This window comes from Geotrypetes seraphini, chromosome 5 (genome assembly GCF_902459505.1).
Source record: "Geotrypetes seraphini chromosome 5, aGeoSer1.1, whole genome shotgun sequence".
Lineage (NCBI taxonomy): Eukaryota > Metazoa > Chordata > Amphibia > Gymnophiona > Dermophiidae > Geotrypetes > Geotrypetes seraphini.
Window position 1 is genome coordinate 173,874,421 of NC_047088.1, and position 114,543 is coordinate 173,988,963.

The 114,543-nt window shown below is 42.1% G+C and overlaps 1 protein-coding gene across 9 annotated transcripts; it reads left to right on the forward strand.

The window, feature by feature from the left end:
- The first annotated feature begins 23,722 nt into the window (after positions 1-23,722).
- RFTN2 (raftlin family member 2) lies at positions 23,723-106,634 on the forward strand. Of its 9 annotated transcripts, XR_004539578.1 has the most exons (11): positions 23,727-24,175; positions 41,969-42,152; positions 48,209-48,320; positions 57,334-57,637; positions 59,353-59,556; positions 63,936-64,057; positions 70,716-70,819; positions 80,492-80,570; positions 86,110-86,168; positions 86,337-86,498; positions 86,929-87,105. XR_004539578.1 is itself a non-coding variant. In XM_033945836.1 (10 exons), exons 1-10 carry the CDS (start codon positions 24,037-24,039, stop codon positions 105,844-105,846), a joined length of 1,329 nt encoding a protein of 442 aa, XP_033801727.1. In that variant the 5' UTR covers positions 23,727-24,036; the 3' UTR covers positions 105,847-105,998. The 9 variants fall into 9 exon arrangements, 7 of the variants coding, with proteins under 7 accessions (XP_033801721.1, XP_033801727.1, XP_033801725.1 ...); XM_033945836.1 differs by lacking the exons at positions 86,337-86,498; positions 86,929-87,105 and adding an exon at positions 105,825-105,998; XM_033945834.1 differs by having other exon boundaries at positions 86,337-87,105.
- Positions 106,635-114,543: the final 7,909 nt, after the last annotated feature.

A 114,543-nucleotide genomic window follows, 5' to 3' on the forward strand; every position in this document is an offset into this window, starting at 1 on the left:
AAATCTTCTAAGTTGTCTTCTGGGGTTTCTCTGTATTTGCCCATCCAGGGCAATTGTTCATTTATGCCTGGATTACAAAATGTTTCCTTTAAAAGATGGGATACGAAAGGATTACAATATCTATTTCAATTTTTTTCAGATGAAGGACAAATGGCTATTTTTCCTGCATTATGTCGTAAGTTTGACCTACCAGCAATGGATATTTTTGCTTATTATCAGATACGACATTACGTTCACTCTTTACCAGCAGAACACTTAACAGAGGACAGTCGGGAAGCACTTTCTGAAATTTTTAGTCTCTCAGCACAACAGAGGATACCGCTTCGCTTCCACCTCCTAAGCCTCAGGGAATGCCAACCAGGGCCGAATCTGGACATTTTGGCAGCATCCAGGGCAGAAGACTTGCAATGCTCTTTGACAGCACAGCAGGTGCGAGTGTTAAAAAACATCAAGAAGGTATCCTCTAATGTTACTCACTGGGAATTACAATTGAAGATTGTTCTGAGATTTTATATTTCACCTGAGCGAGCGTCCCGGATGGGAATCACTCCACACCATAATTGTCCAAAATGTGCACAAGCACATGCTTCATTGGGACACATGCTCTGGACTTGCCCCCATATTCTGAAGTTCTGGCATATACTTGGACAATATACTACATCTATCTGGGGCAGGCGAGGTCTCCAATGCCAAGAGCACTGTTTGGATATTATACCATAGCAATGCCAAAACCCAAAGGGATGGCAGCCTTTGTGATAAGAGTGTTGCTTCTGGGAAAAAAGCTATATTGACTAACTGGTTGTCCCGGGACTCGCCCTCTTATAATCAATGGAGATCCTTGATGATCGTACATGCCTCTTCAGAGAGGAGACAGGTTGGGGATCTGGACCGCGGTCCGGGTCACCGTTTCTGTCAGACTTGGGAACATTTTTGGATGGACCTTACTCCCCATGCTCGAAGTAGATTATTGAATTTGTGAAGCTGATCACATGATTCCTGAGATGTTACTGGACTCTATTTATAAATGCGGAGGGGAAGGGGGTTGGGGGGAATGGTTTGTGCACATGTGAGAGATGTCGATGAACACTTCTGTATAATTTTTCTTGCACTTTGTTGGAAATTTAATAAAAAACATTTAAACATGAGATCTTTACGAGGCAGCAACTCACCCAATATTTTATAGAAACCTGAAACAGAACAAACATCTCCCTCTGGGGCAAAAAATTGCCACAAAGTATCCCCCAGATGAGCACCCAAAAGTGAGTTGTCCAAAGACACCCAATAGTGTTTCAATCGCCAAAAAGCAAATCTATTACCCCATCAGCCACCCACTTGACCCTGAAGAACATCAAAAGGCAAGAGCTCTCCCCCTTCCCAAAGGATATGTTCCAACCGTACGATCCCCCCTTTGCGCACAATTCACAAAAACCTTATTCTCCATACCCGGTGGAAAGGAAGCATTCCCGCACAACGGTAGCAGATCCAAAACCTTAGAATCACCACCCAACAGCCGTACCAACCAAGCCCAAACACCCTGCAATGGCCGCAAAAGAAAACTGTCCTGCAAGCACTTAGGCATGTTCCCCAGGCCCAAGTGCAACAAAGAGTAGAAATGATGAGGAGCAAAATATGCCCTCTCCAAGGACACAGGCGTATACCGAGACCTAGAGAGCATCCAATCACCTATATGGTGCAGGAGGTAAGCATCGTTATACAACTGAATATCGGGCAAGCCCAATCCCCCCCCTCGAGGTAGTAAGCTTCACTTTTGCCTTCTTACCAGCCCAGCAAAATCCCATAAAGGTCAACTCCAAGACCTTGATATCTCTAGCCTTCAGTCTAAGGGGGAGAGTCTGCAATACATACAGCCATTTAGGTAACACCATCATATGAAGCAAACTAATGTGCCCCATTATGGAAATCAGTAACAGTCTCCATCCCAGAAGCACTGTTGTGGTCCACTAATGCAATAGAGAGATGTTAAGCTCATATAACTGCCAAGTATCTATCGCTAATTGAATACCGAAATACTTAAAAGTCCCTGCTGCCCATTTAAGAGGAAACTCCCTGCCCCAAAGGCCTCTCACCATCTCTGAAGAAGGAAGTGCCTCAGACTTATCCAAATTAAGTTGGAACCCAGCATAAGCTCCGTATTCCTTAAAAAGCTCAGTAAGAGACATCTTAAGCCCCTCTAAATTAACCAGTAAATCATCAGCAAAGGCAGCTAACTTAAACCCTCCATACCCACTGTAACCCCCTTAATGGAAGGTGTGGCATAAATGTCCCTGATCAAGCGGTCCAACGTGAATATAAAGGGGACAGCGGGCACCCTTGCTGAGTCCCTCTATATAAAGAAATCCGAGGCACTATTGTTAACAAAAATCTGCGCTTGGGTGATGCATATACTGCTCTAATTGCCATAACACAAAACCCACCAAATCCATAGGAGTTCAAGGTAGCAAACAAAAAGTCCCACTGCACCCTGTCAAAAGCTTTGTCGGCATCAAAACTCACCAGAATCAAAGGGACAATCAGGTGCTTACACTGCTCCAGCGACACCAAAATTTGCCTCAAGTTTTTGGCCACAGTCCTACCACATACAAACCCAATTTGTGCATCATGTAGTAAGCTAAGGAGCACTCGTGTCAGCTGATTAACCAATACCTTAGCTAACAACTTAACTTCTACATATAACAATGAAATGGGCTGGTATGAAGTTGGCAATTGGGGGGTCTCTGCTCGGCTCAGGTAGTTCTGCATAGAGCTGCTGAAAGAACTGAGAAAGTGTTCCGGATATCCTGATCCGTATGGATCCTATTCCCAGCTGCATCCCACATTTGTAAAATGCACTTTGGTTTCTCTCATTTATCAATTAAATGAGCTAGCATTTTGCCCCCTTTATTACCGTGGCAGTAAAGTTGATATTTATAATATGTTAATGACTTACTAGCTCTTTGATGCAATTTTTCATTCAGCGCTATCTGCAATTCCATGAGCGCAGCATAGTGAGCAGGGCTCCTAATAAGCCCATAGCATCTCCAAGCGGCTTGCACTTCATGCTCCATGCATAATATTTCCCTATTATGGATCCTTTTAACATGACTACCATAACTAATAATTTTATCGCGCAACACCACCTTCAATGCTGCCCAATACAATTCTGGTTGATCCACATGAGGAGCATTAAGAGTAACATAATCCATCCAGCTAGTACACAATTTAGCTAGAAAATGTTGGCCACATCCTCATCACCCTCATCTTAAAAAATCATAAGTAACCTATTTCTTCAACCTCCAACTATAGACCAGTAGCCAATATCCCATTCTTCACCAAACTGATGGAAAGATTGATCAACACTGCCCTTACAAACTACCTGGATAAATTTTCTACACTACACGATTACTAATTGGGATTCCGCAAACACCACAGCACACAAACCATACTAACCTCCATCATAGATCACATTTCTCATATACTCAGCGCAGGCAACCAAGCACTAATACTCCAATTTGACCTAAGCAGTGCTTTTGACTTGGTGGACCACGAAATTCTTAACTGTCTGGATGCTATCGGAATCATGGGCAAAGTCCTAAACTGGTTCAAGGGCTTCCTGAAAACCTGATCTTACCAAGTCATTAATGATCAATCCTACTCACTTCCCTGAGTTAACCCCTGTGGCGTTATGCAAGGTTCCCCTCTTTCTCCCACCCTTTTCAACTTACCGTATTTTTTGCTCCATAAGATGCACCTGACCATAAGACGCACCCACCTCTAGAGGAGGAAAAACCAAAAAAAAAAATTCTGAGCCAAATGGTGTGCCCTGTACCCTGTCCCCCCTCTGGTGGTCTAGGGGTAGGCCGGGACAGGGTACAGGGCACATCTAGTGGTGGGCATGTCTAATGGTAGGTAGCTCCAAACCAGCCCGCCAGCCCCAAGCTGGCCAGCCAGCCCTAAACCAGCCATCCAGCTCCAAACCAGCCTGCCAGCTCTAGGCCAACCAGCCAGCCAGCCCCAGGCAAGCCCCCTCCCCACCAGTACCTTTTTAAATTCTGCCCAGTAGCTCCAAACGGCTTCTCTCCCTCCCTGCCGTGGCACCCTTCACTCTTCTGGGCTCCTCATTTCCTGGCCTGCGGTGCAGAGAACAGCAGCGTGGATGTCATAAGCAAGCTTTATGCTCTCCCGATCAGCCCCATGCTGCTTTCCGAATGGCTGACGTAAGTTCTTGCGAGAACCTACAGCAGCCATTTGGAAAGCAGCGAGGGGCCGAGTGGGAGAGCGTAAAGCTTGCTCCTGATGTCCGCAATACAGGCCAGGAAATAAGACAAAGGATACACCCTGGACCAACAGGGTAAAAAGGGGGGACAATGATGGGGAACAACAACTACGGGCGGGTGGGGGGTGTTTTTAAAAAAAGGTGGTGCAGCAGCGGGCGGGTGGGCTTAAAAATGTGGTGCTGTGGGGGTACAAAATTTGTACTTTTGCTTCATAAGACACCGAGATTTCAACCCATTTTTGGGTGGGAAAAAAGTGTGTCTTATGGAGCTAAAAATACAGTATACATGTCCTCCCTAGGCCAGACACTATCAAAGCTGAACATCCAGTCTTACATATAAGCAGATGACATCACAATCATCATCCCCATCTTCATCCTCTCGACCGAAACCAGATCCTTCATCTCATAGAAACATAGAAGATGACGGCAGAAAAGGGCTATAGCCCATCAAGTTTGCCCACCCTACTGACCCTTCTTCTTAAATCTATACCTAGTGACTATTTATTCAGATTGACCCTCTTAGGGATCCCCTATAGGCATCCCATTTATTCTAATAGTCCCATTTATTCTTAAAGTCCAACACGATGCAGGTCTCTATCATCCCATCAAGTCTGCTGACCCATCCTCTTAAGTCTATACCTAGCGACCGATGTTTCAGTTTGACCCTCGTAAGGATCCCACATAGGTATCCCATTTATTCTTAAAGTCCAGCACGCTGCTGGCCTCGATCACCTGCGCTGGAAGCTCATTCCAACGGTCAACCACTCTTTCTGTGAAGAAATACTTCCTGATGTCGCCATGAAATTTCCCGCCCCTGAGTTTGAGCGGATGCCCTCTAGTGGCAGAGGGTCCCCTGAGAAAGAAGATATCATCTTCCACCTCGATACGTCCTGTGATGTTTTTAAATGTCTCAATCATGTCTCCCCTCTCCCTACGTTCTTCTAGAGTGCAGAGCTGTAGTTTGTTTAGTCTCTCCTCGTACGAGAGACCTTTGAGCCCCGAGATCCTCCTGGTGGCCATCCGTTGAACCAACTCGATTCTAAGCACATCTTTACGGTAATGTGGCCTCCAGAATTGTACACAGTATTCCAGATGAGGTCTCACCATGGTTCTGTACAATGGCATTATGACTTCAGGCTTCTTTCTGACAAAGCTTCTATTGATACATCCCATCATCTGCCTTGCTTTAGATGAAGCCTTCTCCACTTGATTGGCAGTTTTCATGTCTGCACTGATGATTACTCCTAGGTCTCGTTCCGCCGAAGTACTAGTTAAAGTTTCTCCATTCAAGGTGTAATTTCTGCATGGATTACCGCTACCGAGGTGCATAACCTTACATTTCCCAGCGTTGAAGCCCAGTTGCCAGGTCGAGGACCATCTTTCCAATGTAAGCAGGTCCTGTGCCATACTATCCTTTAAATTACATTCACTTACTATATTGCATAGTTTAGCGTCGTCGGCGAATAATGTTATTTTACCCTGAAGCCCCTGAGTCAGATCCCTTATGAATATGTTGAAAAGGAGTGGGCCCAGGACTGAACCCTGCGGTACTCCGCTGGTCACCTCCGATGTTTTAGAGAGGGTACCGTTAACCATTACCCTTTGAAGTCTTCCACTTAGCCAATCATTGACCCAAGTAGTTAGTGTCTCTCCTAACCCCATCGATTTCATTTTGCTCAACAGCCTGTGGTGTGGGACGCTATCAAATGCTTTACTGAAATCCAGGTACATGATGTCCATAGACTCTCCCAAGTCTAGCTTCCTTGTCACCCAATCAAAGAAGCTGATGAGATTGGATTGGCAGGACCTACCCTTGGTGAATCCATGTTGATTGGGATTCCGTAGATTCCCCTCATACAGGATCGTGTCTAATTTGCGTTTAATTAAAGTTTCCATGAGTTTATACACTATTGATGTGAGACTCTCTTCAGTCATCGACCAGGTATCAAAATGGATAAAAAACTCCAATCTTAAACTAAACCCAGACAAAACCAAATTCTTGATGGCAACCACATCAAACAAAACCATTGACTCTTCAAACAAGCTAAACGGAACCATCTTCCCAATCAACCCTACCATAAAAATCCTAGGTGTCACCATCGACCAACAACTCACCCTTGACACCCATACCAACATCCTGATCAACAAATGCTTTTGCCTATTATAGAAACTATGCACACTAAAACCTTACTTTGTCTTCGCCACATTTAGGTTGCTAGTCCAATCTCTAGTTCTAAGCTCATTGAACTACTGCAATATAATTTACCTAGGATCCCACAAAAAAGCCATTAGGAGACTAAGAGCGGTTCAAAACATGGTAGTAAGACTGATCTTCAGCCTGAAAAAATCCGACCACATCTCCCCATACTTCAAAAAACTGCTCTGCCTTCCACTCGAAGCCAGAATTATCTTCAAATTCAGCTGCCTTTGCTATAAGACACTGTTAGGCACCTCACCCACCTACCTCATGAAGCACTTCGTTCTATAGGACTATCCCCGCCCCTCCCGCAGAACACTTCTATTGCATTCTCCACTCCCAAGGGATGCTGTTACAAAAAAATTTCTTAATAGGCACTATCCTTTCAGGCTGGCATCTAGAACAACACCCTAAGTGCACTCCTCCTGAGCTCTGAAGACCCACCTATTCAACAAGTTTATCAGACCCTAAGAAACCAGCCTACCTACTATTCTTTCAAGCTCCTCCTCCAATCTCTCCTCTCCTACCTGCACAGTCCACACTGTATTTTTACTTTACTGTATACCGTCTTGAACTGAAAAGGTATGACGGTATATAAATAAAGCTATTATTATTATCTTTAATTTCTCCTCCCCCTTCATCACCAACCTACTCACCTCTCAAGTCAATTTCACCCAGGCATGATCAGAAATGATATAGGCCCCAATCCCCGCCGATCCTATAACATTAAATAGATTTTCCATAACAAACAAGTAGTCTATGCGTGATTGAGTGGCATGGGCCCTAGATAGATGGGTGAAAACCTTATAGGTCGAGTGAAGTACCCACCAAGCATCAATAAGCTCCAGTCCTACACAAAATGCCTGTAGCCCACGCACCCCAGTGTCTCTAGTCCTACCCCCCCCCCCCCCGGTCCTGTGCTATCCAATTATGGATCCCGTACTGCATTAAAATTCCCCCCTACAAAGAGAAGAAAGTCTGCATAAGGCAATAGAAGCTCCGTAAGCCTCTTATAAAAGAATCAATTATAGATGTTGGGTGCATAGATCATATAAAAATAGACTTCAGTCCCCTCAACCTGGCCTTTGCACAAAACATATCTCCCGTCCTTGTCTTCTGCCAATATTTGTAAACCCTCTAAGACCCCTTTACGAAACATAATCCCTACTCCATTTTTTCTATGATCTACTGCAAGCACCTCAAATGGTATTTGTTCCTCCGGGACGTAAATTGGAGGGATATTTTGCCAATAATAGAGGCTAGGGTCCGCAGAGCCCAGCAGCACACATCTGCTCAGAACGAGTGCATCACGTGACCCCACAGAATTTTATCTTAATCCATTGTGCTACCAGTTTTCTTCCCAAAGCCTCATGCTCATCCTGGAGAAACAGCTCTTCACATGTTGGACTGTAAAGGTGCCTTGGCTTACTACATACAATGACTTCACCTCAACTGTTCATCTCCTTTGATCCTAACAGATTGGGCAAGCCTGTAACCAAAAAAACTATTTCCACACGGCTAGCAGCATGTATTTCTTTCTGCTATGCTCAGGCTGGGCTGCAGCTCAAGGGCCGTGTAACAGCATACAAAGTCCCAGCTATGGCTGCATCAATAGCTTTCTTACGTTACACTATCATTGATGAAATTTGCAAAGCTGCTACTTGGTCCTCAATTCACACCTTTACATCTCACTACTGTGTGGAATCCTATTCAAGATGAGATGGTTGTTTTGGCCAAGCAGTATTACAGGGAATTCCAGAACTTAGAGGCAGCAGAAATGGCTGTGTGGCTTCCATCCCCAGACACTTTTTTGGTATTTTCCAGCTTTAAAATTTATTTTCTTAGAAGCAGAAAGTCTGAAATTTTATTAAATAATGGCTTCTAATAAGCAATCCAAGCCTGAAACAGCTTCAAAAACAGGTGGAAAGGCAAAAAGATTAAAGGACGATCCACCCACTCCTACCAAGACTCCCCTGCCTGTGAACGCTTTGGATATGATAGAGCTAATAGAGGAGCTGAGAAACATTAGATTAGTGTTGAAAGACAACACAGAGCAACTGGCAGCGGTGAAGGAAGAAGTGGCAAATCTGGGACAAAAAATGGAAATGGTCCATACTAGAGAATGACATGGGGAAAAAAATCTGTCCCCGTCACTGTTCCGTCACCAAACCACCGTCCCCTTCACCACCCCGTCCCCACCGTCCCCTTCACCGCCCTGTCCCCACAGCATACACCCTTCCCTCTTGCCACCTCACTGCTTTTCATCACCCCTCGCGCGGTCCGTGCATCTCCCTCCCTCCCCCTTACCTTCTTGGCATGTTTTAAGGTTTCAGACTTGTTAAAAGCTACCAGAGTGTTCGTGCAGACACATGCATCTGTGGGCGGAAGCTTCTCACGCAACCAGAAGTTGCATCAAAGGAAAAACTTCTGCCTACACACACACGCGACTGCACATACACTCTGGCAGCCTTCAACATGTCTGAAACCTTAAAAAAAGCCGCAAAGGTAAGGGGGAGGGAGGGAGATAGATTCAGGTGAGTATGTAGGAAGGAAGGAGGGGACCGCAAGCGATCGGTGACCGTGCGCGTTCCCTCCCTTAACTGCGGGGACAAGGCCATTCACCGCTTCACGGGGCGGTGGAAGGCCTTGTTCCTGTACCTGCAGTGAGCACCTTTCCTCTCTCCATCATTTGGGGGGGTTACCTGTGGCTATTCGTGGCTAGCCGCGAGTAACATCCACTGTGTCATTCTCTAGTCCATAACAGAATGGATCAGTTAGAAACCAAAATGGAGAAAGTGGAAAATGAGCAGCTGCAAGGTAAAAAAGATTGCAGGGTTCTTCAAGAAATGGAAAAACGGATATAGATTTTGAAAATCGGGCAAGAAGAAACAATGTGAGGATACTGGGATTAATATAATTAATATAAAGGAGCCAGTGGTGGTACTCTGGCTTCTTCTACTGCGCATGTGGAGGCACCGTAACCACGGAAGTAGCGACCACAGCGGCGATTCCCCCCCACCTTCAATCCATCTAACACAGGTCCCCCAGGTCTGGCTGCAACCCGTGGTCTGGCCGGCTCCCTTACTGAAGTTATTCTTCAATCCGTTGCCACCGCCGCGGCTCCTCTCACAAGCTGCACCTACATCAGAAGCCTCCCTGACGTCACCTCAATGAGAAGGCTTCCAATGCAGGTGCAGATCATGAGAGGAGCCACGTCATCATCTTTAAACTCAAAAATAACTTAGGCAAGGGAGCCGGTCAGGAACAAAGAAGAGAAATGCTGCTACCTTGCTGCACAGGGAAGGGGGGAATGCTGCTGCTGCTGCACAGGGAAGTGGGGGGAATGCTGCTGCTGCTGCTGCTGCTGCTGCTGCACAGGGAAGGGGGAATGCTACTGCTGCTGTACAGGGAAGTGGGGGAATGCTGCTGCTGCACAGGGAAGGGGAAAATGCTGCTGCACAGGGAAGTGGTAGGGGGGGAGGAGAGGGAAAGGGGGCCAGAGAGCAATCTTGGTTTGTTTTGGGGAGAGACAGAAGGGGGCCATGGAGACACAGAAAGACAGGTAGGCAGCGCAGGAGAACGAAAGACAGACACAGAAAGACAGACAGACAAAGGGGGCCAGGGAGAGAGACAGACAGAAAGACAGCAGGAGGGAGAGAGATAGAAAGAAATATAGACAGCGGGAGGGAGAGAGACAGAAAGAAAGAGACAGGGGCAGGGAGAGACACAGAAAAAAGACAGAGACATATATTCTAGCACCCATTAATGTAACAGGCTTAAACATTAGTCAAATATATTTCTTTAAGCAACTTATTAATTTAAAGAATTCCTCAAGTATAAGAAAAGTTTTTTTTAAATTCCTTATCAAATTAAATAGTTTAAGAGTAATAGTATAATTACTATAAGAAATTTTAATTTTTTTACTTCAAGGATTAATTTAGGGGTCCTTTTACAAAGCTTCGCTAACGGTTTTATCACACACACTGGATTAGCGAGAGCTATAGCGCACGCTAGCCGGAAATCTACCGCCTACTCAAAAGGAGGCAGTAGCAGCTAGCATGTGTGGCAATTTAATGCTTGCTATTCCTTGTGTTAAGGCCCTAGCACAGCTTTGTAAAAGGAGCCCTCAATCTTGACATTTAATCTTATATTTGTTTTTTGATATCTGCATTAAAATCTTAGGTTTCAATTCTCATTGATGTAATTCTATTGATTTTTAAATAACCTTGTGGAAGGGGTTTTTTTCAGTTAAATTTTTCAAGGGCTAATTTAATCTTACTGATGTAACTGAAGGAGAGGGGGTTTTAGATTTAGGGAATTATATAGAGCGTTCAATGGTTGTATGGATCAATTATATTTGTTTAAGCAATTTCATTGATTTAAGGAATTCCTTTAAGTCTAACAAATGTAATTTATCTTATTGTTCTAATCCATTATTTATTATTCACTATTTAGTATTTATTCATTTATTCAGACATCTATTAAATATTTTGGGTATTATGACTAGATCAATATTATAGGGATTGATTAATTTTAATTTTATAAGGGGAAGTATTTAATTATATTGCCTGGGGGAGGGTTCCGGCTGCAAGTCTAAATGTATGTCTTCAAGCAATCGTGTGATATGGAAGATAGGGAATTGGAGGGAGAACAGGGAATTTTTATTAAGGGGTTTAGGATGTGTATTGAGCAAAGGGTGTTTTGGGGGGGGGACAAAAGGATTTTTGGTATACTATTATGAGTTTTCTTCCTTGAAATTTTGCAATGAATTTTAAAATGTGTTCTTTAAATGCAAATAGCCTCAATCATTCTGTTAAGAGGGAAAAAACGCTAAATTTTTTAAAGCAGCAAGATGCAGATATATATATATATATATATATATATATATGATACAGGAAACTCATTTGTCGGCTGGGGAATCAATGAAGTTGGAAGGGGGTGGGTCAAGCAGTATTTCTTTGTGCCGGCTATGGGAAATAAAGTGGGGGTGGCTATTTTAGTGCATAGAAAATGTTCAGCTGTATTTAATTTTATTTCTGCAGATCCTTCAGGAAGGTGGGTTCAAGTGAGTATAACCTTGGGGAATTATGCTCTGACACTGTTTAATATCTATGCCCCTAATTCAAATCAAGCAGAATTATTAAAAAACTCTTCAACAGGTACTTCTGCCGCTGGCTGCATCTAATCTAGTGGTAGCGGGAGACTTCATGCTGTTATGGATCTATTGCTGGATAAATGTAATGTAATGTAATTTATTTCTTATATACCGCTACATCCGTTAGGTTCTAAGCGGTTTGAAGAAAATATACATTAAGATTATAAATGAGAAGTAAGAAGGTACTTAAAAAATTCCCTTACTGTCCCGAAGGCTCACAATCTAACTAAAGTACCTGGAAATTAATAAAGAAGAGAAAATAAAGATGGTTGAAAAAAGAAAAATTCTATGTGAACTTATTACATTACATTACATTACATTACATTAGGGATTTCTATTCCGCCATTACCTTGCGGTTCAAGGCGGATTACAAAAGGTTAATTTAGAAATACAGAGTTACATTGATTGGCTAGATAGGTAAGTTGTAGCTTTTATAAATATTAACTGGTTGTTGAGGGTGAGGTGGTTTGTAAGAGAATTAATAGTTGGTCATATTGGAGGTTCTTTTGTTGTTGTTAGTGCAGTAATGGGTAGATCAGATGTCGGTTTTAGAGTTACTAAGAGGTCGTGATGTTAGTGCTGCTTCAGGAATTTCTTGAAAAGTGTGGTTTTTATTTCTTTTCTGAACGTCCTATAGTCTGGAGTGGTCATCAGAAGGTTGGAGATCTGGTTATCCAGCCTTGCGGCTTGGGTAGCTAGGAGGCCGTCGTGTAGTTTTGTTCTTTTTACTTCTTTGATTGGGGGGGGTATGAATGGGGAGTGTGTTTTTCTGTGTCTGGTAGTGGGTGCTTGGATGAGGCGATTATTCAAGTATGATGGGCTGTCTCCTTGTAGGGTTTTAAATAGTATGCAGTAGAATTTGAATTGGATTCTTTCTTGGATTGGAAGCCAATGTGAGTTGATGAAGGCTTCAGTGATGTGGTCGTGTTTTCTCAATGAGTAGATGAGTCTCAAAGCTGTATTTTGGATTGTTTGGAGTTGTTTAATCGTTGTTACAGGGCAAGGAAGGAAGAGGATGTTGCAGTAGTCCAATATACCTAGTATTAGTGATTGTACTATGAGTTGGAATTGTGTTCTTTCAAAGAATTTTCGGACTTGTCTCAGATTTCTCATGACAGCGAATGATTTCTGAATTGTTTTATTTATTTGCGGTTGCATAGTGCAGCATCTGTCTATGGTCATGCCAAGTAGTTTAATGGTGGTTTGGATTGGGTATTTGATTGCGTTTATTTCTAAGTTGGTTGTGGTTTGGACCTTGTCATTTTCGAGAAGGATGAATTTGGTTTTGTCTTGGTTGAGTTTAAGTTTGTGTTTTTTCATCCAGGTTGTGACTGTTTCAAGTGTTTGGTGAAGTTTGTCTGTCATGGTCGGTTTAGAGTGATCATATGGGATGAGGATGGTGATGTCATCAGCATAACTATAGGTGGTTATGCCCAGATTGTCCAGATGCGTTCCTAGAGAAGCGGTGTAGAGATTGAAGAGGGTAGGGGATAGTGGAGATCCTTGTGGTACGCCGCAGGGGTTTGACCATGATTCTGACTTTTCTTTGTTTGATTTTACACTGTAAGTTCTGAATTTTAGGAATCCTTCAAACCATGAGTATACTTTATCTGAGATGCCTATTGCGTCTAAGATCTGTAGAAGGATGTTGTGGTCCACTAAGTCGAATGCTGCAGTTAGGTCCAGTTGTATGAGAAGCATTTTTTTCCCTGTACTAAGGTGTTGTCTGACGGTATCCATAAGGGAGCCTAGTAGTGTCTCTGTACTGAAGTTTGTTCTGAAGCCTGATTGCGTGGGGTGGAGTAGGTTGTGGTCATCTATGTTATTGGAGAGGCGTTTGGCTACTAGGCCTTCTATAATTTTGACATATAGCGGAATTGAGGCTATAGGTCTAAAGTTAGATGGGTGGTTTTGTGGTGCTTTTGGGTCTTTTTGGATTGGGGTGATGACGATTTCACTGAGGTCAGCAGGGAATGTGCCTTCTGTGAGCGTGAATTGAATCCATTGTAGAATTATGGTGCGGAATTTTACACTAGCGGTGGTAAGGAGATATGAGGGGCAATGGTTGAGGTCACAGGAGGCATGGCTGTATTTTTTGTAGAATTTGTTGAATTCTGACCATTGTATGTTGGGGAATTGAGTCCAAATTCTGTCTGCTGCGGTTGCCTCTTTTCCTGTAGAGTGGATTGTGATTGAGTTTTGATGGGATGGGTTGAGGATGAGAGTGGCTCTGGTGTTGGTAATTTTGTTTTTGAAGTGTTCTGCTAAGAGGGTGGGTGATGGTGGAGGGGTGTTCGTGGTGGTAGTGTTTGGTTTGGTGTCTGTTAATTCTTTCAAGATTTGGAATATTTTTTTGGAATCTTGGGTTTCCGTGCCTATGAGATTAGTATAGTATCTTTTCCTCTTATCCCTTAGTAGATTTTTGTATTGTTTGTTGATTTTTTTCCAGTCGGTTTTTGTTTGATCTTGGTTCTTTTTCCTCCATTTTCTTTCTAATCTTCTGCATTGTCTTTTGAGTTGGAGTAGTTCATTATCGAACCATTGGTCTGATTTCCTGCTGGTTCTGGTTTTGGTTTGTAGGGGGGCCAGATCATCAAGGATGTTAGTGGATATCTTTTTCCAGTGGGAGATGAAGTTTTTTGGGTCGCAGTTTTGGATGGTTTCATCTACATTTGACCAAAAAATGGTTGGATCGATATGTTTGCGTGTGGTATATGTGGTTTTTTTTGATTGAGGTGTGTGTTCGGTCTTAGTCCAATTGATGTTGAAGTTGTATGTGTAGTGGTCTGACCATAGGGATGGGGACCATGTTCCGTTAGTAGTTTGGATTGTTGGATTAGATGGTTGGAGAGACATGAATGCAGCAATGTCTAGTTGATGACCTTTTTCATGGGTGGTTTGTGGGTTTAGGATCTGGAAGGATAAGGCTTTGAGGAAGGATAGGCAGTTATTTGTTGGTGTGGAGGTTGTGTCTTCTAGGTGTAGGTTTAGGTCTCCTAGGATGAGGTTATATTCTGCTGTTAATGAGTTTTGGTAGATGAAGTTTTCAAATTCAGGTCTCACTGTGGTCCAGTTTCCTGGTGTTATGTAGCAGAGTAAGCAGTTTAGTGAGTTTTTTTAGTGTTGGGTTTGTGAGTTGACACGCTAGGAAATCCATTTGCGGAGTGGATGTTTTTTCAAGTACGTTTAGAGTTAGGGAGTTCTTGATTATTATTGCTAGTCCTCCTCCTCTTTTTTTTTCTCTGCAGGTTACTGTTATTTTGTATCCTGGCGGACATACTTCTTTTATTCTAGGGTCTGTGTCTGAGGTTAACCAGGTTTCAGTGAGGAATAGGCAGTCAAGTTTTTCTGTTTTTATCCAATTTTTTATGTTTTCTGTTTTGGGTCCTAGTGCTCTGATGTTAACATAGGCACATGTAAGGGAGGTTGTGTCGGTCTGGGGAATGTACGTTGTTTCCGGGTATATAAGTGTTGAGGGAGTTGGATGGGATTTTGTTTTCGGGAGTGTTGATCTTCTTCTCCAGGTAACAGTGATGGATTGTTGAGTGCTGGTGTGGTGGTTCGAGTTTCTTGATGTGAGTATTCTTCTGTTGGGAAGTTGGTTGTACTGGAGGATGTGGTTGTGGTGGGTAAGTTGTTTGCTGCTGCTTTCCAACTAGAAATGAGGAGGATTATCAAAAGGGTGGCTAGTGTGTGTGTATGCAGGGAGAGCTTCATTTTTGATGTCTGGTTCGGAGTGTTGGGTAGAAGGAATGGTTCTCCCTTAGAGTCCCGGTTGGATCGGGAGTGGCTGGTTTTTTCGTGCTGGAAGGAGGGGGAGGAGCGGGTTCGAGCTGGTTGGTGAGGTGTTGTGTGCTGGATCAGTTAAATTAAATGTGTCCTCCTGCGGGTTCGGGTGGACCCGAGGCCTTTAGAGTGTCTGAAGCAGCTCCCGGTGGCAGAGGAGCTGCTTTTGAGCAAGTAGTAGTGTCGCTGTGGTTTCGGGAGGCGGAGCAGGGCTCCCACGCGGCCCGAGGTCGTCTGTGTAGCTGAAGCAGCTCCCGGTGGCAGAGGAGCTGCTTTTGAATCAGTAGAGGTGTCGCTGTGGTTTCGGGGGGCGGAGCAGGGCTCCCACGCGGCCCGAGGTCGTCTGTGTAGCTGAAGCAGCTCCCGGTGGCAGAGGAGCTGCTTTTGAATTAAAAGTGGTGTCGCTGTGGTTTCGGGAGGCGGAGCAGGGCTCCCACGCGGCTCGAGGTAGTCTGTGTAGCTGAAGCAGCTCCCGGTGGCAGAGGAGCTGCTTTTGAATCAGTAGAGGTGTCGCTGTGGTTTCGGGGGGCGGAGCAGGGCTCCCACGCGGCCCGAGGTCGTCTGTGTAGCTGAAGCAGCTCCCGGTGGCAGAGGAGCTGCTTTTGAATTAAAAGTGGTGTCGCTGTGGTTTCGGGAGGCGGAGCAGGGCTCCCACGCGGCTCGAGGTAGTCTGTGTAGCTGAAGCAGCTCCCGGTGGCAGAGGAGCTGCTTTTGAATCAGTAGAGGTGTCGCTGTGGTTTCGGGGGGCGGAGCAGGGCTCCCACGCGGCCCGAGGTCGTCTGTGTAGCTGAAGCAGCTCCCGGTGGCAGAGGAGCTGCTTTTGAATTAAAAGTGGTGTCGCTGTGGTTTCTGGAGGCGGAGCAGGGCTCCCACGCGGCCCGAGGTAGTCTGTGTAGCTGAAGCTATGGATGGAAATTAAACTGACAGTGAAGAACTGTATGAAAAATACATATGGAATGCAGTTAGAGAGGGTAGGTTACAATCTATTTATGGTATTTGTTTAATTGGAAGGTGTTAAGGTGGGTAATTTGGGGGAAGGTTATCTGAAGGTAGGTGAATCTTCTGGAGGTAAAAGAGGAGGAGTTAAGATATTTGGATGAATTTTTTGAAAAGCAGGGTTTTGATTTCTTTTCTGAATGTTTTGAAGTTGTGTGATATTGTCATAAGATTGGAGATGGAATGGTTGATTTTTGCTGCTTGTGTTGCCAGAAGGTTGTCAAACATTTTCTTGTGTTGTGTGCCTTTGAGTGGGGGGAAGGCGAAAGGGTTCGAGGTTCTTCTGTGTCTTGAGATGGAGATTTGGTTTAAGCGGTTGTTTAGATAGGAGGGGGAAGAGCCGTGTAATGCTTTGAATATCAGGCAGTGGAATTTGAATTGGATTCGTGCTTGTATGGGTAGCCAGTGAGAGTCTAAGAAGGCAGTTGTTATGTGATCATATTTTTTGAGTGAGTAGATCAATCTGAGGGCGGTGTTTTGTATGGTCTGGAGTTGTTTTATCATAGTGGCTGGACAAGGAAGATATAGGGAGTTGCAATAATCCAGCAGACCTAAGACTAGGGATTGGACGATTAGTCTAAATTGTGCTTGGTCAAAGAATTTTCTGATTTTACGGAGATTTCTCATGGTTAGAAAAGCTTTCTGGGTTGTTTTGTTGATCTGGGGCTGCATTGTGCAACATCTGTCTATCGTAACTCCTAGGAGTTTTAGTTCGGGTTGTATTGGGTATTTGGTATTTTTGATTTTCAGTTCAGTGATGGTAGGAGTTTGGGCTTTTTCGAGCAAAAGGAATTTTGTTTTTTCAGAATTTAGTTTTAGTTTGTGATCCATCATCCATTTTTCTACTGTGTCTAAGGTTGTTTCTAGCTTTGTTGTGGTGGTGGACTCTGATGGGTCGAAGGGGAGGATTATGGTGATGTCATCAGCATAGCTGAAAGATGTGACATCTAGGGTATCTAAAGTGGCTCCTAGGGAGGAGATAAAGAGGTTGAAGAGCGTAGGTGAGAGAGGTGATCCTTGTGGAACTCCGCAGGGATTTGTCCATGGTTCTGATTTGATATCATTGTATTTTACCCTGTAGGTTCTAGATTTGAGGAATCCCTGAAACCATTTGTAGACCTTGCCTGAGATTCCTATGGCGTCGAGAATTTGTATTAATAAGGTATGGTCAACTAGGTCAAATGCTGCGGAGAGGTCTAATTGTATTAATATCAATAAATAACCCAGTAAGCTTTTGAAATCAATGGGATTGGATAATTTAGTTCAATCATGTGGATTAAAGGATATCTGGCGGATTCTCCATTATAATGCTTGGGAGTTTTCTTTTTTGTTCCCATGTTCATAAGTCATTTTGAAGAATAGATTATGTATTTGTATCAGATCAATTAGTTCAACGGGTAACTAAAACTGGCATAGACCCAATTGTTTTATCAGATCATGCTGGAGTTTGGATTGAATTAAAATTTGAGGAACAAGATTCAAAAAGACCTGTTTGGAGATTCAATAATACATTGCTTGCAGATTCAAACTTTAATGAGGAATTTCAATTATAAATGAGTGATTATTTTCAAATCAATACCTCAGGAAATCTCTTTAGAAACCTTGTGGGATGCTTTCAAAGCTACCATGAGAGGGCAAATAATTTCTTATTTGGCATGTGTTAGGAAACAACTTAAAATGGAATATTCTAATTTGGAACAAAATATTAAGGTTTTGGAGTCACAATTGGCTTTGAATTGGGAACAGACTATTTTACAGGCCCTCTTAAAAGCTAAATATAAATACAATAAGATTTTCTCTCAAATGGCTAGGAAAGAGTTGTTTTCTCAACAGGCTCTGTATTATGGAAACTCGAATAAAGCAGGAAAGTATTAGCTAATTACCTTAAAGCTAAAAAAAGGAAAGTAAAAATTGTGGCTATCACAGATGAGAATGGGGAAACTCATTCTCAAATTGGAAATATCTTAAAACAATTCTTAAAACATTATAAAGCTTTATATTCTCCTGAGCTTTATTCAAATAAAGACCTTGAAGGTTTAGAGTTCTTGAAGTTAATCAAGGGGCCTAAGATTCCCGAGCATATAAAAGGATCTCTTGACTTGCCTATATCAATGAAAGAACTACAAGTAGCGTTGAAGTCCCTTAGAGTTGGATCCGCTCCAGGTGGTGATGGGTTCACTGTAGAGTTTTACAAATCATTTCAAATTACCCTATTGCCTCATCTATTAAATTTATATCAGGCTCAACTTACTAAAGGTTGCATTACAGGTACTATGGCAGAATCTTTAACTATTGCAGAATCTTTAACTGTTGTTTTGCCGAAGCCAAATAAAAATCCTACGTTGGTTTCAAATTACAGGCCTATTTCTTTGATAAATGTAGATGGAAAACTTCTGTCTAAGTTATTGGCTTGACACTTGGCCAAGGCTCTCCCTTATATTATTGGTATGCACCAAACGGGGTTCGTTGCTCAAAGACATTCTTCAAACAACACTAAACTGGCTTTCCACATGTTAAACTTAACAAAAGCCATGGAAGATCCGGTCTTCTCTGTATCCTTGGATGCAGAGAATGCCTTTGATCGTATAAAATGGACCTTCATGTATCAAGGTTTGGTATAGGATCCGGATTTATACAAATGATTCAAACCTTGTATAATTCCCCTTCTGCCAGATTCTCCCCTATAATAAAACCCTTACCCGCGCATGCGTAGTTGAAACGGCGTGATCTCTGCCATCATAATTTGTGCTTCCATACCGTGTTCCATTTGTGGCATGTGGCGGCTTGCAGCGCGTGTGGCGGTGAGAGCAACGGCAGGAGGGTGTCCTTCGAGGCATCCGGCTGCTACTTCTGTACAGGGAAGTGGAGGGGGAGAGGGGAAAAGGGGCTGCTTTGGGGTCAGGGGTGTGCTGGTGGGCAGGCAGCAATCTTGGTTTGCTCGGGGGGCCAAAGAGAGATAGGGGCCAGGGAGAGAGACAGAAAGAAGTGGAGGGGGAGAGGGAAAAGGGCTTCTTTGGGGGGAGGGGTGTGCTGGGGGCAGGCAGCAATCTTGGTTTGCTTGGGGGCCAGAGAGAAGTAGGCAGGGGGCCAGGGAGAGAGACAGACAGAAAGAAAGACAGACAAGGGGCCAGGGAGAGAGACAGAAAGAATGACAAACAGACAGGGGGCTGGAGAGACAGACAGACAGCAGCCAAGGAGCGAGGAAGAAAGACAGACAGACAGGGGGCCATGGAGAGACATAGACAGAAAGAATTACAGACAGAGGGCCAGAGAGACAGACAGACAGCGGCCAAAGAGAGCGAGAGACAGAAAGACAGACACATCTATTCTAGCACCCGTTAATGTAACGGGCTTAAAGACTAGTATATTCATAATACTTTTTCAGAAAGTTTTCATCTGAAGAGGGGAGTTAGACAAGGGTGCAATTGTTGGATATTTAGAAAGGGGGATGATATATGTATTTGTCATAAAATATAATTTGATAAAATTTAAGTGCTGTTAAAGTGTAAAATGTCTGTATAATATGTTGCACTTATTTTTGGCTTTAAAATGAATAAAGATATTTAAATAAAATAACAAGCATTATTACAGAATTTACTTTCTTCTTAATGGCCAACTCTCCCTCCATCCCATTTCAATAAGCTAGGGAGTCCCACATGTGAGAATATGCTGCCTGCTTGTCCTAGGACAGGGGTAGGCAAATCCAGTCCTCGAGAGCCGGAGCCAGGTCAGGTTTTCAGGATATCCACAATGAGATGGATTTGCATGCACTACCTCCTTGAGATGCAAATTATCTCATGCATATTTATTGTGGCTATCCTGAAAGCCTGACTTGGCTCCGGCTCTCGAGAACCAGAATTGTCTACACCTGTCCTAGGATTAAGCACAGTTACCTTACAGGTGTTATCCGGGGACAGCAGGCAGATATTCTCACAACCCACCCACCTCCCCTAGTTAGTTTCTTAGCTTGCTTAAAGAACTGAGGAACCCTGAGCCGACGTACGGGAAGGCACTTGTGCATGCGTGGTGCGGGCAGTCACGAAGTTTCTTAAAACTTAAAGTGACAGTTCACTTTTAACACTGTACATACTGGGCTCCGTGGATGATGTCACCCACATATGAGAATAGCTGTCTGCTGTCCCCGGATAACACTTGTTATGGTAAATAACTGTGCTTTCTAGAATTATCTTAACACTAAAACATAAAAATCGTTTTCATAACAAATGTCAAATATTTTTCCTTCAATGCAATTTCAAATGTATGTACTGGTATTTTAATTAATTTATATTTGGCTCACACCATTTCGGTTGTAGCTCAAGATGACTTTACATTTGGGAAGTAGGTTTGTCCCTGGTGGGCTTACAGGCTTAAGTTAGTATCTGAAGCATGGAAGATTCAGAGGATAGTTGTTAAGCTTCATTACAGCTGTAAGGCACAATGGTTTACTTTAAGTTACCATGGGTTACATACTACTGAGATGCAAAACATGCAAGTTGTGTACATGTAAAACAGCTTATTAGTATGTAAATTCAATAATACATTTATTTAATTTGTTTCTCTCTCATTCTTCCCAAAGGGGAGCCCCAAAGAGTTCTAATATCAATATATATAGTATAGAGTTTACAGGTTTTTCAATACTGTTCAAGTTTTATCCTAACTTGACACATACTTGGGATCTAATACCAATATACATAATATGCAGTTTGCAGGATAAATTTGACATAGTTACAGTGCAAGATTTACCAATACAAGTTTTTATCCTAATGTGACATACAAAGGATCTAGTACTCAATATACATTAATATTTCTTTGTAATCTATTGGCCTTAGGCAAGGGAGTTAGGTGAAGAGGTATGTTTTTATTGCTTTTCTAAAGTTGAGGAATCCTTTAAGGCAGTGTTCTTCAGCCACCGGTCCACAGAAATTTCCTGCCGGTCCACAGGACCAGCAAGTGCATCAGGCCCAAATCAGTGTTCTTCAACCGCCGGTTTGCAGTGCGACTAATGCGGCGTTCAGGCCGGCTCTCTCTTCCTCACTGACGCAGTGCACAAAGCCACGGGCAGTGGCTCCTATGCACATCCTGCGCATGAACTGGAAGCCTGTTGCAACATCAGAGGGAAGGCTTCCAGATAAGGTGCAGGACGCGCAAGGAGCTGCTGCCTGCAGCTTTGTGCACTGCGCCAGTGAGGAAGAGGAAGCCGGCCTGAAGATAACACCAGGGGCAGCAAAAAATGGCCAGTGGGAGCAGACCAGAAGGTAAGGCACAGCATGGAGGGAGGGAGACAGCAAAGGTAGGGGAAATTATTTTAGTTTTGAATTTAGTGATTGAATTGTGTAAATTTTGAGAATTTACATGTGCTGTCTGTATTTTGCACTGTTCAGGAAGAAATGCATTTGTTTCTTTTTCTCTGTGGTTGTACTGAATGCAGAGTCTTGAATCTTAGGGTTTGTTTGTATATATTAGTATGTTTAGTTTTTGGTCCCGTATTTGCCTAGGGGTAATCTTTTCTGGTAGGAATGAATGTTGTGCTTTGTGTAGTTTAATTTTGTGGTTGACCATTATGTGTTGTTAAGATTATATTGTGTGTTACAATTAGTACTATGGGGGCGGGGTCTGGGGCAGAGATTGGGTAGAGATGGGCGGGTCTGACCCACGACTTAGCCCAGTGTTCTTCAACCATCGGTCCGCAGACCGATGCCAGTCCACAAAATAATTATTTTATTTCTGCTGGTCCATAGGTGTAAAAAGGTTGAAGAACACTGCTTTAAGGGATCTAATCTGTGGGGGCAGTTGATTCCAGTAGCTTGGTATGAAGTGGGAGTAGGATCATCATTTGGCGGATTGCAATTGAAGGCATGACCAGGGGGCGTTTTGAGGCGTATTTCATCCTGGAAGAAGAGGGACCTATTCTGCACATATGGAGGAAGCTTAGTTGTCATGTAACCCGGCACCATGTCATGCAAGGTTTTGATCACTAGCATCAGCAGCTTGCTGTGAACATTGTAAACTGGTTATTCCAGGAAAAATACTATCCGCGCTTGTTAATGGGGCTGATTAGGTAACACTAAGCTCCCCTATCTCCTGATGTCCTCTCCCCAAGCTGGAAGAACTCCCCCAAATCACAACCCCTCACCTGGAAGCCACTTCCCAGAGCAAGACATCCATCCAGAAGGACCCCCTCCAAAATCCCAGACCCTCTCTCAAACAGCAAATGCACCATCACACTCCTATAGACCTGCCTTGAATATATTCTTGGTGTCTAGTGGAGTCACCTTCAGTCATTACTGCCTTGCCAGCATTGGGTTCAAGATGGTAGTAGGGATCCCTAGCCTACAACTAAGGGTTTTTTTCAAGTTTAAGTTTATTAGGTTTTTATATACCGCCTATCAAGATTATCTAAGCGGTTTAACAATCAGGTACTCTAGCATTTTCCCCATCTGTCCCGGTGGGCTCACAGTCTATCTAACGTACCTGGGGCTATGGAGGACTAAGTGACTTGCCCAGGGTCACAAGGAGCAGCCGGGGTTTGAACCCACAACCCCAGAGTGCTGAGGCTGTAGCTCCAACCACTGCACCACACACTCCTCATGAGTGTCACACCTGTTGACATGAGTGTCACTCCTCATGTTGTCACACCCATGGTAAATTAAGCTTTAAGGTAATGTGTAAAACTGATTTGTACACCTTAATAATTAAATGACTTCCTATGATCACAAGGAGGCACTGTGGGATTTGAATTAGGCTTCCCTGGTTCTCAACCATGTGGTCTAACCATTAGGCTACTCCTCCAAACTGATCTCAAATGTAGATTGATAAATATATTTAAAAATACAAACTGTTTTTTATTGTTATTGCTGCTCCCACTTCTTAGTGGGAGGAGTTTTATTTATTTCATTTCTTCTGTTGCAATTGTATTCACTTTTCTTACTAGGCACATTACTTTCAAATTTTATATGTGCTCTTTCAATATGAATAGAAGCTTAATTTGGAAAAGAGGCAGGAACTGAAATCAGCACTAGTGATTTCAGTTCTTTGTATTTAACTCCCACCCGTTTGACAAACCAGAAGCGTTTCCTCTTGGAGTTCTTACTTCCTTTCTGGAAATGATTTTCATCTCTCTCTCGGTTTTTCCTATTTTATATTTAACCTTTTGCTTTGGCTGCTTTTTGGCAGTTTTTAAATATATCTTTCGGCCATAGGTAATTATATACAGATTTCACTGGTGCCTTTTTAATTTGATGTTTTTTTTTAAGTAACCTTTTCATCCAGCCAAAAGGGGTGTGGATGAAGGGGGTGTGGTCAAAGCACAATTGGCGCTGGCTGTAGATTGACATGGCATGAAAAATCTTTAGTAAATTGGCGCAGCTTTTCTGGTGCCTTGGACTCCCAAGAAGTAGCTGTTACAATGGATTTAGTGCATGCATGTGAAAATGGCTAGAATGTATCTGCAGGACATTAGAGATCGGGAGCATACAGGCTTAAAAAACTTTGAATTTATGGCTAAAAGTGAACCGAATCAAGTCTGAGCTTTGGAGGAGGGATTGCTTGTGCTTTACGGTTACACGCAGAGCAACGGATTTTGCTGCTTCTCTTCTCTCTCCGGCAATTCAGCTCGTTGGAAATCTAGCCATGGGGTGTGGACTGAGAAAGTTAGATGATCCAGATGACAGCAGTCCTGGAAAAATTTTTTCAACATTAAAAAGGCCGCAAGTGGAAACAAAGACAGATTCTCCTTACGAATACTTATTGCTGGATTTTAGTTTAGAAGGTACATGTTTCCTGTTCCTCTCTTTTAAAAAGGGTTCCTCAACTGTTCTGGGTTGCTTTATATATTTTTTCCTCTACTTGTAGAAGAATTATTCCAGAGTATTTTTCCTGTCAGTAAAATCAGAATTAAAGTACAGCTTGTATCGGAAGCTAATATATATATATATATATATATATATATATATATATATATATATATATATATATATATATATATATATATATATATATATATATAATGCTATTTCACTTTGTTTACCCCACACCCACCCCAGTTGTTCCTGGTTTCTAAAGCGGAAAAATAGTGTGATTTGGGATGGTCTTAAATTACTTCAATAACTTCTGAACTGTTTTGCAAAAGCATGCAAGAATCTCAACTTTCAGTCACAATCTGTAAGACACAGTATAAGCCTTGATAAGCAACAAATTACACAATATTCTTACAGATCTTTTGCTATAAATCTTAGATCGGTCTTCAAGCAAATCTTTTGATTCTGCTTTCCCAATTACAGTTTGTGGCTAAATGGTTTTTGGCTGAAATAGCTATGAGATTTTTCTTTGCAGTTGACAAAAATATCTTACAGGGTACATTTTTCCCAGCCGTGTTTTTTCTCTCTGAGAAACTCCCATTTCAAAGTTGAAAACACAAATAAACAAGCCCAGATGGCTGCCCTCTGGGAACAGAGACAGCTCTGTTCTGCAGAATACTTTGAAGGGCCTCGAGTGTTTTACAGTCAAGTTTGCTAGAAGGTTTGCCTAGTTGGTCTGAAGTAATTGCAGAGTTAAAAAAACAACAAAACTGATCTGTTATCTATTCTGTTCCACAACATGAGAACTTGATTCATTAACACATTTCTTAAGTGTACCAAACCAAAAATATCTTCTGTACTTTTAAAAATAGTTTTATGGACATTTTCAAAAGAGTAAAGGTTGTAGGGGTAAGTTAGCATACTCCTCAACATTGATTGATTGGTTTGTTTAATATTTGTGTGTAACAAGTTGGTATAGTATAATATCCAAGATAAGATACTTTTCTGAAAAGTAGATAAATTAAGAGGTGTTGAAATGATCTGTGACTTGTAGGTAGCGGTGTGGTGTAGGAGGTCAATGGCTCAGTCCCTGGATGAGTCCTCTGCCATGGCAATCAGTCAGGGATACTTCAGGGGTGGCATTCACAGCATCTTGGAGGAAAGGCATCACTGATATCAAGTCATTCACTTTTGACTGAATTTAGAGCCCATGCCACAAAGTTGAAAAAGAAAGGAGTGAATGTGTAATATACAGTGGTACCTTGGTTTGCGAGTATAATTCATTCCAGAAGCATGCTTGTAATCCAAAGCACTCGTATATCAAAACAAATTTCCCCATAGGAAATAATAGAAAGAAACTCGGACGATTCGTTCCAAATCCCAAAAAGTTTAATAGAAAATACAGTATTGTACGTACTTGTTGTATTGTGAGATCTCACTCATTTCAAACAGTCACTACACTGTGGGTGAATTGGGTGTGATGCTTTTATTACATTCAGCCGCGCTCAGCGTAAGATGTGCATATGTTGTGCGCGCTTGAAGTTCAGGCACATGTATTATGTTCAGCCGCAATCAGTGATGTGATGCGCATATATTGTGTGTATTTGATGTGACGCACGTATATGTGTTCGTACTGTAAGACAACGCTTGTTTATCAAATTAAAATTTAAGAAAATGTTTTGCTTGTCTTGCAAAACACTTGTAAACCACATTACTTGCTATCCAAGGTTTGACTGTACTAACCTAACCTAACCTAATCTGTAATTTCTGGGTTTCTCTGTGCCTAATGAGGTTCAAAGTGACTTAAAATTCTCAGGAATAGCAATAGTGTGATAAGGATTACATAGTAATTGTATAGTGAATATCATACAACGTGGAGATCAGAAAGAGCTGGGGAATACAGGTAGGTGTTATAAGGTAAACAAAGAGTGGATTGGGTACACAGAGGGACCAGCATTTATGCAGACAGGTGAAGACAAAAAAACAGTAGGTCTGCTTATTGCTTGAAGTTGCTTTGAAATTGTCATTGGAATACACAATACAATTGAATGACTTGGTTTCAAGACATTTTCTGATTATAGCAGCAATGGAAGAATCCTCCAGGGAAAGGGTAGAAGAAGTCTCATAACACCATAATTCACTGGTTCCATTGGAGGAGTGAAAGGTTAAGAACAAATAAGCCAAGTTTACATCTTGCAGCGCTCTCCTATGTCTCTTGAGAAAGTGGCAATCTAAATTGTAAACTGTGATAAGGATATGCATAAATCTCAATATTTGCATCATTCATTCTTACAGGACTAATTCTCAATCATTGGCAAAAATCCTCCTAAATAATTCGAATAGAAGTTAAATCTAGTAATGTAATGTAATGTAATGTAATGTAATGTAATTTATTTCTTATATACCGCTACATCCGTTAGGTTCTAAGCGGTTTACAGAAAATATACATTAAGATTAGAAATAAGAAAGGTACTTGAAAAATTCCCTTACTGTCCCGAAGGCTCACAATCTAACTAAAGTACCTGGAGGGTAATAGAGAAGTGAAAAGTAGAGTTAGAGGAAAAATAAAAATAAAATAAACATTTTAACAAGACAGCATTGATCTAAATACTTTGGAAGGTAGAAGAGAGGAGAGAAAGGAATAGAAGCAGAAGGGGGAGCTGTTAAACAGTAGAATTCTGGAGAAATTTAAATGATAGAAATAGAACAAAACAAAGACAAAAGGCAAAACAATAGATAAGATTAAAGATAAATCATAAGCTGGAAAGAAAAATAAAATAAAACTTTGTCTTCAATCCACGGTTTCAGCATCAGTGATGAAGTGGAGCAAGTAAGTTTAGGAGGAGCGATTGACGTTTCCAGAAAGTGCATTAAATATCCATTTAGCAGGCTGAGTATATAAATATAATTAAGTTTGCAAGCACTGAACTTGATTTTCCCAACGGGAGAGCCATTTAACTAACTGCTTGGTCAGGGGAATGTTCATGCTGTAACAATTCAAATAATCAAATTTCCTTCTGTCAGCCACCAGGAAATTTGATTATTTGAATTGCTGCAGCACGAATATGCCCCTGATGAAACGGTTTATGTGTTATCTGCTTTAAAAGCCTAAGCGACTTACAATAAAACATACCTTAAAATAGATATACAAATTTCAAAAATATATATCAATTTTGACCCTACTATCAGTGCCTATAAACCGAATCTTAAACAACCTGTCTTGTCATAATTCCATAGAGAACATATTTTTATATAGTATTTTACTACAACTCATAAAGGTTTTTACGAAAAAATGAGTTTTCAACAGTTTTCTGAAGTACAACATATCTTTGCACAAGTGTATTGATTCTAGAATAGTATTTCATAATACAGGACCAACAGTGAAATGGGCCTCCTGTCAGGAAAACCAAGTTCATTGATTGTAAGCTTAATTATATTTATACATGCAGCCTGCTAAGTGGATATTTAATGCACTAGATTTAAATTATATTCAGATTGTTTAGGAGGATTTTGTCAATGAATGAGAATTAGTCCCATAAGAATGCATGATACAAATATTGAGATTTATGCATCGGGTCTCCTGAGGCTTTTTCCTCCATTTTGAAAAGTTTCTTTATGAGTGTGTATATCCTTATCACTGTTTACAATTTAGATTGTCTCTCTATTTATGGTCATAACTTTTTTTTTTTTTAATTGTTGAACAAAGAAAAAGCATAGTACAAAACAAAGGTTATCCAAACCAAAGTTCAACCAATACACTTTTATAAATTTCCCCCTCACCCCAAAAAAAACAAACCAACAACTCTACCCTCAATTATCCAATCCTGCCTGCCCCCTTTGAGAAAAGACAAACTATCATTACTGAAGGTAGTTTGGCAGGTTAAATAATACAAGCAGCGAAACCCCACCATAAAGAAGGTGTAAGCAAAACAGTCAAAGAGATTGTACAGTATGGGAAGAAGTAACCAAACTTAGTCCAAGGAAAACCATTCCATCCCACAATGTGTACTCCAAAATTACCCCCTCAACACCCCCCTCCAAAAAAAACCCCCAGAAAGCTGGGGAATGAGAAAATATGCAGCAAACAGCCAAAATATTTAATGTGAGGGGATTTTCTCCAGTTGTAATTATGTACCTTGAGAAAGTGGGCCATCATGTCACCCTCTATTGCCTCAGATACAAACTTAGGGTCTCATTTATTAATGTGCTTTAATGTGTTATACAATTAGAGCCTGATGGTATATGAGCTGGCTAAAAAAAAAAATCAGCAATAAGCATAATTCTATAATAGTTATGTGCACTGCATAGAATCACGCTTAGCACTGTGCTGCTATGTGTCATAACTTTTAGGTGTACCCATTTAAGCCGGGTTTTTCTTGGCCTAAATGCCTGTACCTATGTTGTGTGCCCATTGGTACATAACTTTAAAAAAGACCCATGATCCATCCCAAATCACGCCTACTTTTAGCTAGTTCACCAGACATTGCGCATAACACTTTATGCTGTGCGCCTACCAATTATGAGGTATTAATTGGCAATTAGCATCAATAACTTGTATTTATTTTAAGTTATGCACCTACATCAGTTAAGTTCGCTGATGTATGCTCATACCTTTAGGTGCCATATATAGAATCTGGCCTCACTAAATAGTTCCATTGGAAAAAAATGAGGCTAGCTTTAAATAATATGCATTAAGTTACATTAATGTGTTTGCATGTTAACATATATGAACAAATTAAGCCCTTAGATTGTAAGCCCATTGCATCGGGGAACTACCTACTATATCTGCTTTTAACTTGCCTTGTGCTCTGGCTTGGAAATATCTAAATATAACCATACTTGACCTGGGAAAACATAACAACTGAAGATGCACTTATTTTATTTTTCTTTACTTTTCATTATAATTGTGCTGTTTGTCTTTTGTATTTCAGAGTTTGCTCACCAATTTCATTATATTCCAGTGCTACCGTGCAGCGGTGGTATCCCATTATTGATCCAAGCCCTCCTAGAAGTGACACCACTGCTACTGTGGCTTAGTAAAGGGGGGAATAACCCTGGTATAATCGGGATCAAGCTCTTCTCAAACCTCAGTTGCAATCCCTCGAACATCGCTGGCGTAAAAACAAATTCTCTTATCTCTTTTCATTGTGCAAACATGCCACTAGACAATATAAACATTAAATTTATCAAGCCAAAGAGCAATATTTCTCTGAGAAAATTAAACATGCTAAAAATTCCTCAGTTGTATATTTGATACATAATAGACTTACCTCTCAACTCTCCACAATTGCAAACTTGTCCATCTTACCTACAGCTCAAGACCTGTCGATTACATTCTTTACCTCTTCTTCCATCTTGGATCCTCAATTATCAGGTGCCACAGAATCCTTACATCTTCAATACTCTCTAAATTTAATATTCCTTCCCTCAATGACATTTCTCATATAATATCTACTATGAAAATCACCACATCCCCTAATGACCCGATACCCTCTGGTATTCTTAAAAAAAAAATAAAACCATTTAGACATCTTTGCCCCTTCCATTCTCAACATGATATCCACTAGCCTTTTACAAGGAATCGTTCCTTCAACCTGGTAACATGTGATCATAATACCAAACTTAAAGATTTTAAAATTCCTCCAGATGACTGCAGTAACGTATTGTCCAATTTCTAATCTACCGTTCTTAGCAAAAAAAGCAGAAAAAATTGTATTTAGTGCTCGTTCAGATTTTTTAGACTCAACCAACTTCCTGTATCCCAATTAAACCAGATTTCACAACCTTCATTCTATACAGACATCTCTTATTGGCCTTACAGCCAAAAGTTTATATTATATAGACCAGTGGTTCCCAACCCTGTCCTGAAGGACCACCAGGCCAATCGGGTTTTCAGGATAGCCCTTATGAATATGCATGGAGTAGATTTGCATGCTTGTCACTTTCATTATATGCAAATCTCTCTCATGCAAATTCATTAGGACTAGCCTGAAAACCCGATTGGCCTGCTGGTCCTCCAGGATAGGATTGGGAACCACTGATATAGACCATCAAACAGTTCTCATCTTGCTAGGTCTTAGCGCAGCCTTCAACACTGTTGACCATGCACTCCTTCTCAACTGGCTCTAGGATATTGGCATTTCTGGCACTTGTCTTACTTGGCTCTCTTCCTACCTGAAAGACAGATCATACTTGGTACAGTTTAACTAAATTATATCAGAACCCTTCAAGCCCCCATCTGGAGTCTCACAAGGATCTCTACTTGCCCCACTATTATTCATCATATTCATGTCTCCAATATTGACCATTATACAATCTATCAGTTTTACCATCCTCATCTATGCTGACAACATTCAGCTTCTTCACTCTAGTATAAAATTACTCTTCATATTAAAGAAATCAATTCTAAATTCTCTATCATCACCAATTGGTTACTTAACAACTGCCTGTTTCTCAATCCTGCAAAATCTAAAGACATATTATTTTCTCGCATTTCCCCTCCTGATCTGTCTACTCCCTTAATACTCTCAGGAACACCTCTACCAATCTTCGACTTCTAGGAGTTACATTTGACAGTACCTTCAAACCTCAAATATCCTCTGTTGTTCAACAATTTATTTTTTTTTTTGCTTAGGAAAATCTGTTCTCTCAGACCTCTCCTTTATCCATCCACATTGAATATATTAATACTCTCTTATAAGCCAGTTAGATTACTGCAACTCTCTATATAAAGGTATCACCAATAAAGAACCACATCGCCTACAAATAATACAAAATGCTTTTATCAAACTCATAGTAGGAGCTGAAAAATATGATCATGTTATCCCCCTTCTTAAAACAGCTCACTGGCTACCCATTACACATAGAATCACATTCAAACTCTTATTTATCATATTCAGGACAAGAATTCATCAATCACCCTTTATTTAGACTAACTTTTAACACCTTACATACCCTCATGTACACTAAGGGTCCTTTTACTAAGGCACGCTAACTGATGTAGCGCATGCTAAATGCTAAGGCGCTCATTATATTCTATGTGTGCCTTAGCATTTAGCGCACGCTAAATTGGTTAGTGCACCTTAATAAAAGGACCCCTATGTTCTTTGGAAAAAAACTCTTAACATCCCTTCATTTATACATGTTGTATATGACTTAAGTCATTCTTCAATCTTGTCAGTTACTGGTCCTTCATTATGGAACTCTTTACCTCTCCAACTTAAGTTAGAAACCTCTCTTGAAAAATTTAAAGCTGATCTAAAAACTTTTCAGCAATGCTTACAGTTCCTGATTTCATTCTCATCATTTATAGATTAAGACTGACTCCAGGATACAAATATGCATTTAACTAATTAATTTTTTTTTTTCTTTCTCTTCTCCTTTCCTATTAAATATTATAGCTCCCTCTCAGTTATAATTCTTTATATTCTTATCTATTCTATTCTTTTCTCCTTTCCACCATTACAACACTATTGTAAAATGCATTGAAGCTGTTACAGCTTGAGAAAGAACCTGAATTTTGATTACTAGGATAGAGCTAGTAACTCAGGGTACTTTGCTATTCAAACCTCCAGAATTTCCAAGGCTCCCTTGACTCAGAGCCTGATAGAACTTAGCTCTCACCTACAGTGCAAGCATCAATGATAATCAGCTCCAAAGTGGTGATGACTTGCTTGTTTGCTTATATTGTATGCTCCTTTTTCGATTGTACTCCTGAGGCAGGTTTCTAAACCGAAACATGGAAAATGTTGGCTCCATTCTCTTTGTGACTGTGCTATTTGGTGAAGGAAAATGCTAACATGGAACATGTTGTAAGAATCCAGCTGTGAGATTAATAAAGCATTGACCACTATAACTAAATCTGTAAGCACCACATGTGAACATAAGTAATGAATGTTCCATAGTTGGAAGAGATTGAGGAGAGAGAGAGGCAATGAGTTGCTGCAGCAAAAATCAGGTCTAGAAAAGAAGAACAGCACAATTTTAACAACTTTTATTTCAAGAGCAACCATTGTACTATATATATATAGGTATAGTACTACATATGGGTATGGATCAAATGTTCATAGATCATATGTCCAACATTTCTGTGCACACATAGGGCCATATTCTGTATATGTTGTCTACTATATATGTTGCCAATTAGAACAGCACAGAATGGTTCTACAAGGTACGTATACCTTTTTATAGAATCATACTAAGCACTAGTATGCAATGCATAACTTAGGCACTGGCATTTAGGCCAGTTAAAACCATGTCTAAATGCCTGCATCAGGTATAATCTATAGCAGAGGTTCTTAATAGGGGGTATGTGTACCAGTTGCAGGGGGTACACGGCACTGTAATATCTTGCCCTTCTGCTGGTACCACCACTACCGCATCCTCCCATCCTTCTGCCGATGCCACTGTGACCATCAATTTAGCTCCTGTGTCCCTCTCAGACTAGCAGCCTCAGTAGCGTCTCCTTCTTCCTGCCCTCCAGTTGCAGGCACCCCTTCACAAAGCCCTGTGTAGGCTCCCAGCTCACCACCAAAACTGACCCAGAAGCCTTCCCTCTGACATCAGAGCTGATGTTAGAGGAAAGGCTTCTGGGTCAGTCATGTGCAAGAGCCACTGCCCATGGCCCTGTAAAGAAGAAAAATGCGGCTGAAGGCATGAAGAAGGCAACCCACCTGAACGGCCCTGAAAGGAGTGAACGAGCCTGTTGGGATAAATACAGGAGAGAGGGGACATGAATGTGGAACAAAGGAAGGAGGGAGGGGGAAGAAGCGCAGCGCATTGGGACATGAAGGACACAAATTTGGGACAAAGGCTGGAAGGAAGGAGGGGCATGAACTCTGACAGATTGAAATGGATGCAAGAGGGAGGAATGTTGGACATAGTGGTGGAGGGAGAGATGTGCCATGGTGCAGGAGAGGGGTGAAAGAAGGAGGAATGGTGGGCATGGGGCTGGTGGGCAGGGGCAAAAGATGCACATGGTCCAGGGAATGAGAGGGAGAAATGTTGGATGTGGCAGTAGAGGGGGTGAGAGAGATGTACCCTAGATCCCTCCCTCTCTCCACTCCCTTTGCAGCAAGGGAGGGAATGAGAGAAAGAGAGATGGTAGACAGTGAGAGAGAGAGGGAGACATATTGTATATTGGGGTGGAGGAGAGAGGAAGGGAGTAGGGAGGGGAAAAAGAGGGAAAATGATTCAGGATAGAAGAGAGTGAGGATGCTGTACAATGGGAGGGATGGAAGAGAAAAATGCTGGACCATGGTATGAGGAACCAATGGACAGCAGCTGTTTGAAGTAAAAGTAGAATTTGCAGAAGACAGGAAAGCAGAAAAAAAGAGAAACTGGAGCCAACTTGATGGAAAAATTAATCTCCAGATAATTAAGGTAAAAAAACGAATGTATTGACTGAAATATGTTAGCTTTGGGAAATGTATATAGCAGATGTCTTTGTGCTGTGTTCAACAGAAAAGGAAATGCATTTCTGGGGGGGGGTTGTTTTTGGTTTTTATTATTTTATTTATCAAATTTCAAATTATAATACAAGAATTTACTCTTGCGTCAGAAATATAGCAGAAAACAATAAGATCATAATACAAATATTAAACAAAAATTAAAGAAGAAACAAATTTTTACTCCTTAGACCTCAAACCTAGAAGGAGGAATTAAAAGGAAAGTGAGGAAAAACTTACCCCTTCTTCTATTAAACTGCACTAGCAGTTTTTAGCACAGTGAGCCGTGCTGAATGGCCCGCACTGCTCCCAACGCTCATAGAGTTCCTATGAGCGTCTGGAGCAGCGTGGGCCATTCAGCACAGCTCAACGCACTAAAAACTGTTACTGCAGTTTAATAGAAGAGGTCGTTAATTTCCATAAAGTTAATCAGGCATTGGCTTAACAGCTTTAAATCCCCTTATTTTAAATCGCTGATCTAAATATCTAAACATTCCCTATTGCCAGTTTCTTCCGATCTAAAAAGGTTCACAGCTGTTCGGGAGAATAAAACACATTTAACCCTCATATATTAGACATTTGCAGGGGTAGGCTCAAATAAATGTACCACCTAAAGACAATATTGCAGGTCTAATTGCAAGAAACAATTTTCTACGTTTCTGCGTCTGCCTAGTTACATCTGGGTACATATATACTTTTTTTCCATATAACAATATTTGTGACATATGGAAATATATTCTAAACAAAGCATTTACATCTTGCTCAAAAACTAAAGAAATTAACAACATTGCTCTTTCAGAGGTCTCAGATACTGTTGTCTCAAGCAAATCTGTAACATTTAAGGCTCCATCAGCATAGTTTAATTTCTCTAGTGTTAACATAAGAACATAAGCAATGCCTCTGCTGGGTCAGACCTGAGGTCCATCATGCCCAGCAGTCCGCTCACGCGGCGGCCCAACAGGTCCAGGACCTGTGCAGTAATCCTCTATTTATACCCCTCTATCCCCTTTTCCAGCAGGAAATTGTCCAATCCTTTCTTAAACCCCTGTACTGTACTCTGCCCTATTACTCCCTCTGGAAGCGCATTCCAGGTGTCCACCACTCGTTGGGTAAAGAAGAACTTCCTAGCATTCGTTTTAAATCTGTCCCCTTTCAACTTTTCCAAGTGTCCTCTTGTTCTTTTATTTTTCGAAAGTTTGAAGAATCTGTCCTTCTCTACTCTCTCTATGCCCTTCATGATCTTATAAGTCTCTATCATATCCCCTCTAAGTCTCCTCTTCTCCAGGGAAAAGAGACCCAGTTTCTCCAATCTCTCAGCGTATGAGAGGTTTTCCATCCCTTTTATCAAGCGTGTCGCTCTCCTCTGAACCCTCTCGAGTAACGCCATATCCTTCCTAAGGTACGGAGACCAATATTGGACGCAGTATTCCAGATGTGGGCGCACCATCGCCCGATACAATGGCAGGATAACTTCTTTTGTCCTTGTTGTAATACCCTTCTTGATTATGCCTAGCATTCTATTTGCTTTCTTAGCGGCTGTTGCGCACTGTGCCGTCGGCTTCATTGTCATGTCCACCATTACCCCCAAGTCCCTTTCTTGGTTGCTCTCATTCAATAATATCCCTCCCATCGTATAGTTGTACCTCGGGTTTCTGTTTCCAACATGCAATACTTTACATTTCTCAACGTTGAACTTCATCTGCCATCTCGCCGCCCATTCCCCCAATTTGTTCAAGTCCCTTTGCAATTCTTCGCATTCCTCTTTAGTCCCAGCTCCACTAAATAGTTTTGTATCGTCCGCAAATTTTATTATCTCACACTTCGTGCCTGTTTCTAGATCATTTATGAATATATTAAATAGCAGCGGCCCGAGCACTGAGCCCTGCGGAACACCACTCGTGACCCCCATCCAGTCCGAATAGTGGCCCTTCACCCCTACCCTCTGTTTCCTACCCGCCAACCAGTTTCTGATCCATCTATGTACGTCTCCGTCCACTCCATGGTTCTTCAGTTTCCGGAGTAGACGTTCGTGAGGCACCTTGTCAAAGGCTTTTTGGAAATCAAGGTATATGATGTCTATGGGGTCTCCTCTGTCCATCCGTTTGTTAATTCCTTCGAAGAAGTGCAATAAGTTCGTTAGGCACGATCTCCCCCTGCAGAAACCATGTTGGGTTGTTTTCAAAAGTTTGTTTCTTTCCAGATGTTCATCGATGTGTTCTTTAATCAGTGCTTCCGTCAGTTTCCCCGGAACCGAGGTCAAACTCACTGGTCTGTAGTTTCCCGGGTCACCTCTTGATCCCTTTTTAAAGATGGGCGTGACATTGGCTATCTTCCAATCCTCCGGGATCATGCCCGTTTTCAAGGATAGGTTGCAAATTTGCTGCAGTAGTTCCGCTATCTCCTCCTTTAATTCCTTCAGAACCCTGGGATGGATTCCGTCCGGACCCGGGGATTTGTCAGTTTTAAGTTTTTCTATCTGCCTGTGTACATCATCAAGGCTCACTTCCATGGATGTTAATTTTTCTGCTTGATTTCCATTGAAGATTTGTTCAGATTCCGGTATGTTGGTTGTGTCTTCGTTTGTAAATACAGACGAGAAGAACATGTTGAGTCTTTCTGCGACTTCTTTCTCCTCCTTCACCGCTCCCTTCCTGTCTCCTTCGTCCAGCGGTCCTACCTCCTCCCTAGCTGGCTGTTTCCCTTTAACATATCTGAAGAACGGTTTGAAATTTCGTGCCTCCCTGGCTAGCCTCTCTTCATACTCTCTTTTGGCTTTTCGAACCACACGGTGACATTCTTTTTGATACTTCCTGTGCTCCTTCTGGTTCCCTTCAGTTTTGTCCTTTTTCCATTCCCTGAATGAATTTTTCTTATTGCCTATCGCTTCCTTCACTATTTTAGTCATCCATACTGGGTCTTTTGTTCGACCCTTTTTGCACCCCTTTCTGAATCTGGGGATGTGCAGATTTTGTGCCTCGCTCACTGTGTCTTTGAAAAAAGACCAGGCATGTTCTACTGTTTGCCATTTTTTGGAAGTGTTCCTAAGTTTCTTCCTTACCATTTCCCTCATTGCTTCATAGTTTCCTTTCCTGAAGTTGAAAGATGTCGCTATGGTTCTCTTTCTGTTCGGTATGCCTACTTCAATCTTGAACTTGATCATATTATGATCACTGTTTCCCAACGGTCCCACTACTTCCACTTCCTTTGCAGGTCCCCTTAGTCCATTTAGGATTAAATCCAGAGTGGCATTTCCTCTCGTCGGTTCTCTAACAAGCTGCTCCATGAAGCAATCTTGTATAGCCTCCAGGAATTCTGTCTCCCTAGCGCATCTTGAGCTATGCCTGGTGGGGATCCCCAAGCAGTGCCAGTTAAGGACTTCCTCCAAACGTGAACGGAACTTCCCTCCACCAAGCATAGCAGTTACTGGCAGCCAGTGGCATACCAAGGGGGGTGGGGGGGAGTTCTGCCCCAGGTGCAGCTTTAGGGGGGGTACACAGCTGGCCCAGTCCCTATCGCGCTCCCTCCCTCCTTACTGCCGCCCTCCTTACTGTCGCTGCCGAGTTGAATCAGCTTCCTTTCTCCCTCCCTGCCCCTTACCTTCGTGGCGCTTTCACACCCCTTCCCCCCAACAGGCCCGGTCTGACAAACCTCCCTGCCCTGTGGCCGGCGATGTCTAAACTGCCTTCTTACAGCAGCTGCAGCGTTGAAGCTGCGTGTGGCTGCCGTAAAGGTCATCTCTGACGCAACCAGAAGTTGCATCAGAGACGACCTTTACAGCAGCCATATGCAACTACAACACTCCAGCAGAGATGCCAGACTATGGGGGGAGAGAAGGGAAGAAGGTAAGGGGGGGTGAAAGCGCCACGAAGGTAAGAAGCAGGGAGGGAGAAAGGGAGGAAAGATGGGGTGGAGAGGAAAAGATGCTGAAGAGAAATGGGTAAAACAGAGGGGGGAGAAGGACGCTGAAAGCACATGGGGAAGACAGGGGGAGAAGGACGCTGAAAGCACATGGGGAAGACAAAGTGGGGAGAAGGACGCTGAAAGCACATGGGGAAGACAGGGGAGAAAGATGCTGAAAGGACATGGGGAAGACAGCGGAGGGAGAAGAACGCTAAAGCACATGGGGAAGACAGAGGGGGAGAAGGATGCTAAAGGGAAATAGTGAAGAGAGTGGGGAGAAGACGCTGAAGGGAAATGGAGGGAGTGGGGAGAAGATGCTGGAAGGGAAGAAGCAGAGATGCCAGACTATAGGGGGAGAGAAGGGAAGAAGATGGGTGCCAGACCAATTTGGAAGGGGGGGAAAAGGGAGAGGCACAGTAACAGAGCAAATGGAAGACGCAGAGAGAAGAGAGACAGTGGATGGAAGGAATTAAATGAGAAGATGAGGAAGGCAGAAACCAGACAACAAAGGTAGAAAAAAAATTATATTTCTTTTTTTTTTTTCCTTCAGGATAAAGTAGTATATTAGTTGTGTTGATAAAAATTTATAAACAAAGCCCTGCCAGCTGAACATCTCTTTCTCCAGTTCAGCAGCCAGAACTTTGATTTATAAGGAAGGAATAAGCTAAATATTGCAGTACTGAGGCTTGTATGGATGCTGCGGGGACGTTGACGGGATGGTGAAGGGAATGGCGGTGATGGGGCAGTGAAGGGGACGGTGCAGTGACGGGGACAGATTTTTTTCCCCATGTCATTCTCTAGTGCTCACGTCAAAAGCTTCCCTCTGACTCAGCTTCCTCTTTCCGCTTTTGACTGAGCACCGCGTTGCCGATCTGAAGTTCTGTTGATGCTGGGGGTAGAAGAAGGCCCGTTGCCGATCTTAAGTGTCATCGCGGGGGGGGGGGGGGGCGTTGTCGATCTTGTTGCCAAAATCGGAAAGGTGTGGAAGTGAGAAAGATAGGCCTGTGGTGGATGGAGAGATTGAGAGAAGGGGGCTGATGATGGAAGTGAGGAGAAAGGGGAGAGAGAAGAGGGCAGATGATGGAAGTGGGGGGAAGAGAGAGAACGGGCAGATGATGGAAGTGGGGGGGAAGAGAGAAGGGGCAGATGATGGAAGTGGGGGGAAAGAGAGAGAAGGGGCAGATGATGGAAGTGGAGAGAAGGTGGAGAGAGAAGAGTGCAGATGATGGAAATGGGGAGAATGGGAAGATGATGGAAGTGGGGAGAGAGAAGAGGGCAGATGATGGAAGTGGGGAGAAGGGAGAGCAAATGCTGAATGTAAGTGGAGAAAGAGAACACATACTGGATGGAAAGTGGGATAAAGAAAAAGGACATATGCTGGATGGGGAAGAAGATAGAGTTAGTGAGATAGTGGAGGGGTGAAGGAAAGGGGTGGCATGCTGTGGGTAGACATAGTGAAAAGAGGGAAACTAAGGACTGCATAGTAAGAAATAATTTAATTTAGACGGAGGCAGAAAATAAAGAAGGAAGACCAGAAAAGGAAAGGGAAGAGAGAGATGCCAGAGAATGGGGAAGGAGACAGAGATATCAGATCTGAGCGGAGGAAATGAGAAGAGAGAGATGCTAAAAACCACAGGGGGGAGGGAAAGAGAGATGAAAGGAGAAAGATGCCAGACCATGAGGGACCAGAGGGAAGATGATGGATGCCAGACCAAAGGGGGAGTCTAGAGTAGAGGTCTGCATAAGAACGGGGATCGCGGAAATCCCGCGGGTCCCGCAGGAATCCCCCCTTAACCCACGGGACTCCCACGGGGACCCCCCTCTAACCAACGGGACTCCCATGGGGATGGAAGGCTTTGGAAGCAGGGTTCATCCATATAATATAATGGACAAGTCAGCCTTAGTAAAAGAGGGGATTTATAAGTTAATTACCTGAACAGAAAACAAAAAAAGGGTTCCACCAAAGAGATTCCACAAGGAAAACAGCAGTGCTAACACAAAAGAAACTGTGAAATTGATGATCCTGTCAGAAGTAATTGCTGCTTTTTATGGGGACAGGCGGAGATGGAGGTAATTCCTTGCGGGGATGGGTGGGGATGGAGAGGATCCTGACGGGGATGGGTGGGGATGGAGAGGATCCTGGCGGCGACGGGTGGGATTTCTGTCCCCGTGTAACTCTCTAGTCTAGAGAAGAGATGGCAGGGGGAGACAGACAATTTCTGGAAAGGGCAGACAGTGGATGGAATGGGCAGATGCTGGATTGAAGAGACAGGGCAGACACTGGAAGGAAAAGAGTGAAAAGAAGATAAAAGCAGAAACCAGAGACAACAAAAGGTAGAAAAAAAATCATTTTATTTCTATTTTGTCATTAGAATATATCAGATTTGAAATATATATCCTGCTAGAGACTTAACTGGGGACTGCAAAGCCCAGGCAGTGCTTCTTTAGTTTCTAGCTGGCTTAGGGCTCTCTCGGACCAGGGGGCAGTTGCCCTAGTTGCACTCCCCTAACACTATTCCTGTCATTTGTGACTGCAGTATTCTGTTAGCATGATATTTCTCTGTAGCATTCTATAATAATTTGGCTTGTTCAGTTTTCTTGATAGTAGAGGGGATATATATGAAGGGGAGGGGAGACAGGGGTTTTGTTGGTCCTTGCTCTATATTTATATTTATAAAATGACAATTGTACAGAATATTGTTTCTCTTTATACTTTAATAAAATATGTTCAATATAAAATCATAACTGAGACTTATGCAGATGGGATCAGATGGTTTGCGGGGACTGAGCTTGCGGAGATGGGGTGGAAATGTGTTTTTTTAATTTCAGACTTAGTAGTTTTCCGGTCCACAAAATAATTCTTATATTTCTGCCGGTCCACGGGTGTAAAAAGGTTGAAAAACACAGCTCTAGAGCAGAGTCGGCAGCTGCGCTGAGGTGCAGGAAGGTCCCCCGATGACTCGTCTTGCTCCAGAAGAAGTAAGTTATGTCGGAGGGGGTGGACCCAGCAGATGCAGTCATTGCGGGTCCTTGCCGCAACTCCCTGCGTCTGCCAGGTCAACTCCCTCCGATGTAATTTACTTCTTCTGGAGCAAAGCCTGGAGTCATCACAAGACCTTCCAGCACGTGGCTGCTGACTCTGCTCCAGTGCTAGTACGTCGGAGTAGGGTGGACCGGCAGCTACAGTCATCTCGAGAAAGGAGCAGGACTGCTGTAATGAAAGAGTGGTGCAGAGAGAGAAAGGGGGCAGGGTGGTATGGAAGGGTGCTGCTGATGGAATTGATGTACAGGGAAAGGGGAGAGAGACATAAGGGGAAGGATGCTGGATGGAATTGGATCGGAGGGAAAGAAAGGGGGCAGATGCTGATTGAAGAGGGGTGGATGGAGAGAGAAAGGGAAGACATTGGATGGTAGTGTGGCAGGTAGAGGGGGAGCCTATGCTGGTAGTAGTGAAAAGACACCAGTGCTGGCAGTATATGCAATTGGCTGCTGCTTTGGGCTGTAAATGAAGGTAAGATCACCCCTACTCCTATGATTGTGCCAATTCTTTGGGGTGGTGGCGTCATAGTCCCAATGGTCCCCCTCGTTCCAATGCCTATGGATGAAACTGAAACTGTTAGAAGTTCTTAATAAATAGACATTGTAGTTTATTATTATTTTAGGCACTTTTACTGGAGTAAATTTTTAATTTGTTTTTCATTATACTTTTTACTTAAGTATCAAAATATGCATTAACTTTTACTTAAGTACTTTGACCTAGTACTTTAAACAACACCCCATGATGCTTGGTACCACGTTAGGAGTTACCACCCAGAAAAAAAGATCTAGGTGGCACTGTGGATAATATGTTGAAATCTTCTCAGTGTGGCAGCCAAAAGTGTAAAGAGAATGTTAGGGGTTATTAGAAAGGGAATAAACAAAAAAATATTTGCAATTAATCTGTAATGTTCTGTGATGCAACCGCGTCTTGAATATTCTGTGCAAGTCTGGTTACCGCATCTCAAAAAAGATACTATGGAATTAGAAAACATACAGAGAAGGGTGATCAAAATGGAGTAAGGGAATGGAATGACTCATGAAAATAGGCTAAAGAGATTAGAGCACTTCTGCTTGAAAAAGAGATGGGTGGAGGGGGGATGATAAAGATGTACAAAATCATGAGTAGATTGCACTTCTTGAACAAAGACTAGAGGACACTCCATTAAGTTATATGTGGTAGCATAGAATCTTGTTCCTTTTTGGGATTCTGCCTATGTACTTGTGACCTGGATTGACCACAGATGGAAAGAGGATACTGGGCTAGATGGACCTTCTAGTGTGATCCAGTATGGCAGTTCTTATTTCTTTACTAGGAGCTTTACCTTTATCATTTCTATAACATAAATAACTATACACTTTTTTCTCTCTGATTTATTTAAGTGCCCTCAAGTCCTGATGTCATCAAGATCAGCTCGCTCTTGGATATTGCAAAAAAAGTGGAAGAATATTACAGAAAGGGATATGTTGTTGGAGTGGTCCATCCAATTATTCTGTCTATTGGCCGGAGAAAGCATCTACCAGTGAGTTACTTGTATCGAGTTGTATTGTACAGACTTAAATTAAGGTGAGCAGATGTTCCCATTTTTCATTTATGAACAGTAACAGTCAAAAAGCATTGCTTTTTGACTAATCTTTAAGATGCATGCAACATGCTGAATATCGGCTTGGACAGCTAAGTCCGAGGCAGCCAACTGTAGCCTGGATATTCAATGCCAGTGTAGTGTGCGGCGCAGTGGTTGGAGCTACAGCCTCAGCACCCTGGGGTTGTGGGTTCAAACCCCATGCTGTTCCTTGTGACCCTAGGCAAGTCACTCAGTCCTCCATAGCCTCAGGTGCGTTAGATAGATTGTGAGCCCACTGGGACAGATAGGGAAAATACTTGAGTACCTGATTGTAAAACCGCTTAGATAACCTTGATAGGCGGTATATTAAAAAACCTAATAAACTTGATACAGCCCTGGCATTGAATATCTGGGATCTCTGTGGTCCGCAGGAGGTAACCAGGCTGCCCCCCCCCCCCCCGCTCTAAATATCAGGCCCCATGTATTTTGCTTCCAAAGCTTTGTGTCTTTTCTTTTCTTTTTGCATTATATGTTTATGATATTTGGAAACAAAATATATTATCAGGTTGGCAAATGAATGTTTAGAAAAGTTTACTTTCTTTAAAATATGATTTATTTCAAATAGGTAAATGTAATCTGACTTAGCAGGACAGCATAGTCTTCTTTAAGTTATGCACTTTAGTGGGAGTCCTGTTCATGGCTGCCCTGGCTCTGCCCCTGTGTACACCCCTTTTGAAATACACACTATCAAAAATATGCACACACTTACCGAAGAGTGCGTAGGCAGAATATTGGCATGCATGTGTATATGTGCATACAGTATATGCTAATATTGGCACATACGTATGTTGTTCTAAACATTTACATATGTAGTACATATATTAATGTTAGTGCCTGTGTTATAGAATTGGTTTCAAAGAGGTCATTTATAACAATGGCCCAGATTCTATATGTGGCGCCTGAAGTTATACACCTAGATTGGCGTGCCTAGCTGATCTAGACATCTAACTTAATTTTCTTAATTGGTGCTGATAATTGGAAGCGACATAAAAAACCTGTCCTTAAAAAACCCTGTCGGTTAAGTTCTTAAAAGGCACAAATCACTTGTGTAATCTTCCCAAAAAATTTTTCCAAAAATCATCTTAAAGTGCTCCCCACATAAAAAATCTTTCATCAATATTTTCCAAAAGATCAACAGTAGGAATACACATCAAAAAGTAACATTGTCATCCACAGAGGTGTCTCATAGCAATTCCAATCTAGCGGTCAAATCTACTGCACAAACCTTCATCAAACATTCCACTTGAATTCCACTGTAAATCGGTCCATATGACCCCCGACAAGGGCCTCTTGTTTTACTTAGATAGAATAGAATAGAAATAGACGGCAGATAAGGGCCCACGGCCCATCTAGTCTGCCCACCTTAATGTCCCTCCCCTACCTTTGCCCTGTGAATAGATCCCATTAATTCTGCATCAGGAGGCATCAAATCTTTAACATGTTTATCAGAGAGAACTTTTATCAAACATACTTACAGCAGAGTTCCATATGAGGGTAGAGCCAAGACAGAACTTTAAGATACATTGGAATGTTTTAAAAATAGGCTCATGTTTGCACAGGCTTGTCTATCTCTGAGAAGGTGGAACTTTATCGTGGAGCGTTTTGGGATTCTGTTTTATAGAAGTTCATAGGCAAGCATATTATATTTGCTTATTTATCAATGCAATTTTTAAGATGATTTTTTTATGCATGCAGAAAATACTTTAGTTGTGGAAAATGCTTCATAAAATATATCCCCATAGTAAGTGTGATTTTATAATGGAGCACTTAAGCTTGGAATGCACATAGAGACGTTCAAGTATCTCACGGGCCGCATCGTAGCGGAAGAAGATATCTTCTTTTTCAAGGGACCCACGGCAACAAGAGGGCATCCGTGGAAAATCAGAGGCGGGAAACTACGAGGTGACACCAGGAAATTCTTTTTCACTGAAAGGGTGGTTGATCGATGGAATAGTCTTCCACTGCAAGTGATTGAGGCCAGCAGCGTGCCTGATTTTAAGGCCAAATGGGATCGACACGTGGGCTCTATTCACTAGGCAAAGGTAGGGGAGGGTCATTAGGGTGGGCAGACTGGATGGGCCGTGGCCCTTATCTGCCGTCTATTTCTATGTTTCTATGTTTCTATGTTTCTAGATGTATACAAGATCAGCTGCCAATTTCACTATGACATGAAAAAGATTTCCTTTCTTGTAGAAAAGGTCTGAAGATCCACTTTTTTGTGAAGTCATATTTCTAATTTTATATACATTTTATACAGATGTTAATTTAATGATTTTGTATGTTTAATCTAGTTGTGTGTATTGATTTGTGTATGTTTTAGCTTACATAGCTTAGGTATATAATGATATGGGTATGGCTTATGCATTTGGTGTACCGCATTTGTGTGATAAATCAGGATAGGTTGCTTACACGTATATAAAATCAGCACAACATTTAATTTATTATAGAATTGGTATTCAAAGTGGGTGGGCTGCCAGTATCCAGTGGCACTGCTCAGTTAATATCAACTCCAACTGGCTGGTTGCTCTGTAAATAGGCTGGAGAGGGGCGGTCTAGAAGTGGGGTTGGGGAGGAACTGGCAGCTGTGTGCGTGCCAGCAATATTCAGTGCCAGTGCCCAAATAGCTAATTAACAAAAAAAGGCCACATACATAACAGTCCTAACTTTGGTCATTTAGCTATGCAGGCTCTGCTAATGGCTAGCACTGGTAGTTACATCAGAAGGAGGGACTCGGCTGGAAGAAGGCCCTGGAGCAGGCCTGCAATGTTGCCTCTTCAGTTGTTGAAGCTTCTAAGATGCTGGTAGGCCCGGGGCGGGAGGTGCAAAGGGGCTGCCCTGGTAGAGGAGTTGCAGGGGTTGTGATTTTTTGCTGTTTTTAAACCACAAGGTTTGCTGGGGTTGCAGGTTCTGTGATCGGGAGAGAGGGAGGAGGACTGCTGAACCCGTGATCGTGGGGGGCTGCTGCTGCACCCAGGAAGGGGGGAGGGAGTTGCTTGGGCTGCTGGAAACATGGGGGGAGGGTGCTGACTGGCTGGCTTTAGAGCTGGAGCTGAAGGGAAGGGAGACAGGTGCTGGATCTGGTCTGGGGACTGGTGGAAGGGAAAGAGGTGCTGGGGGACAGGAGCTGGAGGGAAGAGAGAGGTGCCAGAGTGCTGAAGGGAGGGGATAGAGGTGTTGGACCCGCAGGAAGGGGGCTAGAGTGAAGGGATGGAGGTGCAGGACCTGCAAGGAGGAGGAGAGAGAAGTTGAACCAAGGGGATAAAGGAAGAGTGAGTGAAATATTGAACATAGCAGAGGGAGGGAGGAAAGTAAGAGGGTGAGAGACAAATTGGTGTAAGGGAGTAAGAGAGGGGAGAAGCTGGATACAGGTTGATATAAAAAAGAGTGGAAATGGTGGGCATGGATGAAAGCATAGGAACACTATGTATGACTGAAGTATTCTGTTAGCTTGATTTTTCTATTTAGCATTCTGTAGTAATTTGGCATGGTCAGTATTATTTGTGATTTAGAAAATGACAATTGTACAGAATATTGGGGTTTTTATACTTTAATAAAATAAGTTAAATATAAGATAACTATTCAAACATGTGCATATGGGATCAAATAGTTGGCAGAGACGGAGATCGAGCTCACTGGGTTGGGGGACAAATTTTTTTCCACACGTCATTCTATAATCTAGAGCTCCAAGCGATATTCTCCTCATTCTGAATGTTCTTACATCTTCAAGATCACTCAGTGATACTTCAAAAGGACATTCAAGTTGCCATGTATAATGTCAAGGAGGGTAGGACAGGTTCTCTTCGAATAAGCTGAGAAATAGTAAGAATTTGGGACTGATTTCAAATCATATAGAGATAAGCCACTTGCATCTCCAGTGACCAGAACCAGACAACTGAAAGGCTCAGCCCATCTGATACAACTGAAAGGCCCTCTGCTGTTCTTCAGCCCATCAAGAGATCTCTGTACCATCAAAAACCACAGGACATTTTTTGAATCTGGGAAACTCCTTAAGTAGGCCTTTTCCTCTCTGCTGTTCAGCACACCCATCTCAACATCCAACCAAGAGTTGTCCTTTGAACATGAGAGATCAGACACATGGCAGGAATAGGTTTAAACATTAGCTAGATAGGAGTAGTTCTACTATATAAAGGAGTGCCAACATTGAGATGTCAATAACACTTGGAAGTGACCAAAATATTGACACATCAAGGCAGTCTTATTTTGATGATCCTATTCTAGAAAGGAAAGTGGACAACTCTTCCTTTATAGGATACTAGTGTAACAGGTAAAATATATAGGTGTAACTTCTTACACGAGCCATAGAGCTGGTGTTAATACTTATGCTAGATTATTAAGAAAAACATGTGAATTATAGTTTGCATGTGCTTGCACAAGTGCAGAATTCTGTGCAAGTGAGGAATTCTGTGTAAATTCCATGTTGTGCAGTTGCCTCAGAAATATAAAATCCATGTTGTGCAATTCCCTCAGAGATATAAAATTTAACAGCTGTTCATACCACATGACTGGCTCTGAAAAAAGGAACCTGTTTTAGGTATCACTCATTCCTCTTGTTGGAGGAAGGGAGCAGACGAAGAAGCAAATAAACCAGATCTGCATTATCGGGGAAATTTAGGCTTTGAAAAGATTGGCCCTAAGAACATAAGAATTGCCACTGCTGAGTCAGACCAGTGGTCCATCATGCCCAGCAGTCCGCTCATGCGGCGGCCCTCTGGTCTAAGACCAGCACCCTAACTGAGACTAGCCCTACCAGCGCACGTTCTTGTTCAACAGAAACTTGTCTAACTTTGTCTTGAATCCTTGGAGGGTGTTTTCCCCTATAACAGCCTCTGGAAGGGCGTTCCAGCTTTCTACAACTCTCTGGGTGAAGAAGAACTTCCTTATGTTTGTACGGAATCTATCCCCTTTCAACTTTAGAGAGTGCCCTCTGCCGGTATTCTATAAAGAGCACACAAACCTTTATAGCAGTGTTCCCTAACCCTGACCTGGAGGCCCTCCAGGCCAATCGGGTTTTCAGGCTAGCCCTAATGAATATGCATGAGAGAGATTTGCATATAATGGAAGTGACAGGCATGCAAATCTGCTCCATGCATATTCATTAGGACTATCCTGAAAACCCGATTGGCCTGGTGGGCCTCAGGACAGGGCTGGGGACCACTGCTTTATAGCATTCCAGCCTAGCACATAGTATGCGCCTAGCTTTGAGCGTCAGACTTAACGCCTGGCAGAAACAGGTGTAAGCCCAGTGCCCAAAGTGAGGCACGGATTGACCAAATTCTATAATCTGGCGCCTAATGTTTGCTATTGCTCATGACCTGCCAATGCCCCTCTCATGGCCATGCCCCCTTTTTCATTGTGCACAAAAAGTTAGGTGCCAAGTTATAGAATAGCGTGTAGGGGAGATCTGTCTGCAGCTTCAATTAGGCATGTATTAAGTTGCATGCAGATCTCAGAGCCATGTGCAAATTCTGTATATAGAATCCAGAGCTATGTCTATTGCTTCTGCTCAGGAATTGTGGGAAATAGTAGAAACAGTGGGAGGGAACAGAATTCTAACTATAGTTCAGCTGATCTCCATTGGTTGACTACTGTACAGTGTCACCCCTCTGGAGCAGCCACTCTGTGCAACGGTATAGTTACAGAATGAGTTGAAACAGCCCTGAACTTACTTCTCCCATGCAAGAATTTATTAGTACTTCAAGAAACAACTTCATACCACCTTCAAAGTGTTTATTAAAATGAAGTACAATTAACCAAATATTTTAATATTTGAGAAAGTGTTATTTACTTAATCTTTCTGTAGAGCACTTCATTGATATTTTTCTTATAGCCACAAGCAAAAAAAAACCAAAAAACCATCAATAGGGTTTAATACATAAAACATTTTTTTATGTAAAAGAGAATGAAATGCTGCCTGCTGGCATTTTGTGCATGTTAGCCAAGAACCTCTGACAAAGGCTGCTTTCTTCCTTCATTTCAGCCAGAAGCATACAGCTCCCAGAGGACAAAGACACCCTAAACTTGTGATTGAAGAATGGCCTGTAATGTATGAAGCACTGACAAATGAACTGGTGAAAGGACTATTAGAAAAGGTATTGCTCATACATTTTTTAATTATACTATGAATATTTTATTTTATGTTTATCTTTCTGGTTTTTACATCCCAATCATTTTCATGCTGTGTTTCACATTTTAGAGCTAACTGAGCTTGTATATTAAACCTGTGTTAGTCAGTGGTTTAAAGTCTCCCACAGTTGCAAGCTGAATCAGATCCATATATTCAAGGCTGGAGCCATATCTGGGCAGTGACATTGAATATCTAAGTCATACATGGACCAAAAGTTATTTAGAGGCACTTAAATTCAGTGCCAGTATCTGCATACCTAACCAGGCAAAGATAAAACTGCATTTTGTGTGGTCCTATCTGCCTGGTTGGATATGTGGGCACCGGCGGAGAACATTACCAGTGCTTGCATATCTGCTGACTATACCCTAACTCTACCTGTGGACCACCAAGTCTGGCACAACCTGGATTCTCTTACAGGGCTCTAGATGTGTGAGCTAAAACTAAATCTGTCAATCAAAAATAAAATAAAGGGCAAGAAGTAAAAGAAGGGTTCCAAAATGGCTGCAATCACTTTTATTTTCTCATTTTCAGAATCAATCTTGAAAATGGAGACAAATAAAATATTAAAATTGGGAATGATTTCTGGCATAGTCAACTGAAAGTAAACCTGCTAGTGTAGTGTAGTGAGAAAGGGACCTCTGATTTGGAGCCCCCAGTAAAAGCAAAGAAACACTTTGGAGAAACGATGTTTCTGGTAAGGACTTTATTATAAAATCAACATAGCAATCCACATAAAAACCTTCAGGACCCAGACCACTGAAAGCATTGGACCCAACACAGTCCGTGTTTCGACAAGAATGTCTTCTCAGGGGTCCCTGCTAGTCCTGGGGTGGAAGATGCGTGGAAAAGCTAAACAATCCAAAAGTACAATTGTGCGGAAGTTGCTGCAATAACCAGTGACATCGGGCTCAGGGCAATTGTCCTGTTTGTTCACCCCTAACGATGACCCTCGGGCGTCCCATGGTAGTTTTTGTATGTGTGCACTAACTGCATGCTAAAAAGTAAAATTTATTTTCTAGGGCGGGGGCATGTTGGGAATGGAGAGTGGGAACAGCTATGCTAATTGGTTAGTATGTGGGCATTGCTATATGTTAACCGATTTAGCATGGGAGCCCTTACTGCCTAGACCAGTATATCGCAAACTGTGTGCCACAGCACACTAGTGTGCTGTCCGAGATTCCAGATGTGCCACGAGACACTAGGGAGGAGGCTGCCTACAGGACATGCCTCTCGTGGCGAGAAGTTTGTCCTGTAGGCAATCAGCCGGCGCCAGCACCTCTCCTCTCCATGCCTCATCTCTTCCAGCCCCCCCCCCCCCAGGGCCCCGTCTGGAGGGCCTTCCCACATATGGTGGTGTCAACATGATAACGTCACGCATTTGTGTGACATCATCGCGTCAACATTGTGCACTTCCGGATACCTCGAGCTGCAGCCATACGTTTAGTATGCCACAGCTTCGCAAAGTTTGTGAGACACTGGCCTAGACAATAGGTGTGGTTGAGCGCTCAATGTCCTAATCAAGGACGCCTAGCAATGCCTAACTTCGGAATCCACAAGGAACTTTTTAAAATTGGAATTGTAATTGATCACGCCAGTTTTCAGCCAGTCAAAAAAAATGTTACCAATTAAAAGTTCCTAATGTGAAAGCTTTCTAGGATTTGGTCTGGTACAGGGTTCAAGATGTAACACTTGAGGAAAAATTAACCTATAAAATTATTATTCTACATTCTGCAGCTTTTCCTCCTTTAGTGCAAATGGGTAAAGCTAGTCTTTTTGACATTCTTGCGGGATTGGCACTTCAATACATTTTGTCTGAATGGAAGAATAATGCTGCATTGTTATTCAATGCATGGTGGACTGGGGGTAAGTCTCATGCATAAATATGAAGAGGTGGCTGCTATTAAACACTTTTGGGTACAGCGGTTGAGGAGGGTTTGGGCTCCACTTGATAATTTTTGTCAGTTGGCTAATGTATAATTTATGGTGTTTTATCTTTAAGCTAAACTCCTAACTTGTTAATTCATACTGCTGTATTTTTCTTTTGTAAGGGAGGTGAGGTGGGGAAAGGAATGCCTAATGATACCTACCTGAAAAGTAGGCGTGGTTAGGGGAGGCAAAGATTAGGCATGGTAAATATAGGCAGTGCTAGCCAGGCAAGATAGGTGATGGTAAATTAGGCCAGATAAAACCTGGCCTAATGTACCTGCGTCTAACTCTATGCACATAGCAACACCTAAGTCTGCTTAGGTGGCACCTACAACGTAGGCGTGCTTAGGTGGCATTTATAAAATCTGGCCCTTACTGCCTCCAGCGTGCTAGCTGGTTAACATATAAGGAACTCCTCATTGTAAACGAGGATGAACATGATTTAGATATTGTTACAAATGAAGACTGTTGGTCTGAAATTATACATCTGAGAAAAGACCAGACTCGTTTTAAACAGCATTTCATTGACCTATTGTAGGGCCAAAATGATCCCAAGAGGTTTAAAGGCAGCAGGCTTCTAACTGGACATTGAGAGTATTCCTTTTGGTTTCATTATATGCATTCTGGCGCCATCTACTGGGCTTCATTCATACACCCCTGAAGAAGGCTATCTTAGTCGAAACACGGACCATATAGGGGTCCAGTATAAAAAGGATTGAAAGATTCCTTGTTATGTATGTTTGTTTTATGTATATGTTATATTTGTATCGTTGACTATATTGTTCAACTAAATTGATTGTCCCTGAAGTTGATTGTGTCCCTTCCCCACTTCTTCCTTTTTGGTTTTTAACTTATCCATTCTCCACTCATGACACGCTTCTTCAAGATATAAATTTTTTTTTTAAAAACAGTTAGCAAAACAATTACTACAAGATGCCCTATGTTACGGCTTAGCGCACCTTAGTAAAGAGCCCCTATGTTACTACTGTATTTTATAACTATACAGAGTGGCTCCAACTCCCAGTCTTATATTAACTAAAGTAAGATTTTGTTAGTAGTCTTGTTTTTCACTTGTGTCTTACAAGTTCCAAGTCAGGGCCTTGAGAAAGAAAGGCGTGTGGGATTTTTTAGGGAGAGGAGATAATAGATGCTGAGGCTTGGCAGACTGAACGGAACATTTGGTCTTTATCTGCAGTCATGCATCTATATTTATTTCTCTTTGCTATACTTATAATGACATTCCTATCTGCTTTAACCCAGCCTCCCTCTTATTTCTTTACTGTCCTGGTTTTCCCATTGCAGATTTTCTTAACCCAGCAGTGCACTATAAAATTGCACCACCTAGATTTACAAATCAAATGATTTACATTTCTGCATATCAGTTTGCAATGAGAAGCTAAGATCTAATAACGATGAGGTGTTCTTCATTTATTTCATATACCGGTTGTAATCTACTAAGGGGCTCATAATTTAAAAAAAAAAAACACGTTCAAAACGTGTCCTAAATCGGTACTTGGATGATCAAAAAGACAGATCGTCCAAGTACTGATAATCAAAGCTGGTTTTAGTCATATCTAAAACCAGCTTAGGCCTTTACCCTGCCTTTGAACGCCTAGAGCGAAAACAGGTATTTTTAGAGGAGGGGAAAGGGCTGGAGGTGGGCCAACCTAGACTTAGTCATACTGGAAGTATAACCAAAAGTCTAAGGAGAACTTATGTTTTGATTTAAACCAAATCAAAACAGGTATAAGTTCCAAATAGGGCCTGCCCATAGGAGGGACCTTAGGCAACTGGGCCAAACAGAATGGGCAGGGGGTAGTCTGTAACTAGTGTTGTTTTTGACAGACACCGGTTACAGAATCCAGCTTTTAGGCAAAGGACTAGCACCACCTTCGTCTAAAAGGTCTCGTTTTGGGCATTTGGGACTTGGGCAATTTTTTGGTTTGGAATGTGTTTTAAGATCAGGTGGGGTTCCCTGAGTGGAAAAATCTAAATAATCAACGTAGTTTTGAGTTCTTATGCTTTCATGTGGACTTCCTAGGACACCAGGCCACTCAGTGGTACAAATTAATATCTGGATTTATGAATAAAAAACCAAAGACTGGTCTTAGAGACATTTGGAGCATTGAGATCAAATTACTGCATCTCAATGGACACGAATTTGGTCTTGGAGGATGAGATGTACAATGTCTGCATCTATGAGACAAACATGGTTTTTCCTGTTACATACAGCATTCTGGACCCCTGTTCGTTTACAAAAATTAGATTGCTCTAAGTCTGATAGATGTTGGCATTGTCATCTTGAAGCAGGGACTTTAGACTATTTATTGTTCTATTGTCCATTTATTATGGATTTTTGGAAATCAATTTGGGGCCAAATTAATAGTTTATTAGAAAATCATGTGGCATTATCGTATGATACAGTACTATTTGGAATGTCTATGAGGGCTAAGAGCCAAATATCTTCAAAAAATAATAAACTCTTACTTATTTTAACAGGAGTTGCCATACAACAAATAGCATGCAATTAGAAAAATTGGAATAGATTAAACTACTATTTTCAAAAGCTAAGTGGGAATTTTTCTTCCCCTTTGTTTGCCATTGAAAACAGTTTTATTTACTTTTTGAATAGCACATTTATTAACACTTTTTTCACAAAATACACAGTGATGGGGCGATGGGTTCAGCTATAGGAGCCCCCCGGCTCTTGGTCGAATTACAAATTCTGAATGTATGTGAAATTCAATCAATTTATACATTTTACAAAGCTAGGTATATAACTTATTTAACTACTCTCAGTTTAGGAGTCTTATTTAGTAGTGTTAAATCAAATTACTTTGACTTCCTAGTTCTTCACGATTTAACAGACAAGTTCCCCTACTTTATTTATTGTGACTAAGTCCTCATTTTATCATAGTCACACTTTTGAAAATTAAATGCTCCTACAATAGATTTCTTTTGTGACGTCACTCCCAGTATCAGCTCAAATTTGATCACATTATGATATACTATTTCCCAGCAAACCCAACACAGTTAACTCCTGTACCATGCCATGCATTCCACTAAGGACCAAATCTAAAATTGCTACCCCTCTTCTCGGTTCCCAGACCAGTTGCTCCAAGAAACAGTCATTTATGATGTCTAGTAATTTTACCCCCTAGCACTCCCCAATGTAACATTTAACCAGTCAGTGTTGGGGTAATTGAAATAATTCAGTATCAACCATCATACTCTATTAGCACTATTAACAGGAACCCCCCTGACATGAGTGTATGGTGTGAAATAACTACTACTACAAAACAGAAGCCCAAGGAACAAAAAGAAAAAAGTGGAGAAAAAACTTCAGTTTGGCTTCATTGGTTTAAAAAACTCCACTTTCTCATAATTATCAGTCTCAGAAGATTATGTCATAAATGTTCCTCTAGGCACATCAAGTGAGAGCCAACACTCAAAATTCAAAGATAAAGGGTCCAGATCTTCAAAAAAATAGGCACAGTTCAACAAACCCACAAAAGTAGAAGGTAAAGAGAATGTAGGTACTTAACTGCTAATCATACTGGTCCTACTATCGCCCCCAATCTCCCGGAGTCCTCATACAGGAGATAAAACAATGCCAACAGCAGACAAATCCATGCAAAGGACCCGACAGGGAACTTCCTTGTTTCGCCGAAGCTGCGACAGGGGTCTCTCTTCACCATAAACTGCTCACCGCTCTGATTCCGTGCAGTGGCTGCAAAGAATAAACAAAAAGCAAAAAATTATTATACTGTTGCCCAGTTCTCCAGCTTTCCTAATCTCTGAAAACATTTCTGCATCTGTCTGCTCATTTTGTCCCGGGGGACAGTAGTATAACCCTACCTTTATATTCCTTCCCTTCACACATGGAATTTCTATCCATATGGATTCCACACTGCTATCTATCTCATACAGAATGTTTATTTGATTTGATTCAATTCCCTCTGTAACATATAGCATAACCCCCCTCCAATTTGATCTACTCTATCCTTGTGATATAATTTGTACCTAGTTAATACAGAGTCCCATTGATTGTCCTCCTTCCACCAGGTCTCCGAGATGCCTATTATATCTACCTCATTATTCAGTGCTATAAACTCTAACTCTCCTATTTTATTTTTTATTCTTCTAGCATTTATATACAGACACTTCAAATTGTGTTTTTTCCTTGTAACTACAGGCTGCTGAGAAGACAGGGAAAATTTGAGTCTTTTACTTTGCCTTCCTCTTAGCTTTCTTTCACCATTATTGGAACCTCTCTACTGGGACTCCCTAAATATCCTGTTTCAATAGTATCCTTCAAGGATACCTCGCACCGAACCATCCGCTCCTGGGCGATTGTCGGTTTTCCCCCACATCTCAGTTTAAAAACTGCTCTATCTTCTTTTTAAATATTTGCGCCAGCAGCCTGGTTCCATCCCAGTTAAGGTGGAGTTGATCTTTTCGGGACAAGCTCCCCCTTTACCAGAAGGTTGCCCAGTTCTTAACAAATCTAAATCCCTCATCCCTGCACCATCATCCCAACCATGCATTGAGATTTTGGAGCTCTGCCTGCCTCCTGCACGTGGAACTGGGAGTATTTCTGAAAATGCTACCCTGGAGGATCTGGATTTCAGCTTTCTACCTTAGAGGCTAAATTTGGCTTCCAGAACCTCCCTCTCACATTTTCCTGTGTCATTGGTACCTACGTGTACCAAGACAGCTGGCTTCTCCCCAGCACTATCTGAAATCCTATCTATGTGATGCATGAGATCTGCCACCTTCGCACCAGGCTGACAAGTGACCAGGCGATCCTCACGTCCATCAGCCACCCAGCTATCTACATGCCTAATGATCTAATCACCAACTACAACAGCTGTCCTAACCCTTCCCTCCTGGGCAGAAGCCCCTGGAGACACATCCTCGGTGTGAGAGGATATTGCATCCCCTGGTGGGCAGGTCCTATTATTTCCTACTTCACCAGGGTAATGTTCTCCTTCTAGGAGACCTCTCTCCTCCAAAGCAGTACAGTACTTCAATTCAAGAAAAATGCTGAAGATGCATCTTTTCACTTCATAAATTGTTTAATCAGCAACCAATTGATCCTGAGGTTCTACTGTATCAGTATTGTAAATCATCCAATCTTATTGTAAACTGCATCAAATCCATGTTAAAATTTGTGGGATATAAGAAATTATATGGTATGGTATTTTGATTGCTGCTGTTGCTAGAATATATGGGAATATTAGTGGTTTTAGTGAGGAGATATTGATATGTTTGTATGGGCATGTATACATGTGAGTTTAGTAAATATGTAAGGTTTGTGTTGGGAGGATAGATGTGGATGTGTAGAGATATTTGCAAAATGTTTGGGGAGGTAGTGCATACAGTGTGGGTGTGGGAAGTATATATAACCCCCTTCTTTGGCACAGCTAGACAACTGGCTGGTGTAGTGGGAATGGTGGCACATTCTCATTAATTTGGGGACATAGTCAAGACTAGGAATTCCCTTAGGAGGCTGAGCAAGCTATTCAATGCAGATCATTTGCTAATTGATGTAAACCGCCTAGAACTCTCTGGGTATGGCGGTATATAAGAATAAAGAATAATAATAATAATAATAATAATATCAGACTTTAAATCCACATTCCTCTTAAGAATCTGGACCACTCATAAAATCTCTTTGCTGAACCAATAAATTTACTATTCTTCAGATTGATGAGCAACATATAATCATGCAGTTATATACATGCTCAACTATTCTCTAGGCCTGCTTACCAGATCGCAGTCACAGTTCTCCTTCAGCTGTTCCCCTACATTGTGAATTAGTTTCTTTCTGTCAGCATTTCTTGCAAAATATGATATCCGTACATATCAATATGTTGCTTAAGGACAGACTCTTAGGCTCTGCTGCATGATGTTTTCAGTTCACCTGTAATCCTGATGTTTACACAGGTTTCCAGTATTTGAAACACTGATCTAAAGATAGGTGAAGATACGATAAGACAATAGTTAAAAAAAAAAAAATGCTGCACAAAGCTTAGTACAGCTGCTTCTATCATTCTCTTCAAGCCCTTTCCTCCTTGCATTTAACTTTATTTACCATGGAGCCCTTCATGAGCTCTTAACTCATTTGCTCAATAACTCTTGCGTTAATTAGATAAGACACTACATTTGTGATATTTGCATATTGTAAAAAGTAAATTAACCATCATGCTCACAAACTTTGATGTTCGTCGGCTTGTTGTCAGCCCTAGTATTGCTAGCAATCAGCAGTTTTGGTTGCCATAACCAATGTCAGCAAAGGCCTATGGGAAATTATATCAATCTGACTCTGGAATGTTGATGCAGAATTCTGTGCTCCTGCACAGAATTCACATACATTAATCATCCAGCCAGACTGGATTGTTTATCAAGAAGATAGGCTACTTGAATGGGACAAAGAAGCCAGAGACTAATCCCATCTACCATGCCTGCAAGTATCACACCCTCCTTATCAATTAAACTAACCATTGTTTCAAACAGTTTACAAATTCTAAACAGAAAGATACTGGGAAATACAATAGTTTCTATATTCAGAATAAGATTCCAAGCTATAAAAGCCTCCTCTCTGCAACACACATGGATCTATCTCTTTCTCTGTCTATCTCTCTGTCTATCCTTCTCTTTATCTATGGATCCCGAAGCTTAGACCATCACCCTATCCCCCTTTCTCAATCTCTCTCTGGATTTCCCTGGAACTTCAAGCTTCTATGTCTCTCTTTTCCTCTGAACTCTGTAAGGCAGGGAAACTGCTTTGCTCTCTCATTAATTGTAATGCTTATAAACATTGCTTTTCTGTAAGCCTATTTCTATAATATATTCTTTATGCAATCACCTCTGGCTGTGTTTCTTATTTGATTCTACTCCTGGTGAATCTTCTGTGAGGGAAGTGAACCTGGGACCTGGCGCTTTGTAAGGGATGCCTCTCACGTAACCCCTACCACCTAATATTGTGGGGGCCACTACAAACCTTACACTTGTAAATCTTTTTTCTGCATTTTCTGTCTACAATGTAGGTTAATGAAGCGTCCAGAAGAGGAATGAAATTTGTTGGATTTATAATGCGGCCTCACCCTCACAGCAAATCATGCAACAGCACAAACGCCTTCACAGGAGGGGATGTGGATATCGAAACAACCAAAAGAAGGCAGGAGCACAGCAGCCAGAATGCAGATGAGAGCTCAAGAAATTGGGCTGAAGGAGCACCAAGTGGACAGCCCTGTGAAAGCCGAGAAACCCAGCAAGAAACTGCACACCTTCAAGACAGTGCTTTCCAGTTTGCAAGAGAGGAAAGCCCTTTGAAATTACAGAAGACTGAAGGTAATAAACCACTACTAATGCACTGGCAAATGCAGATGGAAAGTACGAAGCTGCTTTATTTAATAGACTTCAATGATAGCTCCTAAACAGAAAATTTGGGGAAGACATTAGAGGGCAAGCTAGGGATGGACAGTGGTAAACCAAAATAACATTTCTAAACATTTCACATTTACGTTCACAGTGAAACCTTTCACCAAAGCTCCCTCTCCCTCACTAGCATCACCACTTGCAAATTGGCTGTAAAAGACATTACAAGAAGAAAATCTCAAAGCCCTTCTGTAGTACCATACAGAAAGAAACAACCAACCAAGTTTAACCACTCAGTAAAACTATTGGCATCATTTGATGGCATTATTTAACCACTTATGTATCAGAGTGAAGTATGGGATCTATTCTTTATATAAATCCTATCTCTTTCTGTAACAGACACACATCCATAGAAATTTCTGCATTAACGAAAATATATTCAGATTCTTATCTCACACAGTGGTGTGCAGTCAGAACCTTCAAGAGATTCAATGAATCCCCAGCCCTTGCTATGACACTGTTTGTGGTGGGTTTTTTTTTAATGAAGTTTGCAAGGGCATCTCCTCCTTTTCTTTCCCTTCCCTTCCCTCCCCTGTAGTCAATTGAACCTGCTTTTTTTGCCAGCAGCAAGAGTGATAAACACAAGCTGCCTGCAGCCAGCTTAGAGTTTCCTTCTCCTTTGTCTGCCCATGCAGAATAGCAAGTTATGTCAGAGGGGGTGGGAAGCTGCCAAGGGAAGGCTCCAGGACTGGTTACAGCAGCATGCATTTATAATTGCTGCTGCCAGCAAAGAAAGTAGGTTTGATGTACTTTTTGGGGGGAGAGAAAGGAAGAAGGGAGAGGTGCTGCACTCAAGAGAGGGAAAACATAAGAACATAAGTTTTGCCGCTGCTGGGTCAGACCAGTGGTCCATTGTGCACAGCAGTCCGCTTCAGTCGTCAGCCCCTAGGTCAAGAACCAGTGCCCTATTTGAGTCTAGCCTTACCTGCATACGTTCTGGTTCAGCAGGAACTTATCTAACCTTTTCTTGAATCCCTGGAGGATGCTTTCCCCTATAACAGCCTCTGGAAGAGCGTTCCAGATTTCTACCGCTCTCTGGGTGAAGAAGAACTTCCTTACGTTTGTACGGAATCTATCACCTTTTAACTTTAGCAAGTGCCCTCTCATTCTCTCCACCTCGGAGAGGGTGAACAATCTCTCTTTCTCTACTAGGTCTATTCCCTTCATTATCTTGAATGTTTCAATCATGTCCCCTCTCAGTCTCCTCTTTTCAAGGGAGAAGAGGCCCAGTTTCTCTAGCCTAGGCGTGAGGTTATAGAATTGCTCTGTTAACTCTCATTGTCAGTATTGCTGAATATATGTATAATGCACTCACACTCTACTATTTATTTAGTTAAGTTTCCTAGGTCAGTAGATCAACTATAGGTTTACCTTGAAAATCCAAAATTTAGGGGTCCTTTTATTAAGGTGCGCTAACCAATTTAGCGTGCGCTAAATGCTAAGATGCCCATAGGAATATAATGGATGTCTTAGCATTTAGCGCATGCTAAATCAGTTAGCTCACTTTAATAAAAGGACCCCTTAGTTATGGGTGATAGAATGCTAGTTTTCTGTATTTTTACAGGGCTTTGATGATCTTACTGTTTGGACATTTAATGAACCCAGATATTTCATATCATTTTCCCCAGGTAATAAAATGTATGCGGTCTTCAACGTATATGAAGATGATTCAACCTATTGGACTTACCTTGAGGGTCATCTATCTGTGAAAGTCACAAGAAAAGGAACAACTATTAGTACACTAGAAGCAGATTGGCTTGAACTAATAACATTTTATTATAAGCAAGGGCTATCTTTAATCGATTCTTTTATGTATTGGGAAACTTCTAAAGGTGGGCATTGTATACGTTTTTCTATATTTGTCCATTCGTGTCTTGGTCATGCCTAGATTAAGATCTTGTTTTCATCACCTGGCACTTAATTTCGAATCATGATGTAAAGGTGCCAGAATTGCTCCTACATAGGCGCTTTAGGCTGCCGAATACCAAAGTAGGCATGGCCAGTGGCGGAATTGGCGTTAGGTGGCCTAAAGTGCTTACATAGGCACAATTCACACAAATATGCGCTGGAAATGTAGACCCGGAAAACCCCGGCCTACATTTCTGGTGCTATCTTTCCTGTAGGTGTGATTCTGAAACCAGTGCCGATGTATGATTCACATGCAATCAGCGGACACCGATATTGGCGACAGTTACAGAATTCGGCCCTAACTGGTTAAGTACCTCTAAATAACAGTGGATAGCCCTGCACTAGAGAATGACACGGGGAAAAATTCTGACCCCGTCACTGCCCCATCACCGGACCACCGTCCCCTTCACTGCCCCGTCCCCACCGTCCCCTTCACTGCCCCGTCCCCGCCGACCGCTTCACCGCCCCGTCCCTGTTCCTGCAGCATCCACCCTACCCTCTCGCCACCTCACCACCCTTCAATGGCCTGAGAATCTTCCTCCCCCCCTTACCTTTGTGGCGTGTTAGTAAATAAACTTACTGAAACCAGCGGAGACTGCCTACTTGTGCCTGCAGTCGCATATGTGTAGGCGGAAGCTTCTCCTCTGACGCAACCGGAAGTTGTGTCAGAGGAGAAGCTTCCGCCCACATACACGCAACTGCAGGCAGGCCGGCTTCGCCAGCTTCAGTAAGTTTCTTTACTAAAGCGCCGCGAAGGTAAGGGGGAGGGAGATAGATTTAGCCATAGGTAGGTAGGGAAGGAGGGGGCCGCAAGCGCAATCGGTGACTGCGCGCCTTCCCTCCCTTAACTGCGGGGACAAGGCCATTCACTGCTCCACAGGGCGGTGGATGGCCTTGTCCCCGTGCCCGCAGTAAGCATTTCCCCCCCCCCACCGTTTTGGTGGGTTACCCGCGGCTAGCCGCGGGTAACTGCCACTGTGTCATTCTCTACCCTGCACAAGCAATTTAACCAGTCTTGAGCCATTTCTGTCTGGTTAAATCACATTAAATATCGACCCCCCCATGCTTAAAAATTTAAGCCTCCCATTCATTTGTCTAGATTTATGAGCATAATGCTGAAAATCAGTGCTAAGCTCTTAACTTTTATTTCTGCCTTAAATATACCCTGTTGCCATGGACTTTTTAGGCTCCTAAATTAAAAGTTTAGTGAAATTTTTGAGTGTAAAGTTATGCGCTCAGCCAGTGTTCTTGCTGAGCTGTATAGCTGCACAGCTATGTACCTTTTTTCAAACTGACGCACAGCAGTTCTGCAGCGCTATGCAGTAGAGTGACCACAGATTTTCCCCTCTCTCCAGCTGCCACCCCTGTCACTGCTGCCACTTTTCAAGACTACCAGCAGCATTGTGGAAAAAATTGAAAAGCCAGCATGGGACCACGCTCTGTATATATATGATGCCAGCTTCCAGTTCTGGGGAAGAGCTAGCAGCCACATGTATACAGAGTGCAGCCCTGTAAAAGCTTTTCCTTGTATTGCCACTGCTGCTGCTGGTGGAATGAATGCAATTGTTCTGTAGTTGTTACAGTCCTTGGTATCACCTTTCTTCAGTATAGGTATGAAAAGTGATCTTTTCCAATTGGTTGGCCATGTTTTTTCCTTCCAAATTTGTTGACACAGTCGAGTGAGGGCCATGATAGCACCTTCTGAACCTTTGATTAATTCAATTGGAATACTGTTAAAATACCAGGTGACTTGTTTTTCGTTGCTGCTATTACTTCTTCTTTTAAAATATCTAGTTTTTCTTCTGCATCAGTTTCCAGTTCATTTTCCCTCAATGTTATCCTCATTGCCATTTTTTTATAGATTTTCCATATATTCTTTCCATTTCTTTTTAATGCTTTCTGGATCATTCAAAATCATTCCAAAATCATTTAAGCATCCCCAATCGAGGCTGGAATTTCTGCCACAATCTCTTAACCTCATGATATGCTAATCTGGGTTTTTCATGGAATTTTTTCGAGCCTCCCTGTGATTGTGTGTGTGCCCATGTGGTACATATCTATGGTTTTATCTAAGAAATGCTTCCAGAGTAATACAACAGAAAACTTTTGCTCATGTCAACTCAGTCCTTTCTTCATGAAGAAAAAATTTTATTTGTGTCAATTCAGGTCTTAGAGGAAACATTTTACTCAGCTTTAGTAAGTTTTAGGTAGGCATGGGAACCCGCCCCCTGCCCAACATCGCTCTCCCTCTCTCTTAATTTCACTCCTCCAATACCTTTTAAATCCTTCAGTGTTGGGCTGGCAGCGAATAGCAACTCATACCAGCTGCTTGTGCTGACTGATCCTGAGCCTTCCTTCTTGACACAACTTGTTCTGCATCAGAGGGAAGACTCGGGGTGGGCACAAGCAGCTGGTATGAGTCATCGCCAGCCAAGTGCTGAAAGATTTAAAAGGTAATGGGGAAGAAGTTTAGAGATGCTAGATTGCCTGGAGTCTTCACCTGGCAGGGCTTAGGGATGTATGGGCTTGTGCCCACCCATGGCTACGCCACTGTTTTTAAAGAGACCAATTTACTACTCTTAAATTAGGAGCATAAATCCTTTAAAACAATCCAGTTTCCTCTTAGTATTCTGACCACAAGGTTACTAATAATGCTCTGATTCCGAGAAGTGTTCTCTACAAAGGTGTTGCTTGGCTTGTTTTGTGGTGTGTGATGTGGAATCTGTGTAAATTGATTCTTGTCATTAACATCTAGCCTGTCTCCCCAATGTAGTATCCTTCTTCATATTTTCTATTCTCAACATGTTATGTGGTCATTTTCTCAGTTCTTGTATAAATCAAGTGTATGAGTGTTTATGCTAAGATGTGTAAATAAAGTGTGCTCTGTAGACTTGAATCCCTAGAAAGCTTTACTTCTTCCAGAGAGCCTGGCTGCACCTAGAGAGCATAAACCTGCCCTTTATTTTCTGAGAGAGAACAATATCCATTTTGTTAGACCGCATGGCTGCATGAAAACTTGGGTCTAGCTTTGTCCTTTCACCGGGTTTTCACCCTTTATTTCCGCTAGCCTAATACAGTTCAGGGGTGTCCAGCCTTTTGGCTTCCCTGGGCCGCATTGGCTGGAAAAAATGTTTCTGGGGCCGCACAAATGCGCAAACACTGCAGCAAGACAGAGGAGGGAGCCGGCAAGACGGTAAACACCTGGGGGTAGCAGAGGAAAACACTGCATCGCCCTTGACTGGGGCCGCACAAAATATTTCACAGGGCCTCAGGTTGGACACCCATGGTTTAGATTCAGTATCTAAGTCTGGAGCACAGTGTTATTTCCCACAAAGTGTGTGCACAAACTCTCAGCTTTCCTTTGGTTAGGTTGTGCTGGTAGAGTAAGAAGATTATGTACATTAAGTTTGACTGCATTGAAATCTTCAAATTGTAAGTGTATTCTTTACTTCAAGTTATTAAAGAAAGTTGCTTAAAAAAACTATAGTCTGGCTGATAACTCTAAGGTTACAGAAGTAAGGGTTAACTGAAAGGGATTCTCAGAGAAGTGTCAATCTAATGCAATGAGTTCTGCAGTGCATGGCCCAAGAGGAGTTCCTGCTTTTCAGTATAAAACCTGAGGGAGGTTCGGCAAAATCTGTGGTAAAGACTATTTAGTAAAGCTGTAATCTGCACAGTGAAACTGGACCCAGCATATAATACTTTAGAGGATCCTTTTATGCTGAATGTTTTTGTGGAATCGGAGGAGTGTGTGGCGCAGTGGTTGGATCTACAGCCTCAGCACCCTGGGGTTGTGGGTTCAAACCCCGCGTTGCTCCTTGTGACCCTGGGCAAGTCACTTAATCCTCCATAGCCCCAGGTACATTAGATAGATTGTGAGCCCTCCGGGACAGAGAGGGAAAATGCTTGAGTACCTGATTGTAAAAACCGCTTAGATAACCTTGATAGGCGGTATATAAAATCCTAATAAACTTGAAACTTGATTATATGTGTTGGCACAGTGAATAATTCTGAAATAAAAAGCCTTTGATTTTCATCAATTTTGGCATTTACCCTAAGAAGATTTTTTTTGATGAGCTTAGTATGTGAGGAGTTTGAGCAAGATATTGGAGTGAAGAGGAGATATAATGAAGCTGAACTGAGGTTCTTTTTCCACACTTTTTCTTTTTTGGTTTTTGTTTGTGGTTATTGTAATTCGGCTAGCGCACTAATCTGGTGCGTGTGTTAAAACCGCTAGTGCGGCTTAGTAAAAGGAGCTCTAAATGGTGAGACATTACTTTAGGTGTGCCTTTTTTTTCCACAGGAGACCACTTGCCCAAATCTTTGGAAGGATTATTTATATATGAAGATGAAGGCTCTGGAGTTCCAGGCTCAAACAGGAAAGGAAATGATGCAATAGTAGTAGAACAATGGACAGTCATTGAGGTAATTTGCTATTTCAATGACAATTGCAATGTTTTTTTCCGTGTTCTTTTTATGCATGAATATTCACACACAAACAACTGATAAATGAATTGTCTGATCTCTTCCCTAAAGATACTATTTCTGATTATTTTGTAGCATATAAGTAATATAGAGATGTTATAACCACTGTTAAAAGGTGTGCAAAATATTTTCATGAAAAGAAGTACAGATAGGTTCACTGTTAATCAAAATGGGCACAGATCACATGACTAACAAGAGAAATATTTGTGACCCTGGGTAAGTCACTTAATCCCCCCATTGTCCCAAGTACATTAGATAGATTGTGAGCCCTCCAGGACAGACAGGGAAAAATGGTTGAGTACTTGAATAAATTAATATAAACCATTCTGAGCTCCTCTGGGAGTAAGTTAAAAATGTTTTTTTTAAGGATGCTTTTGATCTCTAACTCTTCAAGTTAGGATAATGCCTTTAACCTTCGAGCTCTGATTCCCTTTGCAAAGATAAGCTTCCAAATATCTTATTCCCACTCTATTCCTTATTATCTCTTCTCTTTCTGTTTCTCCAAACCCTTCCTTATGGTTTTCCCCTATTTGTTTTCTTTCCTATCTTATATTATATTTCTTACCTCCCTTCCCCATTGGCACTGTAAGTCCTGCATGTCAAGTCTATGTCTTATGTATTGTACTCCCTGAATGTTTTAAAACTTTTTAGCTCTGTTCATTGCTTAGAAGTATGATTAAGCAATTAATCAAATTTTAAATTAACTTAAAAATTTAAGAAATAAATAAATAAGTGAATGGCCTCCTGGAGCGAATACTATGAAAGCCCAAGTTGGAGAGAATCATAGCTTTAGCACATAGCAAAGTAAAATACTGTATTCAATCTGTTGTTCAAGATTAATTCTAAAGAGTTTATTTTTAGCCATGCATTGAAAATACCTCCAAGTTAGATCTGTCTTTCCCTGGGACATTATAAGGGATGACCAGGCATGAAATTCCCCACCACAGTTATTTCCATCCTTAGGTATGGTTATCAGATTTTGCATCTCGAAAAAAAGGATGCGTGGTTCTGCCCCCAGTCCCCCCCCACCCCATTCCATCAGGCCTACCCTATTCCACCCAGTTCTGCCCCCCAATCCCAGCCCCATGCAAACCTCATCTCTTCGGGACAAGTCTGGAGTGCATCTGCATGTGTCATCATCATATCACATCCACGCATGTGCAGATGCACGCCAGACTCCGCTCCGATTTCAAAGTGCCAGGTTTTGAAAAGCCATTCAGACGCCCGGACTGTCCTCTAAAAAAAGGACATGTCCGGGTAAATCTAGACAGATTTTTGCCCGGAGAAACCCGGACACATGGCCCTGCCCTATTCTTTCCCTACCATGCCCCGGTCCACCTCCAGTCCCACCCCATTCTTCCTCTAGCCATGCCCCTGCAAAGCTTTGTCTTTATTTTCCGACCTCTGGGCCGCATCTGAAGTGTCCCCAGTGCGTGTGATTTCGTTCGTGCATGCTCAGAGGTCCTCCAGACATGACCGGGAGGTCGGGGATTTCCAAAACCCGGACAAACTACCAGGTTTTGGAAAGTCCATCTGGGCACCCAGACAGTTTTCTAAAAAGAGGACATGCCGGGTTTTCCTGGACATCTGGTAACCCTATCCTTTATGTACCTGGCTGATGCAACCAACAGGTGTGAAATAGGGGCATACAATTTTTTTTTTTTTTTTTCTAATGTCTCCCATTTCTAAAATCACTGATTTCACTGGATGTGCCAGCAAATGGACATGCACTCCTGCACAGTCAAAACCCTCCTGTTCCCTGAACAGCTACCCAACCCTCACCCCTGGTCTAGATAGGCCCCCTGGGCCTACCTCAGGTCCCTGGTGATCAAGTAGGGGTAATGGGGGCAAGAATGAAGTCCCAGTCGCTCCTACTTATGGTGGCTGTCTGAAGAAAATGGCTTCACTCTTGCCCCCTATTGCCCCACTGGATCATCAGGGAACTGAGGGGAGCCTATCAAGAGAGTGAATCACTACCAAGACTCAAGGTAAACAAAGCCATGGGACCGGATAACCTACACCCCAGAATGCTCAGGGAGTTAAGGGAAGTCCTGGCAGAACCATTATCTGTTCTTTTCAATCTTTCCCTAAGCACAGGAAGGGTCCCCTTGGACTGGAAAACCGCCAACGTAATCCCACTCCACAAAAAGGGCTGCAGGACAGAGACAGCAAACTACAGACCAGTGAGTCTCACGTCTATAGTGTGTAAACTCATGGAAACACTGATCAAACAGAATCTTGACACAATCCTAGACGAAGAAAAACTGCGTGATCCACACCAACACGGGTTCACCCAGGGCAGATCCTGCCAATCTAATCTGATTAGCTTTTTTGACTGGGTTACTAGACAACTGGACGCCGGAGAGTCACTGGACGTGGTATATTTGGACTTCAGTAAAGCATTTGATAGCGTCCCTCATCGAAGATTACTGAACAAGCTGAAATCGATAGGATTAGGAGACACTCTAACTACATGGGTTGGGGATTGGCTGAGCGGTAGACTTCAGAAGGTGGTGGTGAACGGTACCCCATCCGAAGCATCGGACGTGATCAGTGGAGTGCCGCAGGGCTCGGTCCTGGGCCCGATTCTATTTAACTTATTCATAAGAGATATGACGCAAGGACTTAGAGGAAGGGTATCACTGTTCGCCGACGACGCCAAACTTTGCAACATAGTAGGCAAAAGCTTATTACCTGATAATATGACACACGACCTACTGTTGCTGGAACAATGGTCAACTACTTGGCAGCTAGGCTTCAATGCTAAAAAATGCAAGATAATGCACCTGGGTAAGAGAAACCCGCGTAGAACTTATGTACTAAATGGTGAGACCTTGGTTAGGACCACAGCGGAACGCGACCTAGGGGTGATCATTAGTGAGGACATGAAGGTTGCCAATCAAGTGGAGAAGGCTTCCTCCAGGGCAAGACAAATGATGGGGTGTATCCGCAGAGGTTTCGTCAGCAGGAGACCTGAAGTTATGATGCCGTTGTACAGAGCCATGGTGAGGCCTCACTTGGAGTACTGTGTTCAGTTTTGGAGACCACACTACCGAAAGGACGTGCTGAGGATCGAGTCGGTTCAGCGAACGGCCACCAGGATGGTCTTGGGGCTCAAGGATCTCACATATGAAGAAAGATAAAAAAAATTGCGGCTGTATTCACTTGAGGAAAGAAGAGAACGGGGAGATATGATTGAAACATATAAGTACATCACAGGACACATCGAGTCAGAAGATGATATCTTCTGGCTCATGAGACCCTCGACCACCAGAGGGCATCCGCTGAAAATCAGGGGAGGGAAGTTTCATGGCGACTCCAGGAAGTACTTCTTCACCGAAAGAGTAGTGGATCATTGGAACAGACTCCCACTCCAGGTGATAAAGGCCAGCAGCGTGACGGATTTTAAGAGAAAATGGGATACTCACGTGGGATCTTTAAGGGAGTAAATTCAGGGGAGGGGATACTTGGAATGGGCAGACTTGGTGGGCTATAGCCCTTCTGCTGCTTTTTTCTATGTTTCTATGTTTCTACCAAGGTGGAGAAGATGAAGAACTGAGAAAAAATGAAATCATCCACAAATATAAATGGACTCGCTTCCGAGTGGACTATAAACAGAAGGCTGGCAATTTTTATACTTGTGATATACAAGCCCAAAGGGTTGGTATCTAATTATTAAACCCTTAATGCCAACCCCTCCTGAATGTTGTGCAAAATTCTCACTGTTCAGGAGGTGTTGGCATTAAGGGTTTAATTAGATTCCAACCCTATGGGCTTGTATATCACAAGTATAAAAATTGCCAGCCTTCTGTTTATAGTCCACTCGGAAGTGAGTCCGTTTATATTTGTGGAGCCTATCTAGACCAATAGTGTGAGGTGTTAGGGAGGCTTCTCGGTGTTGCAGGCTAGGGGGAGTGGGAAGGGAAGTAGAAGGCTGTTTGGGGGACAGGAGTGGGCTCAAAGAGTTAGAAGAAATCTTTTAAAAGTTATGCGCGTGCCGGCTGATATTCATTGCTGGCAATTGGATTAAGTGGCAGAATATAGGACAGCTTTTAAACAGTCCTAAAGTTGCCCACTTAACTATGTGAGTGCTAGCACTCATATAACTGCTGGATCCTCCCCAATACCACTCCCTGTACCACCCTTGACCTGCCCATGATTTTTTAATGGGTGGTCCGAGCCAATATTCAAGAGCACTGCCCAATTAAGTGCTGCTGAAAAATGGCGGTTGGATAGCCAGGAGTGATTTACACAAGCTGGAGCCTCTACTGCTCACTTGAATTTTGGGTGGCCTGCATTTGGCAAAGCCTTTTGTAAAATACAGGGATATTTGAGTATGTCCTGACCTGAGTGTCTCAGTTCCCCTCTTCGTGACCTGCCTAAAATGAGCCTTCACATCTTGAAGTACAGGCTGATACATTGAAAATATACTTTCCCCTTAGATGCAAAATAGGTAGGGTTATCAGAAGGCCAGGAAAACCTGGACATGTTTTCTTTTTAGAGGACTGTCGGATTCCCGGATTTTTTTTTTTTTTAAGGGGAAGTGTGTCTGGGTATAGCCGGCTCTTCCGACTCCCCCCACCTACCTCCTTGGACCCTGTAATTTTAATCTTCAGGCAAATGGCAACAGCAATGAGATAAGCCTGCTGCTGCCAGCCTGCCCTGGAAGCCACCTCTCTGAAGGTCCCGCCTACATGGGAACAGGAAATCACTATAGAGAAGCAGCTTCTGGGGCAGGGTGGAGGCAGCAGCCTCATCTTGTTGTTGCTGCTGGCTGCCTGAAGATTAAATTATAGTGACTAGGCCCGGGGAGTAGGTAGGTAGGGGAGTTAGGAGCTATAGAGGTCTTAAAGGGAGGCAGCATTGGAGGAGAGAGAGGAGGACTGGAAAAACAGCATGGAGGGAGGGCTGGAGAAGCATTATGGAAAGAAGAGAGTGCTGGAGAAAAGTGCATGGAGTATGGTAGTGCTGGATGGGAGGGTAGAGATAGAAAGAGTGGAGATTGGAAGGAGAGAGGGGCATCTGGGGGGGGAGGTTGGAAGAAGAGAAAGAGAGAGAAAAAAGCACCCATGGGAGAGGGGAATTGTAAGAAGAGAGAAAGAAAAGCACCTGTGAGGGAGGAGGGTTTAAGGAAGGGAGAGAGAGAGAAACTCTTGAGATAAAAAGGCTGCTTTGGTTACCTCATTGGAATAACTACGAGACAGCATTGTATCTTCCAAAACAGACAATATTAGTTTATTGGTAGTATAAGAACTTACAATTGTACAGCAGCACAGAAAAATATATATATTGTCAGTTCAGAATATGCAATGGAGAGAAGAATTTGCACCCATATGCTTAGCAGGGGGCTAGCAGTTCCCCGTAGTATAAGTAAGTGAATCTTTCTCTGGCTTTTCTTAGACTGCACGTGTGTTTTATACAGAGAAATTCTTCCTTTGTTCCAAAAAAGGCCATCCCCCGAATTCTAGTTATGTACTTCCCTATTGGTACCTAAAAATAATGTACAGCTAACTCTTCCCTATCGTCCACGCCTCTCTCTCACCTCCACACACACCCCCCCCAGTAAAAGGGGGGCCTTACAGAAACAGAGAACTGTTGCTGAACTCTCATCTTTCAGCACGGAGACTTGCCGAGTTGGTGTCCTTGTAAGATGAAAAGTTGGCAAAGAGATGGCCTTTCAACAATCCAGCTGTCTGGTTCCCATAGCTTGGTTCAGAGACAGAGAGTCCATGGTTTGGTACCAAGATCTTTCATCTTGTTACACCCACATGAGCAGAGCTCCTTGCTCATTATAAATGGTTTATGGCTTTTTAGGGTGTCTGGCATATGAAGTCATACAGCAGTGATAAGAGTCCAGCAGGGCCTTGAAGAGATAGACTCCCAGCAGGGAATGAAAACAAGAACATCATTGCTGGCTTTGCAAGGTACACAGGCTGGGCCTGGCTATGGGAAAATATGTCTGTAGTTTCCAGCATACACAAGTGAAAATCTAGGTCTGTAGAGTCCAGTAGAATCATCCAGATGTCCAGGATATACATGTCACTCTAAAAGGGTACAGAAGATGGGAAGGGGGACCAAGGAAATAGGTGGAGGGTGGGGTTATTTGTCCTCTATTTTTTTGTCTTCACAAATATGGTAACCCTACTTCTGAGACAGGAACTTTGTGAAAACATGTAAGAAAAAAAATCATGGCAGGGTCATGTGTCCTTTTTTTTGTCTTCACAAGTATGGTAACCCTAAGAATAGGAGAAATGTTAAGTTGCTTACCTGTAACAGAAATTTTGCAAGGACAGTAGGATTAGTAATTATGCATACAAGTGGTTCCATTCACCCTTTCTACATGGGCTGGTATCTGTGATTGTGTGAACCAACTTACAGGCTTCTTTTGATTGCTACTGCTACTACTTTTCTGCTTTGGGTGAGTGTGGGAGAATTGAATGAGGGAAAATGGGAGACTAAGGTCTGCTACTTTCTTTTGATTCCTGGATTTGTATGAATTTTCAATCATCAGAAATGAAGTCATACTGGCTAGATGAAAAAAGCACTTCCTTAGTGATTTGGGCCTTTGATTTCCTTTTCTTCTGTTTTGTTACTCCAGGGCTGTGAGATCAAAACAGATTATGGGCCTTTATTGCACGCTCTTGCTGAATTTGGATGGCTTCTTACATGTGTTTTACCTACTCCCATTATCCGACAAGACAGGTAATCACAAAGTAACTATTCTATATCTGGATCTTTTGTTAAACCAATTTTAGCATTTTACAACCTGTTTTTGCTGTATTTGATCTCTAGTTATAAATCCTCTATTTATAATGCACTATCAGAGCAATTCAATAACAAGGCGTCTAGTAGACTTATTCTATAAAAGAAGGTAGAGGCCTAGTTTCCTTTATAGAATACCAGCCTAACTGGGTATAGATGCTCCTGTTAATCAAGAGCACTTATTTCAATCCTGGAACTGATGTGTCAGTGCTTAAGTGTTGGAGATAACACATGTCACTTATGGTATTCTGTAAGGTATGCACATAAATAGGTGTCTTGGCCAGGCCCCACCCATGTATACATCCCCTTGCAAATACGTGCTATGTAAGTTAAGCACACATTTACAAAATAGCACTTAGGTGGCATGTTGGCAGTTACATGCACATACATATATGCTATTATTCTAACTGTTTACAAATATATTGAGTGTATAAATGTTAGCACCCATATTGTACAACTACTCTCCTGTGGGATAATTTCTTCCAATTTCAGGCCAAAGAGAAAGCCATTGAAAATAGCTATTCATAGGATTAGAGGACTGTGTGAGTTCCTGGCCGGACTAACCAAAACCAGGCAATATGTCCTGGCTTTGGAAAGCCCCGAGATGTGGGCGCGTCTGAATGGCCTTCAACAAGTATGTATGGATGATGTCACATGCATTCACGCATGCTGAAAGCCCTCCTGTTGCGGTCTCGGAAGTTGGGGAAAAAAGAGACATGGCTTTTTGGGGGCAGGACTGGAGGCAGAATGGGATGGGGCTGGAGGCAGAACTGGGCGGGTTGAAGGCAGAACAAGGCAAGGCTGGGGATGGAATGGGGCAGGGCCATGCATCCGGATTTGTCCATTGTTAAAATATGGTAACCCTAGCTATTCAGGAAGACCAGGGAATATATATACCTCCCAATCAGCTGGTGGTGGGCAATAGAGAATGACACGGTGGCTGTTACCTGCAGGTAGCCGTGGGTAACCCGCCGAAATGGTGGGGAAAACACAATGTTCACCGCGGCTATAGGGACAAGGTCATTCACCGCCCGATGGAGCGGTGAATGGCCTTGTCCCCACAGTTAAGGGAGGGAACGCGCATGGTCACCTATCGCGCTCCCTCCCTCCTTACTGATAGCCTCCACTGCCACCTCCCAGTCCAAACATCTCCTTACTCCCTCCCCACCCCTTACCTTCATTGTGTTTGATTTCTAAATTTCCTTCCTACAAGCAACCGGAGCATTGAAGTTGCGTGTGGCTGCCGTAAAGGTCATCTCTGACGCAACCGGAAGTTGCATCAGAGACGACCTTTCAGGCAGCCACACACAACTTCAACGTTCTGGCTGCTTGTAGGAAGGAAATTTAGAAATCAACTACCATGGAGGTAAGGGGCAGGGAGGTTTGCCGGCACAGTTGTGCGCTGCAAGCAGGAAACACTCCTGCCTTTTAAATTGAGGAGCACGTGAGTAGGACTTAGTTTAGTTTTTTTAGTCGGACCAGGGCCTGTTGTCTGAGGGGGGGGGGGGGGCGCGGTGTGCATGGTGGGGATGAAAGCGCAAGGGAACGCAGACTTGGATTTTTTATGGGCAGGACCCATGTCTTTTTCCCCAGAGTTTGTTCTTTTATTTCACAAAGCTTTTCTGTTGCAACAGGCCAACAGATTGGGCCAACATCGGGGAGGCCCAAACCCCCCTCCCTCTTAGAAAAGGCCAACTTTGCATATGCAATGTGCGCCAAACGATGACGCCAAAGAAAAGTAGTAAAAAGAGAATGCAATCTGTGGATGTCCCACTGGAGCACCCAAAAGGGCACCGTTTGTAAAGGGTATAATATTTTAGGCAGAAGTATCATTTTAACCAAAGCCGCCCTCCCCAGCAGGGGCAACGGGAGATCTCGCCAGGCATTGCAAAGAGCTCCAATTTTATCTATAGCAGCGACCACGTTATGATGATACAGAACTCGAGGATCCATATGAAGATAAATGCCAAGATAACGCATCGGTTTTCGTACGGAAGGGATTGGCAAGGTGTCATGCCAGGGCTCCCACCCCAGCCCTGACAAAAGTAGCAATTCAGATTTCGTACAATTCACTTTAAGACCGGAGATAGAACCAAAATCAGTCACCAAACGCAACGCCACCGGCAAGTGACTGGGAGCCTGATCCAAGAATAGCAAGATATCATCTGCAAATAAAGTAATACGACACTCTGTGTTCCCTATGCGGATGCCACGAAGCTCAGGGCTAGAACGAATTTTAATGGTTAAAGGTTCAATAGCCAGGACAAACAGCAGGGGCGAAAGAGGACAACCCTGGCGCATCCTCCAGCAAAGCTGAAATGGATCCGATAAATCACCATTGATGATAAGACGTGCCCGCGGCGCAGTATACAGACTCCGAATCCATTGGAGGAAAGGCCCCACGACTCCATACTCTCCCAAAAAAGATACTGCCAAGAGATACTATCAAAGGCTTTTTCCATATCAAGGCCGGCTATCGCAGAGGTGCCACCTCCACCCCTATGCTCATGTAGCACCGTCAAAGCTTTAAGAAGGTTCATAGAAGCATAACGCTGAGGGATAAAACCCAACTGGTCATCCCCTATGAGCTCAGGCAAAAATACATTCAGCCGAGCTGCCAAAATAGCCGCCAAAAGCTTGACATCTTGATTCAGCAATGAAATTGGACAATAGGAGCCAACTGAATAAGATCCTTCCCCGGTTTTGGGAGCAAGGTAATATGAGCTAAATTACAGCGAGGGCCCGAAGCAGCGGTGACCAAAAAATTGAAATAGTTCCCCAAAGGTTGAGCAAGAAGATCAGGCAAAAGTTTGTAGTATTCCGGATCAAAACCATCGGGACCCAGTGACTTGGCGAGCTTCAACTTCTTAATCCCCATGCGGACTTCCTCCAAAGATATGGGAGCATTCAACCGTTCCACCTGTTCTCCAGAAAGCCGCGGAAGAGGGAGATTCTGAAAAAGTTTATCCCTTTCCTCATCAGTAAAGTCCCTCTTCGCATAAAGAGTGCTATAGAACTCTACAAATTGCTCCCGTATCAGAGCCTCTTGAGTAATACATTCTCCCCTAGAATTCTTTACCATTCTAATAAGCTATTTTTTCACATACGGCCTAACCAAAGTCGCAAGAAGTTTACCCGTTTTGCCTCTCCATCGGTAAAGATGAAATTTCTGATAATAAATGTCTTGACGCACTCGTTGATCCAGTATCTCATTGATCTGGAGCTGGAGAGATTTGATTAACTGGCCATCCACCCCATCTAAACTTTCCCAGCTGAGCTGAGAGAACAAGAAGTCGTTCCCCCTGCTTTCTCCGTTTAGTTGCTACAAATTTAATAATATGACCCCGCAAGACTGCCTTAGAGGCGTCCCAGAACACCGCCGGGTCTACTGCCGCAGTGTTGTTAAATTCCACATAGTCTAACCACTTGGTCCGTAGGAACGCCTGGAAATCCTTATCGGAGTATAAAACCGTGGGAAACTGCCAGGTCCTATCCCCCGACTGATCAGTGATCCGCAAGGTAAGGACTACTACCGAGTGATCCGACAGAGTGGTGTCAGCAATAGAAACCTGATCAATGCAGGAAAAGAGATTCTGCGACACCAAGATATAATCCAGGCGAGAGTACAGAGCATGAGGATTAGAATAGAACGTATACTCCCTGTCGAAAGGGTGAAGGGTTCTCCACGTATCCACCATTGTGAGATGATCACAGAGGAAAGGCACCCCCCATCAAGCGGAGTCTCTAGGGCGTGGCTTGGCAGGAGAGCAATCCAGAGTAGGGTCGGCAGTGACATTAAAATCCCCCCCAACAATTAATTGATAGGAGGGATATTGAGCTAAGATGCCCAAGAGCCCAGAATAAAATATATGGCTGTATACGTTGGGAGCATAAAGATTACAAAATAAAAGCTGAAAACCCCAAAGCTCCCCCAATACAATCACATAGTGACCCTCTTTATCATGAATGGTCTTATGAATGTGGAGCGGTAATTGTTTATGAGCTAGAATCGCCACCCCCCGTTGTCTGCTATTATACGCAGAGTATTTTACATCACCCACCCAATCTCTACGCAGCTTCTCATGCTCAGCAGCAGATAAGTGGGTCTCTTGAAGAAACGCAACATCAACATGGCGTTGCCGGAGCCAAGTAAGAATTTTCTTACGCTTCACGAGGGAATGTATACCATCAACATTAAGGATAGCAATAGTCAAATTAACCATAGCTATTAAGCAAAAAAGCCACCACTGCACCCAAAGGGTGAGGAAAAGCAAAAAAACCCGAGGAACGGACCCCCCAGCTAGGTCCTGCTCCTAATAAAAGCAATGAAGAAATGGACCTGGCCCCTGCAGGCCCCCCAGGTCTCCCTTCTGCTAAAGTCCCCCCTACCCTCTATCCCACTGCCCACTAACCATCCAACAACCACAATCACACTACACACACACAGAGCCATTCTCTCCTCCCCCCCACCCCCTCCCAGCAGTCCATCCCGAGACAACCATATCCCAAAATCCAAAAGAACCACCCGCACTCCCCCGTCCAGCACCTCTCCCAAACCCAAGAAAAGGAGGAAAGAAAAAAACAAAAGAATAAGACACACACACACACAAAAAAAAAGACATTCCCTGCCCTACTATCCGTGCCCCGGAAACGTCAAGGGCTACCAGGGGAACAGCCTTCAAAAACTAGTAGAAGGAAAGCAGCCCGCTCTTCCCCCCACCAACAGAGAAAGGTGGTACTACCGCTCCCGCCTCCCCCGAGCAACCCCAGTGCCACACAGCCAAGAATACCAATGATCACCCCCCAGGACCAAGTCCCATGTCCCCACCCTATCCAGCCCCTCAAATCTCAGAAATCCAGGTGCCAACCCCACCCTCGTAACCCAAAGGAGCCCTTGATCCCGAACATCCCCCCCCCCCTGTCCCACAATCAAAGGTAATCCAGGGCAAATGGAACAATAACAGGACATAGGAAGAAGAAGACATACATTCCAGAGCAATCATGTATGGCCAGGACAGAGAAAGGGCCAAGGCTTCAGAGCTCCACTAATGCAGCTGTGCTATCATCAAACGTGTGAAGTCTCAGAAGCCCACACTGCCAATAGTGTCACCCATGAAGAAATAACAAACAAATAGAGCCCCAATCCCCCCCCCCCCCCCCCCCCAGAAGGAAAAGGGAGCAAGAAAATTTAGAGAACCGAAAGACTGTATATAGGGACAGGAAAATAAAAGAAAATGACCAGAACCAAAGACAAGCAGACCCCCACCTCACCATCAGGCAAGTGCCTCTACGAGACAGGCCAAGCACGACCCAGCACTCCGAGTCAGATATTAAAGAATACAGAATAACGAGAGGGTGAAAGAGAAAAGAGAAGAAGAAGAAGAAAAGGCTTAGACCAAACAGGCCCCAAGCCAGAGAGAGGGAACGAAAAAGAAATACAAAGACAAGATAAACAGCGAAAGCAAAGACATAAAGAGCAACAGGCGAAAGAACAGAAAAGTCATGATAGGCAGGATATATAAGTATCCTCAGGCAGCATTAGGCAGGTCCCAGTGTCCAAAAGCAAGTCCACAAGCAGGGAGCAGAATCAGCGATATCTATTCTAGGTAGAATATCAGCCCAGTAAGCCCTCCAGGAAATCACAAATCTCCGCCGGCGTGATGAAATAGAGGACCCTGTTTTCATGTTGTACGCGGAGTTTCGCCGGATACTGCAAGACGAAGCGCATTTGCCTTTGATGTAGCTGGGTGCAATACGGCGCCATCGTTCTGCGTTGTTCGGAGACCCGGGGTGAATAATCCTGGAAGATCAGGAGTCGTTGGCCCTCATACATAAGGCCACTTTTTGCCTTGTAGCATGCCATGAGCTGGTGTTTGTCAGCAAAATTGAGAACACGGGCAATGACTGGCCGCGGTCGACGGTCTCCCTTGCGACGTGTTCCCATGTGATGGACCCGCTCAATCAACAAGGGGGCATCTCCCAGCGCCATGCCAATCTCTTTGGGCTGCCACGTGGATACCAGAGTCCGCAAATCCGCCTCTGTGATCGATTCTGGCAAACCAATGAGCCGGACATTGTTCCGGCGGCTCCGATTCTCCAAATCTTCGGTTCGGGCCTCCAGCCTACGCACCTTCTCCTCCAGGGCCCGAACTCCTGCTCCCAGCGCTCCTGTGCGGTCCTCCTGTGCAGAGGCCCTATCCTCCACTTGTTGTAAGCACGCAGCCTGCCTCTTCACCGTGTCTTTGATGCCATCCACGGTGGATTGCAGGCGAGTCAGTTTATCATTTAGAAAAGAGGTGAGATAGGTTTTTAACTCCTCGATCGCATCCGCCGGCAAAGTAATGGTGGGGCTAGGCAGTGCCCGCGTAGGAGGTGTCGATTCCGCCATTTTATCAGGAGTAGAAGGGCCTCTCGGAAACCTAGCAGGCTTTGAGGCTCTGGTCGGCATACCACAGTAAGTGCTCCAAAAATGTAATAGGCAGGCAGCCCACAGAAAACCCTGCAATATACAAAAACGGGGGACCCATAAAGCAAGAAATAAAGTGAGAAAAAGTCATTAAAGAAGCACTGGGGTCAGGAGAGGTGCTGAAACACGTCTTCCTAAGCTGAGTGCATCATGTGACCCAAGATATATATTTTTAATGGTGTTCTTAACATGCACGCAGCAGTTGCTAGGCAGGAATAGTCAGCGAGGATGTAAAGCGACTTGTCCTCAGCAGTCGAAACTTTTTGGAATGGAAAGGCCAGTCGGTTTGGACAAAATGGTTTTATGAATCGATGCCTTAAGAAATTTACATGCCTTTTTACTCATTTGCATGCGCAGATCGGATAGGGTATGGATGGGGTCTGGAGGAAGGTTAGTGAATCGAGCCGTAGTAGGAAAGTGAGCGCAAACCGAGCGGTACACGATCGGTATGCTTAGTGAATCTAGCCCAAAGTGTTGTCCAACAGACACTGAATATCAAACACTTATGATTTAAAAATTTTCAAGACTTGTGTAGATGAGGACAGAGCTTGCAGGATGGGACAGGAGCAGAACCAGGTTATGGGAACAGGGATAAATTTGTTCTTGTGCCATTCTCTATTGCAAAGTACTGATTACCCATGCATGTAAAACTTGTCTTGGAAACCAAACAACCTACTATACCTGATTTGGAAGAAGAGAGCGAAGAAAAAATGTATATAATAGTGAACATCTAGATAAATCCATGTGATGTGCACCATATCTGAACTGTTCTAAGCCTTGGACTGATTTCATCTAATTTCTTTCCTTAACCAGCATCTGTGCCCTAAGATACCTCCCCTTCCTATGAATATAAAGGCTCTATACACAATTTGACCATGTGTGTGACAGCTGTTTCTATGTTAGTAGCTGCTTGTAAACTGAGCCAGCAAGAAGAATCTGAAAGCGAGCAGAGGGTTGTATACATTGGCAACCACTTCAAGCAAATTAAAACATTTTGTATAATTTTGGTTGGTACTATTCCTGGTACAACCACTACAAGTTCAAATAAGGCATTGTAGCTTAACTAAAATTTCAGCTCAAAATCTCTTTCATGAAAAAAGCCAGACTTTTAATTAGGAAATCAGCAGAAACTTTTTTTAAACACACATTGAGGGGCATTTTCGATAAGACATTTAAGTCTGGCTTTTGATGTTTTGAGAAGAACATCCAAAAATTGGGTGGAGAAAATGTCCAATTTCAAAACCTGTAAGACATCTTTTTTTTTGTTTTTAAATGGCCCAGCTAGATGTTTTGTCCATTATTGATGAAAAAATCCAAATGAAAAATGTCCAAAACAATCCATTTGCATGTAGGAAGGGGGGCCAGCATTTTTAAGTGACTGGCCAGCAGACCTGTCTACCATCCCAATAGCCCTTATGCTTGCAGGTGTCACCTATATGGCAGCACAGTTGGTTTTGGTGGGCTCACACTTCCTACCACAAGTGTACTAATTAGAATGGCCTATGGGCCTGGGTCCCTTTCTCTGCAGTCCACTGCACTGCCCACTAGGCTACTCTAGAGACCTGCATGCACCTCAACTAGGACTGACCATAGTATCTTCAGCTGTCATAGAGGCAGATATGTAGTTTCATGGAGATATTTTGGATGTGGGAGGGGGTTAGTGACCACTGGGGGAGTGTGTGGGGGCCATGTTTTAATCCCCAAGCTGCTAGTTGGTGGGGGTCAGGGTAAGAGCACGGGTACGCGGTTCAGGAAGGAGTTGGTGGTGGCGGAGGGAGGAAGACTCAAATATAATCTGAGACCCCCAATTTTGGGCTCAAAAATCTTAAGTTTGTATTTGAATATACAGTAACTGGGTAGTACCACTGAATATTGATAGCGACCAGTGCAGAGTGAGGGTGGTCAGCACAAAGTGAGAGCAGAGATGGGAAATATGCAGACTGGTGCTCGCATACCTAACCAGGTAAGTCAGACAGCACAAAAGGCTAACCTAACTTTGCCCTGTTGGGTAGGTGGGTACAGCACTGAATATTGGCCATAGTGACGTCACTGACCAGGATATTCCATGCCAGAGCCTAAACATGGCCTGCCATTGAATTTTTGGGCTTAATTCAGCCCACAGCTATTGGCAGCTTAAGCGCTGACTTCTATGGGCCAAATATTTCCTCCTCCCAGATTGTACAATAGGTTAACACAGGTAAGTAAAAACAAGAGACTTACTGCATAAAGATCATTGAAACCAGAGTGTGGAAGAGTCTGAATTAATTGTTCCAGCCATTAACCTAGGAGTCCTTAACCAGTGGTGCCTGCACCCACGAGGGGCACATGATCAATGGGGTACAGAGAAAAAGTCTGAGTCAATTCATTGAAACTTTCTAATCAGAGTGAAGGCAGTTATTAGGACAGTTTTCATATGAATTTGCCCAGAACGGAAACAATCTGAATGCATCTGATGATATGCATGTTGCACTGTCAAAAACTGAACCATAGTTTCTAGTTGAGGATAAACAGCAGCAATAATCTCACTAAAGGTGATGAAACATAAGTTGTTTTTTTTCTTACTTCATTTACACTCTTCAGGTTTCACAATCATGTTTTTATGATAAAGGCTGTATTTAATGACTGAAATGACTGAATTGATGCAGTTATTATGAATTAAATATTTCCTATTATGTATCATTTGTAAACATTCTGTACAATTTATGTAGCATTGTAACTTTAAGTGTGACGTCTTTGGTAGTATAACTGTGAAGCACTGTAAATTGAGTAACATGATAGCCGTTAGCACTGTTAGGGGCCAACAGTGATGTAAGTAGCTGTCAGACATTTGGTTTAGGAAGGGGGTGAGAGTATTTCATTGATCAGTCAAAGGGGTATGGTAACCTAAAAAGATTAAAGACCTCCGCACTAACAAGGTAGGCCTTAAATTCAGTTGAATGATCTCCATGGAAAATAGACAGAGGTATTCTAGATACTGCAGTCAATGAATGTTGCATTAGTAGAAAGGGGTGATGGAGTTGCCAGGTTGAAAAAGGGAGTGAAGAAACGCATGAGACTTGTCTTGCCATGCTGAAACAAAGATGAAGATTTTCTCTGATCTAAAGCAAATGTCTTCAAAATGCTAAAATATGTGTGTTACTTTGTAGGGAAGGAAATCTGGCCACCAAGCAGGTTGTATTCCTCCAGAGGCCTGTAATCATTACTTCAGCTTCTCAGACACCAGAGGTAAGTGACAATGATACCATTGAAAGAACTATTGTGAGGTGAACTTTGCAATTGCTCGTGTACTTTGGCCTTAGCAGGTTAACGTTTTAAAGATGTTCAATGATGTGCCTGTGGAAACTTAGCATTGAAATGCATGTGGATACCTAATTAATCCTCTACAGGAAAGCTAAGGAGCCAGCAGCAAATATCTGGATTCCTTGGCAAATCATCAAGGACCGGAATGGTAGTGTATTTCCTTACTCATGAGTAATCTCATATTGTGTCAAAAATTACATAAATAGAAAATATAAAAAAGAGTTGAAAACAGACAGCAAAGAGAATTATAATTAGGTATATCTTCTATTCTATCACCTTGAAACTCAAAATCTTTATCATTTTCCATGTTCATGATCTTTGTCTTGTTTATATTCAGTGCTAATTTGTGACTTTTGGCTTTGACTTTTCTCAGTAGATACAGCATGTCGTCTTTGCTGCTGGTGATGAGCATTGTATCGTCTACATAGCACAGGTTGTTTATATGAAGATTTTGAGCTTGAAGGTGATAGAATAGAAGTTGTAAAGGATTTCAATCTCCTGGGCTCTTTTGTAAACAAAGATGCAACTAACAGGGAAGAAATACTATACAGAATAGCACTTGGTCATTTCTCAATGAAGGCTCTCGACAAAGTATTAAAAGGTAAGGAAATAACACTCCAATCAAAGATCAGACTTGTCCACGCGCTTATTTTCTTAGTGATCAATTATGGATGCGAAAGCTGGACACTATGGCCCCGATTCTGCAAAGTGCACCTAACGGCACCTAAGCGACTACTATTTAGGTGTCCTAATCAAGTGGTTGAGTGTTTTAAGGGTCTTAACATGCACTAATTGGGACTTAGACGGAGGTAGACGCCACATAGGCATCTTTAGAAGGTAGATGCAAGTTCTGAGGGGTGCCTATCTATTTGTAGGAATCCTCAACAAAAACTGGCATCTATGTCGCATCTACCTATGTAGACATGGGCATAACCTGGGCGTAGTTAAGGTTAGGCTTGAGGTAGGCGCTATTTGGGCATCCATATAGCGCAGAACTTGTAGGCGAATGAAAAGCTGGTCTAAGTGTGGTTTTAGCTTCAGTTCAGTGTAATTTCAGCTTTGGCTGGATGCGACTTCCTATGGGCGAAACATAAGTCCTTTGGGCTTCCAAAATGATATTTTATAAATAGAGTTCAGGAATATGTTTTTCCCTCTTTTTTCCCTCCTAATACATTTAATAAGCCACCATATCAATAGGGCACATCAATACAAACATGTTGCAAGCAAAACATAGTACTTTTCAGCCCAAACAGCAATATAAGTAACTAATTACAGTACATGAAAAACACACACCTTTGGATTTTATCACCAAACAGTGCTGCAATCAGCTCTTTCTTGAAAGCAAAGAACATGAAAAATATATAAAGATTGCACAATTACTTCATTTCTCAAAGCTTAAAACCAGATACAGACCTTGCAGTGCATTTTCCTTTATTGCAAATGGAGGTGTCTAGTTGCACAATGGTGACCTCATTGTGAGATCATCAAGGTGCACCTGTAAGATACAATGCCACAATTAAAAGATGCGCTAGGTGTTGAACTCACAACCTCTGCAAAACCAGCAGAGGATTTTAACACATTGAGCTACATCAGCTTCCAAGTATGTGGATGTGACTGCCCTGTCATATCATAGCTTACTGACCTGCCTATGTATCATCTGCTTAGGAATGATATCAGAGTCACCACAAAGAAAGCATTTTCTAGCTCACCAAGTTAATGCACCTTCATCGGTTCTAATCCCACTCTCACCTTCAATAATTTTAACAACATCCTAACAGCTTCTTATTAGCTCTCATAAGACAGATGGTAGACTTTGTCGTTTTTCATCAGGCAAACTTATTTTCACCTTCCCATGGCTAGAACATCCTAAGCTGTCATGGGAGGAAACTTCTCTGACAGAACAAAGCCATTTGTGGCTCACCAAGTTAATGTACCTTGTTGCATCTTGTCCATCTTCTCAAGCTCACCGGTTCAAATCCCACCTTCACTCATTTTAACAGCATCCTAACAGCTCTCATAAGTGGTGGACTTTGCTGTTTTTCATCAGCATTCTGCAGTTTGCAGGCACAGGTGCATCAGATACATTCATTTGCTCTCAACTACATGCCATTGTGGTAGGAATGTGTTTCTTCTTATGCAATATAGGCACAGGGCAACGGGTATAAGAGTTTACTAAAACTTCAGAAGGCTTGGACAGGTGTTGAAGGAAGGTACATGTTTTGAAATGTATCCTAGAGACATTACTAATTGGTAAATTCAGCTTGGCTTTAGAATGGGGGGGGGGGGGTGTTGTAGTGTGGGAGGGGGTTTAGGATGAGAGAACAGGCTGCTTTAGACATCTGAGAATTGCTGCATATCATTTTAAGGCTCAACCCAAATATGTTTAAGCTAAGGAATGGCCAAAGAGTTTGAAGGTTTTCTGGTAGAAAAATAAATCTATATATATAAAATCGGAGGTATGTATGTGTGTATGTATGTGTGTGTGTATGTGCCCCGATCACGCAAAAACGGATTGACCGATTTGAACGAAACTTGGTATGCAGATCCCTCACTACCTGGGATGATATGTTCTGGGGGTCTCGCGGCCCACCTGCACACATGGGCGGAGCTACAAACATAAAATCAGATTTCACCCATTCATGTCAATGGAAAAAATGTAAAAAGCTGCCATTCTCACAGTAATTCAAAAACGGCTTGACCGATTTGAATGAAACTTGGTATGCAGATCCCTCACTACCTGGGGTGATATGTTCTGGGGGTCTCGCGGCCCACCTGCACACGTGGGCGGAGCTACAAACAGAAAATCAGATTTCACCCATTCATGTCAATGGAAAAAATGTAAAAAGCTGCCATTCTCACAGTAATTCAAAAACGGCTTGACCGATTTGAACGAAACTTGGTATGCAGATCCCTCACTACCTGGGATGATATGTTCTGGGGGTCTCGCGGCCCACCTGCACACGTGGGCGGAGCTACAAACAGTAAATCAGATTTCACCCATTCATGTCAATGGAAAAAATCTAAAAAGCTGCCATTCTCACAGTAATTCAAAAACGGCTTGACCGATTTGAACGAAACTTGGTATGCAGATCCCTCACTACCTGGGGTGATATGTTCTGGGGGTCTCGCGGCCCACAACTCTATGTTGCTTGCTCAAGGGTGGGTTCACCCAAGAATTTATATGTTCTTGCTCCAGGAGGTGAAACTAAAAATGTTGTTTATAATCACGTTTTGCGTTAGTTGTATTGTATTCATTTTGTCAAATATTTCACATTATAATTTGAATATTGTACTTTTTATTAAGCTGTAAAAAAATAATTTCATTCACCACTATAAAGTATCTTTATTTGAATCCATTTACAGTGTTATTGCTATAATTAAATACCCGTGCAACGCCGGAGCATCAGCTAGTATAAAATATTTGCTTACATCACTTAAGACTGAACCCTGACATATGGAAGATAAAAGCAGTGCTTTAAGGCATAGAGCTATAGAGGGAACTTCATTTAGAATTTGGTAACAGAGCCTCTACAGCAGGGGTGCCCACACTTTTTGGGCTTGCGAGCTACTTTTAAAATGACCAAGTCAAAATGATCTACCAACAATAAAATTTAAAAAAACACAAAGCACACTGTATGCAGAGAAAATGTTAATTATCATTTATATTCCGTGGGTTTTCAAAGAGGTCAAGGCAGATGACTTTATGCAATGTCACCTCAGTAACAACTATACAAAAATAGACAAATATACCCCCTCCCTTTTTGCTAAACCATGATAGCGGTTTTTAGCACAGGGAGCTGCGCTGAATGCCCTGCGCTGCTCAATGCTCATAGGCTCCCTGCGCTAAAAAATGCTATTGCGGTTTAGTAAAAGGGGGCCATAGTGCAAAATATAGACAGTAGATATAAATTCTCAAAATGGACACATTTTGATCACTAAATTTAAAATAAAATCATTTTTCCTAACTTTGTTGTCTGGTGATTTCATGAATCTCTGGTTGCACTTTATTCTTCTGACTGTGCAGCCAATATTTCTTCCCTTCTTTCAGCCTGCTGTATGCTTCCAGACCTCATGCCCTCCGTCAACTTTTTCTTCCTCTCTCCCTGCCCCCCCTTTCCTTCTTTCTGTCTTTACTTTCTTTCTGTCTCCCTGCCCCCCTTTCTTTCTGTCTGTCTTTCTCTCTCCTTACTCCTTTCTTTCTGTCTTCCTGTCCCCCCTTTCATTCTTTCTGTCTTTCTTTGTCTCCCTGCCTCTCTTTCTTTCTGTCTGTCTTTCTCTCTCCTTACTCCTTTCTTTCTGTCTTCCTATCCCCCCTTTCTTTCTGTCTCCCTTCTCCCCCTTCTTTCTGTCTCCCTGCCTGCTCCCAAGCCACTGCTGCCACCATCAGGGAACAGGCCTCCAAACCACCACCTCCCCTCCTCCCCCTCCCCCTAGGAGCCACAAACACTACCTGTTGCAAACTGCTACATGGGACAGGAGTTTTCTTTAGATATTTCCAAGGACAGACCCTCCCCGGGACATCAATGAAGCTGAAGCCAGACCAATGTTATCAACATCTCCAAGTGTGCGAACAGGCGTTCGATCGGTTCTCTCCCTCCTGAAACCGTCTTTCCTCCCACTTCCACCCTCCGCTCCGCCATCTCCGAGGGCGCTTGCGACCGACCCGCCGGAGCTTGCGCTCTCTGCCGCTTCCTTCCCCTCAGTTCCCCCCCCCAACTTGATGCAACTTCCTACTTCTGGTGGGGCGGACTGTGGCAGAGGGGAAAGCTCCAGGGCTGGCCTGGGAATCCCTGAGAGAAGGGAGAACGGGGGAAGGGAGGAAGGCTGACTGACTGACTTTTGGTGCCATTTTGTGCAGGTAGTGAGATGAGCTGACGGGCGTGCAAGGACTACCAGGATGCTTTGGGTTCATCTGGCTCTTGTTCTCCCTATCCTTCTCTTGTAGGCCGAATAGATCATCACAAAAGCTTTTCTGTTTATGACTCGGTCTGAGTCAGGAAGCAAGTAGAACGCAAAGATAACGCGATCAACTCGCGTTGCCTTTGTGATCGACCTTTTGGGCACCCCTGCTCTACAGACTAAGCAGATGAGAAATTGCTTCTTGTAAAAGCTGTGAGAAGTGAAGGAAATGATTATAAGTCAGTACAGGTGTGTTTGGGCAAACAGCACCCAAAGCATGCCCAATCAGATTTGAATGTTTTCTGGTGGGAAGTCCTAACTGTGCCTATGACGTCAGATGCCACGTAGGCGTGCCTATTATAAGGTCCATCAGAGCAGAGTTTTCTCTTTTAGGACTCCTATTCTGTGTTATTGCTTATGCTGATTTCTGAGACCTTACCTTTCTTGATTATCTTTTAACCTTTTCTTTCCTATATCTGCCACAACTTTCTCCATTTCACAGGACCATTAGCAGCTATAGTAATTTGCAATTTTGATGTTTTTCTAACCTTTTTCATCTTTCCAGGTGAATATGCTGCACCTATGCAAGGAACTCCTTGCTAGCAGCTCAGCTACCAAATCCAGGTGAGAATGATATATTGCTAGCTAGTTAGGTGTATTTATTACAAAAAAGCTCAGGCAGAACTGATTTTTTTATTTATTTTGGACTCCCATTCTGTGTTATTGCTTATGGTGATTCTCCATTAACTTTTTGTTCCCCTGATATCTGCCACAACTCTCTCCATTCCACAGGGTCATTATCAGGTCTGAGAATTAGTGATGATAAAAATTGGTTCCAGGAGTGTTGGCTGAAAAAAACCCATGTTGTTTGAAACTTTGATGCCAGCAAAATGGATATGCAAGTTACATGAATATATGGAACCTATAGTAGAGCTATTCCACATACAGCTAAAGGTAAATCTTTTTAGAGTCATAATTGTTAGGCATCCTTATTATAAAAAGGGAACAGTGTTTGTGCTTCTGTTCATTCTAGCTGTTATTCTGAGACTGCTGTGACATATTCTCCCAAGACTTCAGCTTTTTATTTTTGCCACAGATGTCTAACATTTTCCCCCTTTTCTCCTGATTTCAGGTTCCCAGAGTGGCTAATGACTCCCCTTGTGTTTCCCAGAGGCCAGAGCAGGCCTGTTCAAACATTTACCATGCACTTAAAGAGATGGCATTTAGGGCGCCGTTAGAGTGTGCTAAATGTTAACGTTTGCATTTTATTCTATTGACGCGTTAGCAGTTAGCGCATGTGTTGATTTAGCGCACCTTTATAAAAGAGCCTAAAACTCACCAATAAACTCTTAATTTGTCTCAGTCCATCTTCCTTTTTCTACAGCCTGCTGTCTCCTATCAGGAGAAGATTATGGGACCTTAACAATTCTACCACAGTAACAACTTGGACCTAAGAGTGGCTTACTCTGTACCTGTCATCCATCTCATCGAACTGCAGTTGCCTGATATTACACTTGCATGCTATTTTCCTAAACTGTGCAATAAAAAATCTTAAACCATTTTTCACCTTGTGCTTATTTACATTGAGTAGCAGCCGGGCATTAGTGTTTCCTTAATAAACACCACTTCAGCTACTTCATCACATTGACCTTTGTCTTATGTAGTGTTCCATGAGGCCCAGGCAGCAAAGGAGAGAAGTGGGGAGGCCCTTAGGGGGTGGCAAACAGAGTAGTTGGCATGTCTCCTGCCTCACAGACTGCAACCAGCATAATATTTGAGAAAATGACATTATAGGAGTGCTGGAGAGGATGAACAAGGTGCAACGAGATGCCCTAACTTGGTGAGCCAGAAATGGCTTCTTTCAGTCAGGGGAGAAGTTTCCTACCCTGACAGCTTAAAATATGCTTAATTGCAACCGTTACGGTGTGCTTCTAGCACTCTGCTACGGAGCCGCAAGCACGCCGTAGCTACAGTTGTAACGATGCCTAAACAGGAACAGTATAATCAAACCTGAATTGCTATGTTTTTATGGCTTATTGTGTAGCACAGTGGTTAGAATGAAGGTTGAGGTGTGAGCCTGGTCTGGGTTCGACTCATATACTTCAGCTGACAAAATACTCATTTTAATAAAAATTACAAGCTACAGATCAATCAAATCTAATTTTTACCTCAAACACCACAACATTAACAATACTACAAGCAATCTATTCCAAAAGTGGAGTTTGCAATTGATAAAAAACAGCAGTATTTGACTCCATGTCACATTTATTCAAGCATACTTGGGATTCTGGCTTTTGGGACAATGAAAGCAGTGCTTTAAGCCATTGAGCTACCAGTCTTTTGTCTCAGCTAACTGTGATATGATAGCTAAGCAGATGATACATAGGCAGGTCAGTAAGCTATGATATGAAAGGGGAATCAGAAAAACTGGAGTGGAAGGTGGTTTAGTTCAGTGAGTAAAAGCGCTGTGCTGATCTTGCAGAGGTTGTGAGTTTAACTCCTGGCCTGTTTTTTACTTATGGCATTGTACCTTGCAGGTGCACCTTGATGATCTCACAATGAGGTCAGCATTGTACAGCTTCACACCTCCCTTTGCAATGAACTAGAAGCCACATTCAGGTCTGTTCTGTGTTTTATTCTGGTTTTAAGCTTGGCCAAATGAAGTTATGGGCTTTCTCTTTGAAGAATGAGTTGATTGTAGCAATGTCTAATGAGAAAGAGAGTGTTATTTAGAACAAGGAACCTAAAACTGTGATTTTCATGTGCTACAATTAGCTAATAACATTGCTTCTTTAGGCAATTTTAAATTCAATATGTTTGTATGGATGTGTCCTGTTTATATGGTGCCTGAATAACAAAATAAAAATCCCTGAACTGTATTTCAAAGATCATTTTGGAAACGTCTAAAAACAATTCTCAAATATAACGTCTATGAGATGCCCAGAGAAAGCTCATTTGATGACCTAGGCTGCCTAAATAGCATGTATCCTGCTAAAGCCTTTGTGGAGCTTAAACCACATCTATCTAAAGCTTCTACAATGCTCAAAGTCCTATGCTTTACACTTCTTATAGGAGCTAATTTTACCATTACTATACAAGTTTCTCTATAGCACAGGAGTGAAGATTCACCCTTTCTACGCTGATGTTTCCAGTTCAGCTCCCACTCAGTACCTCTCAGTCAAAAAGTAATCTTATACTTATCCTGTTAAACATGGCATACTTTGTTACTTTTTTTGTTTTTATACTATTGAAGTATACAATTCTGAAATAATGAAGAAAAAGGATATAACAGGGCAGTGAGATCTACCTTGTTTTGTCTCCTAGCAGAATTAACTGCCATTCACTACCTATAAGGAGCAGTATAATGAAATCAGAATTGCTATTATTGTATAGCTCATTGTCTAGCACAGCAGATTAGAGTGAAGGTTAGCGTGTAAGCATGTCACATATTTTTCAAAATTCACACTGATGTTCTCAGTTCAACTCCCACTGAAACTAATATATTATAAATATCCTTTTAAACAAGGTATACTGTGTTTTTATTATCCTTTTAATTATGGTATACTTTGGGTTTATTATGTTAAAGCTTGCAATCCTGAAATAATGATAACAAATCAGTAAAAAAACACATTTTTATATATAACTAACATTGTAGGGATGTCTATCTGGTGTCTACATCAGAAAAAGTGTGATTTCTGGAAATGGGTATCGGACGCCTACCCGACGCCTAGGTAACGCTCATTGCACTTTGTGCCACGCGAACGTCTAAAGCATTCCTAAAACTAGATGCAGTTTACAGAATCGGGGCCAGAGTGCTAGTGGTACATTCAAGTGCTTGAGTATACCTGGATGTCTGTCCTCCCTACATAATCACAAAGGCTGTCTTTTATACAATTCGTGATAGCCTGAGGCCACATTGGTACATATCATATTGTTAGTTTTTATTGGTCACTTACAAACGTCATTACATTTATCAGTTTATTAGTTGGTTAACATTATCTGTGTCGTACTGTACGCATGTCCTGTTTACTAAAATCACTACCTATTCCCGTTAAATGTCATTTCAATATCAGGTCATCAATTTTGAGCTTTTGGGTCCAGTAAGGCTCCACCCATTCCAGGATATATCTTACAAATGAGGTATTTTTATATTCTTGGTCAGGACATGTCCTCATCCTTATGTTCACTTCCCACTTCCCTGTTCTTATGGCACTACAGCAGATGTGTTACCAGTTGCCATGTGAAAGAATAAGTTTTGCTTGACATGCTTATTTTAGTATAAGTTTTGCTTGGCTTGCTGATTTCAGCAAGCATAGATTGTGCAAAGGCTGACAGCTTTAGTCAGAGCATTCTCAGCCATCTTAGGCCTTTACATTACATTACTGATTTCTACTCCGCTGTTACCTTGCGGTTCAAGGCGGATTACAAAAAGATCTATCTGGCCATTTTCAAAGGAATTATAGAATAGTTAGGGAGTAGTCAACTTGGTTCTTAGAGATGAGGTGGTTCTTATGGCGTTAGGTTGTTTTAGAGAGAAGGGAGGCATTAGGTTGGTTTCGATTGTTGGTATCAGGGATTTTTTAAATAGTATGGTTTTTATTTCTTTCTAAATGTTCTGTAGTCATGGGTCATTATCAGCAAAGTAGAGAGTTGGCAGTCTAATCTCGCTGCTTGTGTGGCCAGGAGGCCATTATACAGTTTTTTCCGTTTGACTTCTTTGATTGGGGGGTATGTGAATGGAGCGTGAGTTCTCCTTTGTCTGGTTGAGGTGGTTCGGATTAGACGGTTGTTTAGGTATATTGGGCTGTTGCCGTTCATGGATTTAAATAGAAGACAGTAGTGTTTATTGGCCTATTATTCTGGAGGATTTTCAGGGGGTTTTGTCTTCACCTCTAGTTTTATAGAGGACTTAAGATCTTCACCTGTACACCTGTACAGGACTTTCCCTCTCCCCTCACCCTCCCTTATCAGTGCGCTAATTGCATGCGCTAACTGCTAAGGCGTCCATAGGATAACATGCACACCTTGATATGTAAGTGCTAATATGGCGCCTATCTGTTAGTGCATGCATGTTATCCTATGGATGCCTTATCTGTTACTTCGTGCATGTTATCCTATGGATGCCTTATCTGTTAGTGTGTGCATGTTATCCTGTGGATGCTTTAGCAGTTACTGTGTGCATGTTATCCTATGGATGCCTTAGCAGTTAGCACATGCATTCACTTAGCACACCTGTGTAAAAGAGGGGACAGTTTTGTGCTCATATTCCACACTAACAATTTTCTTCTTCCTCCTGTAGGCTGGCACTTGATTTAGACCTAGGAGTGGCTTACTCTGCATACTTGTGTATTTGTGATCTATCTCATCGAACTACAGTTGCATTGTGTTACACTTACATGCTGCTTTCCTACACTGTGCAAGGATTCGTGATTTGAGTGTCTATCACGTTACATGATATTCTACAATACAAATCTTAAAACCAATTTTGACCTTGTGCTTATTTACAAAAGGCAGGCCAGGGCCCATTCGGATACAATAGTGCCAATAACCCTAACCCTGTGTGATATGGGGACAACAGAAGTGGGGTGGTGTAACATGAATGCTGTGCTATGTTGTTTTGTTTTTTTTTTTTTTAGGGGGGCGGCATGGACTGGCATGTCTCCCATTTTGGTTGTATGGAGCTATCAGTTGAGGAAGTGTTTAAGAAGCACAGCCTGTGACCACCATCTCTGCTTTCATAATACTGTGGTCTGCCGCCACACTGTAGGATAAAATCTGATTTTCTTCTAGGAGCATTGTTGCAAGTGAATACTTTAATAAAACTACACCCAAAGTACGCCCAATCAGCTTCAAAGGCAGAAACGCTAATGACACTCAAAGCAACATGTTTCTAGGATGTCCAATGAGACTTCTAAACTACCTCACAGCCTCCAAACATATTTGAGAATATGGCATTATATGAGAGCAAATAAGGTGGGATTTCAACCGGAGAATTGGAGAGGATGGACAAGGTGCCTTAACTTGGTGAACCAGAAATGGCTTCTTTCAGTCATGGGAGAGGTTTCCTACTATGACAGGTTAGGATGTACTAGTTTCAAGTTTATTAAAATTTTGATATCACAGTCAAACCAACAGTCATCCCGCCACACACATCACTCAAACTCCCCCCCTCCCACATCTGGAGACTAGAGGCAGCCGCAGGAACGCTTCCCATAAAGCCAGGTATGCCCGAACCTCTGCGCTAGCAGAGTGTTTATGATAACAAGACTCAAACTTTGCCAGCTCTGACATCTGTGTGAGCCAGCAGTCTAGGGGGATAGCCACATCCTGAGTTCAATACTGATGGCCCTTGTATTGGGGGTTATTAGGGTAGCGATACCTTTAAATTCAAAGTACTTGGTGGGGTCACCAGGGGAGTTGGGATATTCGGTGGATGGCTCCTTTTGATGCAGCGGTCTGGGGCATCTTTGTATATGGATGCCCTGATGTTTATCTTTTCTATGCTACTGGTGCTTGTTTTGAAATTTTTAGTTGCTCTTGTTATGTTCTTGTTTGCGCCTGTTGTGCATATGTTTCTTATGTATCCAGTGTGTTCCCTTGGGTGACTTTAATAAAAATGATTTGGAAAAAAAAAAAAAAAATTTATATAAACGCAATATCAAATATTTTCAATGCGTATAACAATAAAAAATTTGGGGGGGAGGACAAAATAAAACAATTTAAACAGGTAAACATACAATCGATGTACATAATTAATTAGTGATACATAGGGAAAAAAGGAGTGAACTACAATTGTTAAAGAAAGTAAGAGAACATTTAAGGAAAAACAGCATCAGGAGGGTAATTGAAAATGTTTTACAAATAAAGCGAAGTCTAAAAGTGAAAGGGATAAGTTGTGACCTATATATAGATCTGGTTAGATTTAAGTATTTGAACCTGAGATTGTTGATAAAAGAGTTATCCTGTTTATGACTCGAATGCATCTTTGTATAGGTAGCTTTTTAATGTGCTTTTAAATTTTTCTAAAGAAGTTTCACCACGCAGATAAATGGGTAACTTGTTCATAGCTGGGGTGCTATGATTGAAAAAGTTGTAGCTCTTCTGGTGCCTATTATTTTCAGAGACGGATGGTCAGCAAATGCTGATCTATTGATCTTAAAGATCTGGCTGGGGAATATGGTATCAAATAACGATGTAAAAATATTGTTGGTGTTGGTTTGTTGAATTATGAAGGTTAATAGTGCAATTTTATAGATTATTCTATGTGAAATTGGTAGCCAGTGTGCTTTTTGTAACAGGGGAGTGACATGATCGTATTTTTTGGAGTCAGTAATAATTTTTATTGCAGTATTTTATATAATTTGTAACCTTCTTATTTCTTTCTGAGTTATGCCATGGTATAATGTATTGCAGTAATCCAGCCTGGAAATAACCAAGGAATGAATTAGAACATTAAGAGCTTTTGGTTCTAAGACTTTGGCTAAGGATCTAATGAGACTTAGTTTGTAAAAACAGTTTTTAACTACCGAGCTAATCTGATCATGGAAGGATAATTCATGGTCCAATAATACTCCCAGTATTTTTGTCGTTGTTACTTTCTGTAGTGGGAAATTGTCTAAGAGTATTTGTGATAAAAATGTAAAATCATTTTTCCATGGGAAAAACATTATTGAAGATTTAGATGGATTCAGGGCCAGCATGTTGTCTTTTAGCCACTGACTAATTTGTTTTAACTTATTGTTTATATTTGTTACCTCATTAGAGTCAGCAGTATTTAATGGATATAAAAGCTGAATGTCATCTGCGTAGGCAAAAGCGGAGAATCCAGTCGATTGACTTAAAGTGAGAAGAGGTGCTGAAAAGATATTGAATAGAAGAGGGGACGAAATTGAACCTTGTGGGATACCATAAGAGTTTGTATAGCTATTTGGTGATGAATTGTTGAAGATAACTTTAGCTGACCTATCTTGAAAGTATGATTTAAACCAGTTTAGAACTTGGTCACAAATACCAATGGAAGATAGTCTCTTAATAAGTAAATGATGGTCGATGGTGTCAAATGCTGCTGATAAATCAAGTGAAATCAGAAGTACAGATTTGTGGTGATCTAAGTAATATTGAATGTTAGTTGTAAAACCTATCATAGAGTGTTCTGTTGAATGATTAGATCTGAAACCAGTCTGGGATGAAGTGTATGAGTTTTTTCAATAAAGTTGCTTACATGATTGAAAACAACTTTTTCTATTAGTTTAGTGATAAATGGTAAATTGGTGATAGGTCGGTAATTTGATTCAATTGAAATTGAATCTTTGGGATTTTTTATTATTGGACGGATGGTTGCTTCTTTCCATTCTTTTGGTATAAATCCTGTGGTTAAACTATTTTCAATCATTGTCTGAATGAAAGGACCAAAGAAGGAAAATAAACGTTTTATAAAAAAGGGAGAAATTGAGTTAAAGCCTGCGCTTTTGACGTTGATACTTTGTAACAATTGTTTAAGGACCTCTAGGGTAGGTATTTAAAAAAAATTGGTACATTTTGAAATAGATAAAATTTGTGTTGATTCCGTGTCTATATCAGAATTGCTTTTTGAACCAATGCTATCTCTAATTTTATTAACTTTGTTTACAAAATAGTTTGCTAGATTTTGTGTTGTTGGTTTATCTTCTAGTTCAGGGTTTTCAATTATTTGGGGGCTGTAAGATTTTTTTTAAATAGCAAAGAGGGCAGAGGAATTTTTAGCACTTTCAATTTTTTTTAGAATAATATGTTGTTATTGCTAAGTTTATTTTAGTTTTATAATATAGCAGTTGTTCTTTATATTTATTTAAATTCTCTCTTGATTTAGTTCATCTCCATTTCCGTTCTAAAGCCCTAAGTTGTTTTTTAATTAGAATGAGTTCTTCTGTAAACCAAGGGTTTCTTATTTTCTTTTGACTAATAGTTTTTGTGCATAATGGAGCTAAATTTTCCATTAGTTTTTCTGTTGCAATGGACCAAGCTTTGATTTGTTCATTTATTGGTAAAAGGTAAAAGTCTTCTATTTTTAGGTCGAATGAAGCGATAATTGAGGAAAGTTCAATTTTATTGTAATCTTGATATGTGATTGTTTTTGGGCGATAGTTGTTCCTAATAGATTTAGAAAGAAAACTCTGGAGTAATCAGAGTGGTCTGACCATGGAACAGAGGTAATATTGAGATTTGAAAAGGCTTCTTTAAGAGATGCAGAAGTAAGAATCATATCTAATGTGTGACCAGCAGAATGAGTTGGTTCTTTGATCAAGGTGGTAAGATTTAGATTTGAGATTAATTCAAAAAATTCTTCTGTAAAAGGATTACATTTGTCGTCTAAGTGCATGTTAAAATCACCAAGTAGTATGACATTATTTGATAATGAATTATAATCAAATAGTAGTGCTTGTAATGAGTCAAAGATGTTATGTCTCATTGGTGGAGGAATATATAAAAGCAAAAAGTCAGTTGTGGGGAAGTATTAATTTTAAAATGTTGGAATTCGATAAGTGCTCCTATTGGAGATTGGTCTACTTTAAATAATAAGGAATGTTTAAAAATGACAGCTAATCCACCTCCCTTTTTTCCTATTCTATGATTATAAATGTAAGAAAATCCTGAGGGACACACGAAAGAAAGATATGCCTCTTCTTCAGTAGAGAGCCAAGTCTCTACTATGCAAAGAATATCCAAATTGGATTGAAGTATTAAATCTTTAATTATATGAAATTTGGTTTTAATAGATCTTACATTAATTAAACCTATGGTTATGTTTGTTGTTTGATTTAAATCTAAAGGAATTAGAGGGATTTCTATATATGCTGGGGGTCGATATGATAATAACTCACCCTCTTTCAGTGAAGGTGAGAATAAGTTTGCCTGGAAAGGGAAATGTACGGATGAAAAATGGCAGAGTCTACCATCTAGACCAGGGGTCTTAAAGTCCCTCCTCGAGGGCCACAATCCAGTCAGGTTTTCAGGATTTCCCCAATGAATATGCATGAGATATATTTGCATGCACTGCTTTCATTGTATGCTAATAGATCTCATGCATATTCAATGGAGATATCCTGAAAACCCAACTGGATTGCGGCCCTCGAGGAGGGACTTTGAGACCCCTGATCTAGACTCAGTAAGCTATGATATGACAACGCAGTGAGATCAACCTTGGGTTGTCTCCTGGCATATATTCTAGCAGAATTAACTGCAGCCCTTTAGGCATGCTTGGAGTGCTCCGATACGGCGCTGATCCTACAGCCATAACGACGCCTATGCTGAACAGTATTATAAAAGTTGAATTACTATTATTTTATGGCTCATTATCTAGCACTAAACTATAAGCTCCTCTAAGTTTGCCAAAAGGTGCTTAAAAAGATACAAAAAGGAGGCAAAAATGTCAATAAGGACTCTATGAGTGTGTCTGTCAGCTAATCACTCCTAACAAACCAAACCACACAGGTACCAAATATCAATTGAAGGATAGGGGCGCTCTCAGTGTGAGGTTGTTAGCGACGGGAGAACAAACTCCAGCGCTTCCACTTACAAAGACGGAGGTGAATCACCCCGCCTGCACACCATCATCGGGCGTCCCTAGTGTGCAAAATCAACTGTGCAGAATTAATAACAATAAATAAGTCACAAACAGTGAACTAGTGAGAGAGTGAATTAAACTGAAAACCCACTCATAGAGTCCTCCCCAGTCTAATCCCCAAGATACAAAATGAAACCACAGCCAACTTAGCTTTTTAAAGCGAGCCAAATGAAGTCAATGAGCATTGCGGGAGACCAGAATAGTCATAGGATCAACCGGTTTCGGGTGAAACCCTTCATCAGGATCTTAAGGCTGGAGCAGAACTGGCTGGGAGGGAAGCAGGAGAGCCCGCAGAAGCAACTGACTGGGCTTAAAAGCAGATCCAAAATGACATCAGCCACTTTCAACCAATCAAAAACAACTAAGAAGAAAAAAAAGGTTAAGAAGAAAAAACAAGGAGGAGTCACCACTAGCTCAAACTATGGTGTTCCACTCCACACATTCATTCAGACCCCCCGGAATGACCGTGTTAAGCTTGAAAATCCAATGTTGTTCTCTCAATTGGAGTTGTGTCATTCTGTCTCCTCTATAGGTATCAGGAATTTGTTCCAGCACCATCCATGTTAAGTGTTGGAATTCATGGCCCAATTGTAAACAATGGGAAACCATAGGAGCCGACTCGACAGCCTGGTGAAGTCTACTCTTGTGTTCCGTCAACCTGGTTTTGATCATTCTACATGTGCGACCTATGTAGGATAACCCACAGGGACAGTTGATGACATACACAACCCACCGTGATTCACAAGTGGTGTGACTCCTTAACTGAAATTCCCTGTGGGTATAAGGATCATGCCAACTAGATGCAGTAATAGTGTTTGCACACATGGAACAACGTCCACAAGGTAGATGAGAGCCAGGACTGCTGTTGGTGACCCGAGTAGACAACAAATTCTTTAGATTCCTAGGGCGCGAGAATGCGATGATGGTGTGCAGGCGGGGTGATTCACCTCTGTCTTTGTAAGTGGAAGCGCTGGAGTTCTCCTGTTGCTAACAACCTCACACTGAGAGCGCCCCTATCCTTCAATTGATATTTGGTACCTGTGTGGTTTGGTTTGGTAGGAGTGATTAGCTGACAGACACACTCATAGAGTCCTTATTGACATTTTTGCCTCCTTTTTGTATCATTATCTAGCACAGCAGTTACAATGAAGGTGAGTGTGTAAGCCTAGTGTGGGTTCAACTCCTTCATGTGCTTCAGCTCACACAGTACTCATTTTAACTCAAAGAATTACAAGCTACAGACCAATCAAATATAATTTTCATCTCAAACATCACAACATTGCAATACTAGAAAGAATAAATTACAAAAGTTATAATCCCAGACTCTCTTATGAGAGCTAATAGCAAGCTGTTAAGAAGTTGTTAAAATTAGTGAAGGGGGCCTGCAACGATATATATGCCTAGGTAAAAGACCTCGTATGACCTTTTCTAGGCTATGTTTACCTAGGGACAGGGGGGGTATGGGATGTTGAATGTTTGCTGGTATGCCTTCGCTTGTCAGATGCGACACATTAATGACTGGTTTAGAGGCACATCTTGTTATACTGCTACCCAGCTAGAGTTAACATTACTTCCTTATCATATTAGTTTTCTATTACATGTTTCTGCTCCAGCCCTCCGTCGAGTAGTGGCACAATATCCTATTTTTGCCCCTGCAAGACGGACATGACGCTGGGTTTGTAAATGTCTGAAATTGTCTTCTGTATCTTTTCCATATTTGCCGATTCAGGGCAACTGTAACTTCTTGCCTGGTCTACTCAGTATCATCTTTCAGCGATGGGCTGATAAAGGACTACAATATTTATTTCACCTGTTTACTGAAGAGGGGCGTTTGGCCTCCTTTTCTGATTTACAACGTACCTTTGACTTACCTTATGCAGATTTTTTTGCTTACTACCAAATTACACATTATGTTAATTCCTTGCCTGCTGATACTTTGAGGATTGTAGAGAGGTCATCTACGAACTCTTTAGTTTATCTGCACAACAAGTGGTACCTCTTCGCTTTCATCATGAGAGTGTGCATGATACTCAACCTGGTCCTAATCTGGAGGTGTCGGCCACTTCTTGGGCGGAGGACCTTCATTGCTCTTTGACTGCATCTCAACTACAACAAGTCCTTAAGAACTTGCGGCGGATGTCTACAAATGTTCTGCATTGGGAACTTCAATTGAAAATTGTTCTACGACTTTATATACCACCCATGCGGGCTTATCGGATGGGAATCATGCCGGTACATACCTGTCCGAAGTGTGCACAGGCGCACGCTTCTTTGGGCCATATGCTTTGGTCTTGCCCTCACATTCAACAGTTTTGGCTTTGCTTGGGCCTTTACGTATCTACATTGTGGAATCGACGCTGGACTCCAACCCCTCGAGCCCTATTTGGATATTATACTATTACGTCTCTAAAACCAAAAGGGATGACAGCTTTTCTTGTCAGAGTGATGCTTATGGGCAAGAAAATCATACTTACTAATTGGCTCTGTAATGACCTGCCCTCTTATGGTCATTGATGATAGTACAAGCCTCTTTGGAACGCAGGACCAGGCCGTTCTTTTTGTTTGATCTGGGAACATTTTTGGATGGATCTTACTCCTCATGCTCGAAGTCGACTTTTGAATCTATGAAGTCATAGTCTTTTTATGTTGACTGCTTTGGATTTGATGTTTTACCTCAGACTTTGGGACGGGGGGTGGGTTGTGGGGAGATTGGGGGTTGGGAATGCTTTGTGCACTTTTGTAAGATTTCAGCTGTGCATTATTGTTTGTATTTCTGGCACTTTTGTTTCAAACGTTAATAAAAATTATTAGCATAAAAAAAAAATTAGGGGATGGTGGGATTTGAACTGGTGACCTGGAGAGAATACAGGCGGTGCATTAACCTGATGAGCTAGAAATGTTTTCTTTGTGGTAACTGTGATATCATTCCTAAGCAGATGATGCTTAGGCAGGTCAGTAAACTATGATATGACAGGGCAGTCAGATCCACTTATTTGGAAGCTGATGTAGCTTAATGTGTAAAAGCTGTGTGTTGATCTTGCAGAGGTTGTGAGTTCAACTCCCAGCCCATCTTTTAATTGTGGCATTGTACCTTGCAGGTGTACCTTGATGATCTCACAATGAGGTCACCATTGTGCAACTAGACACCTTCATTTGCAATGAACTAGAAGCCACATTCAGGTCTGTAATGTGTTTTATTCTGTTTTTAAGCTTTGCCAAATGAAGTTATGGAATTTTTTTGCTTTGATGAATGAGCTGATTGGAGCAATGTTTAGTGAGAAAGAAAGTGTTATTTGGAGCAAGAAACCCTAAAGCTGTGATTTTCATGTGCTATAATTAGCTAATAATATTGCTTCTTTAGCCAGTTTTAAATTCAATATGCTTGTATGGATATGTCCTGTTTATGTGGTGCCTGGATCACTAAATAAAATCCCTGAAGTTCACTTTGGAAAGGTCCCAAATCTGCCTAAATCCCATTCAGCGAAACCTGTATCAAATAACATCTATCTGATGCCCAAATAAAGCTCAAAGGATGACTTACATGGTTGTCTAAATACTCACATCTATCAGACTAATGTCTTTCTGAAGCCCAAACCACATCTATCTAAAACCCAAACAATGCTCAAACAGCTATTCATTCTAGGAGCTAATTTTACAATTGCTATGCCGCTTCCTGTGTAACACACTGGTTAAACTTCCACCCTTCTACACTGATGTTCCAAATTCAACTTCCAGTCAGTGCATCTCAATAAAACTAAAATATTTTTAAAATCCTTTTAAAGATGGCATAGTATATTAGTTTTTTTATTTTTATTATGTTAAAGCTTATAATCTTGAAATAGTGAAGAAAAGGAATATAGGGCTCAGATACGGCACAACAAGAACGCCTATGCTGCAGCCATAACAATGCCTACAAGGAAGAGTATAATAAAAACTGAATTGGTATTATTTTATAGCTTATTCTGTAGCACAGCAATTAGAATAATGGTTAGCGTGTAATGCTGGTGTACTTCAGCTCACACAATACTCATTTTAATAAATATTACAAGCTACAGACCAATCCAATCTAATTTTCATCTCAAATAGCACATTAGCAATACTAGAAACAATACATTACAAAAGTTGAGTTTGCAATTAATATAAACAGCAGTATTTGACTCCATGCCACATTTATTCAACCATATTTAAGATTCACACTGATGTTCCCAGTTCAACTCCTAGTCAGTACCTCTCACTGAAATAAAAATATTATAAATATCCTTTTGAAGATGGCATACTGTGGTACTTTTTTTGTTTTTATTATGGTAAAGCTTATAATTGTGAAATAATGAAGAAAAAATCAGAGAAAAACACATTTATACATATAACTAAATACATTGCAGGGACGTCTATCCGGTGAAAATTATTATTAGGGAAGCCCATATGACGCCTAAATATAAAAGACGCCTAAAGCATGCCTAAAGATAGGCACACTTTGCAGAATCGGGGCCTATGAAAACAAGACAGAAAGAAAATTGACTCATTTGAGCTTTGGTGTTGGAAAAAGATTTTATGCATGCCATGGATCTCCAGGAGAATTTACAAATCAATTCTGGAAGAGATAAAACCGGTTGTGTCACTCGAAGCCCAAATGACGAAGTTACAATTATCTTATTTTGGTCATACTGTCAGAAGAGAAAGATTATTGGAGGAGGACATCAGCTCAGCTGGCCGCATCTACTTTTAACTTTTGAAATGTAGGCCAGCAGGAGGGGAAGGAAAGAGAATAGACGCTGGAGCAGGGATGGAGACGGGGGGAGAGAGATGCAGGCACTTGGAGCAGCCCTGACCCAGACAACCCAGTGAGAATCGGAGATTGGAGCTTGCGGCTGGGGAGGTTTAGCCTCCCCAAGCCTCTTATACTGGATTCTCATGTTACCAGTGTCTAAAGATTGAAAATTGCAGCATGGGGAAGGGATGGAGAGAGGTGGGATTCAAAGCAGCCAAAAAACTTTCCCCTCAAAAAAAATTTTAGGTGCCAGTTTTTAGGGTTTGCCAGAAAAGCATGCACATAGTGCTGTTTAAAAAAAAAATTTCATTAGGGGGAGTGACTGCGCCCTTTGTACTCCACCTAGCTAGGCCTCTGGCCCTAAGGTACTAACATTACATTAACTTATAGGTTCCAGTTAAAAACTGACCCACAGAGCTATGCCATTCCATGTTATGAGTAAAAATGACCTGTTCTTGCTAATAGGGCATTACACCTCCTCACACAAATGTACTAACTCTTAGGATATGTCATTTCATTTAGGGCTCCTTTTACTAAGGTCCGCTAGTGTTTTTAGTGTATGCAGGGGTTTAGCGCTTGCTAAACCTGTGCTATGCGGTTAGAACTAACACCAGCTCAATGCTGGCATTAGCGTCTAATGCACGCTAATGCCCTAATGCAGCTTAGTAAAAGGAGCCCTTAGTGTTGTTACTTAAAACCCAACCATATGTATGACCATGAGTTTAAGAATGGTACTAATCACCTCCTGGTCTGGCATTATTACTTAAAAAAAATGTAAGAACAGAAATAGTTCTGCAGGCTTCTTTTTAAATCTTTGTTCCCCTACACATTTGCCATACTCTTTGAAAAACAGTGGCAAGAAATAGATAGGGTAAAACTACTGATTGTGCCAGAAGGTTCCGGCTAGGACAACTAGATTCCGGAATCTGAGTAAGACAGCTTATTTATGCTTGCTGCTATCTCTCTGCACAAGCTGGATGTAAATGGAAAAGTACTCTATTTCTAAATAAATATATCCTGTCAATGAGTATTTTCTTTGTGCAGCCAGGAAATCACAGTGCACTGAGGTCATTTCAACATGGAATGCAGGGGTTGTTCAGTCAGGAAGTTAAGGCCATTATTTTACAAATGTGCCCACATGGAAACTGTAATAGACAAACTCAGGGAAATATATAAATATTTAGTGTATCCAATGGTGAATGATAATAAATATGTTACCGATCCCCCTCTCCTATGTTTATATAACTATTTTAACTCTAAACTATCTTAGAAGTGCTCAGAACTCTTAAGTGGAAGGTAGAGGACCCGCCCCAAAATGAGGTGTCGGCATTTGAGGGCATGTCCATATTTGTGGGTCTTCTACCCTCCACCTAAGGGTTCTGAGCACATGGAAACTGTGGCATTTGTCTCTATATACTGCATATGCTTGTCAATACCAATTTCTGAAAGCCATTAACACGTGGAGATCTAAACCACACAGAGATTTTAGGGGTGTGGGGTTTGCCTATGGTTTGGGCATGACTTGGGCAAGACTAAAATCTACACATGTATTCACTATTTTACAAAAGAAATACACTTGGGTGGGGGGAAATGTTCACAGTGGGGTTTACAGCAGCTCAAAAGCTTGCATACCTATCTGTGAGTGTTGAAGCTGCTTTTAAGTCCTAACTCCAACCCACTTGTAAAGCACATAAGAATAGCTCTACTGGGTCAGACCAATGCTCATCCAGCATTGTAAGGGACATCTTTATTTTTTTGAAAATGAGCCCCATATTGGAATTAGAAAAGGTACAGACAGTGCATAGCGAAGGTGTGGGGCACCCAGGCTGGTGGGCCCCTACCCCGCCCTCCCCTGCTGCGAACGTGCATCCCTTCCCCTGTACCTTTTTAACTTTGATGTGAGCAGCCACCAACATACTGCCCGCATCAGCACTCTCGCTGACGCCACTTTCTAGGCATGGGTCCTTGAAGCGACATTAGAGAGGGCGCCGAAGCTGACACGGGCAGTAAGTTGGTGGCTGCTTGTGCTGGTTAAAAAGGGTACAAGGGAAGGGGTTCTGTCATCCCGAGGAAGATGGCACCTGAGGCAGTCCACCCCCTCGCTCCCCCTGCCCCCCCCCCTTTACAACATCGTTGGGTACAGAGAAGGACAATGAAATAATAAAGGGGCTTGGATGACTTCCCTATGAGGAAGGCTAAAGCGGCTAGGGCTCCTTTTTAACAAAATTATTTATTTACATAATTTCAATTATACACAAAGCAAAACACTTTGTACAGAACCTTCCCCCCCCCTAGATTATCCCTGTTATACAAAAAGAAAATTATAAAAATATTCTCACTGATAATACAATAACTTAATAGTCCACCTAGCTGGAGGAGATGTGACTATCAGAAAAAACATGTGAGGCTGACAGAGAAATAATAGAAAAGAAGCAGGTTTCTAACTGCAATCTAATTCTAATTGCTAGTTGTCTGCCTCTCCAAAGATCTACGCAACTGAATTGATTTGAAAAAGTGATATACTGTGTTATTCAAATACAATAGAGCAAAGAATAGGAGAACCAAATCCACAAAACTCAAAGTCGCAAGATACAGAGTGGAAATGGCCTATAATGATAGATGAGTTCAATTTTTTCTTAAAAATCCTTTATTAATCAAAAACTCTGACTTGACATGTACATGTTTTGGCCTAAATGGCCTGCTTCAGGAGTCTGTGTTTCAAGTTGTGCCATGCATCTCCTGGCTCTAGGTATTGGCCTCTCCTCACAGGTCTATCCTCTCAGGTTGTGGAAACAGCATGCCGCTATATCAGGCCATGGTACGCCCCCACTTGGAATACTGCGTCCAGCACTGGTTGCCGTACTTGAAGGACATAGTACTATTTGAAATGGTCCAGAGAAGAGAGACTAAAATGGTTAAGGGGCTGGAGTAGTTGTCGTACAGTGAGAGATTAGAGAAACTGTGCCTCTTCAAAACTGAAAAGAGGAGACTAAGAGGGGATCGAAACATTCAAGATAATGAAGGGAATAGACTTAGTAGATAAAGACAGGTTGTTCACCCTCTCCAAGGTAGGGAGAACGAGAGGTCACTTTCTAAAGTTAAAAGGGGATAGATTCCATACAAACGTAAGGAAGTTCTTCTTCACCCTGAGAGTGGTGGAAAACTGGAACGCTCTTCCGGAGGCTGTTATAGGGGAAAACACCCTTCAGGGATTCAAGACAAAGTTAGATAACTTACTGTTGAATCGGAATGTACACAGGTAAGGCTAGACTCAGGGAACTGGTCTTTGACCTAAGGGCTGCCACGTGAGCAGACTTCTGGGCACGATGGACCACTGGTCTGACCAAGCAGCGACAATTCTTATGTTCTTATAATCCGCCACTAAAATGCGTGCAGGCTAAATTGTCGTAAAACAGTTTAGTGACAACACAGGAAAACACCTGTTTGGCGGGGGGGGGGGGGGGGGAGGGGGTTTAAAAAATTTGTTGTTGTTTATTATCTTGTAAATCTTGTTTTTTTTATTGCTGTTCTGGATTGTTAAGAAATAATACGGAAAAACTTTAATAAAAATTCATGGCTAAACCCCCCTCCCAAAAAAAAAAACATAAAGAGAAAGAAGCGATCTGCCTCAAAAATACAGCAATGCAAACAAACAGAGTCAGACAAGATGTCCAAAAACAACCAAATAGTTACTTTATTAATACAAATGCTTAAATACTAGAAAAGTCTATGGTTTGGAAGTCTATCAAATATGACGAGTCTTTCTATGAAAGCCACAAGTCTATGAGCAAGAACCTATCTTGATAAGACAGGTCTTCTGAGTAGCCCCAACTAGGATCCCAGTTTTGGCAGCCAAGGATGCTTTCTTCAGGCGATTGTGTGAACACTGTTGTTGATAAATGGGTTGTTTAAACTTGTAGAAAACAGCGGCTCAGCCAATGCGGGACAGCCTCTTCCCCAGTAAAAACACTTGATTCTAACAGAGAGATCAGAATTGAGACACATATCCTTGTAATAGAGTCATGCAAGATGAATTGCAATGAGTAAACATACACATTGGCAGTGCAGTTATCCTCGGCTTCCACGGGGGAAGCAGGTCACTGGAAATTTGGAAAGAAAAACTGTTATTAAAATTACAAAAATGTAAAAAAAAAACAAAAACCCCAAAGGGCAGCTCTGTAAACTAGGCGCTAATGTTTTCATAAGTGTTACACCTGTAAATATTTAGAATACTGGCATATATGCACTATGGACCAGATCAGTGTTTCCCAAGTCAGTCCTCTAGTACCCCCTTGCCAGTCAGGTTTACAGGATATCTACAATGAATGTTCATGAAAGATTTGCATACAATGGAAGCAGTACATGCAAATCAGTCTCATGAATATTCATGTGTACTCCAGGACTGACTTGAAAATCACTGGACTAGATTCTGTAAATGGCACCTTGGGGCCTCAGAGGACTGCAAAGCTCAAGGCCTTTCTGCATTCCCACCCTTTTTTTTGTACAGACTTCCTGTTATTAATAGAGGTTGTGTTGCTGCTTTGGGTCATGCTGCTAGGATCTTTCTGGCCAATAGCGAGGGAATGGACTGTTATAGAGCAGTGTTTCTCAAGCCATTTCTAGAATACCTTTAGTTAGTCTGGCTATCCACAATGAATATAGATTCATACTCTACCTCCATTGTATGTAAATCTGTCTCACACATACTTGTGCGTATCCTGAAAACTACAGTCTATGGAGTATTCCAGAACCAGCTCGAAAAACATTGTTTTACAGAACAGTACTTAGTGCCACTATGAATGTTGTCATGTGCCCAGAATTATTTTTCATTTATTTTGCCTTCTGTTACTTTAAGATGCATATACTTATTCTTACTGTGTTGCTTCTTCTCTATAATCCAATTCTGCAGAAGAGATCTGCAAGGCACTTAGGAAGCGAGGAAAGAAGCAGGGCATCTAGCAGAAGTATTGGTCTCCATACCACCACACCTAGAACACCAGAACGTGCTCATCCTTCATCTAATGAATTCCGGCTATCTCCCTCTAAACAGTGCTGGACCAAAGAAGGACCCTTGCAATATGGAAACTTTTCAGGCTTCAGCAGCAGCGACAGCATGCTGAGAGACCTAGATGATGGACAGTTAGACCAGGAAGATGGAGTTACTCAGGTCACTTGCATGTGACCAAGCAAGTGGTTGCACTGGTGAGGCTCTTTCCCAGTCGTCCTACCCCTCAGGAGTTGTAGTGTATTTTCATTCCTGTAATTCAACATTGGAGCTGTTGGGTACATATATGGATGTAAAGTTTACATGCCAGTATTAACCACCTACTACACAGTATGGATGTTTTGTTAGCTTTAGACCAGAGGCACTCAACCAAGCCCTTGGGACATCCCAAGTCAGCCAGAGTTTTTAGGATACCAACAATGAATATGTATAATAAAGATTTGCAGTGAAAGCAGGACATTCAAATTTATTCTCATGCCCAGTGGCGTTGTAAAGGGGGGGGGGGGTGACTTCCTCAGGTGCCATCTTGATGGGGTGGCAACACCTCTTCACCCCTCCATGCCATGCTTGTGCCCTCTTTCCCCTCCCCATACTTCTTTAAAATCTTCACCAGTGCAACTACTCTAGCCTGCTGCTCACGCTTGCCTGGCTCCCTCTGAAACAGTGGCATACCAAGGGGGGGCAGAGGGCCGGTCCGCCATGGGTGCACACCCCAAGGGGGTGCACAGCCGGCCACCCTCCCTATTCTGCCACTGCTGCTTTTCTTAACCAGCAGCAGCAGTAAACTAAACAGGGGTATCCGCGGCCCAGCTTGTGCTCCCTCTGGCAGTTGTTTCGCTTCTGGCCGGCTCCCCCACTCAAAGCCGCAGGCGTCTGCTCCTTGCGCAATCCGCGGCTGCATCAGAAGCGTTCCCTCTGACTTCACGATGTTAGAGAGAAGGCTTCCAATGCCCATTGGCTTTGAATAGAATACTGGCTGCAGAAAGGAACCGGACAGAAATGCTGGGCAGGGAAGAGAAATGTTGCTGCTGCACAGGCAAACGGGGGGGAGGGGGGGTAGAAATGCTGCACAGGCAAGGAGAGGGGGTAGAAATGCTGCACAGGCAAGGGGGAGAGAAATGCTGCTGCACAGGCAAGGGGGAGAGAAATGCTGCTGCACAGGCAAGGGGGTGGAGAGAAATGCTGCTGCATAGGCAAGGGGGTGGAGAGAAATGCTGCTGCATAGGCAAGGGGGTGGAGAGAAATGCTGCTGCTGCACAGGGAAGGGGGGAGAGAAATGCTGCACAGGCAAGGGGAAGAGAAATGCTGCTGCTGCGCAGGCAAGGAAGTGGAGAGAAATGCTGCTGCACAGGACAGGGGGGAGAGAAATGCTGCTGCATAGGGAAGGAGGAGAGAAATACTGCTGCTGCTGCTGCAGCACCAATTGGGGAGAGAGGGAAGACAAGGGAGAGGAACCATAGATGCCAAGTCCATGGGAGGGAGGGAAAGGAGATTCCAGACCATGGAGGGGGAGGAAGAGATGCCAGGGCATGGGGGGAGGGAAGGGAAGGAGATAGAAAGAAATACCAGACCATGGTGTGGAGTGGGAAGGAAATGAGAAGAGAGAGAGAGAGATGCTAAAGCATAGGGGAGGGGGTGGAAACAGAAAAATGGAGAGGGGGTGAAGCTGAAATTAATCATGTGCAAAGGAGAGAAGGGACACAGGATATATAGTTTATTGAAGGGACATAGAAAGAGGGAAGATGCCATATGGAAGAGAGAGAGGATGGACAGTGGATGGAAGGGGCAGAGAGTGGGCAGTAGATGGAAGGGGTAGAGAGAGAGGGTGAAAGGGGAAAAGAGAGGGAAGATTTTGCATGGAAGGGAGAGAGGACAAACGCTGTATAGAAAAGAGAGTGAAGAGATGATTAAAGCAGAAACGACAAAAGGTAGAAAGATTTTGTTGTTGTTCTAGAGCTCACTGCAGTGTTTAAGATGCTGCCTTTTCCTAGGTACACTCTTGTGCGATATGTGGATTGTTGCTAAAAATCATATTTTTCATATAGATGGGGGGGGGTGTCAAAAAATGATGGGCCCTGGGTGTCACATATGCTAGGTACGCCACTGCTCTGAAATTACTTCCAGGTTGTGAGGCAGGAAGTGACATAAGAGGGAAAGCCAGAACAAGCAGTAGGCTGGAGAATCTGCTCACGCTGGTAAAGATTTAAAGAGATTGTGGGGTAGGAAGTTAGAGCATAAGTGTGGGGAAGGGAGTGCAGGAGAGTACCACTTCCCCGGGCATTTCTTACAATCGCTATGCCACTGCTCATGCCTAGTCATTGCAGCTATCTTGAAAACCAGACTGGCTTGGTGTGTCCTGAGGACTGAGCTGACTGCCACCAGTTCAAACTGTTGAAAAAGCCCAGTGCTTTGTACATAGCTCATTTACCATAATCTGGTTCAGCTGCAGTCAGCGATTGTACCACCTGTAATACCAGGGTAAGATACCATATCAACAAATTGTAAGTGTTTAACAGCCAACCAACTGCAGTCTGCTCATTTTAGATGCAGAGTAACCAGAACAAATAGTATGTTTTAAAGCAGAAGCGCAACAATTTAAAAAAAAATAATTTCAGTGCAAATAAATCTCTTTATGTTCAGAGTTGTTTTGTTTCCGAGGACTGTTTACATTTTATTAAACTGGTATCTGCTAGGCTGTTCTTCACTAGAAAACTGAAGACATAATCTATACACAAGTGAAATTATAAATACAGCACAGATAACAGGAGGCATGGTTGCAATAAAAAAAATTAAAATATATAAGATAAGAATTGCCACTCTGCAGTGGTCTCAAACTCAAACCCTTTGCAGGGCCACATTTTGGATTTGTAGGTACTTGGAGGGCCTCAGAAAAAATAGTTCATGTCTTATTAAAGAAATTACAATTTTGCATGAGGTAAAACTCTTTATAGAATATAAATCTTTCCTTTTGGCTAAGTCTTAATAACAATATTGTAATTTATAGCTAAAGAGACATATGATCACTTTTAATTTACTTTTGTGATTATGATAAACATACCGAGGGCCTCAAAATAGTACCTGTCAGGCCGCGATTTTGAGACTACTGCCATACTAGGACAACCGAAGGTCCATCAAGCCCAGTATCCTGTTTCCAACAGTGGCCAACCCAGGTCACAGGTACTTGGCAAGATCCCAAGGTGTAAAACAGATTTTGTGCTGCTTATCTTAGGAATAAGCAGTGGATTTCCCTAAACACCAAAAAAGAAAGGAGATGTAGGATGAAGACCAAAAGAAGAGTCAACTGCAGCACAAAGAAATTTTAAGAAAACTAGCTGACTCCTGCTCTATATAAAATACTGCAGATTTGGCTCTATGTAGCTAGACAGTTGCTTCCAAAGCTAAGAGCACAGAGTTAGAAATAAGAATAATTATGTTTGATTGCACATACTCAGAGAAACTGCCAATTGATCCAGCTGCTGGAGGCAGACTAAGAGCCTCATGAAGTAAACAATTTTTCCCACAGACAAACTGAGAATCTACAACTACTACAATCCACTGGGACATACATATAGAAACCAGGAAGATGGTATTCCCCTTCCTTTGCCAAGTCTCTCCCACCACAATTTCTTCTCACAAGGCAGAGACAGCACAGTCACAGACATTACTGTGTTTATCAAGAAAATTTATTTTCAGTTATCTCAGAAGGGGATTAATATGAGTGTTGAAATTTTACACATGCCCCTTCCTCCATATTTTACACATGCCCCTTCCTGAATATCTTTAAAGACGCTGGCTGAATTTAACCTGGATATTTAAGGTCGGGCCTAATCCATGCAATAGCATTGAATATCTGGGGTATGGTGGCCACTGGAAGCTATCCAGAAACTGGTATTATTCAGCCAATACTGGATAAGAGCTTGATTTAAGTTAGGACTGCCTTTTTGTTGTCCTAACTTTATCTTGACAGTTGCCTAGTTAGCATGCCCACCTGTAAAATATTAGCTATGTGGAGCATATAGGTATGTATCTGGCATATACACATGCTAGTATTCTTTGATAGGAAATACAACAAAAAGCTCTTTACAGCAAATTAACATTGGTAAAAAAAAATAAAACTATAGGAAAACAATATATCATTATTACAGTTCTCATTATGGGGGAGCAAGGAAGAATATCCTAGGGAAAAAAAGATTTGTATGAAATTAACAAAAAGAGCAGAATATTCCAGCAATTTAAATAATGGATTTAAATTACACTGATTCTTCCTGAGTTGCCATCGAGATCCCTTTACCTTCTTGAAAAAAACACAAGCAGGATCAACTATGGATGTGTCTGTCAAAGAACTCAGGCACTGCACATAAGCACAAAAATATACTCTAAAAAAAAACTTACTAGTCTGGCTTCCTGATGTAGCCATAGCCATAGCAAAACACAAGACTATTGAAGCCGAGAAACAAGTCTTCAGATAAGTGGTCTACTATAATACCTTCATAAAGCCATATTATTAATATATAGTGGAAGCATGCTCCATTGAAAATGTGATGTGATTGAAATCTAAGCATTGTGTCAGTGACATTGTATTGCTGTTGTGGCGCCCTGCTGAAGGACTTATGAGCACATTTAAACATTTAAGAATGTACATTTGAATTATCTATGTATGCTTTTTGAAAATAGCCCAGTTCACCAACAGGGAGACAGGTTTGTTATTTTGTATTATACACCCATCCTTAGCATTAACTTTGTATTATACATCCATCCTTAGCATTAACTTTCTTCTCAAAATCTATCTACTTTTCCATGTCTTGTCTTCCCATCTATCCATGTGTACCATCTCCTCCCTCTGCACCATCTCAATCCTCTCCCATGGTTAGACAACTCTTTCCCCCTCATATGATCTGGCATCTTTCTCCTCTCCTATGTTCTAGCATCTCTCTCTCTCCTTCCTTCCCTCCCTCTAACCTTTCTGCAGTCTGGCATCTCTCTCTCCCCTCCTTCCTTTCCACTCTGTGGTCTGGCATCTCTCTCTCCTTCCCATTCCAGTGGTCTGACATCTCTCTTCTCCATGCATCTCTCTGCCTCACTCCTCTCTCACCACCATGTCCAATAATTATCTCTCTCCCTTCCTCTCTGCCCAACAATTCTTTCTTCATCTCCTCATGTGCACCATTCTCTCCTTCTCTCTCTGACATCAATTCTCCCTATTTCCTCCCTCATCTCAGCATCTTTTCCTTACTCTCACCCCTTCCATTCTATTGCTCTCTCCTTCCCTTCATTCTATGTTCCAAGTTCATGCCCCCTCCCTCCCTTCCTTCTATCATTTGTCTAAAGTTTGTGCTCCCTTTCTTTAGTCCCAACATGCCCCTCTCCCTCCATTCTGTGCCTCCCTCCAGCGGGTTTCTTAAGTTTTCATTGCCGCACCCAGGTGTTTTATCTTCTGGCTGCCTCCCTCATTTCCGCAGTGTGCACAAAGCAGTGGGTGGCGATTCCTACATGCGTGCTGCGCCTGAACCGGAAGCCACCTCTGACATTATAACGTCAGATGGAATGCTTCCGGATGAGGTGCGCGTGTGAGGAGCCACTGCCCACGGCTTTGTGCACACTGTGGAAATGAGGAGGACGGAGCCGACCAGAAGATAAAACACCTGGGGGCGACAATGAAAGCGCCACAGGCCGCATAAAATAGCCAGGTGGGCCAGATCCAGCCTGCGGGCCTTGTTAGATACCTGTGACTTAGGCTATAAGTTGTATATAAATAATTAAATAATTACTTGCCTCAAAAAGGTTTGTCACCCTTACAATAGCTTCAGTTTTGCCCACTGCATTTCTACTCCTTCTAGACATTCCCCTTCAGACAACAATTCCTTGATATAATCCCCCATCCAAAGAAATATTTTTTTTTAAAGTCTAGAACCTTTACTTTTGAATGAGCCCTATCTATACCAGTCTTAATATTAAACTGTACGATGCAGTAATCACTGGATGCCAGATGATCACCTATTGTAACATCGGAAACACTTTCCCCGTTTGTAAGCACTAAATCCAGTATGTCTCTATCCTGTGTGGGTTCCATTACCAACTGCTGGAACAGTTCTTGTAGAGAATCCAGGATCTCCCTACTTCTAGAAGACCCCGCAATAGGGAAACCCCAATCAACATCCAGCACAATGCGACCCATTGAGTGAAAAAACTGCCAAGAGTTAGCGTTGATGTTTAATGGCACCTACTTTCCCAATTGTAGACATAGACTACTAATACACTACCTTTCCATCTGCAATCTATACGCAAGATGCTGTGATAGGGAAAATAATTAAGTGAAATTGCAGCTCTATGGAAGTAAAGCTGGTAGTGCATCTCATCTTTCCCAAGGGTTCATAGTCAAAAACATGCAGGACAATCAAGCGCCGACAATACGGAGCAGACAATCGCGCGCCGGACTTAAACTTAATTTTAAAGTGCTCCGATTGTGGGTTTGGGGAGGGAACCCCTGCAGTTAAGTTAGCACTGTTTGCACTGCCATTGGGTGGGGTGTTGGGGGGGGGAACCCCATTATAGAGGGAAGAGGCGTTTTTCCCTTTTTTTAGGGAAAAATGTCAATTTACTCTGTACTGTGGGAGGGTCCCCCCCACACACACCCCAACGCCAGCAGCAACAGTACTAACTTACGTGGGGGACTTCCCCCCAAACACTCTCTTCGAAGCACTTTAAAATTAAGTTTAAGTCCGATGTGCTGATGTCCCTGCGCACGATGGTCTGTTCCGTATTGTCGGCGCTCGATTGTCTCTCACGCTTTTGTCCTGTCACCTTCCCAAGCCATACTTGTGTTTTTAGTTTCCCCATAGCATGTATATTATTGAAAACCATCTCAATTTTCTGTAGCTGAAAACTACTGTGTATGTATCCTTATAACCCGTTCTGAGCGCCTGGGGAATGCAGACTATAAAATTAACTAAATAAAATTGAAATACGTGTCTTTTATGTAGAGTTCACAAGTAAATGATTGGCTCACAAGATCCAAATCAGATGTGTTTTGTGTGCATAGGGTTAAAAAAATTTTTTTTTAAAATAAAATATATATATATATTTTTTTTTTTAATCATCCGCAAACATATCTCACTGGACCCTCTACAGAAAATGACTTTATTTTCCTCATTACTACTCTATAGAGATTACATTTACTAAACACAGACCACAGTCTCCCTTTATAACAAATGGGCTGGAAGCCAATAAAATAGTTTGATGTAAAAAGATTTATTTTGGCAAATGCTGAATGTTGTGTAAAATATTGCACAGAAATAGCTACTTTACTTTGGGGGAAAAGCAGCAAGACTTTAGTTCCCATTTACAACCAACTGATGTATGCATTTTACTGTGCAATAGAGCTAATATTCATCTCATTGTACTTGACTCAGTAAAATTTAGTCAGCCTGGCCTTTTTCACATTTTGATAGGTGTATGAGACACATATTTGTTTTAATTATAAATTTTCCTGACATGCATGCAAACCCTTAGCTACTAAGGCTATAGGAATACAGAGGTATATTTTCAACAACCAAAGATAACTATTATTTTATATGTATTTTTTAAACCCTGTGGTTGGCATTTATTCAACACTGACTGCTGCCACTACTATTCATTTGGTTTACGCCTGCCTTTCAACAGGCCTAAACACAACACAAATTATTTAGCAGCTGAAGGGTTACCATACTTGCTCTGCCTTAATGAGGCACTTTCATTTTATGAATAATGACAAAGCACAGAGATCATCAGCCCACTACTTAACATATGGGATTGAAAAATTGAAATATGGTGGGCTTACATATTAACTATCACCATTAAACATATAAGTCCTTGTAAAAATTAAAACATACTGTAATTGAAAACCCTCAAACTCTCCTTTTTCCTTTTGATCACTGTTACGTCATGAGTAAATCAGGACGTATATGTCCCCTAAAAATGCAGCATGAACAACTCGAGAGAAATCTTGGAGAATGAAACATAAGGCAGGCTGCAGTCACTTTATGAGAAGCACACCTTTTATTCCAAAAAAGAATTAAAAAACATAAAAGTAAAGTTATATGGACAAAAAAGGAAAGAACTTTGATAAAACCTAAAGAGGAAGCAAGAAAACCATGAAAGGAAAAGCAGCTGCTTGGAGAATCTAATAGTACTACTTCACTTGTAGGGAACCCCTCCCGGTGATGCAGACTCTAAATTCCTTGTATATAATTGTATATTATAGCTTTACAAACCTTTTCTGAAGCCCTCCAAAAAAGTTTTTCATGATAACCACAATGACAATACATGAGAAAAATCTGCATACAAACTTCTCTCATGCTTTTTCACTATAGGTATCCTGAAAATCTGACTGGCTGTGGGGTCTCCTAGACACATGTGGGAAGCCCCGATGTATATCAAGAAAAAAAAGAGCACTGATAAAAAAAAAAGACTAAAAGTAAATAGTAGTTTCATTTTCCTTGCCAAGATGGCTAGAGTAATTGGGTTTGAATTCTTCCTTGTATTGCAAAGATGTTTAGAAACCTCTATTGCAAAGGCTGCAATGTACTGATGCAGTGCTGCGCAAGTTCTCTGCATAGTCTAATGCCATTGTGATTCGAAGCAGGCA

What these genes read in the sequence shown, in the direction of transcription:
- RFTN2 (XM_033945830.1), top strand. Translation starts at nt 24,037, where the DNA reads ATGGGGTGTGGACTGAGAAAGTTAGATGATCCAGATGACAGCAGTCCT. An exon ending in GTATTGGGAAACTTCTAAAG is followed by an intron (nt 59,557 to 63,935) that starts GTGGGCATTGTA and finishes TTTTTTCCACAG; the next exon opens with GAGACCACTTGCCCAAATCT. An exon ending in CCCATTATCCGACAAGACAG is followed by an intron (nt 70,820 to 80,491) that starts GTAATCACAAAG and finishes GTTACTTTGTAG; the next exon opens with GGAAGGAAATCTGGCCACCA.